Source organism: Callorhinus ursinus, unplaced genomic scaffold (genome assembly GCF_003265705.2).
Source record: "Callorhinus ursinus isolate GAN/ISIS: 27379988/994484 unplaced genomic scaffold, GSC_fseal_2.0 scaffold9, whole genome shotgun sequence".
Taxonomy (NCBI): Eukaryota; Metazoa; Chordata; class Mammalia; order Carnivora; family Otariidae; genus Callorhinus; species Callorhinus ursinus.
Genome location: NW_027397071.1, coordinates 39,838,564 through 39,982,742, shown reverse-complemented (window position 1 = coordinate 39,982,742; position 144,179 = coordinate 39,838,564). Strand labels below are relative to the sequence as shown.

Below are 144,179 nucleotides of genomic sequence, written 5' to 3'. Positions count from 1 at the left end.
TTTTTCAAGTCACATAGCTCTGAAACTGCATACGTCGGAAACTCATCTCCCCAGTGGAAAAATAATAAGGCTGCCTTCAAGAAGTCTACACATTTTCTTCAACTGGCCAATGCCAGGTGCTATGTGAGGCCCCCAGGGACAGAGATTCATAAGGCAGCATCCCTCCTGATAAAGAATCCACAGTGCACTTGTTGATCAGATGAATATGCACAAGAGGCAAGTTCTCCAGATGGTGAGAACAAATGTCTCGGGCAGCACTGAGGCCACTGTGGTTCCTGCTTCCTTTCCATATGGCCATCACCTTTATCCCAGAAGCCAAGTTTGAAGAGAGACTCTTTGTGGTGTCCCATTGCACTTTCATGTCCGTAAGACTGTACTGAAAACCACTGAATGGTTGAGGATACCCTAACAAAGAACCATTCGCGTATTTCTCTGGCAATGATGTGGAGGGTGGAATAGGCTAGACAGGAAACAGGAATAGGGAGCCTTTGGCAGAGGTCACTGTTCCAGTAACAGGGGAATGCAGGCTGTTCTTGGGCAATGGCTAAAGAAATGGAAGGAGGCTGGCCAATGAATCAGAGGTTAAATAAAGATAAGCACAAGTCAAGTTGCAAGGGAGGAATCACTATTCATTCATTTAATAGATATTTATTGGATGCCTAGTTCATGACAATTAGTTTAAGGCACTGGGACTCGAGACACAGTAGTACATGAGACAAACAAGTCCCTGCTGTCATGAAACTTACATTCTAGTCAGAGGAGGCAAGCCATCTTAATATGGGCTCCTCCAAAAAACAGACCATGAGACAAGGATTCGAGTGAAAATTATTTTTCTGGGATATGATCTCAAGCACAGTGAAGGAAAGAAAAGTAAATAAAGGGGTATGTTAATGAGTAAGCCACTATTGTGAGCAACTAAGTCTTAATTTCATGTTGTATCCTCTGAGGGTATAGACCATGTCTCAGAATTTTCCCAACAAGGAGCAAGGATGCTGGAATATTTATCCACCAACTCTTGTTCCTCACTGATGGAGGCTCATTTGGGTGGGTGGGAAGGAGAATTAGCTATCCACCTCTCCCCTCCCTTTAAGGACAGACACAGGAAACCTCGAGCATGTATAGAAAATTCTAAAGGTGACTTCCCAAGTAGATCGAGGCAGAGTATTATATCTGGCTACACAGGTGACAAACAATGAACAAATACCCAAGAAAATGAGATGGTGGCAAGTATTATGCAGGCAGTTAGAACAGGCTGATGGGATAAAGAGTGACTGGAAGGCTAGTTTCGATGGGGTGGTTAGAATGATGAAAACAAGGAGGGGCCTGGGAAGCAGCATTCAGCAGGGCAAAAAAGGAAGTGCAGAGTTCATAAGACAGGAAAAAGAGGAGAAATAGAAGGCCTCTGTTGTGGACACAGGATAGGAGGCAGGGGAGAGTGTTACGGGCTGAAGTCCCCCGGTAGGTAGAGGCCAAACCACAAAAGCTTCATCAGCCAGAACAGGGCATTAGAATGTCATCTGAATGTTTTGGGCAGTCACTGAGGGATTTTGAGCAGGAACATGATATGATCTGATTAACATTTTTAAAAGTTCATCCTGGTTACTCCTCTTCCCTTCCCCTTTCTTCCTAAATGGTTTAGTCCAAAAGCCATCAGTCAGGGCTGAGCAAGGTTGACTTCTCCACCTTGTGTGGATGTGGAACAGGTTGTCTGAATCCAAGTAGGGTACAGAGAATGTCCATGTGGATGGTGAGTGAGAGTGGTGGGTGGCAGCGCTCTGGCCTGAGGTGTCAGAGCGAGAGTGGGAGGAAGGAAGGTTTTCCGTGAGGGTTTGGGGGCTACCCAGTCAAGATGCTAGAGCCCCGGTATGGTAAGGAAGGCATCCATATGGGATAGAAACCTGGTATGGGAGGTCAGAGTCCAAGCTTGGGAAGAAGGACATCCGTGAGAGGGGTCAGTGAAGCAGTGACCCCACGTGACATGTCAGAGCCCATGCACAGGGGGAAGGATGTTCATGCAGGGAGGTGGTGGCCACAGTGGTTCAATGCAGATTGAGCAGGGTGTCAGTTACGGGAAGGTGCCTGGTGTGGGGAAGGTGGAGCATGAGGGCGGTGCAGAGAGTATAAGTGTAGGCAGCCCTGTGCTAGTGACTGGAACCCACACAGGGTGAGGAGGGCATCACATGGGGCACAGCTCAGTGCTGAGTGCTGGGGCCCAAGGTAGGTGAGGAGGCACTCGCTTGAGGCAGACGGGTGGGAAATAGCACCAGAGTAGGGTGTCCGAACACAAGAGGGTGAGGGAAGCAGCCACATGGAAACAACAGTGGAGCCCACGTGGGGTAAAGGAAGACGTCCGCACATGTGTTGAGGGATGGGGGTGTGACAGCACCGAGATTTGTACATTTGGGAGCAATGATCAAACAAGTAAATATATTAAGGATAATGGGAACCAGGTTTCTCACTGTCGGAGAAGGGCATTACAAACATGGAAAGGGAGAAAACTAGAATGGATCCTGTGATGTTAGATTAGCCTGGAGATAAAGGTATGAATGTATGATTTGAGGGTGGTGGGAGAGGTCTAAATGTATTTACCCATGGATGTATATACATGCATGTTCTTCACCTCTACCTGCTCAGTGAGAGGGTCTGGGAGCAGCAACACTTCAACAAGAAACACACCAAGCACCTAAATCTTGATTTCTTACTACTGTTCTTCACAAAAAGGAAGCAGTGTACTTCGGAGAAATGGCAGATTTCAAGGCTGGGACAAGGAATGCACAAAATAGGCCTGGAAGGTCTGGTGCCAGAAAGTAAAGAGATACTCAAAGATGAGTATATATCAAAGGGACAGCTTAAAGGGGCTCCTGCTTGCCAACTCTAAGATAATTTAAGCATCAAAATAATGACAGTAACGTTATAATCCATTGAATAAAATAAGAACTTTAAATCCATATAGATATAAATAAATGAAGATATTGAAATTTGGTTGAGATATGGAATATTTATATAGTCTCAAAGTAACTCCCCACAAAATACTTATTCATTATAAAAAGAATCATTTTGTAGTAGAGGGTCCTGTCAGACACCACCTTAAATCAACTAATGAAAATTAAGAACACAATAACGAGATAAATGAAAATGTGATGGGATACAATGAAGGGAACACAGCATCGCTTCTGTGATGCTTCTCACCAAAAATATATAAGTTTAATTTAATCATTAGTAAACCTCAAATAAAACCAAATTCAAGGATATTCTGAGAAATAACTGGCTTGTCATTCAAAAATGTTCAGAGTCATGAAACTCAAGTAAAGACTGAAAAACTGTCTCCAATTGAAGGAAATTAAAGAAACAGAACAACTATATGCAGTATGTGATTCCGAATCCCATCCTTTTGCTGTAAAGAACATTACTGAGATAATGGGCAAAACTTGAATGGAGCTTGAGAGTAGATGAAATCAAATTATTGTATTAGGCTATATAGGACAATGTCTTCATTTTAGAAATATACTAAGGTATTTGGGAAATGATAGGCATCAGATTGGCAACTTACTCTCAAATGGTTCAGGATTTAAAAAAAAAAAAACTGTACCATTGCTGCGACCTTCCTTCATTTTGAGATTGTTTCAAAATGAAAAGTTAAAATTTTATATATTCACTTTGGCCATTTGATTTCCTAGATCTTTGCACATGCCCCAACCTATCCCTAACCCAGAAGTCCCCTACCCTCGAGAACCCCTGCTTGTCCTTCATTTCCTCTGTGAAGGTAGGGTACCCTTTATAGTATGTACTGTGTCCCCAAGCATTGAAGTTTACCTGTACGTGTCTACATTTCTATTTACCCCAAAGGGTAGAGTCCATGTCCATCACACTCATACCTGTGTTCCTAGCACTTTGCACCGCACCTGGCGTTGTGCTTTATAATCAACCACGGAGAGAAGGAGAAAGACAAAGTTATAGTTATAAATTTCGAATATTTTCTAGAGCTAACCGAGTTAAGAAAAGCAGATGATTTGTATGCTGCCTGGCCTGTGTTTGAATTACAGCTGTGTGATCCTGGACAAGACTTAGACTCCTTTTCCACACATGTAAAATGGGTTGTTAGACCGAGCAAACGTAGTAAGATTTGTAAGGCATCTAGCAGAGTCCCTGACACTTAGCAGGTAGGCAACAAATTTTTGTTTCCCCTTTCTCCTTAAAAATAGGAATAAAAAATTATCAAAGAAGACTAGAAGTTTAGAACTCCAGGTTATCTCCTGACTTCACGATAGCTTTGTTATATGAACTTGGATAAGTCATTTCACTTCCCAAGGCTTCAACTTCCTTCTTGGTAAAATGGGAGGTGGGAAAATGGAGAGTGAGAGGTGAGCTTTTTTTTTTTTTCTTTTCCTCCCCTCTCCTCTCCTTTCTTCTCCTCTTCTCTTTTTTCTTTTCTTCTCTTTTCCTCAGCCAAGTTATTTATCCACAATTCTCAGGTCATTAACTCTCAGCACTTCACTTTCTTTTCTTTGGTCTTTTATTTGGGTATAACTTACATATGCTTGGTTCTTTTATGTCCATCACAGTCCCAAGATCTCCTAGTTCTAAAGTTTAAAATACGTTCCCTTTTTTGGATGATGATACAGAAGGTGAAGGATAAGAGAGATTTTTGCTGTATTTATTTATTTTTTATTTTTATTTATTTTTTGTTTTTGTTTTTGCTGTATTTAAAGGACGGTCCTCAGTTTTAGCAGTCAAGGCATGCAAAGTCCCCCTCCTACTGGACTGCACAATTCCTCATTTATACCTGCTGAAAGTATAGGTAAATTGAGAGGCGGTGGTATTGTTAGGTTACTGTTGAGCGCATTAAAAATTTATGAACCATCAAGGAACTAGCACACAGTTTCAATTCTTGCTGCATTTTTCCTTATTCATAATTATTTTCCTAATTGCTTTTTCCCTTAAAAATGGGGGAGCCGAGACCTTGGATATTTGCCTAATGGCTCAAACAGAGCCATGACCCATTGCCAAGTCTTTCAGGCCTTTTATAGCCTGGGGATATTTGCCATTGAAAGAAAGCCGATGGGTTTGATTTTCCTGAAAGAGATATTTTGCACTGACCTCTGGCCCCATTAAATACTTTGGCCGTTGCCCATTCACTGTAATGGGAGCAATAAATTTGTTTTAATTTAGGATGTCATCAAGTAGGGGATATTGACAAAGACAAAATAATGTTCTGAAAACAGCCAGGATGAAATCATGAATAAATAAATATGTTGAACTTAGCTGAAAAATTAACAAATGCTTATTCGTAAGAGTCTGACTGGACTATTTCAAAGTTAGGCCAAAGGTGATCCCATTTCTAATAGAAATGTCGTCTTTCTCTTTTGGCCAGAGAAAAGGTGGGCTGCATAGACATTGCAAAGCATAGAAAGGCATTTATTCTTTGTGACAGATCTGTTTTAAATAGATCTATTTGTTTTCGGCTAAATGCCAAAAGGAACAAGCCAGATGACTCTAGTAGCCTTTTCTGTGGTAAAGCATTTATTTTCCTTTCTAAACACCTTTATTAGGGAATCACAGCAGGCTGTTTCTCTGCCTTTTCTTTCTATTAGTCCCTTAGATTAGTGTCAAAGAACTGAAATTCTGGTTAGATGTTACCTGTATGTGATTCATTTTGAGTGAAAGAAATGACTTTTAACTCAGATACATTCCTCTTGAGGAAGGGGATAAAGGTGCATATGCCATTGATCCCCTTGCAATTATTCTTTCATAAGTAACATCATTCTGACAGATGGCCAGAAAAAATCCTAACAAACCAGAAAGCATATTTGCAAAGCTGTGAGGCCTTGAATGGTGTTGACTTTGCAAAGTCCAAATGACGAAATCTTCTAGGGTTACCGGTAGCCTGAAGGCATCTTTAGCTGCATAAAAACTAATTGGACCAGCTTGAAAGCAAGAAAGTTGTGCCTGAAGGCTTTAATCACAGGAGTAACCTAATGGTTTTCTGTTCAACATAGCCAGGGCACTGTTTAGGAAGATGAATCCATGCATGCAGCTTAGGAAACCTTGCACAAGATCAGAGGGTTGTGGGGAGGCATAAGCATCTCATTTAGAAAGCTTAGCATGTATGTCTCAAGTTTTGGCATCCTCGCACATGGACAGGTAAGCCGTTGTTGGATAGGGGAAAGTAAAACTTTTTTAACAGATCTAACTAAGCAGGACATGAGAAAGCTGATTCTGGTTTCTCTATGATGATGAAAGGTATTTCTCTATGAGGAATGTAGTGTTGGTCTTTATATGCAGAGGGTCCAAAACTCTGTAACTCATGACTAACTCAGGGAGCTCCCCAAATGGTAACAGACCAACATGTTTGACATGTGCTGCTATTAAATGTGGTGTGCTTTACAAGAAAGAGCATGGACTGGAAGTCAAGACATTTTGTTCAAGTTCTGGTTCTGCCCCTTGTTAGCTCCATGAGTTACTGCAGATTATTCAAACTTTGAGCCTGGTATAGGATGGAGGTAAAATTAATGCCTTCCCAGATACTTCGTGGGGGTTTTATAAAAATGCTCTAAGCTAATCAGTATAAAAGTATGTGCCAACTACAAAGCCCTCTACAAATCTAAGAAATCATTTATTATATCATTATGGTAGAACTTAAAGTTCTACGTCTCTTTGTTCTTATTTAGTTGTTTTAATTTAATTTACTCTTGCTTTCAAGCCATGTAGACTCTATTCATTTGCTATAATTCACCAAATCAAAGTCCCCGGCTCTGCAAAACCCACACTTGGAAGAATGTGATAAAAATGGTTTCTTTTGGACTAGATGCCCACCTGATGTCTTCTCTGGAATGTAATTCAGTCAGAAGCAATTATGGCACTAGCAGAGATTCTGAGAATTCATGAAATCCCACAGCCAAAACCATGATTCATTGCTCCAATACCAAAAGCATTTGGCAGGCTGTAGTTTGGAAGCCACAGTCCTGGCTGCTTCTGAGGCTCTAAATGGGGCCATCTGAACTCGTTGTGGCCCTCCCCTGCTCCCACAACTCTGGAGAGAAGACATCAGATTTCCCCGGACTCTCTTTGGACAGTATTATTCTTACTTCCTCATGGGCCTTGCTTAGCAATATACCTTTCTGGATTAAGAGATGACAGAGTGTTTTGGAGTTTTTCTCCACCTCTCAGGCATTACAACATGAATATTCTACAAATTTATCTTCTATAAAAACTTTTGCAAAGCAGCTCAGGAGTTTTTAGTACCAGCCTTACACAACCTGTCATTCAAATCCTTAATGATGGGTTTATGTGAAAGCGATTTCTCCACACTTTTCCTTTGCTTCATCTTAGATGGCAGTGTGGTTCTTCCTTTGAAATAGACCACAAAAGAGATGGTTCCTTCAGGCAAATATCAGGGTTCAGTGACTACTTGAAATGAAATGTGTATAGACAAAATGCGGCAAACACCACCTCGAGTAGTAACAGTAATGGGTAGCCAGGTATGCTGTGGCATATATGTGGAAATTGGGCATTCGGCCCTGGCCAAATCGCAGACACTTCAGGTAAGGAAGATAAAAATCTTCTGCCTAAGTGGGAAATGTAATCTCACTCTGCCTTTCCAACATACGAAACCAGTTTCACAAAGTCTATATGGTTCATGAGTCCCTTCCAAAGAATCATAGAACATAAGAAATGGAGGGACCTGGAATGTCACATCATTTGGATCCCTCTATAGAACCCACAGCCATGAGGTACCCCAGCCATACCTCAAAAATTTCCAGGGATGGGATGGGACAATATCCCCTTCTAGAACAACCCAATCTATTTTGGGACAATTCTAACTTCAGGAAATATGATATTTTCTTTTAACTATTCCCAGTGTCTAAACCTCAGCTTTTACCCTTTTACCCTACTTGAAGTCTTTATCAGTTCTTCACTTATTTAAGCAGTGACAATTCAATCTAACCACTTGTCATCTGGCACAGATCTCCCCTTCTTACTTCCAAGCAATCAGGAGAAACTCTGTCCAGTATCTGCGGGAATCCAGATGTATGTTCTTGCCTATGAATTTCCCCTCTAAATTTATCCTCAACAAAAAGAAATAAAGCAAATCTAACATGATGTTTCTTTCTTACTGAACCCATGGTAGCTTCTAGTAATCAGTGCTTTTTTTTTTTTTAAGTGTACATAAAAACTCTGTTTTAATATTCCTTTCTGGAGTTTTGCCTAGAATGTACATTAACCCACTAGTTTAGTTTATAGACTCTGCCTTACTCCTGCTCTGAAGAATTGAAGCTATATTTGGGTGTATTCTATCAGCTAGCACTTTCTGCACTTTTCATGGCTCTTCTGTAATCTTACATACGTATTGATTTACTTCTCTTTGGATAATACTTTTTGCTTAATGTGCTTGTCTGAACATTGTTATCTCTGCATTCCTTTCAGCCAACATAGCCTCCTAGTTTAGAATGTTCTTATCTTTGCTCAGGGTGCGTAAGTCCATTCACAGACCACGTGACTGACTATAAACATGCTAGCTTGTGCCGACCAACCATGGTCTGCTTGGCATGCACACACGAAAATACAGATTATGTATTTTGGATTTTAGTATGAACTGGCCTAATTAGCTAACAATCTACTAGGTAGTCCATACCCATAAAGCTTGGATTGAAAAGCAGGAAATATTTTTTGAATTTTAGTTCTGCTCTTCATTTTGGATAAATTATTCATTCCCTGATGCACCTTTGTAAGAGACAATGGCTGATGATTGTGTTTATCTTTACATATACACCACAGAGCTAATTTCAACTATTTAGCCTAAAATGACTGAAGCCTTTTTTAGTACTTAAATAAGATGTATTGATATAATGGCGTAATGTGCAAAAACTAACCTAAAGATTCTGTTGTTCTCTTTAAAGGAGAAAACATCATGATATTCCCATTAAACATATGCATAAAATTACCCATATAATATTCTATATCATTCATATATATGCCATATATATATATGTGTCATATATATATAACATATAGCATCCTCTTAGCATAAGGAAGGCTACCTAGTTGACTAGTAATATCGATACACTGCAAAACTGAGTGCTTTTCTTACCTGCCATTAGTTCACATTTACTTTCATTGAATTTGTGGGGCAGCGGCATCACTGGACATGCCGATTTTCACTGACCACAACTTCAGCAAACACAGCTCCTGTCCTGCTGGTGTGTCTCTTAAACGCCGGGCTTCTGTGAAACTCCCGCTGAAGGCTGGATGCGCATGGGTTGAGGACAACTAGTTCCATTGATCAGGGTCTGGTTTCCTCTGCTTTGTTTGACCTGGGCGTGCTTAGCTTCCATCTGTCTGTCATCCTAGAGCAGTATCCAAAGCTAGCCCATGTAGTATCTCTTGGGCAGGAAGGTTAAGTCCCCTGGCATGAACTGCATTCAGCGACTGAATAAATAAGACAGCTTGGAGATGGGCTTTTATTCATAGGAAAGCAGATAGCCTTTCTGATGATAAAATATTTATTCCCTATTATCTTGTTGTTGCCAAGACTACTATGGACAGCACATTTCTTAAAAGGAGCTAGAGTGCTAAAGAGGCTTTAGTAAGTAAATTTTAGGGTATTAGTAGGATACATTTTATTTTGAAAAATATCTCGAATGACATTCTATTGCCCAGAACTGAGTGTGATTTACCACTTAATGTCGATTGAGATAATACCATGTCCCACTTGAAGTCAGTACTTTTTCTTTTTTTTTAATCATTGCTTTCCTCTAAGAACTTCACTTTATCTCTTCAGAAAGTGAGGCCAAACATGTGGTCATTTTAAGGCAGCTAAGTAAATTAAGCAGTGTGAATTTGTATTAGAGTTTAGAAAAATCTAACTTCTTCAAATGAATACTTTGTAATAACTCTGTTTTACACACTTTAATTATCTTAACTATTTACAAAGTACCAGCTAAGCCTCGTGGGGGATCCAAAGATGTCAGACAGGATCTCTGACCTCCAGGATTATTGTTTAGTGGGGTTCACTACATACAAATACAGATGGTGCTACACCAAAGCAGACTCTGATAAGCACTGTGGTAGAAGTGTGAAGTACTAGAGGGGTATGAAATGCTGGGTGGGGTTTCCAAGAAGACTCTGAGAAAATGTTGCCTTTGAGTTGGACCTTGACAATTAATAAAAGTAGGTAACGTTTATTGAGTGCTTCCTAAATGCTAGCACTGTTCAAAGTATTTTAAACTTATTAATTCTTTAGTTCTTGTGATTAACTTTATAAGCCAAGTTTTGTTATAATTCCCATTGTATAGTTGCATAAACTGACATGGACACAAGAGAGACCACAGATATATAATTCACTGACAAATGTGATTCGATATTAGGGTGAAGGTTTCAATGGCTTCAGGTTTTGAGTCTGAAGAAGTAAAAAGGAAGCAACCCCATTAACCACTATGGTAAAAGAGTAGAAGTTGGAGGAAGTGAAGGATTAATGAGGGCTGGGAAACAGGAAGAAATTCCCATTTGAAGAGTGGATAAGCACGCAAGCTTTGGAATCTAAAAGCCTTGGGTTTGAACCATAGATGAGCCAATTATCAAACCTGTGTGACAAGTTACTTAATTGCTCCAGCCTCAGTTGTTTTATGTGTAAAATGACAGAAATGATTTGGTAATGATAAGGATTAAGTGAGATGAGAGAGGTAAATGCTTACTACATCAAGATCATGCAATAAATATTATCGCCACTATCTCTTATAATTACCATTATAACAATAGCAATATAATAATAACTCTCTCTTGGCGTGTGGTTTCTTGATATTATTACTAAGATAATAATGTTCTGGTTATTAGTTCCTTTTAAATAAGGCTTACAATGATACTAACTCAGGTTTTAGATTCATCACTCCTTTTTATTACACTTAATCATCAAAACAAACTGGAAATTATTTATGTACTTTTCCCATTTTACAGATAAATCAACTGAGGCTGAGAACGGGTGGCATGCCCTTTGTAGCCTCCCTGGAAGAGCCAGGACTCACACCCAAATCTGACTTACTCCAAAGAATTCTGAACTCTTTCCCAACTAGTCACTTGTAGCATTAAAAACACCTTTGTATCACTTTGTCAGTTTTCTGGGATCTATGCCGAGTAAATAAATTATGTTTTATAAAAATGTTATTAGCAAACCACCACCATGGTTTTCATAGTGTGAAATCATGTGTTTCTCGGAATTTTCTAGTGGACAGTGTTCCTCTGAAGGCCTGTCTTTGGGGGAGATGACAAGAGGTCTCCAGTTCTCACCCGTTGACAAATATGGTAAGTATGTAGATTGTTCAGACTGATTAAGGGACCTGCCCCTAAGAAGGTGATATTTATTTGATGTCAAGGGAGAAAAGATTCTGTTTTATATAATACCGATAAATGGCGGATGCTTTAAAAATACTATATTATAAAAGTAAGAACTTTGATCTTATTAGTCTTATATAACTCTGCATTTACCTTTGAGTTTAATAATGTGTGTGCATAAGTGTGTATTTGTACAAGTGTATCAGGGTGTGTGTGTACGTGGAAGAAGATACAACTCTCCTCATGAAAACAATCACCTGCATCTTGTGATATTCCAAACACCTTGTTGCCACCTTACTGAGTTCACTGCCTCTAAGCCCCACATCGCAAGTAGGTCAGGAGGAGAAAAACAAGAGAGGAGTCTCCACAATTACATCATATGCTGGGGGAGCTCTTCCCCTTTAACAAGTACCCAAGGGTAAAACGTAAACCCAGCCATCCCCTCAAAAAGCTAGAGAGGAGGTGAAGGTATCATTGATGGTTTCCATTTTGCACAGGACTACTGTAGAAGGAATTAATAAAGCTCTTTGAAATAGTTAACACAGTTCTGTGCAGCCCCCGGAAGCCAGAGGCTGGGTAATCACCCTTATCATCAGCTGCCATATTAATGTGCGAGGCCTGTAATGTCCTTTTTCCAACCTCTAAGCCTGAGAGGCTCTATATTTAATTGGAATTTTAGCACAATGGGCTCATTTATTCATGGGAACTTTTCTTGACAATATGGAGGACTGAAAAAAATGTACGTCATTTAAAGGGATCAGATTTATTACAAGAACTGGGTTTGGGGAAGAATAAATTGGATGATGCGTTCCCGGTTCTCTGATTTAGATGGCAATAGACCTTGGAAGCCCTCCGCTTCGGGATCCTCACCAATGCACCCCGTTTGCCGAGTTATTATTACCTAAGGCATTAGAAAGCCTTTAAGAAATGAAGAAAAAAAAAGTTTTTCTGGATAGATGCAGCCAAACTACTTGGGAACATTAAAGAAAGGAAACTTTGTGCTCTGACTCCCAGGACGTGTGTAGAATGCAGCCGAGTGCTTGTTATCATCAGCTTTACAACATAATTGGCCAGTCTGGTTACAGGGGAAAATGTGCTCTGTCACATCATCACATTTTTTATAGAGATCATATCGTTTTTTCAAACCTTTACAGATGTGACCACACAACCACAAAACATAGGGCACCCTTTGAAATGTGTGCTTTGACCAGAAGTCTTTCCTTTCATGGTGGAGGAAGCATTTCAAGATGAAGCATTTCATTAACGATCTGTTTCTTAAAGGAATAAGACTTTGAGTAGCATTCCCCAAGATGAAGACAGAAGTGATGCAGAAATGCAGAAGTTGGGTTTTCCCCTGCATGCATGTACTGGGGTGGAAGAAAACATTAGGGTGTTTGGATGGTGCGAGAGCCCCAACAGACAAAGGAGATAGATTTACTGTCCCCACCTAGGAACATCACCCGGTAGAAGAAAGAACTTTTAATTGCCCTCCGTTTTCATCGCATAAGCCAGTTGTGGTAAAACAGCTACTTTAGGACCTGTTTCTTCCTCTCCGCCGCCAAAGAGCAGGGTTAGGGGATGAAGATAAAATTACAGGCATAGCAAGTCTCTCTGTACTTGAGGTCTTTCACCCTAAAGTAACAGAACGTGCGGCTATGGTTCTTTTCCTAAAGCCTATGGTCAAATTTCACATGGGTCCCTCTTCAGCGGAGCGGCCACCCAAGTGCCTGTCGCCCAACTCTGGCAATGATGCATCAGTAAAAATGTGAGCACCCACACCCCGCTGACTCTGCCGCCCATCCCCGTCCCTGAAGGAGAGGCACCCGCACTGAGCGACGAGCACTCCCAGGGACATTTCCCCTGGAGTCCCATGGGGAGAGGGGCAGGCAGGAGCCTCACAGGCCGGTAAAATCGCATGTGGTACAGTAGAAGGTTGATGATAGGAATAAAATGATCACAGGCTTATTAAAACATTTGTCTGTGCCTGGAATGAAGGTGCAGTTTCAGGCTGGATAAGAGGAAATGTAGATTTTATGTAAGTCCACCCAAAATTAGGAATCAGTGATGTGTATGCTGGTCCTGCCTCCCCTCAACTCAGCAACCCCTGACCACACCCTGCTCCTCTCTGAGCCGGGCCAGTACCGCCCCGCCCACAGTCAGCCGCAGCCCTGGGATCTCCACATAAGACAGTGTGTGTGCCGCCTAACAGACTTTGACAGAGACCCTACTTATGAAAATAAATAAACCTATCCAACTGCATATTGCTAGATGCCTTGATGACAATGTAGATGGCTGAGTTGGTTCTGAAAACTCAGCTATCCAAGGGGAGCAGAAGCGGCAATAGCCATTGACAAATGTGCCCATTTTCACCGACTCGATGAACGAATGGCTTCCTTACTTGCAGGGGAGAAGGAACTGCTTACCTGCTCGTGTCCTGTGTTCTCTGGGTCAGTGGCCTGATCCTGAGCCACTAGTTGTGTTCTCTGGACACAGCAGGGGCTATTGCTTCACGGAGCATCAAATACCACTGGTATTTGTACCTGAGCTTTGATGGCCACTTAAAAACCGGGCGCTCAGGGAGGAAAAGCAAAACAAAACCTAACCAGAGGCAACCTGTGATAGAGAGTGGTTCTTTCCTTTTGCTCTATGCTTAGCTCCCCCTTCTTTTTATCACTGCCATTTCCTTAACTCTCATGGTGTCACACACTATCCGGATGGATGGTCTGATGTATGGTACCAACCTTACGAATTAATGTCCTATTTACAGATGAAGACACCGAGGCTTAAAAATGTTAAGTGGACAAATATCACAGAACCAGTAAGTAGTGGAGCCGGGGTTTAAAGCCAGATTTGCCTGACATAAAAGCCCATGCTTCTAGCCATCACAATACACCACCTTCTTGAACTGACCCCTTCTTGACTCCAATCCTGGCCGGCTTGGGTCCCAATCACCATTTGTGTTCCTCCGGTCTCAGCTCTCTGTTTGCATTTTAAATTTTGCCTTTGTTTTACAACTGCTTGCCAGCAACCTATGCCCAGACTCTGCCCAGGAGCCAGGAGAAGCTGCCTGGCAGCTCTGTGGTGCACTGGGTGAGGCTGGTTAAGAAAAAAATGGCAAGATGGACTGCAAGGCAGGTGAGTAACAGCTGAACTTCTATTCTGATGCAGGCTACGTGTCTGATCCCATGAGCCCGATGCATTTTCATTCTTGCCGGAATAATGGCAGCTTTGAGGACAGTGGCTGACAGCATTCCGCGGATACCTAAGGAGAGTTTTCCCCCAAACTGACAGCAGCAGTTCCAACCATGGCAGACTTGCTTCCAATTATAATATTTTACCCTCTAAGGTCTCCTTAAATTGGCTTGTTTATTCTGGTCCTATTTAATTCCCTACCACAAGTTGGGCTTTGGATTTGTGGCTAAGGAATGAAATGCAAAAGAACCAAGACAGAATGTATTTAAAGAATTGGTTTGAATTTTGTAACTGAAAGAACAAATTTATATCGTTACTTGGAGATGGGACCTAAGTCTGCAGTGGGCACTTAACAATTGTTATGTTTTCCTAGACTGAATTATCTAGACTTGTGTTTGGGAACTGTGGGTTTGATTTTTTAGAATATTGTTCATTTTCTTATGTTATAAATTATGTTACCTCTAGTGTCCAGCTCTGTAATTAAAGACTCTTTTTTGGCACACAAAATGGATGCAAGAATGTATTTCATTCCAACAAGACGTCTTCTGAGTATACCTTCTTTTTTTTTTTAAAGATTTTATTTATTTATTTGAGAGAGAGAATGAGAGAGAGCATGAGAGGGGGTTGGGTCAGAGGGAGAAGCAGACTCCCTGCTGAGCAGGGAGCCTGATGCGGGACTCGATCCCAGGACTCCAGGATCATGACCTGAGCCGAAGGCAGCCGCTTAACCAACTGAGCCACCCGGGCGCCCTTGAGTATACCTTCTTTAAGAAATATTGGTAATGATCTTCGGATCAAGACGCTTGCAAAATATTGCACTTAGTTATTTAGCCTCCTTTCTACATCATACCAAGTGCTCTGTACTTTGGGCATCTTGTTGCTGTCAGAACCAAGGTGTCATAGATGCTCTTGGTGTGGGTATGACACTGGCCCACAAATGCAAACCTACTATTTATACCAGAGTCTGGCACAGTGCACTGGAAGGATATCTGAGGTACCAGTCGCCTTCAAACAATGAGAAATCTGGGGGATGCCTGGCTGGCTCAGTCAGTAAAGCCTGTGATTCTTGATCTCAGGGTTGTGAGTTCAAGACCCACGTCAGGGGTAGAGTTTACTTAAAAAGAGAAAGAGAGAAAAACCTGCTCTCCACGCTCATTCTAACCAGGAAGACAGGAATACTTTCACCAAACAAAATAGTCCTGCATTGAAAGGCAGATTTGGGGGAAAAAAAAAACAGGCAGGAAACCATATAAATTCAGTGTGATGATTACTGCTTTTAACCTCAGTAAGAGGAAAAAAATTAGTAAAACAAGATGGGGTAGCCTCTAAATCAAGGTTTCTAGATCTCAGCGCTGTTGAGGTATTGGAGGGAATTATCTTTGTGGGCGCTGTCGTGGGTACAGTGGGATGGTTAACGCCTTCCCGGCCTCCACTCCCAGATGCCAGTAACAGCTCCCCGAAAAAGTCGCCAGACATTTGTAAATGTACCCTGGGGGACAAAACTGCCCCAGGTTGAGAACACAGCTGTCAACCCAGAGAGGACAACTACGGTCTTGAAGAGCAATGGAAGGAATATAGAGCCCGGTTGTGACTGTATTTAGGCAACTCTGCTTTCTTCTCCTGAGTAATGTGGGCTCATACACAAATGGAACTAAATGGGAAAAGTGCCGATTGTTCCCCTCATGTCTGTGGTGAGCTCCTCCGTCCTCCCCTCTCCTCCTCCTGATTAGAAATTAGGTTTCTTGAGGGCAGTTTCTATCAGAAAAGCAACCTCACCTCTAAAACCCTTCCAAGCCTTTTCTTATGACCTGTGGTTGCAAAGTCGAAAGTCCTCTGAACAGCTTAGTGATAGCCCAGTGCCAGTCCAGTAGAAGTTAAAAGCATGATACTTCCACTTAGAGTCACTCTTTTTTTAGCCCCCAGCCTCTTCATTTCCCTACCAAATTATTCTGGAGTCATAGGTGCTCTATCCCACCTAGCAAGTTGCCAAGGGTCTTTCGAATAAGCAGGAACAAGGAGCCTGAAGTGGGCAGACAAGCATAAGGCTTTCTGGTAAGGGGCTGGCTAAAGAGCTCCTATCTCTCCAGCTCTGTCTCTAGGCCTCTGCTCTGGCAGCTGTAGGGAATGAGCCAGCACCTAGCCTGAGGTTCTTCAGGCCTTAATCCCTCTATGAGCTAGGTTGAAAGGACTACCTTAGAAAGTAAAAATAAATAAATAAATAAAAATAAGTAAGTAAATAACCAGTTTTAACTAAAAGATTAACCGTAGATGTAATGCCGATTGTATGTATAATCAGGACAGTGCTGGGGTAAGCCAGGCGTCCTCCCACTTTCCCATGGAATGGAGGTCCTATCCAGCGGAAGGACAGTTTGCTTCTGAAATACCCCTTTTAGAGGGAGATTTTCTAGAACAAATGTGTGAAGCTCCCTTTCTTTGTTTCCTTTAATTAACCACCTCCTCTCTCCACAATGTATCTCCTTAGGTTACCGCTTCCCTCTGGCTCTTGTCTTGTCAAGGATCCGCAAATGATGAGACTAATGTGTCTTGATTCCTGAGAAGGGGAACCTTTTCACAGATGTCAACCTGTAGTTCACCAACCCTTTTCATTATTGCACCTTTAATGGGGCCCAAGGATCATCTTAGAGCTTGTCTTGAGATCGTGAGGTTTTGTGTGTGCGTATGTGTCTTTTCTCCTTGCTGAAAAAATGTCTCACTAATTGCTTTCTTTTTCTGCTGGTAAAAATGAACTTCTATGATCATGTTTTTGCATGCTTAGCACATTAAATTTTTTTTCTATGTGCATGCAGCACTGAGTCGCTTCGAAGATGTTCAATTAGCTATAATTGTAAGCCAAATTACAGCAGCACCAGGAGAGAGTTATTCCAACAGAGTGATTATTTAGGTTAAATTATTTCCAAAGCTGACATTTCCCTGGGAAAGAGGGAAAAAATGGGTGCTGGTGGTAGGAAAAAAGGCTAGTTCTAGATAATTCATCTGAAATGAAAGACCTGATTTCTTTCCCTCCCTCTCTTGTTCCCTGTCTTTACTTAATTTCCTTTCCTTTTTCCTTCCTTCTTCCCTCCCTTCCTTTCTTCCTTCCTTCCCTCTCTCCCTCAAACAATAACCACTGGCTTTGGAGTCACTCAGACCTTCTATAGTATTTGTGTGACCTTGGACAAGTCACTTAACCTCTCTGAGTTCCAATTTAGTATCTGCAGATGGTAATAATAGCATTTCTCTTGAAGAGTTACTGTAAGAATTACAAATAATATAAAGTTCATTTATAGTTCCTGACCACAATAGCAGATATTGTTGTAAATGTTGTTGTTGTTTATCGTTACTGTTATATCGCCATGTAGCCAAGGAGCAGTACTACAAGAGGAGGGCATGAGAAGGATGGAGAATTTTTTCCCTCCTGTGAAAATAACCATCGATGACCCTAAGGCCCCACCATTGTGAACAGTAAGCTTCTGAGCTTACACTTCTGAGGCAGTGTGAGCCAAGATCCAGCAACCTTAGGATTGGCCCATTTGGTGATATCTTATTTATACCTGAAATCAAATCAGAAGAGAAATCAAATCCTTTAAATCAAATACAAGAACCAAGAAGTATTCCCCAACAAGGGGGATGCTGAGTAAAAATAGCAAGAAAACCAATGTATTGAGCACCTATTATGTGGCAGGAATAGTTTCAGATGATTTTAAATGCAATTATGTCACTTAGTTCTCCAAATAACTCTGGAACGGGAGTTTTTTTTTTTCCCTTGCTTGCTCAAGTGGATAATGAATCTAAGCTAGCACAGAATGGAACCAGGTTTCAAAACTAGGTTTGTCTGGCACTAGTACCCAGGATCTGTTCACTACACAGTACTGCCTCTATTGTGTGGAGAAAGAGGAATACAAATAGGCAACGTGCACAATCCAGAGTCGTGGTAAAAGCCAACAAATCTGCAGTTCTGCGGTCCTGAGGAAAATTTGAGAATTAGCCCAGGAGAAGTTTCAGGGACCAGAAAAACAAACCTTTCCTGATTGCTGTGGCTCATTATTGCAAAGTAAAACCAAAAATATAATCATCATCATTTTCTCTGTTTTAATTATGGAAAAGAAGGGGCTGGAATAATCTCAAGGCTGAAAAAATACACATTGTTATTTTCTAGGCAGAATGAACCAGAAATGATTGACAGAAGCAAGACTCTCACCGTGACAAGCAGGAACAAAAAAGTTACGAGGGCAAAGCACAGCAATTAGGGAAGCCAAGGAGTTTCATGTTTTCCTCTCCTCATTAGCACGCTGGGTAGGGAAAGCAAGGAGAGACAGCGGAGCCATCACCGGTAGGATCTGAATGCCTTATTCCTTCCTGGTTTTGTGGTGCGTGCAGTTACTCAAGGATGCTGATGGAGGAGCTCCCCCTGATCACTTCCCTTCCATATTTCAAGAGCCACGAGGGCAAAGAGGAGCCATTTGACACCGGTGATCCCTTCCCCAGAATCTGCTGAAGGCTCAGATGCCCAAATAATAGACTGTGGTCCAAGACCGTCAGCTCAATTAGCACCGCATGCCAAACATGCTGGAGAAGCAAAGTTCCTCTCCCTCCTTGGACATCCTACCTTTTATGAGGCTAACTAGAAATAAAAAGAGCAGGGGTTGCACATTTCTCCTCAGGCCAGAGATCCAAGGCAACACAGCAGCCGACCCGTTGGCAGGGTGCTAATTAAATTAGGCTTCTTGAATTAAAACACTGCCACGGGTGCCAGGCCCTGCTACGAGGACACGTCTCCAAAGCACTCTCAGCCGAGCTTTATGTTTAATTAGTGAGCTAAAAAGAATATTATCTCAAGTATCTGTCTTTTAAGCAATAGGCTCCTATGCAGAAGAAAGGTATCTTCACCATCTTTAAAAAAGGTTTTAGAGCTCACTAATTTCACTAACCTCCATCTCTTCTTTTATCTCAACTAATCAGTAAAGGGTAAGATTCCAGCAAGACCATGAAATGCAATAAAAATAATTTGAATGCTGGTTTGCCCTTCAGTTTTCTACTCATAATAATTGATGGTCTGCTTAACACCACTTCAAAAATTAATCCACAGTGAAGAATATCAGGTTCTTCTTTCAGGGTTTTTTTTTTTTTTTTCCTTTCCCGAAACTCAAATTAGTCTAAGGGAAAAAAAAAAATCAATGTCAAAATTGAGGATAATTTGAAGTAATCAGAATAAAAATGAATGGGACACTAGCTGACGTATGTTTATCCTATACCAAGTAGGAGACCGTAGGAAGCAAAATAGCGTCAAGCGGTTCTTGAGCATCAACCCATGTCAGGATTACTAGAGGGTTTATTTATTTTTATTAAAGATTTTTTTATTTATTCATTCAAGACACAGAGATACAGAGAGAGAGAGAAAGAGAGAGAGAGAACATGAGCAGGGGGAGAAGCAGAGGGAGGGGGAGACCCATTGAGCAGGGAGCCGGACGCGGGGCTCTATCCCAGGACCCTGGGATCATGACCTGAGCCAAAGGCAGACGCTTAACCATCTGAGCCACCCGGGTGCCCCTAGAGGGTTTATTAAAACACAGATTTCTGGACCTTCGTCGCAGGGTTTTAGAATCGGAAGCTTTGGAGTGGGGCCCAAGAATTTGTATTTCCCACGAGCTCCCAGGGGATGCTGATGCCGCTGGTCCTGGGACCACACTTTGAGAGGCACTGGCTGTGAGCTTTCGAGTCAGACTTGGGTGAAGTTCTGGTTTTTTCCCACCCATTACGGGACCTCTCGTGGGCATGTTACTTCGTCTCTCTGATCCTCAAATTCCCCGCCTGTAAAGTGGATAGAGTGATTCTTACCTCACAGAAAAGATTAAGAAAAACAACGCATGGAAAGCACATATCCCGGTGCCAGGCACATGATAAATGTTCCATAACAATCGGCCATACTTGATATAACATGACTGAGAGAGGAATCAAGCAAGTACCAAGGGCTAATCATTTATTTCCTGGACTCTAATGAAAGGATCTTGGCTGAGAAAATTTAAGTGTTTGTAAGACAGCCCTAAGTTCAGGTCCTGCAACTGAGGCTAGGTAACAAAAAGATAGAGTAACACAAAAGGCACAACGTTAATAAAATTATAACCAGATTTGCAATGCGGTTAAACAGAAACAATTACCAGGGTCCCCAATGGCCAAGTCTTAGACACCTCTTGAGTGTCGTTTCACATCTTGTCTCACCTTATGCCATTTGCCAGTGAGTTACCCACCATGGAGACAACCAACTTCTTTTTTTTTTTTTTTTTTGTTAGGGAATAACAAGTATTATTATTATTTTTTAATTTTATTATGTTATGTTAGTCACCATACAATACATCATTAATTTTTGATGTGGTGATCCACGATCCATTGTTTGCGTATAACACCCAGTGCTCCATGCAGTACGTGCCCTCCTTAATACCCATCACCAGGCTAATACCCATCACCGGGATTGTCCCCCTCCCCCCTCCCCTCTAAAACCCTGTTTCTTTCTCAGAGTCCAAAGTCGTGACAACCAACTTCTTGACCACGCCTTACCTCCCGTCAGGCCAGGAGACTCCCTACTGCCCCGCACCTCCCAGATCACTGCTACAAAATTCCCTTACTGCTCGAGGAGAGATGCCTCTGGCTCTCTAGGCGTTTGCAGCTCAACCTGGCTATTAACTAACACCTATGCAAATGTGGAGGAAACCTTTGACCAATAGGAGATCAGAAGCAGGAAATACATTCTCCTTTCTCCAACACAATCCCTTGTCCTGAGGCACAGTCATTCTTAGTGCTTCAGAAGACAATTTGGTGAGACTGACAATCAGTCGCCCTTGGTACTAAACAGCATCCAGCTCAATAGCACACTGTAGGGGTTGGTCTCCCTCCTTTCCTCCACATTCCTCCTACTTGCCTCCTTCCTGCTTCCAGGGATTGCATTACTGAAAAAGTAAGCAGCCTATGAGCTTTTGCCCAGGGTCTGCTTTCTGGTAAAACCAAACTACCATAGACAATATGCAGATGACTTGAATTTTGACCACTAGTTCCTCCTTAGTAAGGAATGGTTTGTAGAATGAAGGAATAGGGGGTTGAAGAATAATTCAATTCGTATAAGAATGAATTCACAAAGGACTGAGGGGTTCAGGAGGCTGCCAGGCTAAGATCACCATTTCAGCCCTGTTTCAGCACTTTCTGAGTATCCTGTTGTCCCTACTGTTAAAAGATAAAGTGAGGCATATTAAAAATGTTAGGAGTTTCTCTGAGCAAAAATCTATTCCAATAGGGCAACAGCAAACCAGAAGTGGTTAGGAGCGCTCCACCAACAGGAAATAGGAGCAAGACTTTTAGCAAAGATACCGAAGCAAAGCAAGGAAATTATTTGATTGGCTACAGCTTAAGCAGTTGCCTTACTTGGAAAAGCTTAGTTGGCTGTTTGTGATTAGTTGTTCTTAGGTTTTGATTTCTTAACCTTGAGACATTGGTAGGCTTAGGTTTTGGTTTGCTTATATAAGGTGCTGAGGTATTAGAACCCTGTCAAGCTCCTGGCCTCCTCTTGTAATTAACCTAACACCATTTTCCCTCTGTTTCAGTCTGTTACATGTGAGACGTTGTACTGAGCACCACTATGTTTGATCACGCCCTTTGTAAGTACCCCTATCACCAGTTAAAGTAGTACCAGTACCTGGTGTTTGCTCTCCTTGCTCTAGATTTCTGTAAGCTGATCTTTTTCCTCTTCCTTTTTGATTCTTGTGAGTTCTAATTCCACCAATTTGCTTACTCATTTTCCTACTGTATTAGTATGTACCCATTTAGCCATCTCATCATTGCTGACCTTTATTTTACTTCCTTGTGTTCAGTGTCTCTCTGCAAGTTGGAAATGACTTTTCACCTGCCTTTCAGGAAGGTCTATCATTTGCATAAAAATGACTGGCTTACTGGCATTGGCGGGAGAGCACTAACCCCCCAAACAAATTCCATCTCTATGGTACTTCTCATTCTTTCAGTTTAAGCATGCCTCACCCCCAGGGAGGTCTAATGAACAAAATGCTTTTTTATTGCTTTTGCTTTTAACTTTTCAACGCTCATTAAATATGAGCTTCATGTACCTTTTAGTAGCAGTCCCAAAAAAATAAGGGAGCAAACCCTCAAGTTTTGTTATAATAGAGCCCCGCCTACTACAGTATAGCTCCTCCTTATCCATCAAGCCAGGGTTCTTCACAAAGAGAACAAGGAAACTGAATTAATTCACTAACAAGGAACAGTCTGGATTGGAAAGGCCCCAAGTTAAAGCTAGAGAAGAGGATGAAAAGCAATAGCGTATCGACACAAGATTGTTAGTCTACCGCTCTGCAGAACCCCAAAACTCTAAACGGTTTTTTGGCATCCACATATTCACCTAAAACCTCCACCTTATAGAATACAAATTCAGGGCATCTAGGGGGCAAGTTCAACTGGTCAAACCTATGCAAAGCAAGCACATTTTTAAAAAATTCTAATAATTAAAATAATTGGCTAGCTTAGAAAAGACTGTCCTAGTTAATTGGTCTCCACTGAAGAAATATTAGGCTTTAGGGAAAATGCATGTTTAATAGAATAAGTTATTAATACAAATGGAAATTCTGCAAAACGTAAAGTGAGTGGTGGAGAATGTTCAAATTGCTTGCTAAAGCTAAAGTAGTTTGTTCCTTTCTCCCACCCTATCCATTAAGCTATTAATTGATTTAAAATATTAATACAGCTCAAGAATCACAGAGAGACACCTCCTTATTTGCAATTTCCTATCAAATGTCTTACTATTGTATTGAAAATGATTCCTTATAAGATAAGCATACACTGTAGTTCATCAGAACCACAACCAACAGGAGTGCTTACAAACATTTATAAATGTTATTTATGTTCTTAGCCTGGTTAAAAACAGGTCCTCCTTTACTCCCTTATAATTTTTAAACAATATGCCTTAAAAGGCATGTTTCCTCCTTTTTTTATAGACTCATGGAGTTCATTTTTCCCCTGCGGTGCTAATTTATGGTGTTTATTTGTAAACATGGCGTTAATAACTATCAACATAACATTTGAAGGGAGCCACTAGTTGTGTCTCCAAGAAGATGACAGGTTTTCTGCACCCTTAAGGGGGGGGCTTGTCACCCCGCAAGGTCACTCAGGGATCTCACAGCCAGCAAATGATGTTTGCTATCCCGAGTTAGGGCTCTGGCACATGATGCCTTTGGAGAACTAAAATAAACCATGAGTGTGCCACAAAGAGTTCCCTTTTCCCACTCTTTTAAGGCCTGGTCATAGACAGGTCTCCACTGAAGAAATATTAGGCTTTAGGGAAAATGCACCTCTTCCTTCACACCCTCTTGCCTCTAGGCCTTACTCTAGTTTGCTGTCTGCTATCTTTTTGCTTAACTTTTTATTTTAGATAATGGTCAATTCACAGGAATTTGCAAAAATCGAGTACAAGGAGGTCCTATGTATTCTTCACCTAACTTCCTCCAATGGAACATCTTATACTTAACTATAGGACAGTATCAAAACCCAGTAATTGACATTGGCCTTCTCCCTTTTTTATAGGGGTCTGTTACTCACTTCTAAATAGAAAGAGGCTGGAGCCCTTATTCTACCAGCCTCAGTGGACAAGCTACAAGAGAGTGAAAATAAATGAAAAATGAGGTACTCAGAAGATAGAATATGTAAATCCTCTGCTTCTCTAAAGTTTCATACAACCTAGTTGTTTCCATGACCCATGTGTGAACTCTTCCTTGGAGTTGAATTATGGGAAGAAATACCACCAACAAGAGCATTACAATTTTAAATACCACTAAAAAGAGCACTACAATGTTAAATGCCAATAACAAGAGCACTGCAATTTTAAAATCTCTTCCCAACCATTTTAAGACAGTTGTGTTAAACCATCACTTAAGAAGCTTTAGTTGTTGAAAAGTTTAGTCTCAATTGCTGGTATCTTCATAGTCAATCCAAACCTTATTTTGGGGAACTTGTGTCTATGAATATTTGAAAAAATTTTGGTGTTTATTGTGCACCTTTATTCTTTATAATTAAATGATGTAATTGTTTTGAAGACTCGATGCCTAAAGAGCCTTCCTGCTACAATACAAGTAGATCCTGCATAAAACTTAATTTTGGGGACACCTGGGTAGCTCAGTTGGTTAAAGCTCCTGCCTTCAGCTTGGGTCATGATCCTGGGGTCCTGGGATTGAGCCCCACATCCGGCTCCCTGCTCAGCGGGGAACCTGTTTCTCCCTCTCCCTCTGCTGCTCTCTCGCTCTCTCACATAAATAAAATCTTAAAAAAAAAATAAAAAGTGACCTAAAACCATCAGTGATCTGGGTAAGCGCAAGGGAAGAGCAAGGTTGCCATGATAGCAATCGAATTTTAGAACTGAAATTGGAGATTAAACCTCGAGCCCACATGAGGGGTAGCTTTATTAAAGACTGGCACATTAAACTGGATCCTGAGAGAGTTATTCACAAATTAAGATTAACTCAATATTTGCAAACAAATGAGAAACAAACCAGTATGAATGAAAGTCAGCAGAAATAACAATCTATAGATCCAGACTGCCAGGGATGCTAGATATTAGAAGAATCTATTTCAGAATAGAAAATAACTACACGTAAAATAGTTAAATTTTAAAAACAAAATGACATGAAGTAGGAAAAATTTAACAAGCAGCATGTGATCATCATCCAAATAACAGGTAGATTTGGATTAAAGACTAAATACAACGTTAAGAAATGACAAAATTGTTGAAAGCATAAGCTCAGTGATGCATTAAGCAGATTAGACAGATAAATAAAAGAATTGTCAGGTAGCTCCGAAGAAATTACACAGAATGCCACACTTAGGAACAGAAAAGTTGAAAAATTTCAGAGCTTCTTGCTCCTCTGTAAAATAGGAATTAAAATACCTGCCCTATTTTCTTCTGTTTGCTGCTAGATTCTACTTCATGAGAACAATGCAAGGTCTGTGTGATAATGACCTGTAAGTGCAAACTATTACATATCAACAAGGTGTAATCCAGACTCCCTCTGTCTCTTTCCATCTCTTTCCCTCAGGCTACCCTTATTTCTTTTTTTGTCATTGGTTTTCTTCAAACCATTCTTATTTATTGTACCCTGACTTTCCCTGGACATAACTTTTGGGAGGCAGGGTGATCTGGCCCTTGCCCATCAGCTGAAGTACTTGTTTTTTCAGGTGTGGACAGGACAAACGTGAAGCTCTTTATCATACTGATTAGAGGTGCTCAGAATAGTGGCGATCCCTTGGCTTGGGTGGCTCAGGGTGCAAAACCATCTCACACTGAGTCTTAGGAGATGCATAGGCTAGATTTGGCCATGAGTACCAGATCTCTTGGTTGAGAGAAGGCGCCTAACATGCAATGGCTGACCAGAAGCTAACCCGGCCACAAATGTCCCCAGACTCAGCTTCACAGACCTGACCATTTGCAAAGGGAGATTACGATTTGAAAACAACAGCATCTAACGATTGAAGGAGAAGCATTCTCCTCTGGAAGAGGCCTCCGTGATGAAGGGAAAGACATTTATAAGCATCTTGGAGCCTAAGAGAGTAGGACTCAAATATTTCCTCTCAGGTGGCAGAGAAATGATCCCAGGATTATTCTTGTTTTTTTTTTTTTAAGTTTTTATTTTAATGCCAGTTAGTTAATATGCAGTGTGGTATTAGTTTCAGGTGTATAATACAGTGAATCGACACTTCCATACATCACCGGGGGGCCCACCACCACCAGCATTATTCTTGTAACTGTAGTAGTACTGTGTTTTGGAAGCCCTCATTTCCACATGGAGGGCAGGATATGATGTTGCAGCTAGGTGAGTAGACTCTAAAGCAGTGATTCTCTACCCTAGCTGCACAGGGAGCTTTAAAAAAAAGACTGGCCTTGGGTCCTCCTCCCCAGAGATGCTAATGGTCTGGGGGTGCAGCCTGGCATCAGGACTTTTTCAAGCTTCCCAGTAGATCCTAATGTGCAGTCCAAGCTAAGAACCTTTGAGAACAGGGCTCCCTCACACTTCTGTGTGCATCTGTTATCACCTGCCTGGCAGGCTTTCTAAAACACAGTTTGAACTGCACATTCTCAGAGTCTGGTCCCCAGCCCAGCAACATCAGCATCATATGGGGACTTGTTAGAAATGCAAACTCTCAGGTGCCCTGCAACCTTAATGAATGGGAAACTCTAGCAAATTCTAATTTAATCAGCCGTCCAGGAGATTCCAATGCAAGATAAATGTTAAGAATTCCTACTGCCGATGGAGCCATTTCCTTCTGGGTTCAATCCCAGCAGAGACACTTCCTAGCTCTGTGACTTGAATACCTTACTTCATCATTTTCTGTCTCAGTCTCGACATCTATAACATGGGGCTAATAGTACCTTCCTCACAGCGTTGCGAGGCTTAATGAGCAAAAGAGTAAAATGAGTAAAATAGTAAAAGCAAAATGTGTGAAGCTGTATTAAACCTGTTAAATTAGGATTCTGAAATCCCATTGACAGACTACTTTTTCAAAACAGGAGTTATTCAGACTTGAAGTCTCTGGTGCAAAACCTTGACTACATGTATTAATCACCTGTGGTGATTCTTTAAAGTCCTGATGCCTGACTCTCACCCTCAGAGATTTAAAAAAATCCCTCAGGAGAATTCTTATGCACAGCTAAAATTGAGAACCAGAGATTTAGATTTGAGTTTGTTAAGCCAATTTGTATATGCTCAGAAGGTTTGTAATTTGCTGAATTTTGCTGCAGAATTCTGTGCTATGTAGGCAGCCACTAACATTATGATTAGTTCAGTGGGGAGAGTGTTCATTCTCAGAGACTTTCTTTTCTTTAAATTCATCCATGACCGGTGTGTGTGTGTGAGTGTGTGTGCATTAACTAGTATGTGGGATATCTGCTCTCTCCAGCTATAAACATTTGCATTGTCAGTGGGGATTACAAACAAGTAATGGAAAAACTTAGAGACATCTATAATCCAGACAACCAAAACGTTTCAACTATACTGCATTTGAAAACTTGCATTCCAGTGTCTGCAAAAGCAAGAACTAAGTTAGCTGTCCTAAAAACAAAACAAACAAACAGAAACAACCCACCAAGTTTTAGAGAATGAATTTGATTAGAAATTATGATTTTGCATCTCTAAAAAGAAAATCTGAGAGAAGCAGCACTAAGTGAAATAGGCTCTAGACTGAAAGTAGGAGTTCTAATCCTGTTTCATCCCCTAACTCATGCGTAGCCCATTCCTCAGACCTTCTGGGCCACTCCTTTCTCAACCTGGTATCTAAAAAGGAAATGGTGGAGTCTTTGATCTCTAGTATCCCTATTACCTCTAAAGTTTTATAGAAATATCGTTTTCAGTCAACAAATTCAGATGCTTCCTGCATCTTATCAACATCAATTAAATTTGAACTTAAAAAATTTTCAGGACAGGGCGCCTGGGTGGCTCAGTTGGTTAAGCGACTGCCTTCGGCTCAGGTCATGATCCTGGAGTCCTGGGATCGAGTCCCACATCGGGCTCCCTGCTCAGCAGGGGGTCTGCTTCTCCCTCTGACCCTCTTCCCTCTCATGCTCTCTGTCTCTCATTCTCTCTCTCACAAATAAATAAATAAAATCTTTAAAAAAAAAAATTTTCAGGACAGCCTATAACATTATTTCGACCTGTTTTAGTTCATGTAGTCATTCATTGACCAGATATTGAGCATGTGCTGTGTGCCAGACTGTGTTCTTGGCACAGCGAATTGAACATGGGCCAGAACAGAGCATGTTTCTTCTCTCCTGAAGCTGACATTCTATTGCAGAACAAGTCAGCCCGTGTTACATGAAGTGCGATTGTCAGAACTCTCCAGCTCCTTTTCCCTTCTTCACAGCATCTCATGTTTGCACCCTAACAGATGTACCAGAGAAAACGGTGAAGGAGGCGAAGGATGGACTGAAAAGCTGGCTAAGATTTAGTAATAGTCTTAAAAAGAGAGAAAGAAGGCACCTGGGTGGCTCAGTTGGTTAAGTGTCTGCCTTCAGCTCAGGTCATGTCCCAGGGTCCTGGGATCGAGTCCTGCGTGGCTCCCTGCTCAGCGGGGAGTCTACTTCTTCCTCAACCCTTCTCCTCTCCTTGTGATCTCTAGCTCTCTCTCTCTCTCAAATAAATAAATTAAATACTAAAAAGAGAGAGAGAGAAAGATTCTAACAAATCATTCATTCCACCAAGGGATTAAAGGGCAATTTGTTCCTCACACCAGTCGTTTCCAAACTTTTAAGATTAAGGAGTACTTTTGAAAACTAAAATTTCTGTGGCATATGGGAAGTGCGGATTAGTCTACATAGTTACAGAACTACTTACCTGATTGCTTTTTGGCACAGGTTAGCAAAATACAGTCCCCATGCCAAATCTGGCACTTCACCTTTCTTTTGTAAATAAAGTTTTATTGAAACACAACCATACTCATTTAAGTATTGTCTATGGCTTCTTTTGCCCTAACGTGGCAGGATTGAGTAGTTGTGACTCTGTGTCCCATAAAACCTAAAATATGTAGGATCTGCTCCGTTATAGAAAGACTTTGCTGACCCCTGCCCTCTAGCATGGAGTTGCTGTTTGAGTACAACTGTTGACCACCTGACTGTGTACTTGGACACACTCCAGGGGCACACTTCCTTCCCTAGAAACAGCTAGACACTGTGCTAGGACTCTTACTTTTTCCTTGCAGCAACCCCAAGCTGCATGACCCACTCATTTATTTTTCTGACACTCACTTTAGTAGTATGTAGCCAAAACAAACCTCATATATTAATCAAAATCTTAGCAACTCATTTATGACAGCTGCCATGGCTTGCAGCTTGAGAAACAGCTGCCATGGGCTATTCACCTGTTCCATTTCACCAGTGCTCTGCAAATATTTTTGCTCACATAAGAGAGCGTTAAAAAGCTGTCAGTACACCCTCACACATTTTTTTCATTGACATCTACAAATTTTCATGTAAGTTTAAATAGTAGTTACAGATGTAATTTGTAACATGTTATAAAATGGGATGTTTTAAGATAAAACGGTTCGGTCTCCTTCCTAAATGTGTCCAAAGAAATCAAAATGCTATCGCAACTTCATATCACCTCTCTCCATGTATTGGGTGCTGTGGGGGTGCTGTGGGGTGCTGTGGGGAAGCTACCCCCTTCACAGTCAGTCAATGCATTCATTCCCCAGCTGCCTGGGGTGGGGTCTGCTGCTGGCTCATGTCGGAGTCTCTGTACAGGAAGTGCTTTTGACTGAAGGGAGCCATCTAGTCAAAGGTTAGGCTCTCTCCTGGGGAAACAGCCAACATCAGTGACTGGCCCATTGTGGGGACTCAGAGACCTGGCCCTCTGCCATAGGAGCTGCTCCAGAGCTCCCCATGTGATGGGCTGCAGCCTTAGGGGTAATGACATCAAAGCCCATTTTCTCTCTCCACCCATTCTCTTTCCCTCACTCTTCCATAGTGTTATTCCCAAGACCACGTCCCAGTAAACTTTCTGCATACAGACCTCTATTCTAGAGGGTTTCTGGGGAGCCTGACCTAAGATATCCATTTTCAAAAGTACATGACTAAGCTCTTCTTTAGCATTAGGAAATCTCATGTTATTTTTTTCTTAATTTCCATTCCACTTTGCCCCCAGATTTTTATCCTACTGTAGTATATTTGTATGTTTGAAAGTCTTTTTTTGATTGCCTTGTCATACTTCTCTGTAACTAAATTATTATATAAAGTAAAATTTAGGGGCGCCTGGGTGGCTCAGCTGGTTAAGCGTCTGCTCAGGTCATGGCTCCAGGGACCTGGGATCGAGCCCCCCATCAGGCTCCCCGCTCAGCGGGGAGCCTGCTTCTCCCTCTCCCTCTGCCCCTCCCGTGCTTGTGCTTACTTGCTTTCTCTCTGTCAAACGAATAAATAAAATCTCTAAAACTTTAATAAAAAAATAAAATAAAATTTAATTTATACATTTTTAAAAATTCCAGTATAATAAACAGTGTTATATTAGTTTCAGGTGTATAATATCGTGATTCAACACTTCCATACAACACTCTGTGCTCATCATGATAAGTGCCCTCCTGAATCCCCATCTCCTATTTCACCCATCCCCCACCCCACCTCCCTTCTGGTAACCATCAGTTTGTTCTCCACAGTTAAGAGTCTGGGTTTTTAGGGGCGCCTGGGTGGCTCAGTCGTTAAGCGTCTGCCTTGACTCAGGTCATGATCCCAGGGTCCTGGGATAGAGCCCCGCATCAGGCTCCCTGCTCGGCAGGAAGCCTGCTTCTCCCTCTGCCACTCCCCCTACTTGCATTCCCTCTCTCGCTGTGTCTCTGTCAAATAAATAAATAAATAAATAATCTTTAAAAACAACAACAAAAAAAAGAGTCTGGGTTTTTTGTCTCTTTTCAAAGTTTTCTTATGAACATAAATTTCTATGTGTGAAATTTCTTCTGGACTGAGCTATCATTACAATGATGAGTAATATGCATTTGCCAAAACAACATACATGCATTATAAGTTTTGATAACCGTTACCCATAAAAAGCAAGAGTAGAGATGCATCTCTTAAGATGGTGACTTCTATTTTTAATTAGTTGATCTATGAACGAATATTATTTACTGCTAAATGAGTGTTGAACATCAGTTCTATTCCATTTTCTGTTTTATTTGTAATGATGTACAAATGCAGTATTTGTGCATGTCACATTAGTAAATAGATGGGATTGGAAATGGTTTGGTGTATGGTACTGCAGTGTCTTCTCTGACCTACTTGTGAGTGATTTATCAAAAGCCACAGACTGATAAAATACCAAAAGTTATTTTCCTACCTTATCAGCTGACAACTCAACTTAGTTTTCTTGAAAACAAAGAATTGAAAACCACCTGACTTGCAAAAGGATTTGTTAACCAGTCATTGAGGTCATTCCCGTGCTCCATGCCTACACCATATTTCAAATTGTTCATCATGTGTGACATCCCAGAGACAACACAGCAAGTTGGTAAATGAAGAGTTGACACCTATTATGGAATGAGAATGGGAGACTGGCTAAAGGGGAGACCTTGAGTGCAACCAGTTTTCAGGTCCATTTCATGACAAAAGTGCATATGGATGTTGAACACTTGCAAAGTAGCCTTCGTAGAGAATCCCTTGAAAAGCCTCATTTCCCCTCAGGGGTACACCCCCACCAGCTTGAAGATCTCTATGTCACCTTAGTACCAAGCTCCTGAACAAGTACAAGATTTCTCCTATACTTTTTTCCTTAACATAACCTTAGTTATAAGTAGACACTGAATAAAGACCAGGAAGGATCTGACAAAGGAGGTAGAGAGCTGGTTCTTAAATAGACTTTGGCACAAGCTTCTCTGTATCAGGAATCTTCTGTGTGCTCTATTTTCCCTAATGAAAAATGGGGGCATTGCATCATCACAAAGTATTGTAAGGTTTGCACAGATTATTAAACAGTCTGAGACTTCTGGAGGGAATTTCAAAAGGAATGTGTATTCTCAAATATCCAGCATTTTATCTGACAGAATTTATATTTCCTATCATAGTTTTCCTATCCTAGGGCATGGTATTAGGAGGAAGGAAAAAACAAAGAAAGAAAAGAAGGGTGGGCTTGAGGGTGACTTGGAAAGAATTCTAGCTATATTTATTCCCCGTTCCCTTGTACCTCTTGCTGCTGGCCATGTTGACAGGGAGATTCTTTTAAATGACACAATCAGGTGGGTATAGAGGACTAGAAGGAAATATTGCCCAAGGTCAGAAGCCTTTCCTGGGCTGTCCTTGAAGCTGTTAGAATATTTCACTTATTAGATGAATCTTTAAGGCTTTCTTTTCTTTTCCCAAGCAATAATTTTCCAAGGGCATTAATTGTGGCAAAATTATTGATTTAGAAGTATTAAGGAACTCAACTTTAAATTTATAACACAAGAATTTATAAAACCACAGAAAAAGCTTAACTTAAAATCTTTTACAGGGCACCTGGGTGGCTCAGTCGTTAAATGTCTGCCTTTGGCTCAGGTCATGATCCCAGGGTCCTGGGATCGAGTCCCGCATCGGGCTCCCTGCTCCGTGGGAAGCCTGCTTCTCCCTCTTGCACTCCCCCTGCTTGTATTCCCTCTCTGTCAAATAAATAAATAAAATCTTTTAAAAAATTTTACAGGGGCAGCTGGGTGGTTCAGTGGGTTAAGCATCTATCTTCCACTCAGGTCATGATCCCAGGGACCTGGAATCGAGTCCTGCATCAGGCTCCCTGCTCAGCAGAGAGTCTGCTTCTCCTCCTCCCCCTGCTCGTGCTCTCTCTCTCTCTCTCTCTCATAAATAAATAAATAAATTTTATACAGCCTAATTCTGTCTACCTTTACTTTGGTTGTCTAGTTTTCTCTTGAATTATTTAAATAACTTACCATATTCTTTGGCTGGAAATATAACTCCCTCCTTGCTGATATAGCATATATTAATGAGATTTGTTATTGACTCTTCTAAACCACCCAAATGCATTTTTTTTAAGATTTTATTTATTTGACAGAGAGAGAGAGAGAGAGAAAGAGCGTGAGCACAAGCAGGGGGAGCAGCAGAGGGAAAGGGAGAAGCAGGTTCCCCACTGAGCAAGGAGCCCGATGCAGGACTTGATCCCAGGACCCTGGAATCATGACCTGAGTCGAAGGCAGATGCTTAACTGACTGAGCCACCGGCGCTCCCAAATGCATCTTTTAAAAGAAGTTTTCTGCCACTGTGTCCAGCTGTAAGAGGTGCAAGAGAACAAGGAAATACAGCTGGAATTCTCTCAAAGTCACTCTCAAACTCACCCTTCCTTACTTTCTTTGTAAGTCTTTTCCTTCCTTCCACAAGTAAACAAAAACATGTAGAAGTGCACATATAGTATCTTGCTATGTATTTACTATACCTCTTCCTAGAAGATAGTGTGTGAGATGAAGAACATCAGAGTTCAGGGTCAGAAGACCTGAGACTGACCCATGATTTTCGACAAGCCACTTAACCTTACTGAGCTTTCATTTACTTATTCATGAAATGGTGATAATTTTCCTCTCTGACATTATCTCATGTATGGGAAAGACACGTAAGAATGCAGACATGTTTGCAGACAGTCAATATAAACAACCCAATGAAACAAACTTTCTCTGCTTTATAGAGTTTAAATTCATAAGGAAAGGACAAAGAAGATTTTTCAAAGTCTAGTCTTATTTATAAAGAATCATTCACATGTCTTCTTTGTAAACATATAGCTTCTTTATGCTTTTAATAATGAAACTGGGGGGGATATCAGTTCAGTTGAACATGCAAATAGTTTTATGAACACAGTATTTGCAGAGAAAGAAAGTCATTTAATCAAAATATCCCAACACTGAATTTCACACTTAAACCCACATGCAGATTGTAGGATTATGTTACAGAATGTTTTGACGGAATGTGTTAAATATAAAAATAATTCAATGCAATTTCCATTTAGCACATTGTACAAAACTCATTCTTCAACAGAATTAACAAGTTTACAATCTTTCTCATAAGGTGCTATGTATTCAAAGTGCTCTGTAGCATTGAGGTTGAGATCAGGAAACAAATACTGTCGGGCTCCACAGTAATGCAGCTCAGTAATAAATGAAATTAGATATACTATAGATGAAACCCACTCATAAAACCTAAGATAGACAATGGCGATCTGTGGTGTGCTGTGAGAGGTGCTCATCCTTGTGGAGGGGGGCTGGAAGATGTCATAAACACATCATTACAGTCATAATAAAAATAAGCTTAAAGATGAATCCATCACTTTTAGAGTGAGTACCCTTTCCTAGAGAAAAGGAGAAAAATAGAGACAGAAAAAGAGACAAAGAGAGAAAGTTCACAATGCTTCTGCAATCCGTTTTCCAACTGAGACTAATCCTCAGTACAATCCAGAGTCCATGAGAGCAGTTCCATACTTTAGAGTACATCATAATTACCTGAAGGGCTTATTAAAACACCCACTGGGAGGCCCCAGCCACAGAGTTTCCAATTTAATAGGTGTGAGGTGAGGGCGGGAATGAGGATTTTTGGAGCAGTTCCAGGGGATGCTGATATCCTCATCAAGGGACCACATTTTGAGAACCACAGGTCCATTATATCTTTGATCCTTCAAGGACTCCTTTATTAAAATGCAACATACCTATAAAGATAATATGCCTGGTCCCTAGGGGCCTAGAGTGTAGGGCAGTCAGCATAGATTATATGATGATTTAGGGCAGCAGTCCTCAATTTTAGCTACACAGTGGAATCAACCGAATTTAAAAAAACACACAAAAACCCCAAAAACCAAAACACCTGACGTCTAGACCCATCTAAAACTAATTAAACCCAAATCTCTGTGGGCCAGGGGGCCAGGGGTTGAATCATTCATGAAAGTGCTCCACGCAAGTCTAATGTGTAGTCCAGCTGGAGAATCGCTGCTTTAGGAAATTTTGTTTCACCTCCTCATGGGAGAAAAGATGGCCAAACATATGTGCCCTTTAGAGTACTGGTATAGGAACAAAGACGTCTTCAAGGAAATCAAAATCCCCAGTAGGCACACTGATGCACAGCTATTTCTAGTAATATCAAGGGGTAATTTAGAAAGTGATCCTGACTGTTGATTTACAATGCCCTGCAAGGTTAGTTCACAGGTTTGAAATAACAGAACTTGGGCAGGTGAGCAGCACACTAATTTAATCCAAGTTTCTTTTCCATCAAATGACATCAACCAAAGAATCCGGAGTCTAGAATGTTGATGTATGTGCTGATGTGCAATGTTTACCTGCTATCATTATTGTTACTCATTTCAGTCAGCTAAATTATTTACTACTTTGATTTACATTTGAATGGACCTATAAATAAGGCCCCAGGGACAAAATGCCACAAGCATTTAAGTCTACCTTAGAAAGCAAAATGACAGAAACACATACAAAAAAAAAAAAAGCAAAGGGCATTTTGAAATAAGATTGCCACTGTACTCTTCTGGCATAAATAGGATGAATAAATATTTCTAAGTGTAAGTGAATCTACATGCCATAGAATCCCTTTCTGGAAGGATTTACAGGGCTGGTGCAATCTTTAGTATTGAGTGTACACGGAAGGACCTTCAGAGCTCATTTTCACAAACTAAGTCATTAAAGCCCCAAGCCACAGACTTTAAGTAAAACTCTAATGTGTGAAACCGGAACTAATATTTGATTATAAATAAAAAAAGGAATTTAAACTAACCCCAGATGTGAGGACCGAGCCTTTTGGGTGATCTTTGGTAAAAGTCAAACATTTGGAAAACTATCAGTTGGATTTGAATAGAGATACGTTAGCTATGTTGAGTACCTAACAGCCTCACAGTCCACCATTAGGAACCGCTGCCCCTAAAGAGGGTCCTACAGATGGATCCAGTTACTTTCAAGGTGCTCACTGTGCGCCTGACCAGCACTGCTAGACAGGGAACCAGCTCAGACAAGCACGAGGATTTTAAAAAAAAAGGTAAGAATCCAAAGTTCTAAGTGAGATGCTTGGGTTAATCTTTCTCCAGTCTTTAAATCTTCCAGAAGACATCTCTCAAATATCCTGAAAAATAATAAAAAAGGATAGAACTGTGCATAAAATCACTCGGGATAGTAGAAACTGGGTGCTAGGAATATGAGGGCATCAGGGAAATAGCAGGAATACAGGAAATGCTAAAAATAATTTGGCCTTTAGTTACAACCTGCACTATTTTACATACATTTTTATAATGTGTATGCATTTTTCATGTTTTATAATTTATGCTGTGTATATATTAAACTTCACAAAAACTGCAGAAATGAAGGCACAGAGCCCATTTAAAGGTAAATAATCACAGCCATCCTTTTAAACGCTAAACGGGAAATGAATTTGGGAATAGAGTTTGATTCTTTTTGTCTGTGGTATGTCCCTGTGTCCCATTCTCTCCATTTCATCCCCGGGGCCCTGGAAAGGAGACATGGATTTCACCTCTTCAGAGAGCTGTGCTTGCAGAGCAGAGAACATGACTTAGGGGTGCAAAAGGAGTAGAAGTGGGTCCGTGTGCGTGCGCCGGCCCCACCGCGGTCTTCCCCAGCTCCTGTCCTCAGGGGCTTGCCGCCAAGCTGCATAGAATTGAGAATCGGCCCCGCTGGGGGCAGCTGTATGCAGGGGCTGATGAAGGTTTGAGCCTGACCAAAGGGGAGGGAACCTCAGCTGGGGACTCTGTTTAATCCTGCGAACAGAGCGGGCTTAAACTCACCTTCTGCCCCAAAGTCCCTTAGGCCTTCGTGTTGTTCAAGGAGACATCTGCGTTTGCACCTGCTCTTTTTCTCTTTGCACTGTAAGCGCTTGCCTCTCTTGGCTTTCCGTGTCATCAGGTTTTACAGGGAGCGTTTGCACGCCCTGCAGACTCTCTCCCCTAGGCTCCGACTTTCTCCCTCGGGACAGTCCTGGGCTGAATTCTCCGCCCGCACCCAACTCGCGTGCTTCGCCTCCGCTCCCCGGGCCGGGCTCCTCTCCCACGGCCTCTGCCCGCTGCGCGGTTTCAGTCCCCCCGCCCTCTGGACCCTGCCCTAGCTGCGGGGCCTGCCCTCCCGGGCCTGAAGGTTCTCGTGGAGCCCCCACGTCAGCCTCTGGTGCCCACGTCCCCGTCACCTCCTCCACCGCCGGCTCCTCCTCCCTGCTCGGCGCTCTTTCCCCTGCCACCACCTTCTCGGCAGCGGCCGGTTTCCCTAGTACCTCCTCCACTTTGTGCCAAGTGTCCTTGCCGGCAACATCTGACGGGGAGGAGGCTTTCTTTGCCCGCGTTTTCCCCTCAGCTGTCTGCAAATCTGCCAACACCTCCCTCTTCTCTGCGGCCGTTCCTGCCGCTTCTCCTCCTTGGTGGAGATCTCCCTCAGCCACCACCGCGCCTCCTTGCAAGCTCCCGTCCCCCTCCGTGTCCCCGTTCCCCGTCACCCCTGGCCCCGGAGCGCACTCTTTATCTGCCTCCTCATCCCCAGCTTCTTCACTCAGCTTCTCTGCCATCACGGAACCTTCCTCGGAAACATCTTCTTGGGTCATCGCTGTGACCTCCGCTCCTTGCTGCCTTTGCAGAGGCCCTTCCTCATCCCCTCCTTCCAGTCCAGCGAGGCCGTCTTGATCTTCGGCCGCGCGCTCCTGGGCCCCACCTGGGGCTGCGATCTTTGCCCCCGGGGCCTGCCCCTTTCCTGCTAGCTCCGTTTCAGGAGCTCCTGACACACCCTCCCCCTCAGGGCCCGGCCCCTGGTCCGGCCCCGAGGGAGCCCCGTTCTCCCGGGGGAGCGGCGCGGCTCTGCCTTTGTGCTCTGGGTCCCAGGCTTCCCTCAGGCTTTCCCCTCCTTCCTGTTTCTTCAGAGCAGTTGTGTTTTCCAGTGACTCTTCACACCCAGGTGCCGCTTCAAACATGGCCCCCCCCCTCTCTCTCAGTGACTCTCCTCCTTGCGGCCCTGCGGCGTCCGTCAACTCCAAGGGCCCCGTGGCTGCTTCGCCCTCGGCATCACACTCCATTTCATTTTGGGAGACTTGTGTCTCTCCCTCAGACCTCACTTCCTTCGCGGTTTCCTGCTCTTCCCCTCTAAACTTGTGCTCTTCTTCTAAAATGTCTTCACCCGGCCGTGCATTTGCCCTGGTCACCTCTCCCCTCTCAGATTCCGTTTCCTCCAGAGGTGATTCTGGCCTCTCCGCTTTCGTCCTCTCTCTTGCTACACCTAATTCCTCGGGTAGCATTTCTTTCTTGTCATCTTCGTTATTAGATTCTGCCTCAGTCCCAACCTCCTCCCTGTCAGCATCTTCCTTACAAAGCTCTCCCAGGCTGTCCTCCGAAAGCCCCGTCGGGGCTGCCTCAGCCTTCTCCCAAGTTGAGGGGCTCAAGGCTGTCCGCGGTCCCAAAGCTGCCTTCCCGTCTTCGGCCGGTTCCTCTCCCCCAAGCACTGCCTCTTCTGAACCAGCGTCTCTCTCAGAGGCAGCATCTCCCGCGGCTCCCAGGTCCTCTAGGTCTGTAGATGCTTGCTCTTCACTGTCCACCTCGGGCTTTTCAGACCCTGCAGCACTCACGGCCTCGCCTCTCTCAGCCTCTCTCTCCTCTAGTGTCACTGCCTCCCTCATGGCTGCGGCCTCCTGAATACGCTCTGAGTCTGGAGCTGCTGCCTCACGTGCAAGCACTGCCTTCTGGGAGCCCCGCTCCTCCTCGGCAGCCGCCTTCTCTGTCTCCAGCACTGTGGGCAGCAAGGCCGCCTCTTCAGGAGCCTCGTCTTCTTTCAGACCTCCAGAGGCTCTGGTGGCTTCTTTTCCCCTGGGGCTTAACTCCTCTTTATCCAGCCTTGGATCCCCTTCTGCTTCTGCCTCTGCCCCACTTGCTATGCCCCGAGGGATCTCTCTTTCCTCAGTAAATTGTCCTATTAAAGCTGGGGCTGTTGACTTCCCCTGTCCCAAGGGAACATCATTAACCCCTGCTTTTCCCCACTGGGCTGCACCCCCTCTCTCTTTGGTTGTGTCAGCATCCCTGTGCTGGGGAAGTCCATCACCCTCCACTGCTTCTTTCTTCTCCAGTGTGTACGCTTCCGATGCACCTTGCTTGGATTCCGCGTCTGAGCTGAGTGTTGCTCGTTCCTCGAAATTCCTGTGTGGTGCTATAAAATGAGGTTAGAAAACACGGTTACTTTAATCAAAGCGCCCAGGGAGGAGATATTCTATATAACCACATGTGAGATATATATAATATCAAGAAGCTATTGATATTATATATAAAACATTTCCTCGATCCTCTGATGCCATCAACTATAACATGCACCATGATTTAATAATGGCTCTTCGTGATGAAAAGAAGTGCTATCTATTTAATGGACACATTGATATTAAAGGAAAAGTGAACATCACAAATGTTGAAAACAAACAAAATCTCCTTATCTTAATCTTCCCCCGCCTTCTCTCTCTCTCAATCTCTCACATACACACACACTGCCTACTTTCATTTGAAATATTAGGACTTGCAGAAAAATTATGTAATAAAAAAACAGGATTTCATCTTCTTAGAAATCATTATGCCCTAGAGCATCATAATATGCATGTCGTCAGCCTGTGTTTCTTATACTTTTGTGGGTATTCGGCAACACAATCACAATACTGTGTGAGCTGATTATTATCCCATATATTACTCCCACATTTTAAAGCTACTATATCTAGATTTAGTCATCAAATAACTTTGTAGCTCAAAGTAAGGCTCTTTACTAAAGACACCAATTTGTACTATAGGTCAGGATACCTCCCGTCTATGTTCAGAAACTGTTTTGCCTTTGGCAAAACAGGATCAGAGAACAAGACAGGACTTTGTAGTCTGGGACAAATTTCAACATAAATAACCTTCTTGCAGTATTTCATAAGTTCTCATTCATAATTCCCTGGCAAATCTGGCTGTACTAGCCATCATACTTTAATAAATCTAGGTTCAATATGTTTCTTAAAGGCTTCAAATGCATTTCTTGTTATTTAACAAATAACATGCATTTCTGTTGAAATGATCCATGCAAAATAAAAGGATGTCATGCCAAATACCAAAACCATTTACATTTTCCAAATGCAGATAATACTTAGGGAGATAGGAACTTCTAAAACGGTCATCTTAATAATTTTGCTATCAATCTAATCTTTCTCACTTATAGAAGACACTAGACTAGGGGCGCCTGGGTGGCTCAGTCATTAAGTGTCTGCCTTTGGCTCAGGTCATGGTCCCAGGGTCCTGGGATCGAGCCCCACGTGGGGCTCCCTGCTTGGCGGGAAGCCTGCTTCTCCCTCTCCCATTCCCCCTCTCTAGCGGTGTCTCTCTCTGTCAAATAAATAAATAAAATCTTAAAAAAAAAAAAGAGAGAGACACTAGACTAGATGCTAGAAGTTACCATACCAGTGTGCCAACCTCCAAATTATGTAAACTTATAAAGTAGGCAAATGTGTTTTCCTTGTATTTTTTATTGCTTGTCTTTTTGGCCAGCCATCTAACCCCCACACCCGGGCTCCTGGGTGGCTCAGTTGGTTAAGCGACTGCCTTCGGCTCAGATCATGATCCTGGAGTCCCAGGATCGAGTCCCGCATCGGGCTCCCTGCTCGGCAGGGAGTCTGCTTCTCCCTCTGACCCTCTTCCCTCTCGTGCTCTCTATCTCTCATTCTCTCTCTCTCAAAATAAATAAACAAATAAATAAATCTTTAACCCACACACCCCACGTCATTACCAAGGATCTATCAGAAACCTAAAGCCCTGATCCTATTCACCACTTCTTCCCTGTTCTGATACCCCATCCAGGACTGTTGATCACTCCATTTCCTCTCCTAACACAAAACACAGCTGCCCTTTGTTGCATTCTCTTGGCCTTTTGCCAGCTATCACAATAAACCATTTTGAAGTAAGGCAGTTATAGCTGATATTACATTTCCCTCAAAAAATATATTTGGAAGGTAACTTTTGGTGACTTCTTTCAAAGAAGTAACAAATTTCAGGTCCATCAATAGGGTTGGTGTTGACTTTCATAGGTGGCCCTCAGCACATCACAGCAGTTATTTACTAAATTGCACCTACAAGCTGCCAGAGGGAAATATGGAGCCAAATGTTCATTCAGAGAACATGTAGCCAATTCACCTGAAATAATTTTATTCCATCCATCCATTGTATCTCATTATGGATTATTATTGGATTAAAAATAAAATTAAAACAATGTGTGTCAAGTCTCTTTAATAGTGTATCTATTGCTATTCAAATTCCTGCATGAAAGTATATTAAAAAGTCAGTTATGAAAAACGCTTAAATAAAGTCCTCTGTTTTGCTAACCTGGTCTTTAAATGTATGGATTAATTAAAGAACATTAAGGAAAACAGGGGAATAAAACTGCCCAGCCACCATATAATAATATGCTATACCTAAATTCTAGGAGAGAAAGGGCTAATGGCGTCCAGCTGAGCTATTATATGAACATGCGCACCATAGGGGCGTCAGACATGACATTTCTGAAGTAAGGGAGAAAGAGCAATTGAAATCCTTCTAAGAAGTATGAGTGTGAAAACATGACATGGTTTTTGATAATAACCTCCTGGGCTTTCGGGGGAAAAAAAGAATATAAGAGAGCAAGCCATATTCACAAACAGGCAATTTGATATCGTGCAATGAGTGTGTACTTAGGGGTCAGACAGAGCTGGATGAGAACGCCAGCTCTGCCACTTACTATCTGTATGAACTTGGGAAACAACGCTTTTCTAAGCCTTCATTCTTTCATCCATAAAATGGGAGCAGAAATGCTTGACTCACAGAATCCTTGTGATAGTGAACCATAAAATGCTTCGCACAGTTTCTGGCACACAGAAGGCCCTACCCAGTCTTCCTTCCATCCTTCCCTTCCACTGCTTATGATAAATTACATTTTCTTGCTCGAATCAGATTTGATCAATAACAGCTACTGTGCCTGCATTGCAGAATGTTTGGGAGGTATACCAGAACTCCTCTGGTGGAAGGCTCACCATACAAAGATTTGGATTCCCTAAGCAGTCAGGGTCCTTCTCCTGTAACTCGTCTATTCAGGTTCATGTGCCACCTGGCCCTCTCCACATTCCCCAGAGGGAACTGGAGCTCAGGGAACCAGCGTGAGTGCAAATATTCTGGCTATTTGTTGTAATAAAGTCCTTTTTCTCTGACCCAGGAATTTGTGTCTTCTGCTCACACCATGAAACTGTAGCTGGCAAAGTTGTTTGCTTGAAAATAGGGTAAAATCTCAAATACTTCACAGTGCTTAATGACTGCCATTAAAAATCAGAGGTGGGGGTAATGTGACCATATGATGAATAAAATGAATAACTCTTCCCCCCCATATATACATACATATATTCAAATCAGGGCAGTTTTAAAAAGTCCTCTACTAAATATGGGTAAACCCGATTTCAAGGACACAGGGTGTTTGACCCGACGGACATGAGTCATGGTCTGTTGAATCACTCTAATTGGCAATCTTGCAGCTGGAATACTCATCACCAAGAGCCAGGTCATATGCTGATAGCAATGAATTCTTCCCTAATTTAAAAAAATAAGAAGTTCAAATAAACCATTGTGAAATGTGTCTTGGGCCCTCCCTGTCTCCAGTGGGTCAGTTAGGCAAATCTTCCTACCTACTCACCTAACTGGGAGGCCGACTACAAAATAAGACTGATCTGAAAATCCCTACCAATATATCTTTTATACTCAAAAGTCCTTTTTTCCCTCCAATCTAGGCACTAATATATTCAAAAAAGAATAATAACATTCACATCCGATGTCAGCTTTAAAGCTCCCCTTAAGGCCTCTCAGCCACCTCCTGCCATCAAATTCATTAGGTGAAAGAAAATAAAGGTGGAAGAAGGAGGAAACAAGAGTGGGGGGATGAAAGATGAAAAACGGGGCTGTCTTTCGCAGAGGATTTCTAAAGGTCTTTCTCAGGTAATGATGTGCCCTTACCTGCACCGGTGTCAATCTCCAGCTTCCTCGAGTGCTTCTCCTCGTCCGTGCTGCTAACACCAGACTCCGTGTCATAGTGCCGGTGGCTACCAGGTTCCACAGCCTCAGCAATAGTCTGTCCAACTGATTGGAGATCATAGGAAATATCAAAAGGCATAAAAACAGGTCATGGGGACACTGCTGAGCTATTTCACATCCTTTCAGCAAGTGGGGTTAATTTTAAAGTATTCACATTAAAATGTGACCTTGTTTTTTTAAAAATCTATGAAGATTGTTTCCAAGCTGTGATTTCAAAAGAGAAAACACAATGGCAGATCACGAAGAAATCCATGCAAAGAAATACTTTAAAAAGACAACAGCCAGAAGCAGTGACAGATTAGCCAAATGCACATGCAATGAAATGATGGAAAACGAGGTTTAGTTGCCTTTTCCTTTCTAGAAACACATTATGGCTTTTATAACACCAGTCATCACTGCTCTTTGAAATTGCTAAGACCACCAGCGCTGACTATATTATGAGCATTTCATCCATTAGTAGATTTTAATGATTTGACCCCAATACTCCACGTGGATAGAGCAAAAAAACCTAGTGCATGATTCTTATATATTTGACAGTAAAAGCTGTTGTAGAAATTCCTGTTCTCTGCAGCTGATAACCAGCCACGGAACTTCAGAAACACAAAGTTCAAGTCCTGTACTCCATACTAACCGTGTTACCTTCGTTAAGTTCTTTGACCTAAGCCTAGACCTCAGTTACCCATCTGTCAAAAAAGGATACTACTCAGTGGTTATTGGAAGGATTAAAGTAATATATGTAGTACATGATTATCTTTCACTTATTAGCAGGTGCCTAAGCATTTAATAAATAATAGCCGTGATGATGATGAGCATGTCTATTTTAAGTATTATCACCCAATCTGGTATGATTCTAGGCAACACTGTAATATCAATTAAATTTGTCTATTATTTCTGATATGTCCCTGTCTACATCCCTTACCTATCATGCCATGATCCACGTACCTAAATCCCTGACACCCTACCATTATGCCACCTTCTAGTTAATTAAAGCTCACTGGAATAACACTAGACCTAGGTCTGCCCTCCCAGATAAGAACATATCCCCCTTTCCTCCCTCCCTCCCTTCTTTCCCTTCTTTTTTTTTCTCTCTTTCCTTTAATGTATTCTGATTCAGTTGATCCAAAGACTGTACTTGGAAAAAAACAGAACTAGAATGTGGTCTCTTGCTCACTTTAAGGTGAATTGCTAAGGGGTAATTAGTTACTCACTGATTCATCTGTGTTTGGAAGCAAATAGTGAAATGTCTGCCTCATGTGTCTTTGGGGAAAAAAATGGAATGACTTAGCTTTATTAATCTTGAGAACAAACATGGAAATGAAAAGAGGTACATAAAATGGTTCAAATGTATTCTATTAAAAATTTTTTTTTGAACATCAATTTTCCTCATTTATCCGATAAACAAGTAAAAATGACTTTTACAATAATATAGTTTAGAGATGACATCAGCTCATGACAGATTATAGTTGGGTTTGTTATCAAGTAAACCTTTATTTTAGGAACTTTATAAACATAGTACATAAAAATTAAATATCTTGCCCACTGTAATAATGTTAACAGTATATAACTAGTGAGTTTAATAAATAAGCAGTATTTTAGATCCTTGTATATAAATCTGCTTGGCTGACTGAGCAATCGAAATCCCAAAGATGGGAGGACAAGGGAATGGGACCAAGTCTGATTTCACAGCAATGACTTGAAGTTTTGTTTCATCAGAGCCTATGAGACATCTGGATTTTGTTTCCAGGTAGCCATAGACTATAAATAAATATGGTTTATCATATAAATATCAAATCATTATGTTATACACCTAAGAAAATGTAATATACATCAATTATACCCCAATAAATTTTTAAAGAAATATGGTTTACAATAATAATAAATAATTAAAATAAGCAATTAGCAGCTATTGAACCAGACTACTCTAAGAAGCCAAACAGTACTAGCATAATTTGGAAATTACAACTCACTCAGAATGGACAGTGAAGCATGTAGTCCCTCTGTCTCAGGACTGTCCTCACCACCTGGCCACGTCTGCTGGCTTGCCCCTGGAGGGTTAGGCTTTGGAAGTAGATGAGAAGGCTTTTGGAAGTAGATATACAGTTAGGTATTGCTTGCTACAGATTCAGCAAGAATGGGACCCTGGCCTGAGCATCAAGGACTTATTAGGTGTGAGACCAGAAAAGGCCTCACTTGGTCATTTTTCTTCCTTAGATGTTCTGAAACTGAAACTTAAAAGCAAGAACTTGGCTAGGGTCTAACCTTGAGGGTTTCCACCTAGAGGAAAGGAGGACTATGTCCGCTGAGCCCGGCGCCAGAACTGTGATACATCACTTTGTGTCCTTAACTACTTAGCCCTTCACCCCCCCGAGGCTCCTCTCCTTCCCTCTCTATAAAGATGACCATTAAAAGCAAAGGTAACTGTCCATTCTCACAGCCTTCAAAGCAAAATGGAGAGAATTCTTAGAATTCTTAGAAAAGCACTTTATCCACTCAAATGATATAGGACATTTTAAGATGTTTTTTAAATACCAAAATATTATTATCTGATGTTAGTTTTTTATTATGAAAACAAACATATTTTAAAATAATATATACAGTACTTTCCCCAAATAGGGAAATAGTACATATTCTTACTGAAAGCTTTAAAAGATTATAAAGTACAAAGAAAAAAACAAAAATTATCCTAGTTTTACCACTCAGAACTACTAGTTAACATTTGGGTGAATCTCTATGTATCTTTTTTACTCTACTCTTAGTATAGATAGCATTTTGTACCCCATTTTATTCATTTAGCAATATATTGTGACTATTTCCACATATCATTAAATAAAGATTCTTCAGTAACTACATAGAATGTTCTAATAAGTTTTTACTAAAATTTGATTAACCAATTGCCTGATTTGAATACTGTTATTTCCATTTGTGTGTGTGTGTGTGCACGCGCGTGTGTGTGTGATTATAAAGCTATTTTAAATACGACTTATAATCATTTTTGTATTTTTTTCTGACTATTCCCTTTGGGCAAATTCCTGGAATTGGACTTGCTCAAAGAGCATATTTTTAGAAGCTTTTGATATTTTTTTATATATTCTTCAAAAAAAAGGAGGTATCAACAAACAATTTCACCTGTAATGATGGAAGGCCGTATGTCCCTGTGCTTTGCCAACAATGTTACAATTTCCATCAATTCTTTCTATATTTGATAATTTTATAATTGAAAACTGGTGGCAAGGATACCTTTTTCAATGTTAGTAGGAAAGCCTTCTAAATTCATCCCCTTTTCTCTGCTTGTTTTGAAACAAAACAAACTGATCCCATCTCAAAACATACTAATAACCCTGAGCAATTCACTATCAGAGGAAAGTTTTGCCAAGAACTTTTCATCGGAATTTTAAGAAGAAGGCTATAAAGGCAGAGTTAAGATCTATCCAAGTTTATCCCAAGTTCCTGGTGCCCTCGAATACCACGTGTGTGATTCGATCGTTCTCTGTGTAGCCAATCAATTACCTTCCCAGCATGTCACCATGACAAACTTCATGACTAACACCATCTACCTACGCGGTGAAGATGCTCCTGCTTCCCCCCCGCCCCCCCCTCCGGCATCGAAGCACAGCCCACACAAACCCAGGATTAATTACAAACCCAAGCCCACAGCTGTTCAGAGACGACAGCTGTGGAGAGCTAATGTCTATCCTCCACACAGTATAGAATGGTATAGAATCATCTTTCTGCAACTTTCAGATCACGTCATTTGTATGCTCAAACCTTTCCAGTGGCTTCCCATCTCAGAATCAAATCCTCCCCATGGCATACGAGTTTCTCTCTCTGCCTCTTCTTCCACTCAGCTCCCTCCCGGTTTAGAGTCCCCGCATTTGCTCTTCCCTCTGCTTCCTGCGCGCTTCCTGCAGGGGGCAAAGTGGCTCTCCCCTGCACTTCATTCAGGTCTCTGCTCAAATGTCCCTTCATCAGAAAGGCCATCCCTGAAATAACAGCCCTTCCTCAACCCATTGCTCTGTCCTCTAACCCTGATTTTTCTTCTACACTTAGGCCAGAATACCCCAGTACTTGTTTATTTTTCACTTGTCAGGCATCTCTCGCACTAGAACATAAACTCCAGTATGGAAAGGGACGTCATGACGCTCACACTAAGAACAGTGTGGCATAAAGCAGATAACCAAAAAACTATTTACTGGCAGAGGAAATCTATTGGAACAAATAACTATGCTTTCACAATTCATCCAGAACTTGCACTTAGACCACAACTCACAACACATGATTGTCATGTTCTCTCATCAGGACCACCCAACTTGGCTGCGTGATGATCAGACTGCATATGACTCTAGCCATTACATTACTTAGGCTTAGATTACCTGGCCAAGCACTATGACCTCTTCTCATTTACATATAAAACAATAAAATGCCTGCTTCCATATACATTTCACAGTATACTTTATATTACAACATTCTGTTCTTAACATTTTATTTGTAATGTATAAATTATACTAACTTCACAAATTAATCTACCTAAATTGTTCTACTATTAGAACATAAAGCAAAGATCATGTCATAGTGCATTAAGACAGCTTAAACTGAAGATAACAGAGAAAAATAAACACATTATAATAACACTATGCCCTATCATACTGAATTACCTCCCAAGGACCCTGTCCCATTGTAGCTAGCAATTATAATCTTTTATTTTATCCACTTCACTGTGTATAACACATCTTTTGTATCAATTCGCCTGATTTGTTGGTGGACTGGACAAAGCCCAGTTAAGTGAGACACATAAAATAGAAGGAAAAATATCATTTTATGTTATCTGAAGGGCACAAAGGTATTGAATGTAGAACTTTACTACTTTATCCACTGCTATGATCTTAAATGAAAACAATTCAGATTAAGTTGTTTTCGTTTGGACACTATAAAACATCATTACCTGAGTGTGATTTTATAGCCCACAGACCTATTCCTAACATAATCACAGTTCATAATCAGCACCAAACAAATATGAGAGAGAATCTTCTACACATTATCTTGGCCCCCATTTTGACCTAAGGTTCTACTCAGAGATCTAAATAAAATAATACACATTTCACTCTTTACCACGCCTTCTGATCGAATGCAGCATGGTCACCTACATGGCCTTCTCTTCAAGCATTAACTTTGGTTCCATCCCTCTCTCCCTGAGCCATCTAACAGAAGACTCCATCAAGAAAGAGGAACTAGCCATAACCTCTTTGCTTGGCATCAGGCAAGTCAAGACCTGGTTTATTTTATCTGAAATTTTCTTAGAAATATTTATTCATATAAGGGACTTTGAGACTATTTATGACCTCTCTTCATCTGTTATTTTTTTGTAAAAAATATTTACAAATTTATTGTATCATTTCCTTGAATATACTTAAAACATAAGCACTCAAGAGTTATAATCTATGCATCCATGGATTTTGATAGCATTAATCCTTCTACATCTTTCTGAACATTTTACATGTTTTTTTTAATCTATTAATGTTTTATTTTCCACTGTACTTTATTCCCTCTGCCTCTGGGCCTCCATAACCCAGAAATTTTGTTCTTTCGTGGAAGATGAGTCATAGAACAAATCTATCAGTCCTTGCACAGAAGGCAACATATTTTTAAGAAAATTTGCAAAGTGATAAAATACTAAGGCAATACAGTAGAATACTATGTACAGTGATTAAGAATAAAGTACAGTTATGTGTGCTAATATGAAAAGGTATTGAAGATACAGTAATAAGTGAAAAAAAGGCAAGTGGTAAAACAAAATGTATGTTTCCATCTGTCTATAAAGATATACGCATATATGTAATATATGAATACATTTATATATGTGTATGGAGAGAAATTTTTCTGGAATCAGGCCTAAAAAATATTCTCTGCAGTTATGACTATGTTGCATGGGAAAGAGTAGAGGTGGGGCAAGGAAGACTAGCTTTCTTTTCATTCTCTCTGTTCTGTATTGTTTAAACTTTTCAACCAATCCTTTATAAGGAAAAAATTTTATCAAAAGCCTTAATATGTGATCCAGAAATTACACTCTTAGGAACCTAGCCTAAGAAAATAATTATAGATTTTAAATTACCTTAGGTAATAAGATATTAGAGTACTATTAATAATAGTGAAAATAGGGAAAAATATAAATATCCATAATAGGGGAATGGTTATAAGAAAACCACAGAATGGGATAACATACAGACATTGAACATATTTATTAAGATTACATAATAACATAAAAATGCTTATGTTATAACAATAAGAAAAAAAAGCAGGACACAATATTTTATAAAAAATATGACAACATAACTTTGTAAACCCTAAGTTTAGAAATAAAAAAACCTGACCAAATGTTGAAGGTGATTTTTTTGTGTGTGTGCTACATCTATGGGTAATTTTTTTAAATCTACTTTTCTCTACATTCTGACTATTATTTCATGTTATGTCGTAAGCTGTTAATGAAAAATAAACACTGACAAAGAGGCCTGCGACATTTATTAAAGCTTAAGAAAGATAAAAAGTCACAAACCTTGCCATCTAGTGTTGAAGTTGAACCTGCCTTAATAAAAGATAACAAAATGCTTTAGAATTATAGATGTTATCAAGTCAAGAACACAGACTTCCCATAATATGTAAGAAAAATGATAAACCTACACACTTTTCATTTCACACATCCAGAAAAAAACACCACCTCACTTTCTTCCAAGTGGCATGACTTCTAGCCCAATGTTTCTGCTATTCCATCCATCACCTAAATACAGCCTACGCGACATGCATCTTACTTTACAAAAAGATGTCTGTATACACAAGTCCAGGTAAACAATCTAGTTTTCTGAAGAGGAAGTAAAAGAAATAATGTCACTGTTACTACTGAACTTTAACATCTCTACCTTTTTTGGACAGCAGCTTGCCAAATTGTACAAATTTCCTAGATTGTACAGGGTATGTTCTAGAACTGAACAATGAAATCCACGATCAAAGACTTGAATTACTTTGTAAAAGGGTTTCAAATATACTTTTACAAAAATCTTAACTCACATATGGAAAAACCCCTTTGAAAACCTCAGAGGTATTCAATCCCAGGGCAGAAGTTGGCAAACTTTTTCTAGTAAGGGCCACATAGTGAATTCTTAAGGCTTTGTGAGCTGTCAGGAAGTCTCTGCCCTTGCAATGCAAAAGCAGCTGTTAATAATGTGTAAGCAAATGAGCATAGCTCTATTCCAGTGAAACTTTATTTTCTGACACTGAAATTTGAATTTAATTTTTTCATGTCACCACATATTATTCTTTTGATTTTTTTCAAACCACTGAAAAATTTTAAAAAACAAACAAAAAAATTTTAAAACATTCTTAGCTCACAGGCCATGCAAAAGAAGAAAAAAAGGTGGTAGGCCAGACGGGGCCTGTGGGTCGAAGTTTGTCAAACTGTATATTCTAGAGTTATCTGAATTTGCTACACCCCACTAACTGGAATGTTTTATCTTCTTTCATTCGATCTTAAAAATCATATCTAACCTTTAAAACCTTCCTCAAAAAAATCCTTCACGAAAACGTTCAAGGTGTACTTAACCAAATGGGACTTTCCCCTTCTTTTGAAACTCCTTAGCGTTGGTACCTTCTCTGGTTTTATGAATGACTACTGACCTTTGTCCAATTATTGGTGCCACACCTTCCTCTTAACATGTGATGGGTGGCACCCTCTCTTACACATTTCTTATTGGCCATGGTGCCCTGCACGTAGTAGAAGGTGAATAATGATTGAATTGAAAGATAACTATTCAACAACCTCAATTCCTAGATGTAGGCCCCAGTGGTTTAATAACAGCTCTTTAGGTCCTAAAAAAAAATTTTTAGAGACATTACAAGTAATCATAAGCTTTAAAACAGATGATTTTAGTAATATTAAAATGTGAAAACAGATCTTATCTCGGAATCAAGAAGAATGCCCACCATATTGGCAGGGGAGACAGATGAGCGAGAACAGGGGAAGAGGAGTGACAGGGCACAGGATGCCATGTGAGAGCCAAACATCTGGCAGGCATGATCCAGCTGTCCACAGGACACAACTTGGTCCTTTACCTGTCCCTCTAAATTTGAGAAAGGCATCAGACCTTCCACATGTCTAAGGTCCTGGGACCTGATTATTGTGGGACATTCTTCACTCTTCCCATATCAAATGAACTGTCTTGCATACTCACCCAGTGACCACTGGGTCAGAAAATCGAAATCACTCAGTTTCAGAGAAGAACTCAAAGTAAAGTTTGGAGTTTTCTATGAAACTGTCATATTTTTATCTAAATTTAAATTCCTATTGCACAGATAAAATACAAAATCTTTAAAAACCAGAGCCACTCTGCCTGAATTCATATCCTAGGAATGCTTCTTAGGAGCTATATAATCTTGACAACTTACTTAATCTCTCTGAGCCACAATTTTGTCACCTGTGAAAAAAAGACATGATGATAAGAGAACCTAACTCAGGGGATACTGGGCTGTTGTAAGGAGTAGATGAGTTAATATATATAAATGTTTAGAACTGGCACATAGTAAGCACCTACCAATGTTAGCTATGTATGTATGTATGTGTGTGTGTGTGTGTGTGTGTGTGTGTATGTATATATAAGTGAATATATAGTTAAAAACAAATAGTATTTCTAATATTAAATCACCTCTAAAAAGCCACACATACCTTGCCTTCAGACACATACTGTGTTTTATTTGATTCTTGAGATAGAATTACCACAAGAAGGAATTTACAGAAAATAGGAAACAAGCTATGTCAGATTTATCAAGTAACTTTTAAAATGCAATAGAAGGAAAACAGCAAGCTGAAAGTACATGTATGATTATGTGATGAAGAGAGAAATAAGAAAAAAATGGAATGCCTCTGGCATTATCACAATCGCATTTCCCAAGCTTTGGCAGAAATGTAAGGACCCAAATCAGCTTCCATGCATGGGAACAATGGCAGGTCCACTCAATGGCCATACTTACCATCTTTTTCCACCCTACGGGGACCTGCCTTTTTGTCCTTCACCTTAGCAGTGCTTCCTTCCCAAAACCTACTCTTATCCTTTTCTTTTTCTTCTGTGGAAACATGTTCCCTGGACTTCTCAGATAAGCCCTCTGCAATCACTTGGGTTCCTTTCTCCATTTCTTCTTCAAGAACATTCTCCAAGCGTTCCTCTGTGGGCAGAGGCTTGGTCTCTATATCTGCTGTTATGAATTCTTGGTCTTCAATTTCAACTTCTAAGTAATCCTCAATTGGAAGGTGGGATTTTCCTGGCTCATCACTTTCACTTGACTCCTGAGAAGATGAACTTCTGGCCCTTCTGTTCGGGCTGTTTTCAGCGTGGGCCCCTCTATCTCCCGGTGCAGACTCATCTTCACTGCAACTAGAACATGGGTGACTTCTGGATGAAGATGATGAAACAGTCTTTATATCTAAAAAATAAAAATGATGACATCATTGTTTTTCCATAAAGCACTTGGTTTAATTGTGGGAATCAGGTGAGTAATAATCATACTAAAATTTTTAATATAGATTAATAGACTTAGTGCCCATTTCACATATATTGCACATAATTGTCAAGATAAAGAAAAACCAATGTAATCTGTGAGTCTCTAGAAGTTTTCTTTAAAAAAAAGATTTTTTACTTATTTGAGAGAGGGAGAGAGAGAGAGAGAGTGAGCGAGCATAAGCTGGGGGTTGGGGAGGAACAGAGGCAGAGGGAGAAGCAGACTCCCCGCTGAGCAGGAAGCCCGACTAAGCGGGGCTCGATCCCACCCCTGAGATCATGCCCTGAGCTGAAGGCAAACGCTTAACCAGCTGAGCCACCCAGCCGCCCCTCTAGAAGTGTTCCATAGGAAATCACATTTAACTGAAAACCAACTGTATTTATTCATTTATTTTTGAAAGCCACTTTATTAGAAAGCCTTTGTATCTATTTTATCGTAGAAGAAACTGGATAAGAGCGCTTATTCATTATCATCTTGAGTAGCCACAATATTCTCTGTGCATAAAATTTAAATTTTTATCTACTGTAATACCACCCATACCCAGCTAGCAAGGTGTACTAGAAAGATTGATGCATTTGCATGAATACCAAGACACTTTAAAGATATTCTGAGGTGATGCTCGTGTGTGTGTGTGTGTGTGTGTGTGTGTGTGTAGGAGGACATGTTGTCTTATTTTGGGTCCCCCCAAAGCAGATGCTGAGGTCAGGATTCATGTGCAAGTGATGTATTAGGGATATGCTCCAGGAGAAACTTTTACAGGTGTGGGGGAAGCAGGGCAGGGAAGGGAAGAAGTCGATCAAGGGAGCTATTTCAAGCAACATCTCAACCTCAGCCTGATCCCACAAGGACCTCTGAGATCTAAATCATATTAGAATTTTTCCTCCCTTGAGGATCGAGTGCTCCAGTCAGATGTGGCTACCACTACCTCTCTGCCCCCCACCCCGCCAGGGGAAGGTAAACTCCTTGGCTCTTCCAGGCTCTCGGTGCAGGCAGGTGAAGCAGTTCCTTAGCCCAGGGCTGTCCTCTGAAGAAGGCAAAGGGTGCCAGAGCTGGGCAGAGATGGGCACATGGAATCAGTAAGAGGACTTCTAGGAGAGGGAGGCCGTGTGCTGATGGGATGCTACAGATACGCAGACTAGATTAACCAAAGCCAGAAATGGTTCCGTTCTTACTACCCAAAAGCACTTTCAAAAATCTCCAAGAAAGCCACATACACCCTGAATCTCTGGAAGGAAGACGCACAGCCTGAAAGTCACGGCATATGCTGGGGGCCAGATAAATACAAACCTGCTTTTGAGTTTTTCATCAACAGAGCTGTGTTTACAATAGCTTTTTATAGAATATATTTTCATATGAAATATCCTACACTTAAACGCTGCCTAGCTTCCTTGTTTTCTCTTCTCTGTGTGCTCCTTACTCTTTTCTCTGCTTCTTTTATTTCTGCTTGGCAGCTGCACAGACGACTGTAGCAGCTGATACAGACTTTAAGGGAAGAAATACCTGTCTTTCCTCTTCTCCTTTTCCTTCACACCCTCCAGCCCAAATGACTCTCCATGACAGGGCTTAGAATTTTAAGTATAGACACAGAGACTTATCAGAGTTTCCACAAAGATTTGAGAGATGCTACACAGCAGTAAAACACAAACTCTAAAAAGCCTTTAAGCAACAGAACCCCTTAAGTACAATTCCATTTGTTCCTATCTCCCAACTCCCTTGACAGGCGCCAGATGACCACTGTTTCTCAAAGGAACGCATACTTCAACCACTCATTCTTTATCTCCATTTTATAAAATCTGTCTCTCAGTAGGGAACACAGCAGATCAAGGACAGTTGTTCTCTATCTTATTTGTACCACTTCAGAAAATTTAGGGACTAGGATCTCACCCTCTCTTAAGCATTTCACATTTTTTTTAAAGAAAAACAACTCCTATTTGCTAGTTGTTCAATCAATGGCTCTCATTAATAGCACAATTAGCTAGAAGGCAATATTATACTTGTTCTACACTCCCAAAAATATTCATATCTACCATCTTTAATATTTATATGATGACTCTGACTTTTGGCTCTGAGAGTTGTTCACATAATAAGAAAAATGAGCATTCCCCTACCTTTCTTTCGTAGCTTCTATTAGTTGTGTTGTTTTATTTCAAAAGCCTGAATCACACTCTGGCTCATTTTGAGTCAGTCCCTTAGAGAAGAAAGATCAGGAGAATGAATGGCCTTCAAGAGGCAAGGGTACCTGACCTCCCATATAAACTCATTTCAGTTTTCCAATTTCTCTCTAACCTTGCTGTGCAATTTAGCTTCACTCTCATTTCTTTCTCTCATTTTCATGCAGACACTGGGGCAAGACTTTGCCTACAAATAAAAGCTCAAAATGTTTCAGGGCCATGGAATGGGATTTTCAACACTAATTTTATTTATTGTCTTAGAAATGAAGCAAGTTTTTATATAAAAATTTTTGTCTAAAAGAACTTTTTACATGAAAGAACTGCGAGGGCACATACTTAATATTTTTTGTCACTAGGAGGGAAAAAATTATCTTGAAGGCGTGTGAGTAAGCAACTCCGGCTCCCACCCAATTCTATCTGTCTCTGCATGGCTCCCTGCAGGTACTGAAGCTAAAAGCATCTGCTCTTGATCTTTATGGTAAAGACATGATGTTCACTTGTTGGTGTGGCGCCATGATTCCATGCCCTACCAGGCACCTCTGACTTTCCGCCCTGCACATTCAATCAGGCTCCAAACCCTTCACCGTCTCTCTCTTCCTGTCACTGATAACTCTTCCTTCTTTTACATCACTATTATTTCACACAACATGAGACTGAGGGAAAATAATAATTTCTTCTGTAAGATGAAACTAGGTGTTTCAATCATGATTCAGCTGCTGACTAGCTTTGACTTTGGCTCTTCCAGTTAACCTCTCTAAGCCTCTGTTTTCTTGACTATAAAATGGGGCTAATCCTCTCTGTAAGTCATTGTAGAAATTACATGACACAAAATCAAACAATGTTTTCTTTATGAATTCCAGTCCTTCCCCCTCTATGAAATCATACACGTTAAGTATTGTCTAATACATTTCTTTCTTGTGATTTCACCCTGTGCATTATACGAAGAATAGTAATTGCAGTGACTGTTTGCTGAGGAAAAATAAATACAGACCTGATCATGATTATGTATGTACCTACTGTGTACCAAACAAGGAGGTTAAGCACTTTATAAATATCTCATTTAATCCCATGGAATAGCTATTTTCTTTTTCTAGATCTAAAAAGTAAAGGGGGCACCTGGGTGGCTCAGTTGGTTAAGCGTTCAGCTCTTGGTTTCGGCTCAGGTCATCATCTCAGGCTGGTGAGATTGAGCCCTGCATCAGGCTCCTCACTTATCACAGAGTCCACCTGAGATTCTCTGCCTCTCTCTCTCCATCTGCACCACCTCCCCACTCATACTCACTCGCTCTCTCTCTAAAATAAATAAATAAATTCAATTTAATTTAAAAAGAACGTAAGGCCCAGAGAAGTTAAATAATACCCAATGCCCATTAGCTATAAAGTAGCAAGTTTGTAAAACATTTTTTTTTTTTGTAATGACCCACTGTAGTAAAACTAAGACCACTCTACTTGCCAAAAGGCCTTCAAACAGAGCGTACCACACCCACTGTCATGGACCTACTATTGCTTCTCTTAACTAACTTTGCACTGTTACCACCCCAGGATGACAAATGGAAAATCGTTATCTCCAAAACATCAGAACTCATGGAATTCAGCCTGTCCTCCGTTTTATATCCCTAGTGGTCCTTCTCCATTTGGCCACTATATATATGTATGTATCAGTAACCTCCACTGTTTGTACTGCCTGCTTTGCCAAGTTGAAACACACCTGTGTGTTTCAACCGCTCACACATCCACAGTCAACACCAGCCCAGAAAATTCAGGATGAACTCCGCTACCCCCTCTCGTAACTGAGGTTCTGAGTTGTTCTTCACCTTTCTACCCACTTCCATAGATTCATTCATGAAATGCATATTGAGCACCTCCTATATGTCAGGCATCGTGCTAGGTTCTAAGGACACAGTAGAGAAAAAGGCAGACCAGGACCCTGCTTCCACAGAGATTACACACTCTAGCCAGACACTGCTTCCTTTCGCACGAGCACAACAGCTCAACTGTCCATGTTCACTCAGGTGTTTGTCCATGCTCCTTACACTGACCTTGGACAGCTCTCTCAGGAGCTGCTGTTAACACTCGTCCTGCAATCAGTAGCCGTATGGTCTGTTTTGAACCAATTATAAGTCCTGACCTTAGTTTTGAATCATTTCCTCACCCCCTAGCATAGAGCATGGTTTTACTATAGTTTAAATTCACCATTTTCTCCATTAGTGTCCTGATTTTAACTACTTTGTTTTGGGTTCACTAGCTTGAGGTCCCATGGACACTTCAAGTGCACAAACTCAGTACAAATATGTAAATTCAGTTAAAAACAACTAGCTTTCAGCCCAATAACATACCATGCATCCCAACCCAGTGGATCCAATACTCTTCCAAACTAATAGAAATTGCTTCTCTCTCTCCCATTCTTTAGTCCAGGGGTTCACAGCAAAATCTGCGTGGATGCTGCTCCTATTGTCTTCAAATTGGCCATGACACATGAATTTATACCTCCTACTATTACTCATATTAATAGTTCTATCTTGATTATACACATGAGCTCATAAAAATCTGTTTATACTTTATATTAGATACTATGGTTTAGTCAATATTTTCATGTACAATAATGCCTAGTTAGACAAATGCCTCTGTACTCATAAATATTGCAGAATGAATGGATGCTTAATGAAAATAAAAGTTGAAATCATTAAATTCCAGCTATAAACAGTAACTAGTTATTTGTCTTAAGGGAGAGCATATGTCCTCACACTGATAATTTATGACTCAATTCATCAATGAGACAAATATACACATTACTTTGTAAGAATAAATATCTACAGGTAAATGCAGCTCTAGCAGGAGGAGATGAAAAAAACTGAAAAAGCTTAAAAGTTCCTCCATATCTACCTTTAATTGCACTTTAAACATTAAAATGAGTACTTAAAATACTGAGAATATAATCAAATCCTGTATCACACCGTGCTAAGTCCTTTTACATTTATCCACTAAGATTAAGCTTTCACTGGGTGTCTCAGTAATGCCTTTGTTGTGTATAAGGGAGATTCAAACCTGTAGAGAAATATCTCATAGGAAAGTGTTTTATGTGGACTAAAAGATGATACTGCATTTAAATATTCACCTGAAAGCCATGACTTCCTACTTCAATAATCAAAATGTGAATATGGATTGAGGAATTCTTACCATTCAGAAAAACTGAAGTTTAATCATGCAAAAAAAAAAAATCACACATATAGACGCTGACCAGAAGGCCATCTACAGTCTTCCCCTAGTCCTCTCTGTTCAAGGAGCAGTCAAGTTACACTGAAGTCCACAGAATGTGGTTTCACAGCATCTATAATTTCAACACAGAAGAAGCAGTCTCCCCTCATATGCTTCTCTTCGATAGTTAGGCCAGGAAATGAAGAGTAAGATTCTTGAAGTCAATAAGTCAAGTAAATAGAATATTTTTTGTGACTCTGGAATTTTAAAAGTCTATAAGGCCTGTTTCTTCAACAGACTGGAAAATAGCACAAGTGAAATATTATCTTTCTTACTTGAAAAAGCATTTGCTTTAATTCTTCTATTCTTTGCAATTCTGGGAAGAGATTCTCTCTCTCTCTGAAATCGTTCTAAGAAGCTATTGATTCTTTACCTCTTACTTATAAGCCTTATCATCCAAACTGTCCATGAAAGTATAAAAGTATATTCCCAGCGACATGACACTTTTCCCCTCAACCTTAGAACATTCATCTATGACAATGTATTTTCAACTAGTGACTTAGCGCCTGGGGTTGCCAACACAAATGCAGAGAAAAGGAAGCTGTCATTCTTTTTAAACGATGGGAAGTCTCACACGTCATCCCTAAACCAGGGTGCTCTCTTCGTGGCTCTCGGTCCCTAGCACTCATCACTCATGGGCTGCTCAGCACAGAGCATTCATCAAGGCGGGCCCACGCCATTGTTAGCTGGCAGTTTAAATGGGGCCAACTTGTCACCACAATGACAGCCTGGGCAATTGTTTGCCCTCTGGGAACAGGTGCAGGCAGGTTCAAATGAAACACATCCAAATACTAACAGCAAGATTCTTAATCATGTCAATAAAAAGGATGAACTGGTGTCTCAGACTCAGTGGTCACAATATGCCTCTTACACTTTTGAAGATGAAATGCTGTCTGGCTTTTTAATAGAGTGTTCCAAGGAACCCGCTGTGTCATTATCATTTTTAATACATGCTACTTTGTTTGCTGGATGAAATCTCTAATTCAGATATCCCGCATGCTAAAAGGAATGTTTCTGAATAACACAAGGCCAGGTTATCAAAATCAAGGGATGGGAAATAAAAGAGCTGGGAAGTAGAGGAAAGAAACAGTAATAAGCAATGAGATTTTATTTCAAAATAATGGCAAAGTTTTAATGTAAATACCAAAAATGCAAAAGAGCTCTTAAAAAGGATAGCTTAATAATATCATTATTGAAACAACAAAATAAAATAGTTGGCAAATTTAATCTCTGGCTCTTAAATTTCCCATTTGCGGGCTAGATTTTATATGTTCTGGTAGCATTCACTACATATCTCTTCAAAAATATTACATATAATAATGCAGCTAACGCTATACAATCTTTTTCAATAAAATTCTAAGGTGTGCCACGAATAAAAGCACCTTAGTATTCTGTTTTTTAAAAATATTTTATTTATTTATTTGAGAAAGAGAGAATGAGAGACAGAGTATTCTTAGTGTTAAAACAATCAAGTAATTGCATAATATTTACAAAATATCTTTTAGGAAATCATCTCTGTGAAGAATAACAAAGACAACATACTGTCCTAGCTTCCATAGTTGTAACAACTTTGTGTTATTACCTCGTGTAATTAATTTGAGGGGTGAAATTTAACATATGAAACAAGAAGAGATAATGAATAAGAGAATAATGAATTACTGAATGATAGAGTTTTATGAAATAAAGAGCTTAGCGAAGGCTGGCAAGCTAGGAGTGTGTCTTGGGAGAGCAGGGGCCTCAGCTGGAACTGAGCTCAATGCCTGGGAGTGGACAGGGAAGTCCATCCAGGGAGGAGAAAGGTCAATTTGAGTAAAAGTAGAAAATGTCCACTTTTATCTCCTCTAATCAAAAACAAAACAAAAAAACAGAGGCTAGAGAAGAAGATGAAGAGCTCACGATAAGTGCCTCTAAAATGCATAGTCTTGAGGAAGCAGAATCCTTTTATTGGGGGGATTTGCTTTACTTTTAGATAAATAGATATTTTCTCATTTGGAACAATATTATATTGTTTCTCCAAAATCCAGGCTCTGAAGTTGGGTAATGTTTGTGTGGTTCCACTGCTTTCTGGCGTGTGAGTTACTTAATCCCACCATATCCAAGTTCAATTATTTGTAAAATGGAGATAAAAAGAAACAGTACCTGCTTTTTAAGATTGGTTGAGGTAAATCAGATAATTCATATAAAATATTTAGTATAGTGCTTAGCACAGAGTCTTAATAAACAATACCTTTTGGATGCCTTTCCAAACATAGGATTCCAATTATTTATATGCAAGCAGTATTCAGTGTTAAAGCTTACCTATTCTGTCAGTTATTCAATAATTACAGGTCTAAATGATTAAGGCGTTCCCTCCAAGGAAGATCCAAGTACTAGCCTATATCCCTCTCTGTTTGAACATAAAAATTTGTTCTTAGAAAAAATCCATCTGATCCCAAGAAAACAAAATGATTATGTAGCACAAAAATAATCCCAGATGACCAAATATTCAAAGGATGTACTGAATCTTCATGAAATCAACACTTGTTAATTCCCCACCATTACTGAAGAAATGAAAAATTGAGTCCCTTGTGTTTTGAACCATTATATTTACATGCAAACACATTTTCAATTCTTTTCCAGGTTCAAGTCACTCATATAATTTCTTAACAATTTGATTCATGTGACATCACTCTTCCATAGAATTCTTTAACTTTCTCTATGTCATATAGGAATATAAACTTAAATCCAATATTCACATTAAATTGAGAAAAGAGCTTATATATTAGGCATGCCTGGAAACATAAAGTGTAAGTATTAAGAGAAATTATAGAAAGGGCCTAGTTTAGACTTTATAAAAAATATTTCAATGCCTGGCCATTAATCTTGAGTGCATCTTTCAACTGTAATAAAAGTGACAGCATATCGTGTTTTCAAGTTTACTAATAGCGAACATCATTCTAAATTTTCACTTTGTGCTTCACTCTTTGCTTTAACTGTCAGGAAACTCAGGATTAAATTTCTAGTTCAAGCTTAGTGATGGTCCCATCTATGGTTCCTAGTAAAATTATCTTCTCTTTTACTCTAAATAATTTCTGTATTTTATTGCCTTTATGTGTGTGCATGAAATTTTAGAATAGGTTTGCTTAAATTATTTCTTGAAGAGAGTGGAACTAAAATATTTGCTCTTGGTTACTGAATTTACTCTTATTTTATATTATCCCAATATACTCCTTCAATTCAAAATTTTGAATTTTATACAGTAGAAAATGTTGAGAGGTGGAAAGAATGGGGGAAATGGACAGCAATTTAAAAAGTCATCATAGGGGTGGCTGGGTGGCTCAGTCAGTTGGGCGTCTACTTTTGGCTTGGGTCATGATCCCAGGGTTCTGAGATCCAGCCCCGCATTGGGCTCCCTGCTCTGAGGGGAGTCTGCTTCTCCCTCTCCCTCTGCCTGCCGCTACCGCTGCTTGTGCACACACATTCTCTGTCTCTCTCTCTGTCAAATAAATAATTAAATCTTAAAAAAAAAAAGTCATCATAACGTAACCTCATTCTCTAGCCCAAAGCAAACTACAAAGACATACATATACTTAAATACGACAGGGTTATTGTTGTAACTGGTAAATGCCCTCAATGTACCAGGAAAGATCTCTGATTAACTAAGAATCACATAACCTTGACCAAACCCTTTTATTGGACAAAGCAAGAAATTGGTTCCTTCTTTGACTGAACATGATTTTGGGGAACTAAGGTCTTTAAAAGAGTCTTAAAATGTTTGAGGTATGTCTCAGATGATAAGGGTTTCTTTCTCTACCTAAAAACCTTTCTGTATGTTCCCCATGAAAATTCAGAGTCTCTTTAAGCTTAAAGACTGTGAGGGAGCCTCCTTTGTCAAAAGAGATAATCCTTCCATGAAACTAAGATGACAGCATCCTGTGTGCAAGGTAAGTGAAGACAAAAAAGTGAACCTAGGGTAGGAATCTTCAACTTTCCTTTTAACTGAATGAGAGGTTCTTTTCATTTTTCTAAGGCTACAAAATGGTGTATGCACATGAGAATACGTGTGTGTGTGTGTGTGTGTGTGTGTGTGTGTGTGTGTGTGTAAGAGGGGATACTTTGGGATTTAAAGAAAAAAAAAAGGAGTAACTTTCTAAGTAAACAGAGGACATGTCACTAAAAGCTTTACCTGACCCCTGTTGAAAAATCCCAGCAAACTAAGGAAAGAAGGAATTACGGAATGACCCCATAAATTAGGTATCTATGGAAGCCTGATTGATCATCATTCTCTGGTTAGGGAACCAGGCTCTAAACACTCCCTTAAAAGAGGATCATCCCATTAAATAGAAAGAAAAGAAAAGGAGTGAGCACACTTGCCGAACAGCCCATGTCCCAGGACCCGGGAAACAACTTGCCTTGTTTATCCTCCTGTAGCTCACTGTCACAGCATCCACCCCCTTCATCCTTCATATTGTCATCAGCATCTGCGGCCCTCTGCGACAAGGTTTCACTCTCCTTTTCAGGGTCTAAATGATCTTTTTCATCACCTGAGGGTGACTTTGACATCTCATTCATTTGATCATCAGCCTGTCCTTCTTCATTAGCTTTCTCATCTTGTTTCTCCTCATCTACTTCAAAATCTTCTTCATATTCTGAGGGAAAAAAAATCACCACTATAAGAAGGAAAATAGAATCTCTGATACTTAACCCATTTTACTTTAATGAGAACTTTGACTCCACTACACTCTCTTCTTTGGGCCTTTCTTTGCTTCTTTTTCACACAATTACTGAACACGGAAAACCAACAGCAAATGATCAAAGATTGCAATCAGCTACATACACAAGAGCACAAAAGAAATAAAGCTCCAAATGACGAGCCTGAAACCTAATGAAAGTTCATTTACAAATGGACATCATCATCTACAATAACCAAAATAGACAAGAGAAGAACTTGATAGAAAAACAATAAATTAGAAATAAATTAAAAATGAAGAGAACAGGATTATAATAATGAAAGTTAATTCGGAGACCCAGTGAGGTCATATTTCATATGAAGAATGTTCAAAATATTTGGATATCAAGTTAATGAATAGTGAAGCGGAAAAATTCAATTAATCAAGTCCAAAGGCCCTGAGAAGTAATACTGTGAATAGCACATTCTTTGAGAACCAAATGGACATCAAGAAAAGGCATTATGAGGCATTCTATACTTAGACCAGAACCCAAATCATATGCATTATTCATCCCTACAGTCAATGAAATAATTACATTCCAAGGATAAAAAATTCTTATAAAATAGAACATTCCTGTCACAGCTACTAATTTGCTTCATTCCCTACAGAGGTGCAACAAATCCACAGCAGAAAAAGGAAATTGTCACATCAGATAAACTCCAGCTGTCCCTTGTGGTTATGATTTTTCACCTTTCATATTTAATTGTTCCCCTTTTTCCTCCACCAAAAACTAAAAATCTTGAAATGACAACATGCCAAGGATAGAGAGCAAAAGGATTTCATGCAGAACCAATTAAGCAAATAAACAATTATCTTTAAAATAAAAATTACAGGGAAAATAAAGCTTTCCCTATTTTGTGTGTTTTAGTTATTAGATATTCTGGCTTCCTTGCCAGTGGTGGGGGCCTGTCAGGTAATTACTTAGAGCTATCCACCCTGCCCCAATGAAAGAAACTTAATTTAGAAATGCAGGCCCCGTGCATATGAAGAAAGCTCTGTTAATGCAGAGATTGTATGAGGGAGATGTAAGGGGAAAAGTGAAATCAGAAACTTAGTGTAATGAAGAAAGGCAAACAAAGAGAATTCACAAGAAAGTTTTCACAAAAGAAATTTAATATGGAGAACATGAAATGCGAATTATTATCTGCAAACCAAAATTATAAATAAGAAGATGAAAAATTTGGTTTATAGTGTATGAAAGAAACAGGAAATACTAATAAAAACAAATATTTTTATCCAAATATTTCAGGCCAAATAATAGGATCGTTCCTCACTTGGCCCAGTCAGCTGTCAATCAATAAGCCTTTTTTGAGGACTCTCCAATTTTTGTGGAGGAAATAAGATGCAAATACACGGGCGCCTGGGTGGCTCAGTTGGTTAAGCGACTGCCTTCGGCTCAGGTCATGATCCTGGAGTCCCGGGATCGAGTCCCGCATCGGGCTCCCTGCTCAGCAGGGAGTCTGCTTCTCCCTCTGACCCTCCCCACCTCATGTACTTTCTCTCTCTCTCATTCTCTCTCTCTCAAATAAATAAGTAAAATCTTTAAAAAAAAAAAAGATGCAAATACACAAGAGATACAGTACTCATAGTAGTTTTTATACATGGTCCTCAGTAATGTTAGTTTCATCACTACTGGGCTTGATTGCTATGGATTTTCATATAGGACTCATGATTAATTACGTGAAATAGTGTCAAATGAATGGAATGGAATTAAAAAAGGGGGGGGCAGAAAGTCATTTGGAGATCGTGGAAGACTTCGTAAAAGGTGGAGTTTAGGTTAGCCACAGAACACACGGGCGTGAGAAACACATGCATCTATCACTTTACAGATATTTGCTGCTGGTCACAGGATAAGCAGGGGGCCAAGCAGAACGTGAGTGAACTGCTATAATCCATCAATAGTGTCACATAGCGGTGACATATGAGGGTTTTAGAGGCAGGCTGCCATGTGCCCAAGTCCAAGTGAAAACACTTGCTAACTATGTCACTTTACACAATTTGCTCAACATCTTCAAGGTTTAGTTTCTTCATCCGTGACATGGTAGTGCCTGCCTCACAAAGCAGTGGTGACTATTAAAGCAATAATCCCTGGAACAGGGGTGCCTGGGTGGCTCCGTTGGAGAAGCTTCTCCAGTGTCTGCTCAGGTCATGATCTCAGGGGTCCTGGGATGGAGCCCATGTCGGGCTCTCTGCTCAGCGGGGAGTCTGGTTCTCCCTCTGTCCCCCGCTTGTGGTCTCTCTCACTTGCTATCTCTCTCAAATAAATAAAATCTTTTAAAAAATATAATAATCATCCCTGGAACATGCTTAGTACAATGGCATGAGCAATACATGTCTAATAATTATTAGGGATTCGTAGTAATATGGGGGTGGAAGGGGTTGGTCACAGACCAAGAGAAATATACTCTAATGGAGGCACCTGATTAAAACTGGAGAAGTACAAGTGTCCACAATCAGGACACAATTACAGTTATATTATTGAAGCAGAGCATAAAATTGAAGGAACATGTACTGAACCATAAGAACAGTCCCTACATTCTGTTTTGCAGAAGCTTCTGTGTTTTCTCTCAAAGTACGAGATTCAAGGCTGCCCTGGCTTTGCTCTACCCACTACTGTCATTACACCTAAATATCATCTCTCCTTTAACCATGAGCACTCACTTAGTATGAGCGCTCAGAGCCACCTCCTTTGTGTTAGCTACTTGTGTTCTCAATCTGAGTGAACTTGTGGCATGCTTTCTGGATTCCTTTTCATAATTTCTGTTTCTCCCATCTCATCTTCCTCCTTCCAGAGAATTTAATTAGCTTGTTGTTTACCATCCCCACTAATGAGGAAGTGAGTTGACACGAGGTCGACATCAGTCCAGCCGCAACCCTCTCTCACTGACCTCCACTCAAGTTTCTTGTTGCCCTTTACCATCAGTGGATGCTCTGCAGAGAGCTGAAGCCTTGCTGCCTCTGTTTCTTCTTCTTCTTTTGTTTTTAAAGGACAAATCCATTAACTAGCCAACACAGAGGAAAGATCTTGGGAAAAGCTACAGCATAGGCATAAAATATACTACTCATAACACTGGCCAGGTTGGTTTAAGAAAAAAAAAGAATATAAAAGCCTCTCCTGAGCATGGCTTTAATAAACCTACACGTCTTGAAAGTTAAAACACATAAAAACACATCCAATTTGTTCATCTCTGTGCTACTGCTATTGCCGTAGATAGTTTTAAATTTTCAATCTAAGATAATAAAAACTAGAAGAGATCACAGAGAGAGAGAAACTGGGGCAAAGTGTTAGAAGTGAAATCTTTTTTAAGATGATCACATTCTTTCAGTAATAAACAAAGTCCAGTGCTATAATAGCTCTGTAATTCTTCTCTGGGATTTCTGAAACCCTTGGGCATCAGCAAGATGACTGGAGAAGGAGGAACAAGGAATCTGCCCCTTTCCTGATGCCAGTTCTTCCACAGGTCATCCCAGCCCACAGCTAATGGTCCTCTAATCCCAGAGCTGCCTCCTTGCTGTAAGCGGGACATGCAGGCAGCTCTCCCTTGCTGACTTTGGACATATCACCCACAACCAGGTAACATCGAGGATAGCTTGTGCAGAATAGGAGGTTGTACAGTGTGGGAAAGCCTGGGTTTTAGAATTAGACAAGCCCGGGTATTGGAGTGTGACAGACAGAGTATGCTGGCCCAGAAAATATGCCACTTTGGCATCCGCTTTATTTTGAGCTGAAGGCAACTGAGAAATAGTAGATACAAGAAGAGTGCTCTACCCTCCCCCTATTTAGCTAAAAGCAGGACGTAAACTTGTGAAGGTGTCTCCCCTCCCCTCTCTACCCAGGAAAGACAGAAGTTAATCAAAGGAGATGACTCCACACCCTTATCAGTCCAGAAAAAAACACCCAAAGAATCAGCATCACAAACCTCACTGAAACTAGCCTTTATCTAGCATTCCTTTCGCCATATATTTGCCTTCCCATAATTTGCTGCCCCAGAAGCTCAGTGCTTTTTCCTTTGCCCTGTCACTTCTCTAAAAGCGTCTTATTCTTTTGCTAAGATGCTACATAAGCCCAAGTTCTAACCACCCCCTTGAGTTACTCACCGCTGAGTACTCCTGGGTGTATGTGCGATGCACATGCTAATAAATTTCTGTTTGTTTTTCCTGTTTTAATCTCTTTTGTCAGTCTCATTTACAAGGACCCAGTCAAAGAACCTAGACGGGTTGAGGCAAAAGTTTTCCTCACCTCCAGTGTAAGTCCTAGTTCTGCTGCTTTCTGTCTGTGTGTCTGAGCCTCAGTTTCCTATCCCATAAGATGGAGGGAGTAATAATACCTACCACAATGAATGGTAAGGATAAAATGACATAGTGCATGTTGAGGGCCTGGATGGCTCAGCTGGTCAAGCGTTCAGACTCTTGACTTCGGTTCAGGTCACGATCCGAGGGTTGTGGGATCGAGCCCAGTGTGGGGCTCTGTGCTGGGTGTGGAGCCTCTCCCTCTCCTTCTGCCCTTCCTCACCACAGTCTCTCTCTCTTTCTAAAAAAAAAAAAGTACTGTGTGTGTGGAAAGCTCTGGCCCAGCGCCAGTACCTGGCACTTTCATTATTGGTTATGAGTGTGTGTGTGTGTGTGTGAGAGAGAGAGAGAGAGAGAGAGAGAGAAGGAAGGGAGGATGGGAGGAAGAAGAAGAGAGCAGGAGAGGAGAGAATAACAAGGAAGGCAGACAGATCAGCTCCAGGACCCCAAGCCTACGTCAACTGTTCTTACTTATGGAATACTCGCATTACTATATAAGCATATTGTGCCTACCTGATCCCAAGCATCAATTTTACCAAAGCAAGTACATTCAAATACTAAATAAATAAATAAATAAATAAATAAAATGTAAAATTCTATTTGGTCCACCCCGTCTCTCTCTGCAGAAGTGAACAGAGCTTCTGGCTGACGCAGACAGGATTCTCCTTCCCCTCCCGCCCCTGCCAGCACCTTCAGCTCTGCAGCGTCAGGCCTGCCCCCCATGAGGGAGGTGACACGCAACGCAGAGCGGGAAGGTGGCCAGGGACCCCTCCATGCAACAGAACTGGCCGAAGACTGTAACCGAGCAACATTTGGTAGGTACTGTCGCACGTTTCGATAAGGGCATTTTGAAGACTGGAGCAAAACAACAATGGCAACAGCGAAAGAGTTCTGTGGTGCCCATTACCGTATTGAAATATATCTTCCTGGGCATCTCCCCAAACATCTTGTCCTGGTTTTCCTTCAAGTTCCATTTCTTCCACAGCTGTTCTCACTTCTACGATCCCCGTGTTTTCTTCTTGAGCTGAAAAAATGGCTGAAGCGGTTTTGTTCCCCTCCATCTCACTCCTTCTCGGTATCATGTACCCTCCATCCTTCCTCAGTTTCCCCTCAGCCTTCTTCAGTTCTTCTCTCTTCTCCATACTCTGTTCTCTCTTAGGCTTTGGTGAAGTTGGATTTTTGTCAAGGCCCATTGCAATAATGCACCTGTGAAAAACGTAAACACAGGGTGTTTATTAACCTTTATATATAACACAATGGAACCTCAAAGCTTTTTAAATGAATTATTTCTTATTCCAGTAAGAAATACTATAAGAAATATTTTATTATAGTACACATAGTTAATTAGAATAAACTTATTTTCTCATTCATAACAAATTCTTGTAAATGAACACAAACAATTATTGATAATTTTACCCATGGTAATTTGAACAAGAAAACAACGAAACAACTAAGAACAGTTGTCTCAAGCTAAAACTTGTGCCTTTAAAGCATGTTTTTAGCCTCATTACAGAGTCCAATAAACATATCATTCAAGTTCTTAAATGAGAATTATATGATAAAAGAACATTCAGGTATATAAACAGGGAAGCTGAGATAAAAATAATCAGAAGAAGAAAGATGCCATTCAGTCTTAGATAATTTGTTATTCCACCAACACAACAACAAAAGACTTCTATACAAGGTTGACTCTAAATAAATATGATTGATTTTTTAAGAAACATATACAGTCAAATGTTGTTGTGCCCTTTAAATATACACCTCGGGAGCCTGCATGCTTATTTTAATAGAACTGTCATCATTGTTTTTAGAATGGCCTTTTGAAGCCTGTACAACAATCTTTTGGTGACTTTTCCTAGCAATAAGCTTTCATTCTTTGGAGATGGCAATAATTTGTAGAGGTCATGAAGTCATTCAAAGTCAAATCTGGTGAAACAAGCCGATGATCTGAATATATTATGACATTAAAAAATATTTGAAAAATCAGTCCTAACAAACGTAACATGAATAAATCCTTCTATAGCTTTTTTCCTATCTCTCAAGTTAATATTGAAATAAGAATTCCAATTATGATAATAATACATATACATACAATAATATGTACAATATTGTACAATAATTACAATAATACATTAATAAAAATATGATTATGCTAATAGTAAGATGATTGAGCAACACATTAAGAACTATCATCACAGGGCGTCTGGGTGGCTCAGTTGGTTAAGCGACTGCCTTCCGCTCAGGTCATGATCCTGGAGTCCCGGGATCGAGTCCCACATCGGGCTCCCTGCTCGGCAGGGAGTCTGCTTCTCCCTCTGACCCTCTTCCCTCTCCTGCTCTCTCTCTCTCTCATTCTCTCTCTCTCAAATAAATAAATAAAATCTTTAAAAAAAAAGAACTATCATCACAACTTGACAAAGGAGGATGTACAATATTTTATAATAATGTACAATAATACATTAATAAAAATATGATTATGCTAAGAGTAAGATTATTGAGCGACACATTAAGAACTATCATCACAACTTGACAAAGGAGGAAACTGAGGCTGGCAGGCCTCAATGCCTTGCCCAAGCTCACCCAGCAGGTTAGGGATGGAGCTGGATCCTGGCTCAGGGTTGCTAGACTCCATCCCCTCACAACGAGGTACAAAGATATTGTTAGATTACAGGTGTAGCCCTCCCAGAAGGACAGCCCCATGGACAGATGTTACACTGCAGGGCTTCCCACCAGGGAAAGTGCTCACACTCTTCACTAGAAACTAACAAAACCTGGAGAAGTTCGCACCAAGGCCTAGAGATGATCTGTGACCTGAGAAAAGTGCCGGGCAACTGTCAGCCTCCACCAACCTCCTCCTCTAGAACTACCTGCGTCCCCTTCCCTACACAACTTAGTGGGAAACTGAATCAATAGAGCACACAGGTGAAAACAGATCCAAATGTAGTCAAGATGTATCCAACCAGAAATAATATGTAAAATTTGAAAACTGCCTCAGTGTGAATTAGATCTAATGGCAATTTCTTGAGCTAAAGATTTCACTGAATTTCAGCCATCCCCAGTCTAGAAATAGCATAGGAATCAATCCTCCCAGCTTAGGAGAACTTAGTTATATCACTTATCTTTTCAATAACCCCCCATTAAATAAAGCTAAAAGGATTTGCACTCAAAGTAACTATCAGGCTGTAAAAAATGAGATAATAAGAATACACTTACCTCCCCCATATTAAGCATGATAAATGTTTCTTGCCTGTAATGATGATGTATTTAGCACACTGCTTTCCTTGGAATAAAGGTGTCATGAATCTTCACAGAATATGATTACTAGCATTGCCTTCTGTTCAAGCTCTTCTTCCCTTATCAATGGCAACACCAAATCCATCGATTTGGAGCGTCTGATCTGCTGTTACTTTTGGTTTATGTTGTGACTACGTAGAGGCTTTGATGCCTCCCTACTGCATGCACAGACTTTTTATTGCCCATCTGCTTAGGGGAATTGGATGAACAAAGTGAGCTACATCTGTGCTCTCCTCGTCACTGACTACCTATTTGACTTCTGAGTATAATTTGAGGTGTTGATTCTGATTACTAAAGCTCAACGCAGTCTGCATTCTACTTGGCTAGGCAATTCTTCCTTCTGTGCTTCACTCTAGCAACTGAAAATAACTACCTTGTCTCTTCAGTTGCCATGACTGAGGGATGGGTACAAGTGTGCAACCTCCACACTTAGATGTGACCACCGCTGAGCCTTTCTTGTTTTCTGAAGACCTTAAACAGGTAATTCCTAATCATTTTTAGAACTAGAACTCCCTATTGTTGTTTTAAATAATTCCCTCCTCATATCAAAAGTTCCAGAGCCAGTACTTTTAAAAATGAATGAAAATTAATTTCTTTTTTAACAAATTAGAGGCATTCATGTACACCCCTTAAAATAATTAAAAGTATCATGGATGTGACCCCCCCAAAAAGGTTATATAAAATTATAAGTGAATTACGTTATATTTTATAATATTTGTTTTATATTTATATTATATAAATAAATTTTTAAAAACGTTAACAGACCTAACAGGCCTTACTCTTTAATATCACAAGCTTTTCATTTTTATTATTTGAAAAGGTCAAAGAAAGAAGCTAGAGGGAATCAAATGAAATCATATAAAAATTGTGCATGAGGTAATAAGTGTTAAATAGGAAAGTAGATGTCATCAATCAGATTTTATTACTGATTATTAAACCTCCAAAGAAAGTGTTTACAACCAAACATTTACAGCTTGGATTTATACAGCAACTCTCAAAGAATGCAATGTATTTGTGCATGGATGACTGTATATAATATGCTCATTAGCTTTCCTGGGAGGCAAAGAGAAATTTGTTAAATGACTTGCCCACAAATATGGAGAAAGTATATTTGAGTTGGAACAGGAAAACAGCCTCAGGTGGGTCCTAAGTACATCTGGGCACTCCTACTATATTGCTCTAGACCATTCACTGTCCCACTTGCTGGATGACTCTTTCACACCTTTTCTCCCCCCTAAAACCTCCAATGCCTTCTTCCTTAAGCCTTAACCTCAGCTGATAAATTCTTGGTTGACTGAAAATACAGAAACAATCAGCAGAGAACTTCCAGTTGATCCCAACACTTCCATCTGACACATATTAATTGGTTTACTTGCTATTTGCCTTTGCCCCATTAGAATGGGCTCCACAAGGGCAGGAACTTTGGGTGGTTCACTCCTGTTTTCTAGCTTGGCATATATCAATTTTCCATGAGTACTTTCAGAAAATAATTAAAGAAAGCCTACAAGCAAGTGTCCTAATTTCAAACAGAATGTCCAATATGAAAGCTGATAAGCAACAGTCAAAATTGACCCTTTATCATGCATCTCATTATGCCTGAGATTAAAACTAAGGGCATGAGAATGGTAACCGGGCCACACCATAATGCAAGCATGACCTGTCACACCCAACCATATAAGACAGATGCTTGGCACATGCTTCGGAACTCCCAAACCAGTTCCTAAGAAGAATAAGAATAAAACACCCTCTCTCCTTCACTTCAGAAACAGAACTTAAAGCAGTATGAGGAAAGGGAGAGAGAGAGAGAGAGAAACAGAATTTGGAACACCACCAGCTTTTATCCCCATGATAGAATACATCTGGAAATCTAACTTCGATCTAATAATTTCAAACACAACACACCGGGTTATAATAAGCAACTGTTAACTTAGACGTTTTGGGCTCATCTACACTGATAGCTTTGTTAACAAACTGTGCTGAGAAATGCATCAGTAGAAGCATAAAGAGGAAAATGTAGCAAACGTGCCCTCTACCAAAGGACACTGGTTTCCATACTTGTAACAAGGAGATGATCTCTGCACGCACACAAACCCGAAGTAGCCTCGTTTGCCTCCAAGTCTGGAACCTTTCCGATGCTTATATTCACAGCAGGAGCTTAACCTGTTCACCTGCATCCCATTCAGGAAAAAGGTGAGACTGAAGGGGAAACCATGGTGCCTTTTGGAAACAAACTGAAAGGTCTCTGGAATTAAAAAAGTAAATACATCAGTGAAAGCAACTGACTTTGGACTAATATGTTCAAAATCACATTTTTCTATTAGGTAAGTACAATATTTTGCTCTAGATCACCTTTTTAACTTGAGGACAATTTTTAATCATAAAAACACATGCTATTATTTTATTTACAATAAATACTCCAAGGCATTATAAAACTCTGGTTTGTAATAAAATAATAACATTATATGAGCTCTTATTATGGCCAGGCATTATGCCCGATAATCTTGGGTGTGTTATTTCTCAACAAACACATGAAGTTTAGAGAATATTATTATCACTAGTTTCTATATGCAGAAATTAAAGTTCAAGGGAACTCAGTCATTTATCCAAGATCATACAGTAAGTAGGGGAGTCAGTGTTGGGAGTCCCAGTAGCTCTCTAGATTTCATCTTGCTATTTAGCTACTGATAAAGTATATGGCAAGAGGCTACTGTGAGCTCAGTAATGCTTTTAAATAAATGTGTATTTTTAGCTATGACTTGAACCAGCCTAATACATATATGGATGAGGTAGAATTATTCCATCTCAAATCCATTCTCAGTTCTGCCTGGATTTGGGTCCCCTTCTTGTTCCCCTGCCCACCCAAAAGTCCCACCAAAAAATTAAGAACCACTGCTTGGAGTTAATAATTTTTAATCATCCAAAGTCTTTTTATAATGCTCTTTGGAAAGGTCTCGCCCTAGAGATCCCAAATTCTAGGTCTAAGAAAACCCTATGTTACAGAGTGACTCAGAAACCTGCTTTTCATGACAGTTCTAATGTCACTTCCTACAAAACAAGTCTCTCTGGACTCTTCCACTTGCACAAGTGATGGAGTTGATCATTTCATCTCTCTGTACACCTTTCTTGTTGTTGCTGTTATTACAATTGTTTAGAAATATGGCAATACCAGGACTTCTCAAACTTTAGTGTGCGTCAGAATACCCTGAAAGGCTTATTATAACACAGGTTGCTGGGCTTCACCCCAGAGTTTCTGATTCACTAGGGCCTAGGAATTTGCATTCCTGTTAAGTTGTCAGGTGATGCTTGAGCTTCTGGTCCAGGAACCTGACTTTGAGAACCCTGATGTAGATGTCTGCAGTCCTGCATGTTTGTGAAATCCATGAGAGCTGGAACTGGTCTGACTCATCCTTGTTTCCCCAGGTCCCAGGACAATGGCATAGGAGGCCCCCAATAACTAACTAATAAATTATTATTTTAACCTATTTCATAGTCATCTAGAAATACTATGTTTATACCACACTCTGCCCCTAAAAACTACCTAGATCAGTTGCAATTGTACTAAAGAATAAAATTACTGGAAAGGTAATTCCCTCATTTGTACCTTAGTATTTGTGATGTAAAATTCAAACACACAAGGGAAGAGAAAATCGAAAAGTTAGCATCTGGGGAAACTAAGATACAACAGATTTAAAAAATCCGCTTGTCTTAGTGATATATGGACTCCTAAGTATTGACTAGAAAGCGAGTTTGACTGCTTTCTTTCCAGAAACTTGAATTGGACATTCATGTCATATGATCTATTCTGCTGCGGCCTCACACCCCCTAACTGCCTGAGGTCCCAGCCCAGGGAGAGGGTGCGGCTAAGGAAATGCTGAGAACTGGCGCAGGAGGTGGACTTCTCGAGGCGACTGCCCTTCCGACGTGCAGCCCTGTGGCTAGAGAGTGCATCCACCTATTATTCCATTCCTTTCTCTTTTTTTTTCCCCAACGTAACAAGAATTGACACCCTCTGCTTTTCTTCCCTTGTGATTACTTTTTTAATTTTATATTTTAAAATTTAGTGACACTTTCCACCCCTGACTTAATGGTTTCTGCATGGAATAATGGAAATAATATCGACCAGAGTTCAGAAGATTTGGGTCGTTGTCCTAGTTCTTTACATATAAGTTGAGTGTCCCCTGGTAGGTCACTGGACTGTTGCACTTCAGAACCCTCATATAAAATGAGGATGGCCGTGGGAGGGGGTGAAGGAGTTGGGTGGAGGGAGCGACCCCGTCTACCCACTTCACTGAGTAGCCTCACGGACTACATAATGTACAGTGTTAGAAGGCATTCTACACTACGTGTAAAACGTGGTTATTCATTGTTGACTGGCAGTGGCTCGCACTGTTTGAGGCACTAAAGAGGAACTAAAATACTGAAAAAAAGATCAAATATGGTCTCCTGACTCAAGAAGTTATATAATTCAGCAGGAGACAAAAACAATATGCCAGATTTCAAGAGTGAGGTCCCCAAAGCCTCTCCCCTTAAAATTTTGTCTCTAAAAATGGACCAAAGACTTAAAACAAACTGAACAGCAGTTCAAAAACTACTGAACTTTTCATAAGGACAGAGGGAATCCCCATCCCCCTCCCCCACCAGCATTTCATCAGCAGAGTTCCAACAGGGGAGGGCAGGCCACAAATAGCTAGCAGCTTCCCTGTCAATGGGGGCTGACTTTGTCTGGAGCAGAAAACAAAAAAGCCTTGGCCAGTGGCATTACCAGTAATAAGTGGCATTCTTGGAGGCAAGCTAACATGGAAGTTCAGAGATCCTGCTAACTAAGACTGTAGTTGAAATTAGGGCAAGCACCCAGGCTGGAGGGCTAGCCAGAAACTTAACAGGGAGGAGATACAGGCCATAAGGCAATTATAGACACATTTGATAAGCTCTCCACACATCCCCCCGGCTGATGGGAAGTGGCATGGATTGGAGTAGGCCCAACCTATTCATACATCCCTGGCCCACCGGAAGCTTGCACCCACGAACAAAGAAAACCTGGTGGAAAAATAAAAGTTAAAGCAGACCTGAAAACTGCCTGAACTTTGGATGGACTCCCGAACCCGTTACTTTGGGTTGAATATTGCCCTCTAAAACTCCATGACCACCCAGAACCTCAGAATGTGACCTTATCTGGAAATAGGGTCTCTGGGGGGAGCGCTGGGTTACAAACCAGGGAATGCCATGGATTGCTGGGAATCACCAGAAGTTGAAAGAGACAAGGGAAGATTCTCCCCTAGAGTTATTAGATGGAGGATGGCCTGCTAATAATACCTGATTTTAGATGTCTGGCCTCCAGAGCTGTGTGAGAATTAAATTTCTGTTGTTTTAAGCCACGAGTTTTGGGGATTTGTTACCTTAGCCCCAGGAAAGGAATATACCCACACATAGATCCATGGTACAAGGTGGGGGCTGTACTTTATTCAAAGTCTTCTGACTTTGTACTGGGTCAAAGTCTTTGCACACAACCTCTGACAAATCACTAGAGATCAATAAACTATGAAAACAGAGACAACCCAAGAAGGTCAGCCTAAAAAATAAAAAGAGATAAAATCTAAGCAGAGACACTACGCTGGCTGTCTACCAAGGAGAGGGGGCATGGATTTCATGAATTTCAGAGAAGTTACTAAACAGACAACAACAAAAAAGAGTGAGAACAATAACCTTCAAGAGGAAGAAGTCAGAATCCAGAATCCACAGTTGCTGTAATACATGATCGAAAATGTCCAGTTTTCAACAACAAAAAAAATCAAAAGACGTGTATGTAAGAAGCAGAAAAGTGTGGGCCATATTCAGGGGGGAAAAAAGCCATCAAATCCACTCCTAGGCATCTGCTCAAGAGAAATGACCAGATGTCTACACAAAAACTTGTATCTGTATATTCATCACAGCATGATTTATAATGGTCCCAAATTAGAAACAGCATAAATGGACATGTAGTGGATGGAATACATTCAGTGGTATAAGAAGAGGGCAACCATTGATAACGGCTGTGAATAGATGACTCTCAGAAACATCAGGCTAAGTGAAAGAAGCAAGACACAGATGCTGCCTATTGTATGATTTCATTTATACGAAATGTCCAGAAAAGACATATCCGTAGAGACTGGAAGCAGATCAGTGGCTGCCTGAGGCTGGCTACAGAGAGTGAGGATTCTTTGCCAGTGGGCACAAGGGAACTTTCTGAAGTGACAGAGATCCCAAAACTGGTTTGTGCCAATGGCTGCACAACCCTATAAAATGCTTAAAAATCAGTGCATTGTACACTCACCATGGGTGAATTGTGGAATGTAAGTTACACCTCAATAAGCATATTTCTAAAAACTAAAAACTCAATATATATAACAAGTAAAAGAGAAATAAAAAGCAGTTACTCTAAGTCACAGTGTAATGAAATGCTTCGGTTTTCAGGGGAGAGTCAGAGCCCCGGCCACGGAGAGAGGGATGAAACAGCAGAAGTCGGCTGAGAAAGCCTCATAGCCTCAATGTGAATCTTAAGAGATGGATAAAATTTGAATTTAAAATCCTATCTTGAATTTAAAATCCTTTGTCCTATTGCAGACAAAGGAATAGCGCTCCAAAAGACAAGATAACAGCACGGGGTTTGGGGAACCAGTGAAGCAGCTGGTTTGTGAGGGAGTAACGAGGAATGCACAAATCGGTACAAAGGATCAGGTTATGAAAATACAGGAAAGTGGGGCAGAAAAGGAAGGGATTTTAAGAGGGTCAGAAAGAAGAAAAGTTACGTTGCTCTTTGTATCCACATGAACCCAGGAGCCCAAGGTTTGCCTTGTTTGAAAGGATGAACATGGTAAATAAAAATGCCTGCGAAGAACTGTACTCTTTACAAGTAGCAGAAATACTTGGTGACTTCATAGGTGTATATAATAAACAATCAATATGTGGCTTGATGTCTAAAATCAAACTGTAAGACATCAGTGAATTACTAGGGGAATAAAAGATGCACTTGCCACATTCCTAAATAATTAATTTTATTGTTATTTCTCATCCAAAAGCAAGACAAATTAACGAACGCCACATTTTTAATTAGTTTACTGCTCCAAGCAGAACGCTAAACGCCTTTTTTTTTTTAAACAAAACTCTTCTAAAAACCTATTCACATTTCACTGAATCATGCACAGCTTTGATTTGTAAAACGGGCAGATTCTTTTCAGCCCAGCTAAATTGCTAAGATTGCTGAACCACAAGTCAACTCTGAGCCACCCAACTTTTCAATTTTCAACAATTACTTTCCCGGCAATCAAAGGGCAAGCTGAGACAAAATTATTATGTGGACAGGATTCAATTATTTAAGTCCCCATTCCATTCTGTTATTTAATTCTGTCCAAAGACATAACAAAAGTCAGTCCCAGGATCAATAGGTATGCAAAACAACACTTAGCCAAGTAACACTCTCCCTTACTCTTTGGTTTTGCGCTGTTACCACAGAGTATATATGGTCTTCCTGAAAACATTCAGCTAGTGAAGCCTTGTTCTTATTTCATTTTTAGGTACCACGTTTTCCAGCAGGCAAAGAGACATACATGCACTGTCTTGAAGAAAGCGTGATCCAAGACCCAGGAAAAGTTTCATTACGTTCGTTCCAATTGTAGACTATAGCTATTTTCAGCAATTCTTCTATATTAATACTTGAAAGCTACACTTTCAAAACTTAAGTGTATCTATGCCACTATCATTAGGGATTTCCTACCTCTCACATTATGAAAATGTAGGAAACCCTTTGCCACTAAGAACAGCTAACTGAGCAAGGGTCCTGCACCTACTCAGAGGTCCAGGATCTGCTCTTGACCAGGCCCCACGCTGTGCGTGCGACCTTAGGAAGCCATTTCACCTCTGGCCTTCTCTCATTTTCCTCATCCACAAAATGGCAGGGATGAACTCTCAAATGCTATGACAAATGGCAAAGTAAGTTACATCTCAGCCAGGTACACAAAATGGGGAAAAATAGTTTCTAGCATTATTTTTTATAAATAAGTTCTATAAATCTTTATAAAGTTAAAACATTCAAATGTTTACTCTTTCTTTTGTTGGAAAGTTTTAAATATTTAAACCCTAAATCTGTCTAGTTTCTTTTTAAGTACTTAAAATTTTTAGAATTAACAGTCACAATTTTTGAGTGATGAGGGAAAGCAGAAAAGCCAAAAGTAACAATTCCATTCTTGCCCCTAACTCTTAAGACTCCCTAAACTTGTATCAAGATTGCCCAAATATAAATAATTCTTTTACTTAGTAAAAATGCAATTGCTTTCTAACCAGAGTTTCTTAAGCAAGGAAATAACAAATATAATCCTATAACAACTTGTCCTTTTAATTGCTATTCCACACAACTAAATATTGATGAAAACCACTTCAGTACAATATGTGAAAACCTATATTGGATATAAAAATTATTTTCTGCTAAGAAACATGGATTTATGATCAAATGAAAGCAGAAATGTACTAAAATCCATCTAGCCAAATTCCGCACCAAGTTATTTAGGTGTGATTCACCCTGAAGTTTATTGGATTTGTGATTTTATCTCAACATTTTTCTAAAGAACAAATTGCCAATCTGGTATTTTTCCCTTAGAATAACGTATGATATAATTCACTATGGCAGGCCAAATAGCTAACTTGTAATTTGGGGGACAGTTTATTCGTGCAACATTTTAATGATCATATATCTCTATCCCAAAATTAATCTGTTACCGGGTTAAATCACTCCAAATTCTTTCTTCCACAATCTGCAAGAGTAATTGCTGCTTCGGTTTCAATCATGGAGCAGTAAATCTAGATTTACTTTGAGGCAGCTGGTTTATAAGTCCCTGGATATGCATAATTTCAGAGTGATTGAAATCATTTTGATATGATATCAACGATAGTTTATCTATAGCATCAACTTTAAGCAACTTAAAAAAATTCAAATTTTGTATGTACCTTTTTCAAGTAGTTTGCCTTTGTAAACACAAAGGTTTTCCCCACCACAATGCTGTTGATAAACTTTTATTTCATCCCGAAAGTCTGGGTGATCATGAGACAGGTGCACAGTTTTCCCCAAATAGATCATTGTAATAGCTGCATTACTGTGCGGTGGTGTTTTATGAATCTTTCTTGAATCCTAGAATCAACAAAAGAAGGGGGCTTATTAATTAATTACCTTCTAATCAGAGAGAAATGATACTGTAATAGGAGGAGTAGAAAAGGCTCCTCCCTAGCAATAAAACCTTGATAAAATGTCAATCTTCCTAGTGTACAAAAAGTCAAGCCAGTTACCAAAGAAATTTCTCTAACAATTATATGCTTTTTGGCTTTGTATTTTTAATATAAATGCCAGGGATCTGGACAAAGTTTGTCACTTTTTATTTTACCTGTGTGTGATATTTTACATAATATCAGTGACACTAAGAGGAAACCGCTCTTGGTTCTTTCAGCTGGTTCTCAGATAAAGATTCAAATCAAATTAATTAAATATTGGTGACATAATTTTGTTCTAATTTGATTGATTTTGTGCTTTAGCAACTGTTTTTTGCAATTGAGTGCTTTATCTTTACACTTGAGCACTGCCAATGTAGCCTTCCCTGATCTTCTTCTATGTGAGAGGGGGATGGCACACGTTCGATTCCTTCTAGGGTCACTGAGGATTAGAGATGTGTGTTACATGCCTAGGACTATCCATCTTTACAGGAAGCATTCATTCAATGAAAAACCAACATTATTAATATTATTTCTCATATCAAACAGTAAACTCAACAACAAGAGCAACAACAAAAAACCTGTTCTATGGTGTTCACACATTCATTTATAAAATAAACAATGAATTGATATGCCAGAGATGAAAAGAAATGTCCTCTGCCTGGCCTCCTCATTTATATTCTGGAGTATTTTCACAAGAGCGAATGAGCAAAGTGTTTATCTAACCTCTAAAAGGAAGAGGAGAAAAGAAGCAGGAAAAGGAAGACAAGGAGGCAGAGAAACAGTCACAGCTGGTTGAGAGACTTCCAGGAGAGCCTAGTAAGAATACTGTCGGCTCGAGGATTATACAGAGGCCAGGCAATACTTTTAATCTACTTCACGTTTCTAAAAATCAATTTTCAAACTAAATGAAAAACGTGAAGAGACCAACTTTCAGTGAATTCAGAGCAATTATTTGCATTTGATTTCATTGAATTATTGGCGCCTTGGAAACATGCATTTATTTTTTAAATAACAAAGCTGCAACAAAAATTTCGAAAGGAACTACTAAAATATTTCCATCTCCAAACCCGTCCCCTTCCACTTCAGAGGATTTTTTTTTTTCTAATTCAATTCCATTTCTCTGAAGCAAAAACCAGAGGAAGTAAATCTGATTACATGAAATTCTGCAAACGGCAGGCTGAAAAATGTAAACGGGGAAGGAAGTCCAAAATTTAAAATTTAAGTAAATTGTCTTGCCTGTGGCAAACCAAGCTCCCAAACAGAGAGGTAATCAACAACAATATTTCAGGGACGTCAGTAGCCATGAAGGTAAATCAGCAACCTGGATAATTCTTTGCAGATTAGAAACATCTCCCTGAGTCCCAGTTGAAAGCAAAGGGATGATGGCAGGCCTGGCACCAAGTAGGAAAATCATGCCACGTTTGCTCTTGCCTGGGCGGCTGTGCAGCTCGACGTGCATTTGTGCAGCCCAGCACACAATCACCGCCTACGGCAAATCCGGCTCCCAGCTCCCACTAGAACATTTAATGATAGGACAGATTAAATAAGAGCGCCTCCTTTTTTGTTAAGCAATACTTTCCAAAGTGGCATGGATTCAGAGGTAGCCCTGTGAGCTTCTGGGAGATAAGCTCTTTATAAATGCAAGGTAATAGTGAGATTAGGGTGGAGGAAAAGCCTGCCTCATATGTACAAAATGAGGAAGGAGAAGTTGAAATGTTTAAAAGTAAAATAAAGGAAATGACAGCTCTTCACCTTTTCATTTACTCTTAATCATTTTTTTTTTTCTGCCAAAGTGTGTTCCTGACAGCAACATCTCTTTTCTCTTGGGTCTAGTTACTTCGTTCTTTTTAAAAATATTCCCCAATTATTGCCACCATGTAACCTTTTCTGGATTCTAACAGGAGTCCCAAGTGACAGCTCATGATTAAATACATGCACTAGGAAATGAACAATTGTTTCTTTCAGTTGACTAAATTGCCTCTATACTTACCATCTTCCAAGGTTATAAGGACCCAGAATGATGAAACTTTAGCAAGATTTCACGGCCCTTTCTGCCGTCCTCCAGCAGGTATCAAAACCTTCCATGAGAATTCAGTTCCATTTCAGGAACTGGAGCAGGGCCTCATGCCCACGCATGACTAAGGCTTATCTTTCTTACTTTCTGCACCACTTGCTTACGACTTTCCTTCTCATTTCTTTTCAGTTATCTCAGGCAAGTACAATCTGAGCTGACAAATAAACAGCAAGCTGGTTGAGTGGTTAGCCGGTCAGTTATTACATATTTGTAATATTTAGCATTCAATTGATATACTAAATTTTCATTGAGATCTTTCATCTGTGCTCAGGCCTAAATTGGGGGGGGTGGATTTAAGAGACTATAAGGGTGTCAGAGGGCCTGTTCTTGCTGATAGCGTTGGGCAGCAATTCCTTTTCGTCCACTTAGCTGAGCCCTGATGAACTCCGGGCATCATGGAGTCTTACTTAGACCCCTGCAATAAATATCTAGTTAGTAGGGCGACCACAGAATTTCTCATCCAAACTGGGAGACATGGTGAAAGAGATATTATTAATAATTATACTAGAAGAAAAACCCCACAAATTTGAACTGTTCCAGGAAAGCTGGGATGCATAGTCACTCTACTAGCTGGTCTCCCCACTTCTAGCCTGGTATCTCCCCAAATCTCCTTCCTCCTGCATATGAGAGTGAAATATTATCACTAAATAGATCATGTGACTCTCCTGCTGAAAGTCTTCCAACAATCCCCAATATCCATGGGATAAGGTTCAACCTTCCTCAAATAACAAAAAAAAATGTCATATTTTCAACTCCTCCTAACTCTCAACTATTTGCAATTTCTTTTGATACATTTAAAGGTCCAGCAGCTGCATAATTGGAGTCACCCAAACACTACCCACGTGTTTTTAATCTCCAGACCCATATAACTCTGTAAGTCACATGGCCTTGAAACTATTCCCTTGTATTCCTCTCACTCTCAGTAGATAAAGACAGTATCTTACTGATCTTTATGCCCCCGGTGTCTTGCCAGTGCTTACACCTAGCCAGGGCCTAATAAACATTGATCTGACTGGACATAGACATGGAACAATTAGGGATTCCACATTCTGTCCTTTGCTGAAACAAAAGCGGCAGTAAGTGGACCCCGCCCTACATCAGAAGCTTTCTGCATTTATACGAACTCGATAGGTACCACAACATGAAAACTAATTCATAGTGTCCTGTTGAACAACACCTTTGACAAAGATTGATTAAAAGCCTGTACAGCATAATAAAAATAAAATTAAATTAAAAAAAAAAGAAACAAGGCAGAGGATCATAGGGCAAGAGAGGGAAAAATGAAACAATGAAACCATAAGAGACTCTTGATCATAGAAAACAAACTAAGGGTTGCTGGAGGGGAGGGGGGTGGAGGGCTGGGGTAACCAGGTGATGGGCACTGGGGAGGGTATGCGATGTAATGAGCACCGATGGTATTATATAAGACTGATGAGTCACAGACCTGTACCCCTGAAATAAATAATATATATTAATTAATTGAATTTAAATTTTTAAAAAGGTAAAAAAACACATAAATCATGGGAATAAAGGGCACAGCATAGGGAATATAGTCAAGATATTGTAATAGCATGGTACAGTGACAGACAGCAGCTAGACTTGTGGTGAGCACAGCATATTGTATAGAGAAGTTGGGTCACTATGTTGTACACCTGAAACTAATGTAATAATGTGTGTCAATTATACTCAAATAAAATATTATTTGGGGAAAAAAAAAAAAAGCCTATGTAAGGAGCATCAGGCAATTGCCGTGTTGACTCTGATTCAGGCCTCAGGGGGGAGAAAGTTCCAAAATGAGCCAGAGGAAGAGTGTGCCAGTGTTCGCTTCCTCAGGCTTCAAGAAGCCCCGGTTGTAACAGAAACTTCTCTCTATACTCATTTGGTTTCTCTCCTTCTCTTCTTTATCATGCTGGTTTGTCCTTGTTCTCTCCTCCTCCCTCCTTTGCTTTTCCTATGCTTCCTCTTCTCACTCTCCTCCCACCCATTCTTCCTACCACAGCGTAACCCGCGTCTCATGCTTATTCCTGGTCTGCCCCCCAGTGCCCCCATCCTCCTGGAGGTATCGGAACTCCAGGCTTTGAGGATGCTGAACTGACACAGGAGCCTTCCCTTCCTCATCTCCCTCAGTAGAATAAATTCAGTAAGTCTGCTCAGAGGTAGAAATTATCCAGCTGCATTTTGCTTGTGTTAAGAGGCTCTGAAAAGCTTACAAGGTCTGCCCTTAAACTCCAACTGCTGCAGACCCCCAGAAGCATCTTTGGTTCTTTCTCTCATCTATTGTTTAATTCTGCAATACCAGCTGCTAAGATATTTTGACTGTTGAATTGACATTTAAATCATTTTTCAAGTCCTTTCTAGTAAAGTAGTTACCAAACTGCAATGTTAATTTTAAGCAAAAACATTGTTGAATGGAAAGGGCCTGAAATAAATCAAGCCTATATGAGATATGTTGAATTACCCTATATTAAAATCATGCTGATGCTTTCCTTTTTCATTCTCAAATCTGGGTCTACTGGTGAGGAAAACCAAGAGTAAAAAATACCAAGATAATACATTGACTAAGATGGAAATTTTCAAAAAATATTTTTAAAATAAAGTCAAACAAAAGAAATATGCAATCTCTCTGGCAAAACTAATATTTGTTAGGCTCTATTTGTTGTTGAAGAAAAGGGATCTATGCTTGAAAGGTATAATTTATTTCCATAATATTTACATAAATTAAATAGTATAATTAAGAGTTTAATTTTTTGCATGGATAACAAAGTAATACCTGTTTATGAACACAGTACTAATAAACACTTGATTAAATGTAAGTAAAATCAAATGCCTGCCCTCAACAAGCTTCATAATCTAGGAGTAGAAGTAACAAATAATAAAAGTAGGTGAGTATTGATACTAAGCAGAACGGAGTAAGGGGCATAAGAAAAGTAAGAAGATCCTTTTGAAGAGAGGAAGAGAAGGGATCCTATTATGATGTACATAAATCGCTACAGAACATAAAGCCTCTGACAGAGGCTGGGAAAGGCGGGTTTGATAATATCCTTCTATTTCAGGTGCTCACAAGCAATTCATAGAGAAAGAGCATCTCTGCATTGAGGAAACACCTGACTGTGATTAATATCTGCAAAGATTTGAGAGAAACAGGCTCGTAGATAAATTCCATATAATTTGGGTTTGAGGATTACGAATGCAGGCTCTAAGTGTCGGTCTATTGAGTGTGTATACTTAGCCTGTCACTAACTAGTTCTGTGACCTTGGCCAGCTTATTTAACCTTACTTGCCTCAGTTTCCTCATCTTTAATATGGAGACATTATTTTATCTCTTTCTTGAGCTTATTGTGTGTATTAATGAGAGAATGTATGTAAAACACTGAGCAAAACTCCCAGCACATGCTGAAGGTCCACTAAATAGAAGGTAGAAACATTGTTGTCAACAGTGAATATAAGCATTTTATTACATTAAAAGCCAACAAAAGCAATTGAATAAGAATAAATATATAGATGATTTGAAAGTGAGTGAATATCCTGCCAAAAGTAATAATAGAGAAAAGCACAGATCAGAGGTGGGGAAGTGGCAAACCAAACAGCTGAGCGTCCAGGGAGTAGTTGGGTTTGGCTTGGATGGGAGCAGAAAGCTGGAAAGGACTCAATATCTGAAAATCCTTGAAGGCCAGTGTCTAAGCATGTCTTTGTATTCTGACGTTTTGACATCTGGGGCCTTACTGACCCTGGAGAGACTACCCCTCCCAAGACTAACCAGTTCCTAGAGATGGTAAATGACTTGCCTGGGAGAGTGCTTTTCATGGACAAACTAACCAATGGGGAGCTCACATCCACCCTCCTGCTATCTCTGCTGTCTCTTAAACTCTGGGCCAGTGTTCCCCTGCCCTAAGCACCCCTGGACCAAGCAGCAGGCAACTCAAGGGACAGCCTCCACACCCCAAAACCTGCCAAAATTATTCATACTATTCAATCCTAAACCTGCTTACCCTGTCTTTCCTGTTGCTTCTCTCAGAAACCATAACAAAAGCTCCTGCCCATGTTTCCCTCCCACTTCCCCAGTCTCCTGGCCAACCCTGGTGCTGCCTTGTGTGGCCCATGTGACATGTGTGATGGATAACTTTATCTGTCAACTTAGCTGGGCCACAATGCCCAGATGTGGTCAAACATTATTCTGGATAGAACCCTAATACACATGGCATGTCCCTCCTTTTGGGAATTGTAAGTGACAAACTGTCTTCAGTGGTAATCATCTCTTGATCTATAGGTCTCGACACACCTGAATAATAATAAAACCTACATTTTAAAAGAACCAGGCAGAAGAACATACCTGCTTTCATTAGGAAAGAAGCTGGTGAGGGTCTTAAGCAGGGAAGGAGCATGTTGGGAGCTATTTTCTCAAGCTTCATTTAATTTCATTACATAGAATCTGTCAATACTGAGATGGACTTTGCTTGCTCTTGTTTCCCCTTTGACCCTCCGCTCCCTGATTCTATCTGCTAACTTCCTACTCATCTTTCAAAGCTCATTTCAAATGCCACCTTCTCTCCGAATCACTCTTCAATCTCCTCAAAGCTAGCATTTCCTTCCTCTGAGTTCTCATCGTGCTTTATTTATATCACTATGATTGTACTCACCACAATGTGTCATGGTTAATTGTAGATATTTCTGACTCCCTGGCTAAACTGTAATCCTTCTGAGAATAAGGATTTGGCTTTACTCATCTTGGTAACCTCAGCACCTAGCCCAGTGCTTGTCATAATCAATAAAAGCTAAATCGAGCTATTTGTTGATTTAAAGGCAGAACAGAAGTCCATAGATGACTGCAACAGCCCTGTGAAGAGTTAGGTAGCAAGGCTCTGACCCGGGGCTATAGCACTGGGAATGGAAAAGGATTATCAGACACATGAGCCCTTGTCCAGGTGCTAGAGTTCTGCAGTCTGAGACAGCAACCACTTACCCCATTTGGCTGTGGGGCATTTGAAAGGGGCTCATCAGAATGAGATGTGCCATAAATATAAAATGCTTACTGAATTTCAAAGACGTAGTATGAAAAAAATTGCATGATACTCATTAAAACTCATACTGATTACATGTTGAAATGACAGTATGTTGAATATACTTGATTAAACAAAGTATGTTAATAAAATTACTTTCACATGTTTCTTTTTACATTTTTTAGTGTAGTTCTTAGAAAATTAAAGTTGCATATGTGGCTTGCATTACATTTCTATTGGACATCTCTGGAAGACTTAGCAATTAACTGATGTGTGATGTAGACAGAAGGAAGCCTAGGTTTTGAGCCTAGATTTTGAGATTTTATTGGGGAAAAGGTCATGCATTATGAGATACAAGGCAACTGAATGGAGAAGCTGGCTTAACCATGTCAAATTTGAGGGGCAGTAGAACCTACCAACCAAGCACCAGTAATTGCACAGGGCTCATGGGAGGTCTAAGTGGGGGGAGGGGGCCTTGACCAGATAAGAGAGAAAGCCCAGACTAGTTCATGCCTGGAGAAGCTCCATTACACAAAACACGTAAAAAATAAAAACCAACTTTGTTTTGTTTTTTTAAATTAATAACCATAATGATTAAGTAGGCTCTTCTTTGAAAGTCTGTATTTTCACATTTATAAACACTATTACGGGACCATTTCCATTGTAGCAGGCTGCTGTATATAGTAGGTGACCAGCAATACAGTATGAGGACATGAAAGTCTGGAGATGTGGAGGTAAACCTCAGAGCAAAATCTAACTAGTCTCGTGGATTCTGTAAAAGCAGTATAAAAGCTCTGCTGGTCTTACAGCAAAAGGAAACAAAGTAACAGAGCACAGTAGCAACTTGCTGGGCTGTAAGATCTACCACACCTTGTCATTTGGCTCCATGGATCTTCTAGAGACACAGAACACAGAGGGCAGGGACTGTGCTCTACACATTCCTAGAGGAACAGGTGGTGGGTCACCAGCAAGCCATATCTCTTTGCCTTTTCCCCCCTCTTTTTTTTTTTTCCTTGTAAGAGTATTTGGAGGATGTTTTGAGGATGGCAGTCATAAAATGAGTGAATTTAATGTGTAAGTTACATGCTACATAAATGCATTCAAAGGCTAAAGCTTAAATTCAAAGATATTAAAAGGCTGAATGTAAAAGGAATATATACTTTGCTAATATAAAGAAAATTAGTACTGTGAGACAAAGGAGATTTTAAGGCCAAAAGTAATGTGATTAAGAGGATCATTTTTCAAATCATAAAGAATCACCTCACCAGTAAGACAGAGTAGTCTTAAAGCTGAGAGCATACAACCAGGTAGTCTCAACATTTACAAAGTAGAATTTGACATAATTACAATGAGAAATGGACAGGTCTACGATTACAGAGAATGAATTATCTCTCGAACTCAGGAACTGAGAAAGCAGATAAATAAGAATGCTAAGCAGATAAAAACAGGAATGACATAATTAACATTTCTTATCTATTGGGCATTTGTAGAACTCTACTCCCAACAGTAAGAGACTCATTTTCTTTACAAAAACTGAACATATATTAGCCCACAAAAAAGTCTCCACAAATACCAAAGAGTCAAAATCCTACAGAGCAAGATGCTTTTGAAAAGTAACTTTTAGTGAACACAAAGGAAGTTCTTAGAATTTAAAAAGGGCACCAGAAGAAAAAACTCAGAATGTGTGGAAGATAAAACTGAAGAAATTTCCAGCAAGTAGAACAAAAAGACAAAGAAATAGAAAATAGGAGAGAAAAAGATAAGAATATTAGAGCATTAGTGTAGTACTTCTATCATTCCCCAAATAGAGAGAATAGAAGTTTGGAAATGGAAACAAAAGACCAACTCAGGCTAAAACCTTGTGACTCAAAAAGACAGACATGCTAAGGCCTGTCGAAGCCAGGATGCCGGCTGACACCAACCCGTGTTGCTAACCTTGGTGCAGAATGCTCAGGGGAAGCTGGCTCCTGTGCCTATCTGTGCTTCACATGTCATGACCACCGGCTGGAGAAGTCACTTCTCTCCTCTGTGTCCAGCTACAGAAGCCCATTCCCCTGACCATATTCCTGCTGGGCATCCGGTGGCCACACACTGGTCCACACTAGGACCTGAATAGATGCCCTGACCCTGGTGAGCTCCATTTTCCTAGGAAACACTCATGACTTTCCCTCTCCGACTTCTCCAGAAAAGGCTCTTAAAACTGTCAAGGAACCAGACTCAGACTCTGAGGTTCCATTTCAGCTTATTATTCCTATAAATATTGTTCTTTCATTACAATGCTATATTTGAGCTTATGTCTGAAGTTTTGTGTATATAAATGATACAGCTTCAAAGAAAAACAGGACTCAGTTAACATAGAAGTCAGTAGGATGGTTGCTCTGGGAAGAAGTAAGAGATGTGCTGGGCCAGGAAATGGGGGCTCAGGCTATGCAGCAGGGCTCTACTTCGTTAAGAAATAATGATGTGTACATGGCTGTTTGCTTGATTATTTTTACTTAACTTGCACATATAGATTTTTTTAAGATTTTATTTATTTGAGAGAGAAAGAGCACGAGAAGGGGGAGGGGCAGAGGGAGAAGGAGAAGCAGTCTCCCCATGAGCAGGGAGCTCAATGCAGGGCTCGATTCCAGGACCCTGAGATCATGACCTGAACCAAAGGCAGACGCTTACCCGACTGAGCCACCCAGGCGCCCCACACATATAGATTTAATATGTTCTTATGGTTTAGGAGATATTTCAATCTTTTTTTAAAAAGAAGTATGACTGGGTACAGTTTATCCCAGTAATACACTTTAACATCCGAAAATCTAATGCTGCCAGCACGTGAATATGATGAGGAACTCACTGTTTCCACTACGTAGAGGCCACATCCTTCAAGAGCGCGTGTTTGCTGGCTTAGTGGAGGGAGACCAACACCAGCATGCAGAGTTCAGAAGTAAGTTAGTAGATGGGGTAGATTTTATTATTGCTCCAAATATTCACTGCCCCACTCTGTGAGAGGATGATACTTCCTACCGCATTGCTGTCATGCTTTGGCAATGGAATTCAAGTGTACGTGACATGTTTCACACCGAGTGGAATCTTAGAAACATTCTGTGGTTCTGTTGTCCATGAGGGCAGCATGCCCCAGACAGAGTCTGTTCCTCCAGTCTGGGTCCCTGAATTGCAGCAGACCAACACCAGATGATAACGGGACCAAGCAATAACCCTTGCTCTTCCCTTGTGCGGCCATCACTGAAGCGCCAGTGGCCAAAATGAAGCTCAATCCCTTTGTGACTTCTGACCAGAGCAAGAACCGTAAACGGCATCTCACTGCACCTTCACACATCGTAGGAAGATCACGTCTTCCCTTCTTTCCAGAGAGCTGAGGTAGAAGTACAGCATTGGATTCATGCCTATCTGAAAAGGGGATGAAGTACAGGTTGTGTGAGGACCAAACTGGCACAGTTGTCCAGGTTGACAGGGAGAACAGACCATCTATGCTGAAGGACTGCAGCGAGAGAAGGCGGGCGGCACAACCGTCCACGGGGGCATTCAGCCTCAAAAGGTGGTCATCACTGGACTGAAACTGGAAAAGACCTCAAAAAGATCCTTGAACGGAAAGCCAAATCTTGCCAGGCAGGAAAGGAAAGAAGACAAATAAAAGGACGAAACGACTGAGGAGATGCAGGAATAAAGTAATCTTATATACAATTTTAAATGAAAACTGTTAAAAGCAAAGAAACCTTTGTCACTGTAAGCTGAGTTGCCCGGGGTGGTTTGTTAGACGAAGCTACAGTCCACTACACCTCAGAGAACTTCGCAGTAAGAGAAGAGTAGACGACTCCAAGGCTACAGCCTGTTAAGAGAGGATCCCGTCACTGTGGGCAAAGCCTGGGGATGCTGACAGACAGCGATGAATTTTACAGGGAGGAGGAAAATCCAAATCAGAGAGAATGAGGGGCAGTGGAAAAAGATACAATCGAGGGCACAGGGTGGAAGTGGGCCTCAGACACCAGGGATACAATGTTTTGTCCAAAATGTAACAATGGAAGAAAACTGGGGAAAATGGAATTGAAAGGAGACAGTTTGAGCAAGCGCACGCAAGACAGGTCCAGTGTTTTGAGGCCCTTGATGAGGATAGCTGCTGGGTCGGAGTGAGGCGGGTTTACGAGAGCCAGCATGCAGTCCGCCTGCCGGCCAGCACTCATTCTCAACCAGTGAAATGCAGTCCTCCAATCTGCTAATGATCACAGAAGTTATACCTGATGACTATTAGCTGTATATTTACACAATAAAAGCTAGGAGATCTGCCTTCATACCAGCCTGTATCTACATAAAGTCTAACTGGCCGCAGGACTATTTTCTTCGGCATTTTGAGAAAATGAGTACAACCAGCTACAATATTTTCAAAGAACACCGAAAGAAAATATTTTCTAAATACTATACAGTAATTTTCCAAAAATCATTAAAAGGAAGCTTTGATAAGATATTTTATATGGCATATTATGTTTGGGGGTATACTTAAGTTCCTGAATTTTCACAAATTAAATGTTAAAATACTTCTGACATGTGATTTAATGGGCAAACTGAAGGAAATCAATAATTTAGAAATGGGCACAGTACAAACTAAATTTGACCACAAGATTTAGTGGACTTTTTAAATTAATTGTGCTAAATTAGTTACTGAATGGAGCTACTCAAGTATTTGATTTCAGATTCATCGAAGCTTACAATTACATTTAGGAAATTATTATATTTATTTTTACAAGGCATTTGTATCGCACATCTAGAAATTTAATAGCACAATGTAATCTATGCTAAATTAATAAAAGAAAACTTGATTCCATATTCACCCTGGTAAAGAGAGGATCTAAGCCATCTGGAGCAGTGGTTGGACGAAATCTTCTCCTTCTCCATGACTCAAGTCTATTTTCCCTTATGATTCTTCCACTGGGGGGAGGAGGTGCAGGAGGAATAGGCATCGTGTAATTGTTAATGTTTGGAAGTTGATAGCGATTCACTCCCTGTGAATTGTCCATGGAGTTCTTGAACTTCATCAGTGCCTTCTTGCCCTGTAATCACATTTCACAACATAACAGCCAGTAAAACAGTAATAGTGACCAATGTAACCCAAAATTAAAGATAAGACCGCATGATTTACATTGCACATAAATACAACTGACATTGATAGGCGAACTCAGACACTTCATTTTTTTAATTGAAAAATGGCATTTTGTAGTATCCACAGCAAGTTAAATTTTCGTGACTTTCTAACCTTATTGGAGTATACTTTCATGACAAATACACAGTGATGGCATTTTTCAAGTACTTTGGGATTTTTTTCCTCAATAATCCATTAAATCTATGGGGACCCAGTACAATTAAACAATTTAAAATCAAGGAGTTGGAAGTATTGTACTTTGAGGCAGGGTTGGATAGCCCACTTAACAATGGAGTATTAGTACTTTTTTCACATTGATTTCATCCATGCAGGGGTTATAACATTCCTTGATAATATAATATCACAGAACCAAATGCAGATTCTGACCCAAAGACTCTATTCAGCTTATTTTTTCCTACAAATTCAACTTACGTAGGAATAAATCCTACCAAGATAACTGCACAATATGTTGATGTAAATGTGTAAAAGGATACACACACACACACACACACACACACAAATTCAGTTGAACCATCAAGTCCATCAATAGGAGAATATTTAACTAAATTTTTTTTGTCTTTGTAATAGATTCTCATCAGGCTTCAAAGAGAATAGTATGAATCTATTCATCCTGACATAAAAAGGTCCATGAGATGTGATCACAATTTCTTTTAAGTGAATTTGTATGTGGATTTTGATAAAATCAGGGATGACTGGAAGACTTTAAACTAAGGGTTGCCTTTGGGGATTTGGATTATTGGGAGATATCATTTTCCATCACATATCTTTGTATTATTTGAAAAAATGTATCTCTGTATTAATCAAAAATAAAAAAGCACCAAAGGTGTAATCAATAATCATATCACATTTTTCAAATGTATTTGAGTCTCTGAATTTTCATAAATTGGTCATTTTGTGCATCTGAGGTAGTTTTCCAAACTTTAAGGCATCTTTAATCACTTTATCCATTTACCCACTTTTATCAATTTATTTGGTATGGTTTTTTCAGCCAATTTATTCTTTGAGATGCTTAAATATAGTGAAAAGTTATTGTTAAGAAAGGAGAGTCTTTCTCCAAACATTTCTCACTGCTAAGTAAGTAAAAGCAGGATAAATAAAGGCACGTATAGGCCATATTTTGATTGCAAACATTTATGTGAACAGAAAGGAATTTAAGTAGATATTCACCAATGAATTTAGAATTGTTAAAATAGGTGATATTGCAGGTGCTATTTATGTTCTCATTTTTCTTTTCTCACATTTTCCAATTTTTCTGTGATGGTGTGCATTGATATTGTAATAACAAATCTAAATTAAGTGAAAATAATAAGAACAATAAAATCAATGAATCCAGAAATTTGGGACTTGGAGATTTTTAAAATTATTATTTCTAAGTAGTTATTGGTCAATTGTATGCTTTACTTGGAAATGGTTTAATACATTTTTAGAAAAATTAACATGCCATTCCTTACCTTGCTTTTTTTAGCCCACAGTGTCTTAGACATCTTTCCATGCTGGTAAAAATAAGTTTACCTTTTTTTTTTAAACATACTTTAATAAACTATGTTTTTAAACAACATCCTATTAAATTGTTAGGTGTCTTAAATTGTTCACTATTACGAATATTATAATACTGAGTACTCTTGAATCTATTTCTTTTCACATATGTGTATATTCCTAAAATAAATTCCTATATATAAAAATGCTTGAGCATGTTCATTTAAAATATTGATAGATATTCCCACATTGCCTTCACAAACAGATATGGTAATTTCTATACTTATCAATAGTGTATGAGAAACTCTCATTGTAAGGATAATCATTTTTAATTAAGTCATGATTTTTACTCAGTTGCATCTTCACCACCCTGTTTTTGACCAAATTGCTTTTGCCTAAACTGAAGACTTTTACTCCTGATACTTAGAAACTTGCTTATGTCTGTTGTCCCTTCCAACAATTCCCACAGGCATAACTTTTACTTTTTAAGAAAGCAGTAGGAATTTAGTGGGTACTCACTACATGCTCAGCAATCATGAAGGCTACTACTATTCTTTAGAAATTTTTTGTCTGATTTTATCTTAAATCATCTTCGTCATCAATGCCATGGAAAAATTACATATCTTCTGGCAGTTTGCCTATGTACATTACAGTATAAGCTCCAATAAGTTAGAGACTTTTGTCTGCCTTGATAATTGATGTATCACTAATGCCTAAAGCAAAACCTAGTCCATAGTAAGTGCCCAATAAATATTTACTGAATGAAAAGTATAAGTTTAGCTAGTTTAAATCAACATGGAATCGATCTAAATCTTGTCAGCCTAAGTAAGCTACCATTAAGTGCTTATCCCTCACTCACTCATACCCCAAAACTTGAGAACAGGAAAATAAAAGGCCCTATGCAGATTTAACTAAATAAATCCATCCAATGGCTCAGAGCAGAATGGGAAAATCAGCTAAAGGGGAAAAAAAAATCCCTCCCTAGCCAGCAGAACTTGAATATTACTTGATTAGTAGTATTTACATATCTAATAGGAAAAAGTATCTATGAAAGTATAGGAGCTTAGATAAAATAATAAAATCACCTTGGCAAAAGTGGAACGTACCCATCCAAGCACTATCTAGGGGAGAGAAAATCCCACCCATTGGACTTTAAATATTTCCAATCCTAATGGCAAAGTTACCCCTGGAAGATACAGGGATTTAGCCAAAGACCTTTGAGTTTTCTGGCAAATTGGCAAGCCCATTCCTAAGATGAGATAGGTACATCAAGCCATTTTAACCTGATTCCATTCCCCTATATACCCTCATTCTGATTCCATGCTCACTAGGCAACCTTCTCATTGTGTTCTGGCTTCTCATGGAGGTCTGTCTATAGAGGGATAATGGACTGCTTCTACAGCTTTGCTTATGATATCTGGTGAATTAATGGCCCTGATTATGATTTGGCTGCTGATTTTGGTTTACTATAAGGAGACAAGTGAGCTTGTTCTGTGTTATTCTTGTTAACTTGAGACAATCTCTCAGAACCTGTCTGTTCCTGGACACTAGGTGAAACAGGAAATCTCTAGGCTTTCAATGTGGACACCAGATCCTAAAGTGTCAGCCTAATTGTCAGCCCACAAGCTTCTGCCTAGACTTAAGTACTATTCCCTAGACAAAGCTCTACCACTCTTGGTTTAATTTTTCCTGTTTCTAGGAAAGTACTATTAAATTAACTAAAAATAAGGTTTGTGAAAAGTGCTTCATAAGCTGAAAAGCATATTATATGGATACAATATTAGTTACTATTTTTGGAGTTATATTATGGTTTTATTATGAAACACAATCATTTGTTTATCTGGATTAATTTCTTAGTATCAAGGTTATCTGTCAGTTCTAGATAGAAATATCTTAATTTCAAAAAAAAGAAAAAATATCTTAATTTCATGTCTTATTTTTCTAATAAGAAATGGAACTAAATTCACCCATTTGAACACAGTGACAATTGTTCTCATGACATAGGTTCTTTCTTAAGCTGGCAAATGTTTCTTCTTCATGTTAGAAATACAAACGATACCCTCCCTAATTACTGAATGTCTTAATTATTTGTCCCTGTTTGAGTAACTTATAATTTTATGTTTACCATGTTTCCCTCCACTGCTCTGTTAAAATAAAATTACCAGAGACATAATCTTGAAAAGGAAGCAAAGTCAAGCTCCTATATGGATTAATTCACCATTTTTTAAAGAGGGACATTCTTTTTCTTCTATATCCAACCTTCTCCAGAGTCAAACTTGAAGCAATTTCATAGACTGATGGTAAAGTAAGTTGGCATGCAAATGCAATCTTATTCTTGGAAAGTTTCACTTTCTAGGTTTCATGCATTTAAAATTTAGAATCAGTCAACACTGGGTCTATTCTGATAGAAGTCATATCTGGCTACAAGAAGTTTCTCTTTGTTTTTCATACAATCGTTCAGATTAATGAAAGATAACCTTATATTATTACAAATCTATTCCTTACTCATTTTGCTTAATAGCACAGAAATTATAGGCCTTCCAGTTAAAGATATAATTAAACAGAAGTACATAGTAAATGCTTAAAAAGTGCACAATATAAATTTCACTGAGTAGATTAATTGAATTTTCCATCTTAAAACCTGTGATAATATAATATTCTAATGAAGAATAAAAAGAGATTTCTTGAAGAAGTAACATTTACCCCAATGGGAAATGGAGCTTCATTTTCCAGCAATGAGGTTTTCGATCTGGACCCCGAAGTTATCTTTGGAACAGTTCCTACCGCAGGATTACTGGGAAGAGGCTTTAATCGAATTGGAGGCTGCATATTTCCTGGGGCAGTGTATGGTCGAGGTGCTGTCTAGACAATTAAGGAAAAAAATTCCATTTAAATTAGTATCTTGACATGTTTCCAGAACCAATTAATAACCCAACAAATTGCTTAGAGTAATTAATGGTGCCTTTTTACTGAACAGATTAAACTTTAATTATGTCCTTCCATTATACATAGCCTTATGACCCAAAGTATTTGTTAAAACATATGGTGTGGAAGTCCTCTACATAACTAAATGCCACAATTATAGAGTATTCTAGACAAAGGAGATGTTCTCTGTTAGGGTCCTGTATTTTATTCATTTTGTAAACTTGCTTACAATGCCTAATTTATTCAGTGCATAAAATGGCTTTGCACAATCAAATGTTACCTTGAATAATGTTCCTATTTTAGAGATCTAAAGGAATATGATTGGAATGGACTCATTTCCGTTTAAATGTTTTCAACATAAACTACTGTAAGTCCTTTACATCTCCAGAATGGTGCTGAAGTAAAAGCAGATGATACAATTCAAAAAGAGGGAAGGCAATGCGTAACTACAATATATTACCATTCATTCAACTTCTCCCTTGAAATACCAGTAAAGTAAAAATGAAAAACAGTAACTGGCAATTAGAAAACCCTGTGTGAAAATGAAGATGTTTTGCAGGCTGGATATTTTCCATTTGCTCCTCTTCTCTGACTTCTCTGCCCTGCTCCACCATCTGGGAGTCATTGCTTTATGGACTACACCTGCTATCCCTGGATTCCAGTTGGACTTGGCCAACGAAAGGCATTGGCAGGAGATCAGAAGACAAGAGGCAAGGGTCTTAATTCTCCTGAACCCTTGCCACCAAGGTTGTGATGGGCCAGGTGGGTCCCTCTATCCGAGTCCACAGCTCCTGTCAGGCAGTCCTCTCCTAGCTTGTAAGGACTGCCTGCTGGTGCTGGTACCCAGTCCTTCCCTCTCCCTCTCTGGCCTAGGTGCTGTGCTTCCCAGGGTGCTGACCCCAGCATGCTTAATCCCCAGTTGGTTTTCCTTAACCCTGCCGGCATCTTTGTAAATAGTTTCTTTATTAAACTCTTCCTAATTACCCTATTTGTGTGAGCCATCTGTTTCCTGCTGAGACCCTGACTGATGCATTTTCTAATCAAGAATGTACTGCAGAGAATACCAAAAGTACCAGTACGGAGCATTAGAAATGCTGTTTGTGGCACTGACAGAACACTGTAAATTTAGTATAAAGATCAGCAATGATTCAAAAAGAAAACAAAGAAAAAAAACCAAAAAACAAGGCTTTTGGCCCTGTTGTTCTATTACAAGAAAAAGTTGGAAACCTGTTAAGAATAATACATATACATTTGGGTAAGAGGGTTAGAAGTCTGGCATGTAAATGACTCATGAATAAGGCTTAATACACTGACTCAGGCACAGTGAACAACAAATATTCAACTCTGGAAAAGTGTTGTATAAATCCATACAAAAACGATGATAGGGCAGTTCCTACCACCAAAAACTGGTCTGAGGTCCATCTTGACAAGCATGTCATATGTCGCCAAATGTCTGATTTTGTTAAGTCAGCATTCATTGGATTCCAACTATAGGCAGTATGAGAAAATTGAAAAGTAATTTTTAACATCTAATGGCAACACACGACAGTTAATGCCAAATAAACTACGCAGATACTGCCAAACAGACAATAACAAAAATAACAGAATATCTAAGACCTAACAGAACTTAGAACTAAATGTTATTTGGAAAAAACCAATGAGACCAGGAAAAATTCAAGTTTTCACAGAAGCATTTTATCCAAATGTATAAGCAGGAGAAGAAAATGGATGAGCAGAGAAGAAGAATGATAAATTTGAACATCCAGGTAGGTAGAAAGCCAGTTGTTAGACAGACATGGGGAGGGTAGCAAAAATAATATTCCCCAATATCTGTTTTTCTTTCTTCACTAGTAATAGAATTTTTATCAGGGAACATGGCTATCATAAATAAAGACTATATTTCCCAGCATCTCTTGCAATTCTGTACAGATATATGCCTCAGTTTCTTTCGGTCAATAAGATGTGAGCAGAAGTGATATATGAAACCTCCAGATCATGCCTTTAGGAGAAGTGTACTGTCACTTTCCCTTTACCCCCTTCCCTGTAGCTGAAATATCCACATGGTAATCTGCTATCTTGGCTTATGTAAATGAAGACAACACACTAAGTTTGGCAGATTAATGACAAATTAGGAGTCTGAGCTTTTGAAGACTTCATAGAGTAGAGATGAGCACACCAGCTGAGATTCACATAACTGTGTTGGGGTGGGGAGGGCATCCTTATGTTTAAGTCATTGTTATTTTGGGTCTCTGCACACAAACCTATTTATTTCATGACCAATACAGAAAGCCAAGTGGATTGACTAAGGCAATATCTGATTTAAAGAAACAGGACATGAGACTACATGAGCCAAAAGGCAAAATGTCTTTAAACCCACAAAGATAAATCAAACTAGAGCTTTCTGAACAAGGGAATCAGATCACCCAAAAGAATTCTTTTGAACTGTGTAAAACAAATATGCCTAAGACTCTCTCCTGTCAAGTAATTCCCCTGAACACAAACACATTGAAAATCTAATGTAGGAATTCAAGAAAGCAGGTTACTATAAACTAGAACATGATCTATTGGCTTCTGTGCTCTAAATTTTATTTTCCACATTTGCATACAGATATCATTCAGTTAGATGAATATGGCAGTCAAATGTTTTACTGATTACATTTATATCTAAAAACAAATTTGCATCATTCAACTAACAGCTGTGAGCTACAAACTGTTGTAGTTCACATCAGAAGCCACCTTAAATTTGCTATATTTTAAACTGTTTGTAATATATTTTCTTGGAATAAATATGGCACTGTAGCTTAACATTTTCAAAACTGTACCGGAATGTGAATCAAAATTGACTACCTGGTGATTACCCAGCTTAGCTGAGCATTTCTAATTCTTACTAGACGATCTCTGGGGGTGAATTTTCCAAGCTTGTGCAGAATGAGTTGAATGGCTTTCCACAGTTTTAATGGGAATGGTGCAGCAAAAAGCCTGTACGTTACTCTGAAGGTTTAGGTTCAATTAGTGACCAAGTGCCATAACTATTCACTGGACACCTTCTTTCTTTATTCAAAAAAGTTAAAAGAAAAATCGATGGCAATATCCCAAGAGGATTATTATCTCCCATCTCCATGGCACTTGGAGGTCAGGAGTCAAATTTAAAGGATATGTATCCAGGTCGGGAGAACAAAAAGGAAGATTTGAATTTCTGTAAAATGGGAACTACACTTCCAAGGTCACAATAAGTATCCCTTATGGTCCAGAAGCACCATAGGGGGTGACCAAGTGGAGAATGGCGGCTTACCAGATAGAACAGTTTCTGAGGTGCTGGTGTCAGTGCTTCCTGTAATTTTTAAATTACTTTCTCACTCCTGCCACATTAAGATCCCCTGGATGTATCATAAACTACTTATTCAGGGTGTTCAGCTGGAAAATTGAAAAGAAAGCCTTTCAAGGGTTTCTCCTCTTTGAAACAGGTGGGAAGATAGAAAACAGCACTTGATTGTTTCTTTTGTTTCAACCAGATTAAGCTTTTGAGAGCCTAGTGAATTTGCCATCCAAAAAAAGAATTATTTGTGTACGTATACATTTAAATGAAGCTGGGAAATATGGTAACAACAAAGGGAAAACGGTTGCTTTTCATAACTTGAGCTGTTGTTCATCGGGAAATGTCAAAACATATTTACCTTTGAAAAATGTCAAAGCTTAACACTATACGAGATGAACCTAATTCAACAATCTGTGAAAGCTTTGCAAATTTCTCTATAAATATTGTGCAATCCAAAAAAAATGTTCATGCTAACAAGGAAATATATTAGGCCACACAAAGCAAGAATAAAGATGTGATCAAGCAATTCATTTACAACTTAAACCATCAACCTCCGGCAAATATTCTGCAAATCTTTTCCTGTACCTATATTGTTTCAAGCTACCTCATCTAACTTCAAATTAATCCCACCTCTATATTATAAATGAATCAAACTGGAATGAAATGTCGGTTTGTGCAATTTCTTTAAATAGAATCTCTGCACATTTAACTATGTTTATGTTAGAGTATGTGCCCGTGCTTTTGATAAAAGAAACACAAATATAAGTATCCGGCCCAACATGCGATACAGTATGACTGAGTTTGTGTACGTAAATAAGTTTGACAGATAAGGTCAGAGTGGAGGGAACAGCAGGACAAAATCTAGAGGTCAGAAAACAGGACACATGTGGAACGACTAGCGGTTCAATCTTGCTGCATTGTAGAGCGCTAAATGGTAATCATGAGGGGAAATATTGGGTTGGCTAAATTGAGGTCAGATGGCTTCGGGTCTTAAATGTTAGGTGAAAGAGACTAGGTTTTTCTAAAAATGTCACAGAGCCAGTGAAGGCATTTGGGTATGTAAGTAACAAGTAATCTGTACTTTAAAGAAACTACTCTAGCAGGAACAGGCAAAATGGATTTGACAGGCACGATACTGACTGAAAGTGGGACGTTCAGTAAAGAGAGTTGAACAGATACAAGACCACACTGGCGTTCAGCAGGATTCACAGGATTATACAGAGAAGCACTCAAGAGAATGCCTTCTGAGAGTAATCAGAAATTATACAATATTTAGTCAGAAGGGTACATGACAGAGTGTTTAATATAACTCACCAGTGTTACTGGACTGGAATGTCCTTCATCAACCAGGACACTATGGCCACGGTTAGTCTTTGGGCCAACTGGGGGATGGGGAGACAGGATTGGCATGTTATTTTCTATAGACCATCTTGTGGGTTCTCCCTAGAATAAGAAAGTGATTGAACAAATTGATGCATAATTAGCAATCGAGGTTAGGTTATTGCCTGACAGGTTAAGAGATACTATATTACTAAAGAAGTCCTTTCTCATTACTTTCAAAAGTGTTCCTTCTGAGGTCTATCATGACAGTCAGAAAAAGTTTCCACAGCTGTAGTGGGGCATTGGGTGTGGTAATGAGAGGCAGGAATTTCAGTCTGCTATGTTGGAAGAAATAGCTGTACTCAAAGAAATAGCTACGGAAACAGTGTATCCTGAGTTTTAGCAATAATATTTATGAATCTGCTTAAGCAGATCACTATAAGAAGCACAATATTCCACACAGTTCTGATCAGTAAAGACTACCAGAAACTATTACTTTTCTACCTTAAAAATAATGAAATCATGCCCCAAGCAAAAGGGTTGCATATTATACAAAAGGCACCTAAATCATAGGTCTTTTAACCAAATGCTGTTATAAAGTGAAAATTGTTACGAATGAAAATCATATAGGGAGGAACTGGAATGTCTATCAGGAATTTCTGCCAATGTTGTAACATGTTCATGTGCTTAGTCAGCCTATCTGGCAATCTGGGTGAAAACAAATCCCACATGGCTTTAGGCAATGTTCATTGCTATTTCCAGGGACCATTTTTCTCCATCAACATTTCAGCACTAACTTATAGAATCTATAACTCAATCCTTGATGTAGGACAATATTGTCAAAGTTGAATTAACCACAAATCTCTACACACCAACATTTCTGATCTTGAAAAACTGATCTATCTGCTATTAACAACACTTTTGTAACAAGATTATCTTTTGACCATTATGAAATAGACAGATTTGAGTCTATCAGGCAAAAGGGAAAAATTACCGCCTTATATGGCAACTTATTCTCCAGAAGCTTTACAAATATTCCTCAGTTTGTGAAATGTGTCTTGGGCCCCATGACACAGAAAATGAAGAATCATCTGCACATTTGAATGGCTCAAGAAACTGAATAAAACTGCCAACCTAAACTGAAACCTTTCAGACATACTTAATTGAGTCTCTCATCTCCTGATTCAAATTTATATGTTTCCTAAGTTCACTTCAAAGAAAGGATATCAAATATAAAAATAAAAATAAAAACAAATAAGGAATTTTTAAATGCCTTGTACAGAATGTCTAAATCTTATGCTTTTGTTTGCCAAGGTAGATCTTTCCTACCATCTATTTTCAAGGGTCACATTTGCATGAAAATGTGCCATTGGATAATTCTTAGAACGCCATTTTCCATCACATGGGCAACATCACCATCTATTTTCAGCTTTTTAAGACACAAAACAAAAATCCTTGGGCCTCTGTCACATATCAATCAAGAAAAGACAAAAGCAAACTTTCAAACTTGAAAAGAGTGTTTTCCACATTTCCTTTGAAAGCTTTGTACCTTATAAAATTGTGGGAGAATCTCCTATTTTGCCATGATCTTCTGAAATAATGGTGGCCAAGATACAGTCTTGGTGAAACCATCACCTGACTTCAGCTATGAGTTACTCAAAAGTAAAGTGACTCAAAAAGTTTCAATAATAGCGCCATTGACTTTTAAAATCATAAAATAATATTATGAAGTAAATAGAATTATGTAGCTCCTTACCTTAAATCTCTGAATTCGCTCCTTCCTAGCTAACGTCTCCAGTTTTTTTTTTATTTCAAGTTGATGATACCGCTAAGCATACGGGAAAGAAGGAGGAGAGGATCATGTCAATTATAGCAAAGATTTTTTTAGAGGAAAATATTCCCACCAGCTAACTGTATTCCCACTTACTCCCCCCTTGTCACTGAGATGGAGAAGAATCACCTGCATAAGTGTGCAAGTGGGAATATGAATTGGTACAACTCTTTGGAAAGCTGATTCTTAACATAAAGCAGTGAAAAGCGTCCCTACCCTTTAACTGATAAATTTCACTTCCTAACCTAGGAGGAAATCGGAATTAAAAGAAAACATCTGTGTTATACACAGGATGCTATCTGAAAGGAATTTTTTCTTCAAAGCAAAAATTCAGAAGCAATATAAACCTTATAGAGAATGGTTAACTTTGGGGCACATCCATATAATGGAATAGAATATAATCATTAAAATAAGATTCATAAAGATTTTGTTTAAAAAAATGAAAAATGCATGTCATGCAGGAAAAATGTAAAATACAGAATTGTACAAAAATACAATTTAATTGATCAAGCTCATACCGTATGGCTGCCCCTGTGCCAGGAAGGGGCATCATGTCCATCATCTCTTCTTGAACAATACTAATTGCTAAGCAGTCTCATTCTACCAGTGCAGAAACTGAGGCAGAGGACCACGAATTTGCCCCAGGTCACACATCCAGTCAGTGGTGGAACTGTCATCTGAAGCTCAGTCTACTGGACACTAACTTCCTGTTTGCTCTTTTTATCTGTTCACTGATTTTTCACAAGACCCTGTCCCTTTCACAACATAGCATGTTTTTATTAATGCATAAATATGAATAGAAACTAAAAGGAAATGTGAGTATGTCAACAGCAGTCCTCTCTGAGAGGAAGGATTCTATGCGGTTATTTTCCTTTTTATATTTTCTTGTGTTTTCCTAATTTTCTGTAATATTTTAATTGTATAACAAATTTACATGAGGCTTATTCATGTAAAAGTAAGCTGCTTACGATTCTGTCTGAAATCATTCAGACACATTTGAGGGCATTTGAAAAGTGTTTTTTTCTGTGTTCTTGATCCCCTCGTGCAGCCCGTGGGATCCTGCGGACTCGGTTTTTCCTAGCGAGTATTGTCAGCCCTCTTTAGACACTTCCCTTTCTTCTCTCCCTCTTCCTTCCTCTCTCACCCACCGATCACCAAACCTCATTACGCTCACTACCAGCCATTTTCCATTTATTTCCAAATCTGCAACCCTCTCTCGCACGGCCCCTCCTCTTCACTAAGGCCACCAACGTCTTTGTCCCTGGGTCAAACCGAATTCCTTCTTTTCCCCAGCACTTCTCGGTCTCACCGTTCGGCAGCTTGTGAGAGCCTGCCGGCTTCCAGGACACCTCTCGGTGGGGCCTGGTTTTCCACCGCGCGAGGGCCCTTCCTCGCCCCGCAGCAGTCCCTGAGCTCCTAGCCCTGGCCCGCAGCCCCTGAGCTCCAGCAAGTGCGCGCACCACCTGCCGCGCTGGCGCCCCCAGAGGTGCTCTGGCTTCTTCTCCCCAGCCCTCCTCATTCAGTCAGTGTCAATCTCTCTCCCATTCACATCTCCTCTCATCTGGGAGAGCGGCCTCTCCCCAGCGTCTCCACGACTGCTGTTAGCCCTCACCCTTCGGCAACAGCTTCCTAATTGACCTCCCACCTCCAATCTTTTCCAGCTCATTAATCCACCACCCACACTTTTAGCAACATCATCTTTCTAAACACGGCTCTGCTCATTTATTTCACGCCCCTGCTGAAAAAACATCTCCTCGCCTCATCACCTACATGTACTCCAAACCTCGCTGGGGATTGACGGCCCTCCACAACCCCGGCCCCAGCTTACTGAAGAGTGTCACTTCCTGCTGCTCTTTCAACCAACCCACTGTGTGGTCTGGCCTCAGTGCGCTTTCCTGCCCATCCACGATGTCCTTTCTTCTCCAGCCTCGCGCCTGCGATCCTCACTCTCTCCGATGCCTTTCTCATGCTTGCATGTGACGCCTCCTTTAGCCTTCGAGGTCCAGTTCAAATAGCAAGACCTCGGTTCAGCCTCCTCTGACTCTCACAGAGGCGTCATCGTCCCCCTCTTCTGTGAGCCCAGTCTGTTCTTCCTCTGTCTAGCTTGTGATCACTTTCTACAGTAGTTTTTGTTTTGTTTTTTTCTTTTTTTGGCTATGGGTTTTTGTTTTTATATCTCACAGCTACATCACATTGCTTCATACTGGTACACGGTAAGCCTACATTTAATGATTGATGTTTCTTGTATGCACAAATACATGAATATTAATATAACAACATTAGTAAACAGCATCGGCATAAACTAAATGTGAGACAAATGTGACAATTTAGAGACAGCTATTCCATTTAATTATATTAATATATTACGTATCATAATTATATATATTACATTTTAAGAAATTATATTATATACTACATATGAACACTTATCTGAGGTATCTATTGCAAACTTTAAGAATGTACGAACACTCTTAATAACATTTAACAGTTATGATGTGTCATTTATATGAAAGTTTGGAAAACTAAACTTCAAAGATCAAAGCTAATACCTAACTTCGTGCCTATTGGTTAAATTTGAAACTAGGTATAGATTAATTTACTGTACTATTCTTTTAACACTAGTTGCAGAATTCTAACTAATACTTTTATAAGCAAGTGAATTTGGGGACCATAAACAATGATTCCATATAATTCATGCACATGATATACAGCATAAAATGAATTCCTAAATTAACAGATCATATCCTATTTGAATGCAACACTTGCTCAATATAATGGTAGCATAATAATAAATATTTTCAGCGGTGCTCCACTTAGTACTAGTTTATTCGTGATTCTACAGTTGTTCATAAATGTTTACTGCACTCACGGGTCAATGATTTTACCAGCCAAGTTTTCTGATGTACTGCTGTATGGCCAAGCCAAGAAGTGACATGCTTTTTCAAGGAGATTAAAATGGTGTTGATGCTTGAAACTATAAGTTCCATGGAGCAAGGATAAAATAATTTATCAAGTTAGCTAGATATCCTACTAAAAATGCCATGTCAGACTTGAAAAAAAAGTTGTTGATGCTTTAGTTTGTGAATCTATGCTGACCAATGTGGCCTAAAGTAGGAGGGAGAGCAGATGTTTCAATGCCTCTTCCTTGAAATTTAGCATACGGCTCAGCTTCAGAACCTTAAAAGAATAACAAATCTGAAATAATTCATGGCAGTGGAATTACTGATATTTAAACAGATGTCACTTTTTTTTTAGCAAATGGAAATTGAGGTACAGATGGTGAGGGCTGGTATGTTTTAGAGTAGCCATTATGGATTAAAAATCTACATTTGTTAAATTAAATACCACAAAATATATAATGATGTCCATATTTTTCCTTAACTGAAATGGAGAAAAGCTTACTTCAGTCTCTTGGCTCCTTGTTACCTAGAGAGATGTAGCGTATTTCTCAGGGTACCTTGTTCCATTCATTTTTCATGAAATACAGGAGGAATTCCTCCGCTTCTGGGTATGGGAGTATTAATTGTCATATTAGAAAATATGTTATAAAGAAAATGTAAATACTTTACCTCCATATCAAGAACCTTATGGAAAATAGCCTGAGCTAGGCACTCTCGGATATATTTTTGGTGATCCCTCTTCATGATATTTAGCTTGTATTCTTTTTCAGAAAGTATTCTTCCACTTCTTGTGATCTGTCATGAGTAAATAAAACATACATGGAAATACAAAGCAGAAAATGTATTGTTCATTACCAAAAAGGGAGAGAGAGAGCAACAGAGAGACAGAAAGAGAGTAGTAGTGTCTTCTAAGCATGAGAGAGTCCACTACTATGGCTGATAAATGTTCACTTTTAATGAATATTTCATAAGAAAAAAATCAGTCCCATATACCCATCAGTGAGAAAACACACACAGGTGGTGCACTTGACGTTTAAAACAAGGTTTTCATTAGAGTCACAATGTCTCCTTGATGGAACCCAGGTGTTCCTTTCATTTCTTTTTTTTTTTTTAACACATTTGGGAAGAGGAGGTAGGGTGTTACCTTGAAACAATGAATAGGACCAGTGATCACAAGACTGATGATCTTACAGGAAATAACTCTGAGGGGCAAAACATGTAAGCTACAGAGGTGCTCATCAGTTTGTCTTAAAAGTAACTGGTTTCACTACTTTATTTTCACACTGCTTTTTCTCCTTCTACTCTCCAACCCAGAATGTAATTTAATTTGTCTTGATTCAGATTTTTTTTAGATTATGTAGTGCTGCAGATATAAAATATTCCAGACTGATTTCAATTGGTATCATTGAAAATGCCAGGAGTGGTAGTTTCTGTTTTTTATTTACTTGTTTTTCTTTTCTCTTACTCTTTCCTAAGGGCACATTTGTTGTATTTTTCTGTATTTTCTGTAAACAGAGGGTGCTATCCTTCTTGGATTTTTCATCTTCTTCCTTTCCACTTAATTATGCCCTGCTCCTTCAGGTCTGATCCAAGCCCACATATTTCTTGATTTTGATAACTAGTTTTATAACACTGTTGTGGCAATGTATTGGAGCTCAGAGACCAAGGAGAGTTGTGTTACAAGTGACTGGATACTGATGATCTCTTTATATATATCTTTTTTTCCCCCAATGGAAGAAAGGGGTTTGATTCTAGAAAGTGTTTCCAATCACAAATAACTCAGTTACAGTGTTTGAAATGTGTTTGTCCATGGGATATCATGCCATTTGTTTCCAACGGAGAAAAAATGTTAAGAACATCCTGAACTGTGGCCCCCTCCCCAGTTAACAGGTGTCATTGTCCTCTTGCCTCTGGGAGATCTACTCTCCCCAACTAGACTGGAAGCTCCTACAGGGCCGAGTTCTTAAACTTGAGCCTGCATCAGAATCAGAAAACAAGTTGAAAAAACAGATTGGTGGGCCACGCCCCACAGCTTCTGACTCAATAGGTCTGGGGTGAGACTCTAAAATTTGCATTTTCTAACAAGTTCCCAAATGATGCTGAACACTACTGAGTCAGGAACTGTATTTGAACCACTGTTCTAGAGAAATCTTCCTTATTTGAGTTGCCATGCACATAACCAATGTTCAATAAATGCTTGTTAATGATGTTGATGAGTAAATACAAAGTCCTTCCCATTTATACATAAAGCTCGCAAGACTGTTATCCAAAGAAGAAATGTTAATAGTCACCACAATAATTGCAACAAGCATTTATTACACCTCTCTTAATGCCACAACAATCCTGAGGGCTGGGTATCATTGTCTTCATTTCACAACCAAGGAAGCTGGAGCTAAGAAAGTGAAAGTACATGAATTGCTCAAGAGTCTATGACTTGTAAATGGTAGAGCCAGGTTTCAGCTAGGTCTGTCTGATAACAAAGCCCCAGGAGACAAAAAGCAAGCTCCTTGAGATCTACCCAACCAGAGTGCCAAGCACATAAACAACAATTAGAAACGCAATGCATAATCCTTTCAACACCATGGCAACAATAGTTAAGGAAATCCACTGTGTTTTAAGAAGGTAAACAGCTAAAATCGTTACTCACACTTTCTGTAATCATGCCCATTTCTTTCAATGGACAACTATAGTATTTTTTAAAGGTTTTCACATTAAATACATTTAGAGAAATGGAAATCCTGTGGAAATGATAGTTTTAGAGCTAAGGAAAGATACTAATATTACCAATAAACAATCTGGGAAATGAAACAGGTTTTTAAAATTCAAGGGGAAATTTTGAACTGTTCATGTCTTGCACACCATATTCTGTGATTATTAAAAATAGTATTTTTTCCTGAAAACAGTAAAGTCTTCTCTATGCTTAATCCCTAACAGTTCCTGGTTCATATAATGTGTTCAATAAATATGTGTTGAATAAGTGAATGAATAAACAAACAAGTAAAATATGCTATTGGAAGCTCCTAGGGTTTTTTCTCAATAATTTAGAAGTAGCCTTAGCGGTCATTGTGACCTCTCTTCCTATCTTTTTGAAACACAGCTTCAAAAAGATAAATCAGAGCTCTGGAAAAGAAGTAATTTTTCTAAAATGAGGGGGAGGGGGTGATGTCCCTGATTAGCTCAAAGAGAAAACCAGAAAAGGGAATGAGAACTACTGGATTTAACGAAACAAGAGGGCAGGTAGGAAGTAAACCAAATCTTACCAGCCCTGATCTTAACAGATGCCGCCTTATCCTTGTGTTATTAAAATATCCAGTCAGGTGTTTATCGGTAAGACTATTATATGCTGCAAGCAATCTGGAAGAGAAAAATGAAACCATTTAAGTTTTTATGAAGTGCTGCCTGATAGCCAAGGCGATTCTTGACTCTTTCATCCCCAAACTATGCACAATCATTCACTCCTCCAGATCAATAAACAGGTGTTGAGTACTTACTGTTTTCCAGGTTTTGTGATAAGAACTGGGAGACAGTCCTGACATTGTTTATTTTGCAGACAAGTATGGAAATCAGACATGAACAATTAAATTGGGTGTGAAAAATCCAACAATAGAAATAGCAAAACTCCTGGGGACTCAGAGAAGGAGACTACCAACTCCGGCTGTCAGGAAAGTCTTCTCGGAGGAAGCCTGATGGGAAATTTGGAGTTCCTGCAGAGGACTCTTCAGCCTCCTGTCTCACTCTAAATTCCAGCAGCAAACTTACATGCACTTCCTCAACATATTCTTTCATGTCTTCAGAACACAACACACGGTCCCTCTACTGCCAAGGCCTCTCTCTGACCGTTAGCTAGTGGATATGACCCATGATCCACAATCATCTCTTCTCCCAGCAAACTTGCCCCAGTGCAAACTGGCCGCTCTGTGTTACCTTCCACTACCCCGCCCTAAAACCTTGAGTTACTTACAGTACATGTCACATAAGACTGGAAGGCCAAGATCTTGTGTTATTCTAAGTATCCCTATGGAATTATTTATTGTGTACCCAAATAATGATGTGTTCTATAGGGGAAAACAATTTTGTTTGGGACTCATTCTTACTGGCATAAACTTCTAAGTTTAAGCTCAGCAGCTTAGAAGTCTTAACTTCCATATATATATATATGGATATATATATATATATATATCTCCACACAATTTCATGAATTCCACATCTAGAACTCCCCACTCTCCCCCCACAAAATTTATAGATTACTTTTGATTTTTAGGGTCTTTTATTTTAAGAGTTAAAAGAAAACAAATCGCTTCCTTGAGTAGATCTTATACCTTGGTAGGTGGTCAATCTGAGTCTATAAATCAAAATTTGAAGCTATTTTTTTCCAAGTTTTAACTTACCCTCCACTGCTTATTATTACCTTACAAATGCATATGCACATACATTTACATGTATGTATACAGGTAGGCACGTATGTTCATCCATTTACATAAATGTGAGTGTAGGTACATACATATGTATATAAATAGAGAGAGATGAAGACAGAGACAGAGACAGGTCGAGAGAAAGAGGCAAAGAGGGAGAATTCACAAGCCTAAACACAGCCCTAAAATAAGGCGGCCTTAAAAAAAATGTACACCCTATTACCTGCAACAAAGATTTACAATCTGTACATATTACGAGCAGTTGATCCTTAACTTATTTGGAGGCCAGAGCAGGGACTCATATGATACAGTCAAGTAAATGTCATTAGTGACAATTTTATTTAGCTGCCTTAATTACATGGAGATGGTATCGGTGACCTTTTCCTGTCTCTTTTCTCCTTAACGCCCATCTTGGGAAAGTTATATGCTGTCAAATGGTAAGGAAAGTTTAATTTTGTCCACAAAAGACACTGAAAGCAGTTACAAAGCCCAGAAGCCAAGATGCCACATGAGAAGCCATTATTTCACGAGGTTTATGTAAAAAGACAACCCAAGGGCTTCAGTAATGCATATACGAAACCAGCCCCAGATAATGCTTTGAAACCATCTTTTAAATGAACTGTCTTGGTGTCCTATAGTTCATCAAAGGTTTCCTGTCTCCAAAAGGTCAACACTGTATCCCTTACCCTTTCTGAATCTCAGAATATCTTTTCAGCAACTCATTTCAGAAAGGTGAGCAGGTGTCTCTCGGTCCTAACAATCATGATTCCACAGTTCACAGATTCTTAAGATAAATCATTAGACAGATATCATATATAGTCTTTTGTCTGTTTTTCAGGCTCAAGTTAAAAAAAAATCAATAGTTTTGGAATAGCTGTGAGTGCTAAAACCCTGATTAAATGAAATAGGGTCAAAAAGTTAGGGTAACATAAACTTTAACTTCCCTACTGGCTGAAAATAATCCCCTTATTTCATTCAGAATCTGTAACTTTTTCACTATTTAGGTCCTAAGAATAATGCTTAGCCAGCTTTGGCACCACCTCATCCTAATTCTGCTCCCCCAGGCTCATACTAAATGAGTATGTGTCCAAGAAGTACCTACAGTCTTACCGAAAGGTCTGATGGAGTTGAAACCTTTCTCACCTTTCCCTGTTTAGGAAAGACTGAAAGTCCCTGGTTGGCATGCTATTTGTGAAGCAACTCTTCCCATGATATCATATACCTGGCCTTGGCAGAAAAGCTGAAAAATAACTAGCTGGGTCCATCCGGGGTCAGTAATTTCTTTTTCAGCAGTGCCTAATTTTTTTAACTGAAACTTTAGATTAACAAACTGTTTGATAACAAGAAATTGTACTAGAGTAAGTTATATGCAGAATTAGTAAAACAGTTGTTATGGACTGAATGTTTGTTTCCCCCTAAAATTCGTAGGTTAAAATCCTAGCCCCCCAGTGTGATGGTATTAGGAGGTGGGGGCTTCGGGAGGTGATAGGGTCAGAGGGAGGAGCCCTCATGAATGAGATTAGTGCCCTTATAAAAGAGACCCAAAGAGAGCTCCCTTGACCCTTTCATCATGAGGATATAGCTAGAAAACAGCCATGTATGAACCAGGAAGCGACTCTCAAGACACTGAATCTGCTGGCACTTTGATATTGGACTTCCCAGCCTCCAGAACTGTGAGAAATAAATTTCTGTTGTTTAAGCCAACCAGTCAATGGTATTCTGTTATAGGAGCCTGATGAGACTACATTAGCAGTCAGAAATAGTCATTTCTATTGTATACATATAAATGTCACCCTCGTTCTGACCATGAGGCCTCCTCCACAGGGAGATGGTAGCAATCCTGGGTCTCAGCCACAACCGTGGTCTGTCTGATGCTCTCTGTTCTGCTTCTCTTTCTGTGTGCTTGGTATGGGTTGGTAGCCTCCCTTTGCACTTGCTCAATTACAAGAGCTTTACTGACCCGGCCACAAATTTAGATTAGTAGAGCTTTTCTGATGTTTCTGCCTTTGTCCTCTCCATTTACTGCCACTGTTCCCCCAACACACACACCCTTTTCTTTTCTTTCTTGCACTCAGCAGAGCCCTGGGCCAGATGAGGTCACCTCACCTGAACTTGGTGATTGTGTTGGTGATTGTGTTGCACCTGCAGCACTCCACTCCCTTTGTAAGTCACTCTCTGCATCTCTGGTCAAAGCTGGACTTCTGGTCCTGCTACCCAGTCCCATGATCCTCCCCTGCTGCGGTCCATAGGATCAACAACTGCACTGATCACAGCAATTACCAGGCCACTGTGACCCTATCATTCAAAGGCCATGATGTTCACACCAAGTCCCACAGCTAAATGCCAAAACAGGCCTAACTCATTGGCTTCTTTTATCTGATGGACAAGACTACTTACCCACCCTCGGGCCACTGGGTGGAGAACAACCCACTATCTGGCTCAATGCACCAGGGAAGAGAGCCCCCCAGGAAACAAAGCAACCCTGTTTCTATGATGGGTCCTGTTTCCTCCACTGTGAGACACACCCCACATTCCTGCAGTGCAGAGGGATTAGAGGAGCAGGCTGCTGAGTCCCCGGGAGTGCTGCCTTCCCAGCTGCAGTCCTTCAACACTTAACCCTCGGACCCCTGCCTCCCACTGTGTAGAATATCTAAATGGGGCTCTGAAGTAATAAAGTCGGTGATTCCTATCAATCCCTCCATCTGCCCCCAAAGAGAATCTATCTCATAAAAACCCCATCTGAAAAGACAAGCACTATAATATTATTAATCACAAGCACTTACTGAGCACTGACTCCTTTCAGGGCATTCTGTAAGATGCTGGGGATTCAGAGAGGGCACAGACACTGCACCCACAGAGTTCCCAATCTAGTGGGGGAAGTATGCGTGTACATACAATGTGTGTGTGTGTGTGTGTGTGTGTGTGTGTGTGAGCATGTGGGCATACTTCATTTCTTCCTGTGTCATAGGCTGATTCATTCACAAATAGATAATGAGTGTTTTAAGTGTCTCCATGTCAGATACTGTGCTGTAAGCTGGGCAAGAAGTATAGTATCCCCATCCCATTAGCAGATTACAAAGCACCTCCGCGTACATGGTCTCATTTGATTTCTTTTAGGCCCCTGGAATGAAAGCTATTACAGCTCTTCCATCTTCCTAAAATGGAAAAGCTCTAAAACAAGATTATCATTTAATGTAAGTCAGTCATAGAAAAGCCTGATTAAGGTAACACTTCTTCATGATCGCAGTGATAGAAGAATTTCTTCTGGCCTCAGCATTCTTGAACCTAACCCCTCTCCCAGAACTGCCTGTCCCCACACTGTCTGTCCTTGGTGGGAGAGACAGATGTAGTGGTTAAGACTCCAGCTCCAGTTCAATCCTGGCTTCACCATTACTGGCTCCATATCTGAGAGCAAGTGACTTAACTATACCTCGATTGTTCTACCTTCCACAAAACACTAGAACATGAATACAATGTGGCCAAGTTCTTTGCCACTTTATAACAAGGATCGCTTTTCCTCCAGTTTCCAATAACATGTTTCTCATTTCCATCTCAGACCTCATCCGAACGGCCTTCACCATCCGTATTTCTACCAGTGTTCTGTCCATGACTATTTATGTGTTCTCTAAGATGAAGGAAGCTTTCTCTCCAGCTCCCTTTTCTTTTTTGAGCTCTCACCAGAATCACAGGAAAATCCCTTCACAAGAAAATATTTGCAAACCATATGTCTGATATGGGGTTAATATCCAAAGTATATAAGGAACTCATACAACTCAATAGCAAACAATAATAACAATAACAATAATCCAATTAAAAATGAGCAGACCTGAATATACATTTTTTTCCCCAAAAAGCATACAAATGGCCAACAGGTATGTGAAGGGATATTCAACTAATCATCAGGGAAATGGAAATCAAAACCACAATGAGATATCACCTCACATATGTTAAGATGGCTATTCTCAAAAAGATAAGAGGAAGTATTGGTGGGAATGTGGAGAAGAGGGATCTCTTGTGTGCTACGGTGGGAGTGTAAATTGGTGCAGCCACTATGGAAAACAGTATGGAGGTTTCTCAAAAAACTAAAAATAGAATTCCAGCACTCCCACTTCTGGAAATATATCCAAAAGAAATGAAATCATGATCTTGAAGAGATATGTGCACCCCCATGTTCACTGCAGCATTATTCATAATAGCCAAGCCACGGAAACAATCTAAGTGTCCATTAATGGATAAATGGATAAAGAAAATGTGGTGAATATATATACAATGGAATATTATTCAGCATTAAAGAAAGGAAATCCTGCCAACTGCAATAACATGGATAGATTTTAGGGCATTATACTAAGTTAAATAAGTCAGAAGAAAGACAAATACCGGGCAATCTCACTTTTATGTGGATTTTTTTTTTTTAATGAACTAACAGAAATACTGAATGATGGTTGCCAGGGATTAATCAGCACTGAACATATTTCATTAAATTCAAATGATGATTATATGAAACACTAAGAAAGAAGAAAATTTTGCCAATTACGCTATAGCATGTCACTGATGTAAGCACAAATGAGTTTAGTAATGTTAAAATGTGAAAAAAAATCATCTTAGTATTGATGTAATAGGTTACTACGCATGCTTAATTACTGCACATATATAGATAAATCTGGGGAAGAGGAAAGAATATGGCAGGGTCCCTACCATTAAAAGCCTCAAAATGAGGTTAGAGAGAAAGATTTTACACATAAAACAATTAGAAAGCATACAAAACTATATTTTAAAAGTAATAACTGTGGAGTGTTGGAGCAGACTCACATTGGCTCTAATGAGATAACTGTTAAAATTTTCAGGAGTTTTGCAAGCCATTGTTAGCTTGAAATTGGCCATTGTGGGAGTATTTACACCACAGAAATTAACAAACACTATGAATCAGGGCTTTTTCTCTTTCTGAAAAGCCAGTTTACCAGCACACCACTAACTAATTTCAAAAGTAGCAAGATATATCACAGGAGCTATTAAATAAAATTGATTGATTATATGAGTGAACCTACAGAAGTATGCCTTACATAGTTTTATCCAGAAATTCATCGTCTAGATGCAGTATTTGACCAAAGGGGCTCATATACCCATTCAACCATTTCCTATCGCCAACAAAAAGAACATGAGGACTCTAGCAAATACATTGACATTTTCAGTAGCATTTCAATCAAGAAATTTTATGCAAGATATCTCTTTACATTGCCACAAATGGAAAGGTTCAACTCAGCTACCAATGTGGAAAAACTGATTACATCATTTTATGCTCAACAAAATCAAATGAGACTTAGGTGAATGAGCACAGTTTTATTACTGAAGATGAAGAGCCTAATCGAGAGGTGCTTTGCATTTCAGAGGTCACTAAATCTGCAATTTGTAGAGTTTGACAGTGTTCAAGGAGGGCCTACATCAAACCTCCACTGCCAAGCCAGGCTTCTAGCAATGACAACCAGATGAAATGTTTCTGCAACTCACTTACCAAGTCCTTGTATTGGGAAAGCAAGTTAAAATAATCATAGGATATTGTGGTTTGATTGTCATTATGTTACAATTCACAAGCAATGGAGCTCTACCTCCTGACTCATATGCCTTTCTCACTGTCCATCAAAAAGATTTGTAAGAATCCACAGAATTTCAGCTCTGTGAGGAAACTCATCATACTCAAGTCAACCAACTAAAACTAAGATTTTGAATCTCAGCAAGATTCTTAGCAAAGAAATTAATAAAATCTAAATGGGAACAACTTCTCCAAATAAAATAACTGAAAGCAGCACAAATAACCAGAAAAAATAAAGAAAAAATAAACTATGTAGCTTCCCATCACTGAAAACTGCACATCTGCCATTTAAGAGTGAGAAAATTTAAGAATAGACACCTTAACTCCTAATAGGTGCAATGATTTTCCTGTAGTTATTTAAGGCAAATAAATCTATATCAAATACTTCAGCCCACAGCAAATTTGATAAGATAGAAACGGATGAGATTTGGGGCTAGAAGGCTTGAGGTCAAATCCTAATTCTACCCCTTACAAGACGCATGACCCTAGTGAATTCAGTTTTCTTTTTTGCAGGTATCACCATGAAGTCAAATGCTGTGACTGCTTCCTGAAGTGGATGATCTAAGTTTACTGGCCTGGAAATGTATTTACCTGGATCCACGGGATTATAGAAATGACCACATGAGGTCTAATCAACTCTCTCATTTTACATTCAGGACACTGAGGTTATAAAAGTAGGCAAAGCTCATCAGTAAACTCAGATCCAAGGACTCAAAAAGAAGATGCCAGAATGTCACAGGAATTCCCATAGAATTGTACCTTTCCCTTTCCTTGGGCCCTTGTCTCGCTACCTTGCACCAGAATTTCTTTCATCATGTTTGATCACTCCGTTTAGATTCATATAAGATCCCTCTGTGTATCCCTCTCACAAGTTGTACGGTGGTGCCATATCTACAGTAAACACTTCACCAATACTTGTTGAATGAATGAGATTATCAGTCAGTTAATGTAAACAAAATATACTGGTCCAATTCCTTGACATATATCCTTTAAAAAAAATCCATGTGTTAGGATCATAACCTCTCTTCTGCTTCAGGATAATAACTGAAAGTAGTTTATGCCAAAAGAGGTTCAAAAGCACACTTTACATATTTTGGCTTTTTTAAAAAAAATTCAGAGCGCTCAGTGTGGAGGATCATGCTGACAATGTTAGTTTTGTTGTTTTGTTTTTGTCAAATAAATGCTTTTGCAGTGTGATACAAAATTGCATTGAAAGAAAAGTTCCTAAGGAGGTAGGAAAAAAAGAAAAACCTTTTGAGGAAACTTGAAGAAAGACGAATACAGAAAAGTAAATGACATAAGGGTCAATTATTTTCCAACCCTTAATAAGAAAATTCTTTGCCAACTAAAATTAGCCCATGAGCCTCTGCTGCCTGCCACTTTAATAGAGGGTGATTGAACTAATATTATATAAATGATTTTATATTACATTCTTCATTCTTTTTATTTGTATCCAAACCTGCCAGATCTTAGCAATTATGCTAAATATTGATTTACAATTTCTCTCAGCTTATCCCAACGATGTAGACAGATGAGAACCATAATATTATTTTATTTATAGCCTTAATATGATGGTTTGAAGTGACTAGTAAAAACAAAACTGTCTCCAACTGTGCTGACTGCTGGCGAGATAGTTTTGCAGTGTTCACAGATGAGGCAATAGGAAAACAGCGTGTGGGAAGTCAGTAGGCCTGGGACTCCCTAAGGTGGACAGTTCCCAAAAGAAGAGGTTTGAGCCTCTAAGCTCTTCTCTGGAGACTTAAGAATTTCAATTCTTTGGACAGAAAAAAATAAACTGTGGCCACTTAAAGAAATATGCATTAATAGAAAAATAGTATGCAAACCAAGGGAGATTAAGGAGGCTATTTGGAGAAAAGGTGACAGGAGGGAAAGTTCTAGAAACCAATAATTTTCATCACTAGTATTTATGGATCACTGAACGGTCTTATAGTGCACACAGTAAACACTCTATATAATATGAGCTATATGTTTTAAATCTCAAAACAACCCAGCAAAGTACTATTATCCACCCTCTTCACGGAAGAGTAAACTAAGGCATAGAGTGCTTGGATGAGCAGCTCATAACTAGTTAAAGGCAGATCCACAATTCAAATCAGGGACTGTTCTGCTTTAACCACTAAGCTGAACTGTGTTCTACAAGGTACAGTCGACAGTCCTGAAGAGCTCAGCCCAAAGAAGAGAAAGCATATGGGGGTCAGATAAGTGAATGGTTGACCTGTGAAAGATGCTAAGAAGGCAGGATGATCCCAAATGATGGGGGAAAGTACAGAGAGGACAGTTTGGCTTAACAAAAGGAACAACTGTTTAAAAGTCAAAGGAGTGGCCTTTAAGATGGTATGCCCAACGGGCCTGAGACTGGCCAGTTTTCAAATAGCCATGGAGGGTTTTAAGCATGGAAACAGCATGACTAGATTATTCTACCACCAACATCCTCCTGCGGTGTCTTGAGTAGGCAGAGTATGGTAGTTGAGAGTTTCGCTTCAAGTCCAATTTCCTGAGTTTGAATCTTAAACTATTTAACTATCTCAGCTACTGAGTAGATTAGCAAAGAGGGGCAAGGTACTTAACTTCCCTGTGCCTTATATTTTCCTCTGAAAATGGAAATAATAATAGTGCTATTTTCTAAAGTCATTTAGAGCATTAAATGAGTCATACTAAAAACTTAGCAAATTACCTATCACATTCTAAATGCTCAGTGGATGTTGGAAGTTACCACTGAGTTGATGTACTTTAAGAATTAGATGCTAAAGATTTAAGGATGTGCTAACTAACCTATCATTTCATAAAACATACATATATAAAACCATCACACTGTACACCTTAAACTTACATAGTGTTGTCAATTATATCTCAATAGAGCTGGAAAAATTAAACAAGAAAAAAAGACTTAAGCAACATATGCTTTTCACGAAGATCAATATAAACACACAAGAGCTGCCACTCACTGAGTCTCTACTATGTGCCAATGTTCCTGCAAGGAAGGTATTTATTAGCCCCAATTTTTGAAAGAGGAAAGTGAGGCACAGAGAAATTAACTTTCCTAAGGCCCCATAAGGCACAACAGAGATTCCAACCTATGTCTCTCTGACCCCAAAGATATTCCTCTTTCTACTATAGCATGTTCATCTCATATTTTTTTAATGAAACACTGATTTTCCTTGTGGAATATCATTCCTTTTCATTTAGAAGAACACACAACAATAAGATGATTTTCAGACCATTCCAAACTTTCAGAGACTTCAAGTCCTTGTTTGTGCCCCCTATGAAATGCTCTAACCTTCTGTCCACACTCCCCCGACAGTTTCTAAATTTCCTTGGACCTTGTCTCCCAGCTTGCTTCTTGAGCTCCCCTACTGCCTGAAATAGGATTTTGGGATATCTGGTTCCTGCCCCCAAGTTCTTGTATTTGGTCCTGAAACTTCAGACTTTACCTTTTTTTCTTCTGTGGGCTAATCTCTTCACCAAGGACTGGAACCTCAATACACCTCTACGTAGACTGCAGCCTCAGGTCAGCCTCATTCACTCTCTAAGCCCATTTCCTATTCTGGAAGATTCCAGTCTCGGCCAAAGCTCTAAGTCTCAAGTTTGACTGAGAGGAAAGAAAAATTTGTAGGAAAGAAAAATTTAACAGTGATAACCTTATATAAATCCCCATGAATTATGGTGAAAGAGCCATTTGCTGGTAGTTTGAGAGATTCCAGACTACTGATTTCAAGGGGAAGAAATATACAAACTCACTTTATAAAGGTTTATAAGATGAACAGAAATAAATCTGAAATTAATCTGACTTAGAATTAAAGGCAAAGATCTTTCACTTAAAAAAAGAACCAAAAAACCAAAACCAAACCAAAACAAACCTAGTGTGTATATTTAGTGTTGTATCTGAGTTTCTAAAAATGAGCAAGAGACAATAAGTGGAACCTAACAGCAAAACCAAATTTGAGGTATCAATTTCTCAGGCCAGGCCAGCTTTCACTTGGTTTTATAGCATCCTTGCCTGCTCCTAAGAAGATGTCAGCTCAATAAATAAGCAAATGTTGTCTCCTCTCACTTATTCAAAGTCATAACAGGCAATGACAACTACAATGATAATACAGGTCTCCCTGCTAACCGAAAGTAGAGCGTTCCTGTGAAGTCTTTCGTAAACCAAAATGGCGTAAAGCAAAGAAGCAATCGTCATTGATTTACATGAAAACATTTTTGAGTATTCCCAGAAATAACCTCCCATAAGCATTTCTGATACCTTAGAACACATCTTGCTAATGAATGAGCAAACTAAATCAATACAAAGCACAGATACCAACAGAGTTCAAAGCTGTGGTGGCTAATGCCGACATGCTGAGTGTAGTTCCCAGAGAAAGTGCTTGGCGGGGCCACTCTTGCTGCTTAGAATGTGTGCTGCCTCCCAAAAGGCCCGCTGCAAACACATGCTAGACGCTGTTTTGCTTTTCACCTTGATTTCTAAAGGCAAAAGTCTTCTTCAGACTTCTTTCTGTTAGCAAAAACAGGTCCTCTGTGGGTCTTTAGAGAAGTGGTTTAATGAAAACTTAGGAAAAGCAAGGGATATCTGTACCATGCACTTACAGAGTACTTTTTACTCTCTTTAAATATTTCCGGATACTGTATGTATCTGTATGTATCTTTTATATATGTATCCAAAATATTTCCCCAAAATTAATCTCTCCAGAATGCCTTGTCCAATTAATCCAACTCTACATCTAGCTCAGGACTTCGGTGTGCAAGTTCTCTTACAGAAATTCGGGCTTATTTATGTACATTAGTACCTATCCCAGTGCTACCAAGCACTAAGTCAGCATATTTAACACTATATGGGAGGCCCAGTGTTAAATGTTTTAGAGGATTTCATTTAATCCTCACAACTACACAACAGACATATTTTCCACATGGATGAAAAAAAAAAACAATCAAGAATCAGAGGGATTATGCAGAATTCATGTAGGGCCACACAACAGCTGAGTCGCAAATCTGAGCTCAGACCATAGCCTGGAGCTAGACAGCTAACTACTAACGCACTACAGTGCAGGATACTGTGGACTGGTCCCAGAAGCCATTCCCAAACCTTCTCCTTTGTCTGTCTCCCACTGAGGTTGTAAAGGTCAATACACTCTTTCCCACACTCCCTTGCAGGTAGGCATGCCCATTGATGCAGTTCTGGTCAATGAGATATTAAAGGAAAGTGCTGGAATGTTCTGGAAATGTTTTCCTCCTTGATTAAAAAAATCTTCTTGGGGCGCCTGTGTGGTTTAGTTGTTTAAGCCTCTGCCTTTGGCTCAGGTCATGATCCCAGGGTCCTGGGATTGAGTCCCACATGGGGCTACTTGCTCAGCTGGGAGCCTTCTTCTCCCTCTGCCTGCCCCCCCCCTTGTTCTCTCTCTCTCTGACTCTCTGACAAATAAATAAAATCTTTTTAAAAACTCCTTCTTTCAGCCATCTTTTTCCTTTCTGTTTTGGATGCTTTTATAAAAATATAATGACTGGATCTAGGGTAATCGTCTTGCTACCATAAGGAAAAGACCAAGAAAATTGTACAGGTAAGGACCCAAGTCCTGATATTACAAAAAAAAAAAATTAAATCACCTACCTCCAGACTACTTGTGAAATAAATAATAAATGTTGTTATGGTTTAAGGCACTGTTCATTTGGTTTTCTGTTACTTCCAGTTAAATGTATTCTTAACTGATACAATTACCCTGCTGCCCTTGGACAGCAAAACTCAATGACGTTCAGTGACTTTTGAAACCTTTTTTTAAAAAAAAGTCACTACTTAGGTTTTCTTCAAGAACTCAGATGAATTTCTGGAACACAGTAAGTGCTTAAAATGGTAGCTTAGTAACTAGTACATACTCGCACTTGGTAAATATTAATTGAATGAATGAGCAAATGTATTCTTGAAATTAATCACAAATGATCACTAACATAGGAGACTTATGTCAGCAATGACTGAGCTAAGTGCAAGGCATAGTCCTGAAGTACATGAAGGACCAAAATATGTAGAGACGTATGGTCTCTACCCTCAAAACATTTGTAGTTACAAGGGAAATATGAAGACAACTGGAATGCTATGAGGGAATTGCCCTCCTGGTACTTGTTGGTGTAACTTTAAAAACAATACTGTCTTAGAAACAGCTTTTCAAACAATATAGCTTTATCAGTATAGCTTTAAAAGTAGGATAATACATAGGAAAATGGAGAAAAAATAAAATGACAAAAAAACCTAACTATGATCATTAGTGGGAGGATTTCAAGAAATTTTTCTTTTATTTTTTGCTCAAAGTAGAAATTTTTCAAAATACAGATAAGTATAAGGAAGAAAATAAAAAATAACTTGTATCCCTAGTACCTAGAAACTTGAGATCCCCTCTAAGTCTATTATTCTCATTTAGAGCAGATTATTTTTATTTGAATCTAAACAACAGAAACAATATTACTGTAAACTCTTGGAGCAAGCTATGAAGAGAGACAACTTCTTAATATGAGAGCCACATAATATTCACAAATATAAAATATTATAATCCATGGCATATAGAGAATGTCAGATTAACTGCTACTATAAAACACTATGATTCAATTCAATTTAAAATCCTTAGTTTTTAATGCTGTTTCATAACTACTGTGTGCAATTTATATTGTCTGTTTAGTTCCCTGCTGTCTTTTCCTTTGTTTCAATATTTTGCCCTAAGAATTTTCATCAATTTATAAATGTTTATTACTATTGTAAGAAAATAAAAACAGTCACAGAAAAATGGATCACCAGCTTAAAATGTTCAATTTTCTATCCCAACTAGTGTAAGATGCTGAGAGGTAGGGAGTAATTTGATTACGAATCAGACTAAACAGAAAAGTTCAATACTTACCAGTAGAGACCATTGAGTTATTATCTTAATTACTTCTCCTCACTAGTGCTTTAATCATACTTTCTGTTTGCTTTGAGTTTTATCTCCCTTTTCAACTTTTGGCTTCCAATCTTCACTCTTCATGAGCCTCATATTGTTAAATCATTTATCTCCAATGACTACATTTCTCATAAAGGCCATTTTTAACTTTTGCAGAACCAAGCATAAAGAGCATCAGCAGTGACAGACAGTTTGTATTAGTGCGGGAGGGCTGTCATAATGAAGATTCACAGACTGGGGGGCTTAAACAACAGAAACTTATTGTCTCACAGTTCTGGAGACTAGACGTCCAAGATCAAGTTGTCAACACGGTTGGTCTTTCTGAAAGCCACGAGGGAAAGATTTGTTCCAGGCCTCGCTCTTTAGCTTACAGATGGCCGTTTTTCTCCCTCTATCTTCACATGGTCTTCTTTCTCTGTGTGTGTCTATGTCCTAACCTCTTCTTATAAGGACACCAGTCATATGAGATTAATGACCCCACTGACCTCATTTAACCAAAATTACCTCTTAAAGACCATATCTCAAAATACAGTCACATCTGAGGTGCTGGGAGTTGGCATGTTACATATGAATTTGGGTGGGGGTACAATTCGGCCCATAACACAAGCACAGTGAAAAAGACGACCAGTTGACATATGTAACTTGGATTTAGATAGAAACAAGGAATATATTTCTTGAGTAAAAAGAAACCCACACTTTGATTCCAAATTATCTGTGTTGGCAAACAGAGATGGGTCAGTGATGATCCATCCGAAAGGGGAACAGATACTTCTGGATCCTACCATATCCATGTAGGTAGTTTGGATGGATATGGAGCAGATAATGAAGCTCTCCAAAGAGATCCCCCAAAGCACTGGGCAGAAGAAGAAATTGCACCTCACGGTAATCTGCCCATAGACCAAAAAAGAGTTAACCATACAAAAGAGACCGGGAGACAAGAAGAGTGAGGGTCAGAGGAGACTTTAAAGAGAATGAGAAGTTATTAAGGAAGCCTGACCCATACATCTACACTTTGAAATGTTCTTCACTTTTAAAGTATGTGTCTTGTGGCTCACTATAAAAGCAATGCTTTGACAACGACTCTCAAAAAACTTCTAATCCTAATATTGATGGAATTTCAGTAAGGCATGATTTTTCAAGCTGCATCTACTGAACTTGTAACATCTTTTTCTCCTCTTTTCTCTGGAAAGGCATTAATCCAGAAAGGCAAGCTCTCAGGTGAATTACTTTAATCTCAATATATTTTCTAATATAACAACCTGCAGCAATGATGTTGTCAATGAAGGATGTGTTCCCTAATTGGAATTCTTGGAAGAAGAGAGTTATTTAGAGCTTCTAGCTAGGAAAAAAAACCAAAAGGCTTCTGATCAGTTAGAAACCAGAGGTATAGTGGAATCCTACCTAACATTTGGGTTGACTTTTTTAGTTAGCACAAGATGCAAATGTTTTATATGGTAAAAAATATTCTTAAAAATCATGAGCTTAATCCATAAAGTACGATAGCCATGGTTTTGTGTATGCCGCACCACTCAGTAATTCTTTGTATGCATAAGTTTCAGAACCACAGAGATAGGCCAAAGCAAGGAACTAAAGAAAAATCAAAATGCAGTGTCTATACACTCAAGTAAGTCGCCTTTGAGGGCATTGCCCAAGTCTTATTCCATGCAATCAGGACCAGTAATTGATCATTCAAGCCAAAAATTAATTTAATGAGGTAACTATATACAATCCATTTACCTTAAATAGTTTATTTTAACTGAAAGCATAATATCTGTCAGTTCACTATATTTATTTTTGTTTGTAGTGCCCAAGGGTTCTACTTTGACTGTGACTCAATTGATTGTCCCTCTTCCCTTCTCCTTTTGAAAAATATAAATCATATTCATAATATATCACTTGGGACTTCAAGTTTAGGGAAAGGTGACAAAGATGCTTACAAATCTATATGAATATTGAATCCTAGATTTTTTTCTTTTTTACAGATTTTAACCCCACCTAATTAAACAGTTTATTTTAAACCCATGGACATTTATGGAATCATTCCAAAGCCTACACTATTTTCAACTATTTGTGGGGAGAACTGAGTAGATCATTGGCAGGAAAGATCCAATAATTCAATCTGCATACTACTTCTCTTGGTCTGTACCAAAATTATTTATTAAAGTTAAAAAGATTATTTCAGTACTATCTTCCAGAATCTAAAATTTTCATTGAAAATGGTACCTCTGGAAACTTAAAGTCTTGAAGATACATAAACAACCAGACCCAGATTATTTGAGGCTGATTCTGAGTTTGAAAATTAGGTCACAGAAGTTTTGTTTTCTTATCTCCCTGAAAAACTGTTTGTAGTTATTAATAATCAGAATAAGTTGGGGGAGTCTCCACTTTTCGCAGTTAGAGAGACCTTCCTTCAGCAGAGATTCTGAGAAAGGAAGTGGGGTGCTACAGTAGACTGCATCTGACAGTACCCTGTTCTCTACACAAGAAGTGTACATACTGGGATATGCACATTCCTTGGATACCTAAAGACTTTCCTAAGGGAACCCGGGCAAGGACAGTTTTAGGGGAATTAATTTCTAGACCCTCTAGTTTCTTCTGTGCTCTCCTAAAACTGATCTGACTGAAAATGCACTTCCACATCATATTGATCCACACCCCCCTTCCCTTTTATAATCACCTTTCCATGTTTACAAAAGAAAGGCACACCCCTCACCACCTGGTGTCTTATTAGGGTGCACTGAACTTAGAAGGATATCTGAAAAGTAAAAGGACAACCTGGAGTATTGCATACATGTTAATACAACAAGTGCTTTCATGACTGGGCAACAAATATGATTGCAAGTACTGTCCAACCCTTTGCTTTCAACACAAGTGAAGGATCACATTTGAAAGATCACTGAAAACATTTTTTGGCAATAGATCACTATGTGATTTTTGGCAATATAACTCTGAAGAAATTCAAAGAATTGAGTGATGTTGTACAAACAAATCCCTTTCCAATCCCATCTATGTATGTGAACAAGTTTGTTAAGCAAAGGAATAAGAGATGACATCCCATCTATAACAAAAAGAGCAGATTCTATAACAGATGATCAGAGAAGAAGTCAAGACAAATGAACATATTCAATTCACCTCGTTTAATCAGAAACAATTTATTCCTGAAGTTAAATTGTTATTATGTAACAGGAGGGTGAGTAGAAACTACTCAATTTGAATTCAATATTTAATGACTTCTGATTTTCTGTGTGACAGAGATAATTTTGGTGGTGGGAGAGTGGTGAGCAACGAACAGACTAGAATGTTACTACAGCCATATAAATCACTACACTTTGCTAGGAAGGCAGACACCACAATAAATCTAGTTAGCATTCATCACCACACAGTTACAAATTTTGTGTGTATAAGAACTTTTAAGATTTAGCAACTTTCGGGTGCCTGGGTGGCTCAGTTGGTTAAGCGACTGCCTTCGGCTCAGGTCATGATCCTGGAGTCCTGGGATCGAGTCCCGCATCGGGCTCCCTGCTCGGCAGGGAGTCTGCTTCTCCCTCTGACCCTCTTCCCTCTCGTGCTATCTCTCATTCTCTCTCTCAAATAAAAATAAATTAAAAAAAAAAAAAAAAAAGATTTAGCAACTTTCAATTTTAAAAAACTTTTAGCAACTTAAGATTTAGCAACTTTCAAATTAAAAAAAAATAGTCTTATTAGCTATTATCACCATGATGTGCATTACATCGCCATGATTTATGTATCAACTGGAAGTTTGTACCTTTTGACTCCCTTCACTCATTTCACCACCACCCTTCCTTCACCCAGCCCCATCTCCGCCAACAACCAATCTGTTCTGTTCTCTGTTTCTATTAGTTCATTTGTTGTTGTTGTTGTTGTTATTGTTTTGGATTCCACATATAAGTGAGATCATACAGTATTTATGTTGATCATTTTGCGGGACATAACAAATAGCGCATTATTATATCGTACACCTGAAACTAGTGTTATATGTTAATTTTATCACAATTTTTAAGAAAATACCCTGTTGAACCAAACAAACAAAAAAGGCAGAGACAAAGTACAATGAGAACTCCAATTGTAAATGGCATGGTGGGTTGATAATTTGTTGTCACTTTTGGAGATATATATATATATATATATCCACTATCTAAAAATTGACAGTTTTACTCCCAGCAGTTTTCACCTGCCTTTGATGAAGAAGGACTGAGTTATCAGCCAAGTACTAGGGATGTGTTAATTCTTTCTATACCACACTTCAGTATACAGATGGTCCCCAACTTACAATGGTTTGGCTTATGATTTTTTGACTTTACGATGGTACCTAAATATGACCCAGAAGAAACCATTTTGAATTCTGAATTCTCATCTTTTCCCTGGCTAGCAATATGGGGGATGATAGCCTCTGGTGATCCTGGCAGTGGTAGCTCCCAGTCAGCTCTAAGTCACCAGGATAAAAAACTGATACACTTAAACCGCCCTGTATGTACCCAGATAGCCATTCTGTTTTTCACCTTCGGTATACCATTCAATAGACTGCATGAGATATTTACCACTATATTATACAATAGGCTTTGTGTGAGATGACTTTACTCAAATATATAGGCTAACGTAATTGTTCCGACCACATTTAAGGTAGGCAAGGCTATGATGCTCAGTAGGTTCTGTGTATTAAGTGCATTTTGGACTTACATTACAATGGGTTTATTGGATCGTAACCCCGTGATAAGTCGAGGGAGATCTGTACTCTGTCAGTACAGAAACATTTGTTTACATTAAAAAGATTTACAATAATAGGTCTAAATTTTAAAAAAGTGTGTCTAAACCTTGGAGCAATCTTTCCAAGCATACATCTTCTGCATTTTTATCTTGTCATAAACCATAATGCTCCCCATTCTTCCAATTCCTCAAAGCAAATTTACAGATGAGTGTGACTATCTCTACTTAGAGCCAAGCTTATCTTTCACACAGGGAGTCAGCTTCACATGGATTCACTGACGATCCTTTGAAGGAGTTAGAAGAGCCGTATCATTTCATCCTCATGCATGACTGAGGGGTATAATATCCCCATTCCACCTCCAGGACTAGAGTGCAACCCACAGACACGTGCACACGCACAGAAAGAGCAACCCAGGGTGAGATTTAGCAAAGCTAAGGGACTATCAGTTGAAATTTCCCACTCTAAAACAATTGCATCAGAGATGGCAGTGCCAGGAGCCATGTTTTATAGTTGACTTCCCCCAAATTACAATGCAGCTCAGATTCAAAGTCTCTATTATAATCTTTGGCAGAAGTTTTTAAGACCATTTTTATTTACTCCAAACTCTATCTGAACTAAGTCAGCACAGGCCCTTTGCAATTTTTATATCAAGTGTTTCATGCTGTACTTAAGTGAGCAGTGGAACTCCAAGGAAGCACCAAGAGAAAGCATCAGGGCATCACTTATTGATTGGTGGAATTTTAGGGATTCGAAATTTCTGTTTTATTGTACCACTGCACTTCATTACCATTTATCCTTAAAATGTAATAAGTACAAACTACTTCAGCAATGATGGAAAAGCTTTCTCAGCTTTAATGAAACCTTTTATTTGCTACTGAATCTTTTATTATTTCCAAATGGTGGCATAGGCAAGAAAATAAACCCTACTTATATTGACAAGAAACTTCAGCAATTTGAATAATTTTGTTCTTGGATGAATTCTAAGGCATTTAGAGTTGTTATTCTTACGTTTATTGTTTTCATTTACTTTTGATGAACTAAAAACAAAATAATACACATATACACGTTACTACAAAGTAATTTTCTATATATCAACATGCTAGATAGCTATGTAAAGCAATCACTTGTCAGATGTTGGTCTGATCTGGATAGGAATTTCTATATATCTAGGGCTCCAATACATCTCAGCTATTGGCCATGAGACGCAATGCAGTATAATTGTACAGTGCACAAGCTCTGAAACTGGACGGCCTAGTTTTGCTTTCCAGCCCTGACACCTGCCTACCTGTGAGACCTTTCGAAATTTTCAGATCTTAGTTTCCTTCCCTGTGAGAATGAGGGTGACTAGAACCTGCCTCATGAAATGGGTGGGAAAATTAAACGAGGTATATCATGTGAAGCATTATTTTACAGCGTGGCACATGGTAAACACTTGTTCAGCTCTAGTATGCTTTTCATATGTGAATACATCCACTTCCAGACTGGAGGGAGTGTCAGAACACACCATTCATTCAACAAACATTTACTGAGCTTTACCTTACGCATAACATGGTCCTAGGTAAAGGAGGCACAAAGATTAATAAGACATAGTGCCTACTCTCCAGGAGCTTACAATTTTAGTGCAAAATTATTGTTACCATCTTAATATTTTTCTCGAAGAGTACCACAAAGCATACTCCTTCCCTAGATATAAATTTTCCTTTTTTCCAATGTGCTTGGAACTAACGGAGCTTCAGAAAAATTTCCCTTCAGTTTCTGAAATCTTAATCATGCACAATTTAATAAGCAGCTACAGGTTTTTCCACATTTTAAAATGGATGATTAAATGGCCTAATAAGATTCTAACTTAGCCAAAAACTCGAAAAACAGGAAGACAACCATGACTGACACATTCATTTTCCCGAATGTGGACATACTGCAAACAGCAGCTGCAGAAAAATAGGACCATTTACATCCCACATGACCCACGGCTAACTAAAATTGCACAGGAGTTCAGCATCAAAGTGTTAAAGTACCTAAACTAAATTCAATTTGAGATAAAATGAGAAGCTTGTTTAGTTGGAGCTACACTGCTTTCCAAAAAAAGTTCTGAAATTGACTTCCAACATGGCACCTTGTATACCTCCAGTTTTTTAAACATTCTGTTTACGTCATTACACTCAGTGAATTCATTAAAAAATAAAATCTTTAAGTTCGACTATAAATCCTAAACACAATGACTAATGTGGTATTTCAGACATCACAAACTCCAAATGATCTTAAATATGTTGTCCTCTACTAATTTGCTGCTCTTGAAAAGGTGCAATAAATCCAATTAAAAAGGAAAACATTTTCAAATTAGTTGCAAGATCAACTAGGATATTATCTGCTTACTAGATGTATCATAATAAAAAAACCACCTAATATGCATTACATTGTTTAATTTGGGAGGAAATTGGATATTCTCCCTTCCAATAAAAGGACCAAGACCTTTTATTTTTTAAACAACATCCAATAATGACTGTGTTAACTTTCTAGAATAGATTAAATAATTGCCAAATACATCTTCTGAGGAGTCACCCTGCCCAAAGCAACAGATCATGTGTAAACACACAAGGACACAATTCCTTCCTTCTCTCCTTCCTCTTCAGTATCATACCACCTTCCCTGGTCAAAACCCTTTTAAGGATCTCTATGACCCTGAAATAAGGGGCACCCCTCAAAATAGAACCTCCCTCGACATTAAGTCAACTCACACCTCGTTTCTCTGCAAGACGCCACAGTGAAAATTTATCTCTCCTTCCCAAAGCTCCAAACGAATGCGTATTTTGGTGACCTCTACTTTTGCATTCAAACACATGTCCCATGCCACGGGATCTTTTTGATCCCAGCTAACGTCCCTGCTTAATGTATGCGTTTTTCACATCCATTTTTTAATCCTTCCAGAGTGAAAATTTCAAAGAGGCGAACGTTGGTAAAAGAAGCGAGGAAAGGGAGGGAGGAGATAGGAAGCCTGGGATTTCTGCCATCCTCAGCGCAACCTAGAATCCGTATTATTTGTTTCTTCTTCCCCAGCCTCCCTCTCGCTTCCCCCTCTCGCCCCTTCCCCCGCAGCGGGAGGGAGGAGGAGGGGCCGCTGGCTGAAGCCGCCACTTGCCGCGGGGTGGAAAAGCTCCAGTTGTCACTTACCCAGCCGGGTGAGAATGGCTCATTTTTGCAGCATCCCTTTTGGACCCGCGGCAGGTGCGGAGGTCAGGTGCGCGGGGCCCTGTGCGCGCGGCCCTGTGCGCGCTGGCGCAGCGACACTTGCGCTCGCGGGGTGGCTCCGCAATGCGGTCGCCCGTGCGCGGGCCACCGGAGCTGGGCCGCCGCCGCCGCAGAGCTGCCCCGTGCCTCCCGGGCCCCCACCCGCTGGCGGTATCCACAGCCTCGCGGTTGCTAAGGGAGGAGGGAAGGCGAGCGTGGAGGTTCTGGAAAGGCCCGGGGCGCTGCTGGAGCGGAGCCTAGGGAAGCTGGAAGGGCAGCTCAGCTAATGTGGGAGGAGACCCAGGCCCCTGTTCTGTTGCCCTGGGTGCGGGTTCCCCAGGCACCTGTAATCTGGAAACAACACACACACACACACACACACACACACTCTCTCTCTCTCTCTCTCTCTCTCTCTCTCTCTCTCTCTCTCACTCACTCAGGCACACCCATTTAGGCTGCTGTGCTTCCTGCTAGGCCCTGGGGAAGGAAGGGCTGGGTGGTGGCTACACGTCGGGTAATGGAAGTCCAGGGCTGCTCCACGGTGATGCATGGACATTCAGTTGTAAAACAGTCCCTAGACTGCAAGTTCAAGGGAAAGAAAGAGGTCTTTCTCAATCTGGCGTTTTGATTTTGATTCTGATCTCGAAGGCATGGCAATCCCTTCATTTCCTCTTTGGAAAATCTCCATCCTTGCTCCTACTGAGGTCCCCACTCCCAGCAGGCAGTGCCCATAGGTCTGAAGTTCAGAAGGTGGGATGGTGCAGTTTCTCAGGAGCATGCTAGAATTGCACTTGTATGTGAATCCAGCACAGGGAAGGCAGGGCTTCCGTGAAGAAGCCTGGATTTACAGGAGAGGCCCTTGGTGTGGAGGAAGCTTAAAGCACTGGACTTAGATGACCTTTCCTGCGTCCTGTTTTACTTTGTCAGGTTGTTTGTTGCAGGACTTGATCTCTGGCCTCAGGTTCCTCCTGCGTAAGGGACAGGCTGGACACATCCATGGTGACTGAGCCCTCCATGGATCTCCATTCTAGCTCAAACACTTACAGGCATTCTGCTTTCCCACACATCATAAAGACCCACTGAGCATGTCAGAGTCCGGTTTCCTTCACTTGATATTCAAGTCCCTCATCACTGGACCCCTGAGTCCGTCATCAGTCCCACTGTAACCACTTTCTCCCCTTCTGCTACCCTGACCTCTAGCAAAACCAAATCTCTAACCATCCTGTGAATGGGAACATACTTCTTCCCTTAATCCCTGGACAAACTTCCATGCATCTTTCAACACTTAGCTTGCACACCACCTTCTCTGATATCCTCGGGTGTGCTGATGACTCCTACGTCTGGGGCCCCGCTCTACCTGACGTACCTCTGTTTTACACCCCGACTCTGCATGACTGCACTTGCTGGCAGATGGCTGTCTCTTCTACTTGAACGTGAGCGCCTCTATTTCACATGGTACATGGATTTTATTTCTCGATCTTCTTGGAAGCAAACACTAATTCAACAAACATTTGGCAAATAAATGAAGGAAACAGATTTTTTAAAACTTGTCAAAGTGATAGTCTTTTTATTGACCACTTACTCGATGCTCTCCTCGGCCTTTTATCAGAACTTACTAACTGTTCATTATCTCATTTAATCCTCCTCTCTATTCTGTGAGGAAGGTTTTCTCCTCCATTTTACAGCTATCCAAACTAAGACACAGAGGAGCTAATTATTTTGCTTGAACTCTACAATAGCTCCTAAGTGGAAAAACCAGGATTCAAATCCAAGTCTCTCTGATTCCAAAGCCCTCAGTGTTGCTTTTTAACAATGACAACATTCCTTCCCCCATGATTCCTGTGAGTTGCCGCAGGAGTCAAATTTCCTCCGCCATCAGAATTTTCTGACCTGAAAGATCAGAGTCATCCCAGCAGGGGGAAAGCAAGAGTTCTAGTTCAATGACTTAGATCCTGAGACTGAGGACTCAAGGCTGCTTTGGGGACCAGGGCTAGAGCTAGAGAAAAGCAGAGGTTGTCAAAGAAAAAAGATGTGAGATGTGAAAGTGGCATCTTACGCTTCAACAAGGAAGTTCTATAGATACCTAATCACTGTGCAGCCACCAATGGGACTTGAGCCAGATCTGCCCCATAGATGTCTACTCCTACTGCCTGTGGTTCCTGTTTGATGGTGTCCTTCTTGCTCCCTGTTACTACATTTCACCTGGATAAAAATTGGCCAGGAGGGAGGGGGTACTAGAGAAAGACATTATCATTTGCCCAAGTGCTGCCAACCCCTAAGGATGGTGTAAATAATATAATCTCATAGAGGTACTAGTTGTTACATATTAATTCATTTGTGCAAATAGAAAATGGTATTTGCTCACTGGTGGAATGAGAAAGGAAATTAAAATACACTATGTAGATACTCAGGATTCTGTAGAAAGGAATCCCCGGCACTCAGCAGACAGCAAGGTACTCTTGGCAGCATGTACCAATTCATAAACAGGGTTTGAGTTCTCCACCCCCCACCCCTGTGAGCTGCACAGTTTCACATCCCTGGTGAAAACTGCAAGGAAGCTACTAATTTTCACTTCAGAAAATGCTCACTGTGAAATTGAATTGGGAATTTAGCTAGAAAGAATTTTTATGTTCATTTCTAGTATGGAGATAGAGAAAGGGAAAAAAAGGGAAAAAAGAAAAAAACTAAAACTGTTTCAGAGACCAAATAGTCACTGGGGTCATTTTCATTTTCTTGCAGGTAAACAAGTCCCCAGATGTCCCCAGTAGTACCATAAATTTATAAAAAGATTTTTGTTTTGTAGAAGACCTGTGGGGTTGGGGTTGGGGCAAGAGACAAGCAGATCTCCACTTCGGTTGAACAGGAGCTAGACTTGGGAATCACAGATCTAAAGTACCGGTGACCATCTCCTAGGTTGGGGTGGGAGATCTATGGCTCAAGGACCAAATCCAGCCCCTGCCTGTTTCTGTACAGTTCACAAGCTAAGAAGAGTTGCTATATTTGTAAATGGTTCAAAAAAATCAGAAGAATATTTATTATATGGTACATGAAGATTACACGAAATTCACATTTCCATAACCTTAAATAAAGTTTTAATAGAACACAGCCACATCCATTTGTTTATGAATCATCTGTGACCACTTTGGTGCTATGAAGGCAGAACTGAGTAGTTACAACATCAACTCATGGCCCACAAAATGGAAAATATTTACTATCTGGCCCATTACAGCAAAAGTTTACGTTGTTACTGCAACCAGAAAGGTAATTGACCTTTACGGACTCTGAGAACAGATACCACATCTTTCACCATTTTATCCGAGCACCTGTCACAGTGCCTCTCACAGAGTAGGTGCTCAAGAAGCAAATGAAGGAATCCACAAATAGTTGGGAGGAACACATCTTCCCACGGGTTTATCTTTCTCCCACAAATAAAGGTGAAGTCATCCAGACTTCTTCCCATATATAATTACTATGCATGATGATCTAATGTCACCCAGGGCTACTTTCTTTTACCAACCCATACAACACCACAGTAAGTAAGGGAAGCATTTCATCAGGTCACAATTGTGCAGGTGGTTAAGTTTATAAGAGAGCTCCCTGATACCTTACATCCTCCAACATTAGCCTAGGTGACTCAAAGCTATAACACTGAGAAGCTGGAGAATGAAAAGCACCTGCACAAGGATTTGATTTCAAACCTGAATTGTTTTCCAACCATCCCTAATAAGCTTCCCTAATTAGCTTCATGCCAGTATTGCAGTCAATGAACTTATGTGGTGGCCACGGGAAATCAGTGGTATTTACTACACCCGAGGTCTCAAAGATGACCAGAACTCCCGTCTGCCCTCAAGCTTGAAGGCTATCGGCTCGATAGACATGTGGGCAAAGAATGGCAAAGTGCTAAGTGCTGATGGAAGTGTGCAAAAGGTGCAGTAACGGTGCCTTCTGAGGCTCCTGTCTTATCCTTGTCCCCCATCACTTCCAGCCACGTTCCCACTCTTGGTGATGCTGAATATCACTTCTCAAGGAATCACATTATTATTCCCTCTAGTCTTGACACCCCGATTCTTCCTCACCACCCTCTCCCAGGTATTGTATACCAGGCAAGGGAAAAGATTGGCCTCAATGGAGGAGAAGAGAAGGAAAAGGGAGAAACATAAAGGCTATTGGGGAGGCATAACCATGAAGAAATCTGCAAGAAAAATAAAGGGTATTCATTATTTTTATTGTTTTTAAGTAATTATATTATTGATAAATACATTCTCCAGCCCTACCCCAAAAAAGTTTCGCTAGGGAAGTCAGAGAAAAACTCACGGAGGAGGCAGTTCTTACGATGGGCCTTAACAGCTGTGTAGGAGTTGGCCAGGTGGATGGGGCCTGGGGAGAAGATGTAACAAGCTAACACCTCCCTGCTTAAGCTTCTCGAGCAACAGTGGACTTAGTCAGTGTCTACAGACCCTGTTCTCATTTCTGTAGCCCAAACATTAATGGAGGTTGAGATCTGGAACAGAAAAAAGGAAGAGGAGAAAAGGGAGAAAAGGTAGGAAGGTAATGGCTTCATCAAGGAAATGGGGTTTGAACAGGGCTCTGTTGTGTCAAGCCCCATCTGCAGGGTCACCTCCCCTTCTGAACACTTTGCTCGATTCCTCCCCACGTGCCAGAGGCAAGGAAGCATGACCACACAATGGGGAGGGTAATAACTGTAAGGTCACTGATCCCAAAGGAAGACTGTTCTCAGTTGTACCAACTGTTCTCTTCCCAACTTTCTCTAAGAACAGTAGCTCAATAATGTGACTGGTGAAAAGAAACCGAAGAGCAGGAATTTCATTTATTACTGCACATCTGTTTTCCGACAGAGCAAATAGAACATTCCACATCCTCTAGCCTTTAAGAGCACCCATCTCTAAAAAACTTTACAGCTTCATTTGGTTTAAATGACAATGGCCTTGGCTTTTCTGCGGAAGCAGAACAGTACTTGTCTTCCAGAATGCCGGCATCGCAAACTGCTGACTGCATTATCTTGTTCTCCTCCTCTCTACAGCTAGAGGGACAGGGGGAACTGTAACTCCTTGCATTGGGTCCTGTAAACAAAACTGCACTTCTTAACCTCAGGGTAGAAGTACATTCACGGCTTTGAGCAGAAGACTGGGATTGTCCACATGGGAGGTAGGTGATAGTCAAGCTCACAGAACAAACCATCTGAACTATAGTAACTTTTAAAATAAAAACGTAGTTTTCTTACTTACAAATTCATACTGTAACTCAGATTAAGAAAGTGCTACCTGATAGGGTCCTAAAGAAATATTGACTAGATAAAGATATTTTTGGTAATTAATCTATTATTTTCATGTAAATAAGCACCCCTAAAGGAGTTTGAGTATGCTTTCACTAATGATTGCTCAAGCCAACAGTTTCTCCCTAAGAGCACAAAAGTTAAAAAAAAGTTTCATCATTGTTAGAGGGATCACAAATTCTGAATTAATGAGACTTTTCCTACTGTGACAAAAGAAACGGAAGTGTGGATGAAGCGTCAAAAAACATGCAAAACATGCACACGGGAAAACCATTCTGGAGTGGGAGCTGGAGACCAAGATTATCCGCCCGTCAACTGCAGGAAAACCCAATGCAGTGAAAAAACGGCTCCTGAGCTGTATAAATGCATTTGGAAAGAAAAACGTGGCAATTCCTTGGGATATGTACAGTTTAGTAACACAGCCCCCATTGCTGACCCAAGATCAGAATTGTGGGATTCCTCCCTTCCTTCACGTTTTTTTTTTTTTAAATAAGTTTTTCTCTCACTCAATAAAGACCACTTCAGATTCCACATTTAGGTTAAGCAGGAGGAATCGTGACTGCAGGGTTGATTGTCTGCACCTGTGCAGGGCTGCCTCCACAGGGAGCTTTTATCCCTGAGCTAAATGGTTGGTCGGGCAGGGAGGCTGGAGAATGCTCTTTTGAGCCCAAGTTCCACAACACTGGAAACAGAAGCACAAAATGTCATGGCCTTGTCCCTCCGATGTGCCCTATAGTCACACACAGCAACTGAGGCTATTTCCTCAGCTGTAAGCCGAAGGGTGGGGGGAGGGGAAGCAAAGTTGTTAACACCGGGGTCTGCCATGATGTAGAGAAGCATTAGCAAGAAGGGACAGGAGGTCAAAGGAGAAAAATGCAGCTTTACTGACTTAAAAGGCAACTAAATGACAAAGAAAGAGGCTAAGTCTTAAATGGAAGGTACTCACTCAGTTCCAGTTATCCATAATCACAAAAAGTAGAAAACCCATAAATCCCCTTCATTTTGCTTGGCTTCATGACTTCGCACTTGGACTTCAGTAGTCACGCCTAGATGATACTGTAAATTGTGAGCATTTTCCTTAGATGTACCAGTATGGCCATGTTATAAAGAACAGCTTTAAGAGGAGGTAAGAGGTTCCAGCTCCCCTATTTTGTCCATGTTTAAGTCGGGGACCTGGGTTTGAATTGGAGTTCTGACACTGCGGCAGGTGTTCCTGGCCACCAACGTCTGGTTCTTGTCCCCTTCAGGATACAAGAGAGGCTGGCACGTCTCCATCACCTTGAGGTTAGGCAGGGCCACAGGACTTGCTCTGGCTAATGAAATGTGAGTGGAAAATGATGTGTCACTTCTGGGTAGACTATTTTAAGAGCCTGTGCCGGATTCTCTGTCTTCCCCTGGGCCCAGCAACCAGCAGCCTTCCAGATGGTGGCACTTTTCTCAGCCTGTCTCCCAAGTGAGGACAGCATGGAGCAGAGCCCCCCTCCCCCGCCCTGCTCCACGCCCCAGATGGACAGGAGCCCTTTGCTATTCAAAGCCACCGAGATCTGGGGGCTGTTGGTTATCACAGCAAAGCTGGACTATAGTGATCAACAGGCTATATAATAGTTCCGTGACTTGGGGAAAGCTACTGATAGTAGCTATCCCTCAGTTTTCTCATCAGAAAATGAGGGAGGCCTGGTATAGAGTAAGCACTGAGAATATGGTAACTTGTTCATCTTCAGAATAATCTACATCTTAAGAACTACCTACACCGAGCCAGTCACTATCTTCTCTACACCTACATCCTCTCTCATCCTCAAACCAATCTGGTAAGTTAGGTGTTACTGATCTTTTTTTATAAATGGTGAAACCAGGCCTCAGAGAGGTTTACTAGCTCACTGAATGTCGACCAACTTGTAAGTGGAACCAGATCTTTCTGATCCAGAGCTCTTGCTTCCTCCCCTAAAAGTAGTTATTTCACTTCTAGATAAGTGAAAACTTAGTTAATAGTATGTTAGTAATTAAGATAAACACCTTAGATTTAAAGAAACAAGTAAGAAAGGAATAAATCATTTGGAGTTTAAAATCATCATTTTCTTCAATACACATAACATCTTCCCTACTAACTGATTTGGTTTTAATGATCCCGGCTAAAGCCATACCTGGCAATTCCTAATCTGGGGTTCCCAACTCCTAAGGGTTTATTAAGGTAATAATATGGTTTGCAAGCTATTCTCAGGATTTCCATGTATCTAGAAGAAATAATATATTTCCAGAGGGTGAGATGACCAAAGCTAAATAAAAATGTTTTCTTTTTTCTTCTTTTTTATCAGAATTTATAATGGGTCGTTTCATTGTGGTACATTTGTACATTGCTACAATGTACAATATGCTTTGGTCCATTTATGATGATTTACAAGGGCCACTATTGATGTTTATGAATTGATAAGGAAAAAAAGTAGATCTAAAAATGTTATGGTGTTAAGCCTAAACTTGAAAATAATTTCAAATAAAATATTTTTGTATCTATGACATTAATAAACTGCATTTTATATAGATTTGTGAAATTGTTTCAATAAATATTTCTACCAGTACAAAGTTAAAAAAATGTATGTAAAGGTTGTTAAATACTGCTATATCCCAAATCTCAAATTTTGGCCAGGACAAGCCTAAATTAACCTTTTTCTCTCTCTTTGCAACTTAGCTCCTAATAACCCAGGTTATCCTCTACAGTCCAGAGAGGTTCTGAGAAGCAGCACAGCAGAAACACAGATGACTTTTTATTAATTCAATAAAACAAAGAGCTGATGAATGAAATAAAAGTGACTGAATCAAACCAACCTTGTCACTTTGGGGGACATAGCACACCTCGAATTTTGGGGGGGATGCATCTCAGAGGATTGGCAAGAGATTTTAGTAAAAAATGTGGGTCAAAATGAATGAGAAACCAGCAAAATGGCATTCTGTGGGCGTTCCTCCCTTTACCTCCCTCTGCTGGAAATCAACCATTTTCAGACTAAATTAAAGGCACTCAGTTGTCCTCAGAGCAAGCACAGTGGTCAAGGGTGTTTCAAAGAGACCTTTTGTTCAGATTTCTGGAGGACAGTTATAGGCCCTGTCATCAAAGAAAATAAGAAACCCTTATAGTTGCTGCAGTAATGACAATTTAAAAAAGTTACTGGATCCATGCCATGTGCCGGGCTCTGTGCTAAAATACTTGAAATGTCATGTCTCATCTTACACTCAAATACTATTATTTCCCCTTTTGCAGAGAAAATTTCTGAGACGCAAAGGATTGAAGTAATTTGCCCATAATCACCTGCTTTTTAAGCGATGACACCTCCTTAGCAATGGCTCTCAGCCCCTGTGTTATACTGTCCCCTGCAGGGTGTCTGGGAATGATACAAATTGAGGGTGTCATCATGAAGGCAGAAGGGAACCATTTATGGAGTCCTTCCAAAGAGCTAACAATACATTCACATTACTTCATTAAATTCTCATAATTCTGAAGGTGGGCAAGGTGAGGCGGTGCCGTTATTCTCATGGCACAGATGAGAAAATCGAGACTCAAAGAGATTAATGGGTTGGCCAACAAAGAAGACAATAAGATATAAACTAAGGCATTCTAAATCCTCGTTGAATAATCTGCCTCTGTAGCAAGCTGGTTCTGATTTAACCTCAAAAAATTCTTTGCACATCTAAAATATCAAGATATCTAACTGAATTACAGTCTGTATGAGAAATACCTGGATGGTTGCTTGGAAACTCAATATAAGGTAATTTTGAGATCAATGTGGTCTCAAAACTAAAAAGATCAGTGTGATACTGGTTTACATTCTCAGATGTGCAAGTTCTTCAATATTTTGCTTTGATAGGATGACATCTGGAACACTGAGCTTCCATGAGTCATAGCTCCATGTACATATCATTCACTGCATTTTCCAAATTCAGAAGCGAGGCCAAAGCTCTCTGAGGTGTGCTCTAAAAGCCTTTCTCATCTGGTTTAAGCTAAGGGGAAAGCATTGCCTCTTATCCATGACAGGTAGGTGTGCGAAATCAACATACTTACAGCTCTCTCCAGTGAAATCCTCACCACCAGCTTCTTCCTTCTTGCAATGAATTTTCTTTCTTTCACTCTGGTAGTAAGTGATGGGCTAACACGTATGTGCGTGTCCAGCACTTCTCTCTGGGAAGCGTCTAGAACTTTCATGCAGAGTCGCACAGGGTCATGCAGGACTCCAGGGTATACAGCTCCTGTACACCATGACGTGAATGGTGCCCCCTGCAGTTAGTTGTACAACTCAGCAGCCCTACGGATGCCTACTGTTTTATTCTCTGCCTATGGAACCTCTGCTGAAACTAAGATAGAAAAAACCTGTTTCACTTACTCCCGGATATTACAGTCAACATTTCAAAAGAAAAGAGTTATATTTAAAAATGCAATTATCAGGAAACAACAGGTGTTGGCAAGAATGTGGAGAAAGGGGAAGCCTCTTACACTGTTGGTGGGAATGCAAACTGGTGCAGGCACTCTGGGAAACAGTATGGAGGTTCCTCAAAAACTTAAAAATAGAATTACCCTATGTCCCAGCAATTGCACTACTGGATATTTACCCAAAGGATATAAAAATACTGATTTAAAGGGGCACATGCACCCCGATGTTTATAGCAGCATTATTAACAATAGCCAAATTATGGAAAGAGCCCAAGTGTCAAAGAAGGTGTGGTATATGTACACAATGGAATATTTACTTAGCCATCAGAAAGAATGAAATCTTGCCATTTGCAACAACATGGATGGAGCTAGAGTGTATTACGCTAAGCAAAATAAGCCAGAGAAAGACAAATACCACATGATTTCACTCGTATGTGGAATTTAAGAAACAAAACAGATGAACAAAGGGAAAAGAAAAAAAAAAGAGAGGGAGGCAAACCATAAGAGAGACTATTAACTATAGAGAACAAACGTAGGGTTGCTGGAGGGGAGGTGGGCAGGTGGATGGGCTAAATGGGTGATGAGCATCAGGCTTTGTATGTAAGTGATGAATCACTAAATTCTACTCTTGAAATTACTATTATTACATTATATGTTAACTAACTAGAATTTAAATAAAAACTTGAGACATTCCAAAAAATAAAAAAAAGCTTAAATAATTGCAGAAGGTAAAAAAATAAAAATGCAATTTTCAAGTATAAGTTTATTAAAACAGGGACTACACTGCAAGTCATTTTATAGAAGAAACCATTGAAATAACTGGTGACATCTAAATTAAGCATGATATGAATATGGAAAGTATCAGCGCCATCAAATGTTTAAAAGGGTTTGATGCAGAAGAGAGAAGAGACTCAGAAGTTTCATGGGAGATAATTAGGAGAAATTATAAGATGATTTTTGATTCAGTAAAAAAAAGAACTTTCTAGAAACAATCAACAATTGGAGACTCTATTGCAACAATCCTATGAATAAGTGCATACTTTACACCCATATTATAGAGAATGTTTCCAAAAATAGAATAGGCAATGTTTGATGGTAGACAGTTCCTTATCAACCTGAGAAATGATCAAGAAGGGGAATCAAATGTTTTAGGGATCTTCACATAGAGTTATATTGAACTAAATGGATTACAAGGCCTCTTCTAGGATAGAGACTGTGACAATTGGCTATGAACCTCCACCAGCCCTGGAAGAAGGAAACCCCTTCACCTTCCCTCTAAAGGAGGATGAGGCCTTATATAAGGTGCTTGACCCAACCTTTACAAGTGAAAATTTCAAAGCTCCTTTCAGGTCTTGTGTAGCTAAGCAAATAGCCCCAGAGAGTATATGGTACAGTAAAGACCTGTTTTATTTTTTATTCCTTCATGATCCAAGAACCACAATTTAAAAAGGGAGTGAGAATAGAAATACAAAATCTAACAATGATCTGTATATTAATGAGTTCTGCCAACTCCACTCTGAGAGAGACGTCCAATCTAGAATGCTTTTGTTCCTCCTTATGGTTTTAAACCAGGAGTCAAAAACTCAAAAAGAGAAACAAAAATGTAAGACGCTAGGGAGTGACAGGCCCGTGCAGATGAGACTGCATGGAGAGTCTAAAAGTCCAGTCTTACAAGGCAGTTGATCCCGAGTCCAGCAGCTCGTTGCCTTCTAGAAATGTTTTCTAGAATTGCCATATCTTATTTTTCCAAAGGAGCTAAAAAGCCAGATGTTTTTGGTGAAACTTTCTAATTTTCAGGACATTATCAGGCTGAACAAAAATTATCTGTAGTTAAAAATCTGCCCACTGGCTTCTAGCTTCTGGCTGCAGGAAGGCTAGTCCTTCCCAGAAAGGTGGTGGGGAGCCCGTGCATGCATTTATGTCTCCACGTGAGCCAGCAGATATCTACTGAGCAACTGAAGATAAAGAAAGTACAGACAACTAGGTTGGTGGGAAGATCTAAGGGAGACTGGATGAAGGTTTCTGCCCCCACATGAGGTTGCTCAGCAGGGTTTGAAGGATGAGAGATTGCCCCTCCCTGTCCTTCTGGAATTCCTGGGTGTCCCTTTCTGGACATCGTCACAGACCTGGGAAGGCCCCTGGATCCTCAGGCAACTCCAGTCCCACAGAAGGGAGTAGATTTTTCCCAAAGGGTAAACAAAAATTCTCAAAGCCAAAGAGGAAAATAATTTTTAAAGAAAGATGCATTCTTAGAAAGGAGCAGAGATCTAAGGGAAGTTCAGCAAAGACAGAGATGGGAAGACCACCAGAAGACCCTCATGGGTGCTTTCATGACTCGGATTTTTTCCCTCACACTGGGGGGAAAGTCTTGTTTCCTGTATAATTTACTGTCTTTCCCTAAGGTATCAGACTTCAGTACACAGTACATCTGACAGCAGCCCTGTTTTTAGATGCAAGCCCCGACGGCTTGTTCATATAGATTTTAGTTTTGATAGAAGTTTGGTTAAACAACAGATCACTAGAAGCACCGAAAAAAGTGACAGGCACAGAATGACTGTTTCACTGTGTGGGGAAATGTGTTTAAAAAGAATAAATGGACAAAGAACAGAGTTTGAGATATGGTTGGATTGTAAAGGTGATGGATGTAATATATAGGTATTATAGCAATGTATTTTATAATCGTGTGTTTCCTAAAATTACAGACAAGTCACAGACAGGCAGTCTTTACAACTCTCTTAGATGGAGAAGAAATGTGATGAGCAACATCAGGGTTTACACAGTTTTTTACTTACTTAGCTCGCGCTTGACACACTCTGCTATTCAGAGAAATCCATCAACGGGGATAACAACCACATGATGAAACAGCTGGCCAAATCAGGCCAGATGGCGTGCAGCCTGAACTGCCCCACACACAAATGGGTGTCAGACAAGGTCACCAATAGGCCCTAAGCCATCCAGCTTTTCCCGCACAGGGATGGTCAATGATGCAACAAGAATGGTGGACACCCGGGTGAGGAAGAGCCGCTGCTCCTCCCCAGAGCTCTTTGGTCTCATCAGATGGCTGGCCTCCACTAATGTCTTTGGGGGCAGGTCAGCCCCGAGTGACTGAGTGCTAACGACTATGAACTGCAAAGTCATATACCCGAGGACATATACCCAGTTGTCAATCATTTCTCAAATTTGGCGCCTCTGTACAAGCTGACAATTAGCCTGAATAAAGCTAAGGTGATGTTTTTAGTTGCCCCAGGCAAATCAGGCAAGCAACCAAAAATTACCATCAATGGCATGGAGTTAAAAGCCATATCTAATTCCCACTGCCTGTGTAGTCCGCTATCGAATGACAGGTCCTCTGCTCTGCTTTTCTGTGGTTCTTTGAGCAACCACCAGTAAAGCAGCTCATTATCAGAACAAGAAGTAACAACCTGTATTAATAAATCCAGCTTAGTTGGGGGAACCTGACAAACAAGATTTTTGGAGATAAAGCATCTGATTACAGATAAAGACCAAAGTGAAAGACTGCCCTGCTGTCCAGTCTCCTCTGTGGATGTGGTTTAGTTCATTACCATTGCCTCCTGGAAGAACGTTAATTCCACTCTGCAGAAAACATCAAATAGCAACACTGGTAAACTTGTCAAGGAGTAGAGCTACTAATCAGCAACTGACATAATAGTTGCCCTGTCTTTTTAGTAACTGGCGATAGTTTCAGTTCAACAGTCATGGAAATAATGAAATTTTGCAGATGTGCCCAAGAAAACCTCTGGGAGTTATAATCCATTGCAGAGATTAGCTAATATTCCAACAGTGTTTGTGTGATACTGATCCAAACTTCTACAATTTTTTTAGGATGAAAGTTTAATTTCTTGCATTATTTGGTTTCTTTTAGCAGCGAATACCTCAAATATAACCCATATACGGGCTAAGACCAAATAAAAGGATCGAATTGAGGACACATACTGTTGTAAGGGTTCGCTTTCTACACCTTAAGCTGAGTAAGATCTTG

The 144,179-nt window shown here is 39.8% G+C and overlaps 2 protein-coding genes and 1 pseudogene across 6 annotated transcripts in view; 2 read left to right on the top strand and 1 right to left on the bottom strand.

The window, feature by feature from the left end:
- Positions 1 to 15,009, top strand: part of TNNI3K (TNNI3 interacting kinase) — a 312,765-nt gene extending 297,756 nt beyond the window's left edge. For 4 of the 5 annotated variants that reach the window (XM_073896522.1, XM_073896521.1, XM_073896520.1 and 1 more), the window contains 2 exons: positions 11,219 to 11,295; positions 14,494 to 15,009. In XM_073896522.1, coding sequence (XP_073752623.1) covers positions 11,219 to 11,295; positions 14,494 to 14,570 — 154 coding nt within the window. In that variant the 3' untranslated portion in view covers positions 14,571 to 15,009. The remainder of the gene's footprint in view (positions 1 to 11,218; positions 11,296 to 14,493) is intronic. The other variant, XR_012379408.1, reaches the window with a different exon arrangement.
- Positions 15,010 to 33,689: 18,680 nt separating this feature from the next.
- Positions 33,690 to 130,614, bottom strand: ERICH3 (glutamate rich 3). The gene is made up of 15 exons (XM_073896519.1): positions 130,416 to 130,614; positions 108,848 to 108,941; positions 106,257 to 106,382; positions 102,613 to 102,684; positions 100,851 to 100,979; positions 95,999 to 96,157; positions 91,491 to 91,709; positions 79,327 to 79,507; positions 72,406 to 72,592; positions 67,964 to 68,262; positions 62,449 to 62,685; positions 52,107 to 52,556; positions 43,017 to 43,139; positions 36,792 to 39,180; positions 33,690 to 36,115 (listed from the first exon to the last, which is right to left on the bottom strand). The coding sequence occupies exons 1-14, from the start codon at positions 130,436 to 130,438 to the stop codon at positions 36,827 to 36,829; spliced, it is 4,653 nt and encodes a 1,550-aa protein (XP_073752620.1). The 5' UTR covers positions 130,439 to 130,614; the 3' UTR covers positions 33,690 to 36,115; positions 36,792 to 36,826.
- LOC141373371 (large ribosomal subunit protein uL24 pseudogene) lies at positions 89,910 to 90,331 on the top strand (annotated as a pseudogene).
- Positions 130,615 to 144,179: the final 13,565 nt, after the last annotated feature.

Coding starts and splice junctions, on each gene's coding strand:
- ERICH3 (XM_073896519.1), bottom strand. CDS start 130,438: ATGAGCCATTCTCACCCGGCTGG. Junction 108,942..130,415: donor AGCCATTCTCACCCGGCTGG/GTAAGTGACAAC, acceptor TTTCTCTTCCAG/ATTGCTTGCAGCATATAATA. Junction 91,710..95,998: donor AAGCTCCATTTCCCATTGGG/GTAAATGTTACT, acceptor ATGTGATTACAG/GGCAAGAAGGCACTGATGAA.